Source organism: Rattus norvegicus, chromosome 16, assembly GCF_036323735.1.
Source record: "Rattus norvegicus strain BN/NHsdMcwi chromosome 16, GRCr8, whole genome shotgun sequence".
Classification (NCBI taxonomy): Eukaryota; Metazoa; Chordata; class Mammalia; order Rodentia; family Muridae; genus Rattus; species Rattus norvegicus.
In genome coordinates, this window is record NC_086034.1 from 85,496,307 (window position 1) to 85,640,485 (window position 144,179).

Consider the following 144,179-nt stretch of genomic DNA (forward strand, 5'->3'; position numbering starts at 1 on the left):
GATGTGTGCGGCACAGAACAGGTGCCCCAAGCGCGGGAGCCTCTTTCTTTCTTCCTTTTCCGTTGCATCCGCAGACGGGATGTGGGAACTCAGCCACAGAACCTGGGGATGGAAGAGGCACGAAAGAGAAGCTCCTCGTTGTCCTGGAGGTTAGTTTTGCACCGTGCTGAGGTCGGGGTGTGAACAGTAGCAGCCCCGAGAAGTGAGCTCGATTTGAGGCAAGAACGAGGGGGCTCTGTGTGCTGCTGTCCCTTCTTTTGGCACCTTGCCGAATCCACCCCGTTTCAAGGTACCGGAGCAATAGCGTGCCTGGCGTTCTAGGTTGCGTTTGTCTGCGCTGCATTTGCAGAGGCTTCTCTGTCATGACAGAAACAGGATTTTTCCCCGATGTGATGCTGACCACCAGCTTGAATTCTGCGCCTCTGGTTTTGCAAGGCCAAGCATCGCTTGAACCTGACACAAGTAAACCAGGCAAGTCCCACTTCTTCTGCTCAGGACCCAGCCTGGGAGCAACACAGGCCCCCTGGATGGAGCAATGAGACAGAACCAGCTATATCTGCTCCTCAGATTTGGAAGGGACAGGGAAATCTAAAGTCCTTTCTGGGCGGGCATTGCTGCCTGTGGCCTCCGCTCTTTCTCCTCTGGGCTCAGGTGTGAAGGGGAGATATGATCCCTGTGCTCTGCAAAGGCAGCAGTGCCATCACCCAGAGAGCGCCCCCGGGCTTGGAGAGGCCACAGCCGGAACACACAATGGACCCGGTTGTTCTAAGAGGGCACAAAACTTGCCAGGCTGGGCCAAGATGGCATAGATGCCCTGCCTGCCGCCCTGGGGGAGGCCGGGGTTTATCTGTGTCTCTCCCTTCCGCCTACTCTACTTTGAGAAGGCTGGGACTGGTGACCCACATGCTTTGAATGGGTTTTTCTATTTTTGCCACAGCCTCTGCTGTCACCAACGCATTCTGGCATCTTCTACTCTTTTTTACATTGCTTACAGCCTGGATAGAGACAAAAAACATTATACCCTGGGCCAAGACAGTTAGAAAATCAGGGCACCAGAGCCTCTGAGCAGAGCAGACAACAACCTGCCTAAGTGGTGTGGGGCCTCTGCCAGCCAGTGGCGTCTGTCATCTGTCACCGGAGGGGATCGTTGGCTTTAAGATGGCATTTTGGAGATTTATTGAAATTACAGTCATTTTCCAAAACAACAACGACAACCACCACAAAAAAAAAAAAAAAAAAAAAAAAATCAACCTGCCTCTTATCCTAAAACGCCAGCTACTCAGGACCGACCCACCCAGAAACACACAGGCGGTCTTTGCTGTCGTTTATTTTGTATTAAATGCGTATTATTATAGAACAAAACAAGCAGCTTCAAAATAAGTGTATTGTGGAACGCCCTGATGCAGCGGATTAGCGTATGCGGTCACCACCCAGCGTACTGGGATGCCCCAGTGCAGTGAATTAGCACAGGCTATTCCTACCCACACAGACTCAGGGATATTGCTGTTGTTTGGAGAACGCCACCTAAAATCTACTCTCAAAGTTCCAAGCACTGTGGTGTGAGCTACTCATCGTTTATTTATTCGTACTAGGAATCGAACCCAGGGCCTTGCAAATGCGCAAATGCGAGGAGGCAAGCACTCTTCCACCAAGCCTCGCCCCGGTCCTCTTGTTTGCTTTTTATTTTGAGGGTGGGCACTCGAGTAAGTCCATGTCAGGACACCACAAGCAGAGTCATCTTAATTGTCTCCTGGACTTTGCTGTGGTGCAGACACAATCTAAACACTGCGGGACAAAAGAAATGAAAACAAAACAAAACAAAACAAACAAACAAACAAACAAAAACCAGAAAACAAATCAGACCTAACTTAGATCTTTTTCTCTCTCTCTTCTCTCAATATCTTGCAGTGTTTGGTCAAAAGTACAAGCCAACAATATGCTTTCCGAGGGAATAGAAATATTCGTGTGTCTTTGTGTGTCTGCATCTCCCTTCATCCTCCCTTCCCTTCCGTTCTCCTTTGTCTCATTTCAAATGCACCAGAACTCGGGTCAAACATTTGCAGAAGGTTTTCTTCTGTCGTTTCATCTTTATTTCTCTCAGAACAGGTCATAAAGCCTTAACACGCTCATAAATCTTAGCGTCTTCGTCACTCCGAATACGTTGCTGTTTAATGTCTGTGTTTACAGTCCAGGTGAAAGAGGAAGGGCTCCTGCGATGAGGAGGTCACAGGCGGCCCCTCCCGCAGGCTCAGTCCTGGGGTTTAATGAGGGAGCGTGGAGGCGCCAAAGGGCTCAAGGAATTAATCCAGACAAAGCCTGGGTTTCCAGTCAGCAGCCTCGTGGGCTGCGGGTGCGACACAAAGTGTCCCAGGACCAGAGTGTGAATAGAAGACACTCAGGGTGGAACAACTCTGGAAGCAAGGCAACCTTGGGGATGGTTCCTGTGTGGGCCTGCAATCCTTTCTGTGCTTGCCTCCCACTGGCCTCAGGCTGCTGTGTGGCTTCTGGGCCCTTCCTCCCATCCCTTCATCCATCCCCCTCCTCCTCCCCCAGTGCAGACATCTGATCCTGGAGTGTGGGTACCAGGGAGTTAGGACTTAGGTGAACACAATTCAGTTCACACAGAAAGTGCCTTGCCACCTCATGGTCTGCCCTAGCGTTGGTCTTTGCCACTTATTTTTTGTGAGCAGCCGCTGAGACCCCTGGGCTGAGCTCACTACATAATCAGGGAGAACCCACAAACAGCATTCAAATTAAATATTTATCCTGATCTTTCATGGCCCTACTTACACGAGGGGCAGTCATTGTGATGCTAATTAGTCTTTACCAGCATATAGTTCCTGGCAATGAAAGGTCTGTGCATAATTAGTTTGTATGAAAGAAACAGCCCTGGTAAATATTAAATATTTAATAATGAATATTTAATAACTCGAAAATAACTACCTATCGCACTTGGCCAGAAAAATCTACAACCCTGGACTCCGAGAAAAACAACCCCATAATAAACAATTCACAAAACTGGCATCTGCTCACTGCACTGCTTTATCCAGGGAAAGCTGACCTCTGGCCCTTTGGGGCTCAGCAGTATGGAGGATACCTAGGTGGCCTCTCCCACTCCCAGCCCTGTCCCAGCCCTGTTCCTTGATCTCATTTTTGATCTAGGATCCTTGAGGTGGGAAATATGTCCTGCTAGGAGCTAATACAGTATACATTTGAGTAACTGCTCCCACGCATCTGTCTGTTACAGAACTGGGCTCCTCTACCTTCCTTACTAGCTCACTGGTGAGTTACATTGTTGCTGTGACTGAATATCTGATGACGAACATCTTTTTTTTTTTCCCCTTTTTTTTCCGGAGCTGGGGACCGAACCCAGGGCCTTGTGCTTGCTAGGCAAGCGCTCCACCATTGAGCTAAATCCCCAACCCCGATGACGAACATCTTAAAGGGGCTGATGAATTTGTTTTGGCTCTGGGCTTTAGGCCATAAGGTCCACGATGATGATGGCAGAATTGCGGCACTCTCGGCGACGGCAGGGACAGGAAGCAGCCCTTTACTCCTACCTCAGTAGACCGGAAGGCGGAAAGAGACTGAGGGCAGTGGCCAGCGGCTCCGCAAAGATAGAACGTTTTTAGACTTCCGTCCGTCCCGAGACCCTAACATGCAGCATGGTGCCGCCACGGCTTCTCTCCTTGGTTAGTTTTCTCCACGAAATCCATCATGAGGGGGCTGGGTTGATGGCTCAGCAGTTACAAGCACTGACTGTTCTTCCAGAGGCCCTGAGTTCGATTCCCAGCAACTTCATGTGGCTCACAACCATCTCTAATGGGATCGGATGCCTTCTTCTGCCATGTCTGAAAACAGCGACAGTGTACCCACGTACACAAAAATAAATCTTTAAGGAAAAAAAAATCCATCACGGATGAGTCCAGACACCCTACTGTGTTTCTAGAGTTGACAACCTAGAAATCGTGACCACCATCTTTTTCACTATACTTAAACCCAGGCCTATGAGCGGAGACCAACAATGAGACTCAAGAACAATGAAGACTATGGCTGTGGAGAAAGCAGAGTCTAATTGGAGACATGGGGAGGCTTCACAGGCATGAAGGGTTCCTGAGAACATTTGGCTGAGGACACACTGAGAGGAACGGCCGGCATCTTTGAACTGGTAGGGATGAGAGGTTACTGCTGTGGTAAAGAATGGGTGCAGGGGGCACTGCAGTTCTCCTTCCTGTCGGGCACATGCTCCACGAAGTGGCCACTGCCTCAGGCAGGTTCCCATGGAAAGAGTCCCAGGAGGAAGAAGAAAGAGAGGAAGTCCCGAGAGAGGACTTGAGGAAAGTCTCCATTTCAGAAGGTTGGAGTGGCGGTGGTGTTGAGAAGAGGCAAGCTGGAATCCAGGGCGGTATGCAGAGATGAGCTCCAACAGTTAACACCTAAAGCAGATGCCTGTTGGGCAAGCCAGAGATGGGGAAATGGCGCAGCTCCAGACCCGTGACCACAGACGCGGGGGCAGCCAATGGGGTGGCCAGACTGGCATGTGGAAATCCTAGCTCACCCCGTCTGCGTTCTGCTCTCTGGAACCTTTCCCCACACCACCTCCTACCACTAGGAATCACACCACCAGAACCTGAGTTCAGCCTTCGGGTGGAAACTTAAGATGGCAGATCAATGGCTTCGTTTTTCTAGGGATGTTGAGTTTGAGGCCTGGGGCCTGACTGTGGTCTATGAACAGGTAGAGTCATTTCAGGACAGACGCACTAAGGCCATATAACCCCTGTGTCTCAGAATCCTGCCACACTTGGAAATCCAGACGGTGTAGATGTTACTAGTGAAGATAAGAAGCCGGTATGCTAAAGAGGGCTGGGCCCTAATCCTATCTGTCTGCATCCTTACGAGAAGAAAGCTTCATGAAGACCGACCCTAGGTCTGTACTTAAACCCAGCCCCGGGAGAAGCCGTGTAGCATGGACAGAGTAAAGACAAGAGGCTAAATGCCAAGGGAGGTTTTGTGGGTTCTAGGAAGAGGCTCAGAGAATTACCCTGCTGTTTGGTAGTAATGTTTGGTAGTCGTGTTTTTTTTTTTTTTTTTTTTTTTTGCTGACCTATGCCTTTACACTATGGCCCTCAGCACTGGAAAGGAGTTGGTATCTGCTCCTTGAAGCCACTTAACCTGATAATGCTTGGTTACAGATTAAAAAACAAAACAAAACAAAACAAAAAAAAACCAACCAACCAAACAAACAAAAAAACCAATGACTATCTTATTTGAAACCATTATGAATATTGAAACTAAGCCCCCATAAGTCCCCGTGACTCAGTTCATCTTTTATACCTCAGCTGTGAGGAGATGGTCCTCACCGGTTTCGTCCTCACTCACCGGACTTTTTCTCCTCTTCAGGCTCTAAGCGCGGCCTTGCTCACTCTCCTCCCCTCCAAACACAACAGCAGCTCTTACATATTCCCTTCTTGTTTTGAGTGATCTCTGCTCTACTTCCGGCATAGATTTGAGGCAGCTTCTCATCAAAACATGGATGCAAGTTTTATGCATGCCAAAGACGTTGGCAGTTGGAAGGCACGCCCGTAAAGCCTGTGATAATATACGGTTGTGCAGCCGTGTGTGCTGGAAGGGCAGTAAATTTTTGTGACTTCTAGATGAAGATGTATCTTTCTAATACCAGCTGACGGGTTACTCTGTTTATTTATTTCATCAATTTTGTTCTTTTGTTTTCCTGGCGCTTTCTCAGACTGACAGACCGATCACGGTCTGATACGTACTGTGAATCTTCCACTCTCCCGTGTGGGACTAATAGAGTAATAGATGGAAGGGGTCGGGCAGCAACTGGGGGCTCTCCATTGAGTGTATGTTTGGGCACCGGTCAGTTGATTGGCCGCAGGTCATGCATCAGTCTCCCCTCAGAATGCAGGGGCATGCTCAGCAGTGTGGGGGGGATCTGTCTCCAGCACTCCCTCTGTAAATCAACCTGACAACCAAAGGTTTGTCAAGGCAGCAAAGGCGTGTGTGTCCCTTTGTAACCCTTTCCCACCCATTCCTTCAAGGCCAAGTTCTGGGCAGTGATTGGTTGTCATCTTGCTGTCCTTTGCTTTACTCTTCAGTGGCTGGATCACACACAGCCCAAAGGTAGTGCTTGGCAAATCGTTTTCATCAGAGTCATTCTGGGATCCCTTTGGTGTTTTTTTAAGGTGTGTCTAGGAGACCACTGATGTCCTTTGGGTCACACAGCTATGGACAAGCTGGTCCTAAGGACACCGATCTTCCCTCTCTGTTCTTTTGGCTGCTAGTCACTATGAGTTGACTTCCAAGGACTGATTCTAAACACAGTATAGACTCAGTCTCTGCCCAGCTAGTTGGGGTCCCAGAGGGTTCAGGGAAGGCCAGTGGCCTGTCACACACTGGCTCATTCCGTATGCAGAGTCTTACTGGTGTCAACTTTTTCTCATGTGAGTTTTGGCATATCCTATCTCTGACTCATTCTATCAAATCTATCTTGGATTCATCACTTTTTCTGCCCCTCACTTAAATGTCACCTTCAAACTTGGCTACTTCCTTCTACAAACAAACTTTACTTTCATTGTTAGGTGTTAAAGGTGTGTGCTAACAGCATGTCTATATTATAACCAGATCATACTATAATTCAGGCATGTATATGATCAGGGTAGATCATATGTTTGAAAGGTCCCCTCATGAAGGGGGAGGGAGTTTCCAAGTCCCATGAAGTGCACAGGGACTTATAAGACTCATGAAGGCCCTGGATGAGATTGTGTAAGCACTGTACCACCGCTGGGGAGATTAGTCAGTGGTAGAACTACCTACAGGCTGTGCAGGAATCTCAAGCAGTGCAGCTCTCTTGAGTTGTCTGTTGGGGTGGAACTCGACCCACACATGCTCCTGTAAGTGACCCCAGTAAACTCACTGACCCATCAGGATGGAATCTTTGGTCTGTTGTTTCCCCTCTGTACAGTAAACAGATTTCTCAGGAAAAGTATTCCCATTCTCCCTTGTGGAAAACAGTGCTGAAGCCACTATGTTCTCACCAGTAGGCTCCCCAGACATAGTGCTCATGGTTCCAGATTAAGGAAGGATAACAGGAAGGAACGCGGAGAGCACAGCACTTGCCTGCCACAAAGGGAGAAAGCTGTGGTAAGAAGCTGGGGAGATCAGCCTTAGCGCCATCTTCCTTGAAACGCCTGCACCATCAGAGCAAAGTGGCAGGGGAAGCAAATAGCAGGCTGAAGGGCAAGAGAAGAAAGATGAGGCAGAGGTCCAAGCAAGTTAGCTTGTGCACCACGGAGCCTGCAGGAGCAGAAGTAAGGGATGCTGAAGACAGGGACACTGGCAGAAGTTGTAGGACTGTGTGCTGCTGTCGGCAGTAAGTCTCAGTGGACCCCGAATGTCATCTCACTGAGATCACCTGGAGAACTGACTGCCTTTCTTACAACCAAAACAGTCCCGCTGGCCTTCCGCCCTGCACCTTTGGCATTTTGGACTACTTCAGTTCTCACTTGTGGCCAGGTATAACTCTGATACAATAAATCCTCTTGCCCTCAGTTGAAGAATCAAAAAACAAAAACAAAAAACAAACCAAAAAATAAAACAAAGAAGAGGACGAGGAAGAAGAAGGAGGAGGAGGAAGAGGAAGAAGAGGAAGAAGAGGAAGAAGACGACAGCAGCAGCACTGGGGAACAAAGAGGAAAAGATACTCAGTCAGCCCTAATAGAAAGTGTGTAGGGAGGGGCCATCCACCCCTTGAAAAAGGGAGTGAGATTTGGGCTTAATTGGTCCCTAATCTTTCTCCCAAATCAGCTGATGCTATAACTGTTGGCTGTCAGTTAACTCTACCAAAGAGAGCAGAGATCCTGGGTTAAGACAGGCGAGAATAGAGCAGCCTGGCCCAACACTAGAAGGCCTGAGCGTAGCCTTCACCTAGGTGCCACGGATCTGTGTCCACACTCAGTGTGAAGGCGGGGGGCCAGCATGCTCCTGCAGAATGGGTCATGTCCTCTCTACTTTGTGTGAAATATTAACCTAATAATCTGGCTGGAAAGAGGAGTCCAAGGCCAAATGAGCAAAATTAATTAAAGCTGTGACCAGGGACAAGGCCATGGAGAATGAGACTTTCTAAGTGTCTCACAGTCTAGGGCATATTTTACAGTTCACGACTCAGTTCAATTCCATATGTCACTCAGGACATTGAAATTGTCGCTTCTTCTGTGGGTACACCTCTGTCATTTGGACAGAGGGTCATTGCAGAGAGACTGGGATGACTGAATGAATTCTCTTAATTTTCTTTCCCAGGGCACACTTAACTTGCCCATTGGGATCTGGTAAATACCGGGCACCAGGCATGTGGAGGTGTGAATCTCTGTTCACTCTCTCCTCTGCCGGAATCGTCTAGAGTTCTTTCTCACCCTCAGATCAGGATAGTCCCCACAAATACATAGGGAAATCTGAGGGACCCAGATTGTGCCAGTCACACACACACACACACACACACACACACACACACACACACACACACACACAAAGGCAGGGTCCAAGACCCCCCATAGAGAGCGTTAAGTTTGGGAGTGAGTAAGTGAGTAGCTCTGGAGTATTGTGAGTGAGCTGTGGTGGGGGCAGTCTACAGCGAATAGTGAGTTGAGCCAGCAGCCTCTTCCGATGATAAAGAATGGCCGCGTAGGCATGTAAAATAGATTCTGGGAGCAATTGAGTGGCTCTTCTCCGTTTCCGTGCTGCCTCTACATCACCTGCTGATTGCACACTTCCTTATTTATCTCCCTCAGAGTGGACAGAGAGGCCTAGACACCAGGACACGCAGCAGCAGTACATATACACATTAACTAGCCACCCGTTGCCAGCTCAGGAGAGACTCATATTTCATGGTTCTAATGTAATCAGAGGCTACAACATTTAATCAAGGGTTTCGGTATTTCATGCCTATGATAGAATTACTTTGAAATATCGTCTTCTCCCCCTCCCTTCAAAGTGGAGATGAAGAGCCAAGCTGTAGGTGGATAGGCTTCTCTGCATCTGTAAATGCTGAGGGGTGGTGGGGTGTGGCGAGGGGGGGTAGGGTGCTGAAGTATACCGTGCCCTTCAAAGGAGGGAAAAACTTCTGAACTATTATCCTTTAAAAAGAACACCCCAAATTGTTTTTTGAAAGGAATACATGAGATTGAGATTTCAGGTTAGGCGAGAGATCACTGGAGGATAAGACACCCAAACCCTGAAATCCTCTTAACTTTGTGGTAGATCCTTCAGATGAGTCCTCCTTCTCTCTCCTAGAGATGTTCGTCTCTGTGAGACAAGATGTAGAAAAATTCGTAATCCGAATTTGGGAAAACACTACATAGGATGCCTCATGTGTCTTTTGAAAAACTAAAGATGGGTGTCTCTTATGCTAAAAGATATCAACAGTTGAATCAGGGCATCAAAGGAATGTCTCTGCTCCCTGACTTGTCTAAGGCCCTGGCAAATGGAGAGCAGGCAGGTGAGACCCAGTGCACCCTGTCAGGCTGGAGGACCTCCTGGGGACAAAACACACTGAAAGGAGAAATGGAAAGAGAATGGAAAGAAGATGCCAGCTGGTGATGGGTGTTCCGTGAGTCTGTAGTCCCTGTCACTCCACAAACAGTCTCTCGTCACCAGGGATTTGTCCTGTAGAAAGCTTAGCTTATTCCCTACCCTTGGAGCTGCAGACCTCTGCAATGCAGTCTGAGCAGGCTTTTATCCACCATGACAGATCTCCCTATAGCAAAGGAGGGTAGTGTCCCAAGATGCCTCTCCACATGACTAAGGTAGGTAGGCAGGTATCTGAGAAAGTGGAGTGGCTTGCCCAGAGCAGACAGTCCAAACAAACAAAACACAAAACAAAACAAAACAAAACAAAACAAAACAAAACAAAACAAAACCGTAGGTGGCTCAGTAATGGTGCAAGTTCCAAGACCCAGAGGGACATCAGAAGATAGACGAAGACTTGGGATATAGAATCCTAGTTCACAGATGCTCTCCAGCGGGACAGACCAGTACACTCACTCTGTCTTACACACTCTTGTACACACACACACACACACACACACACATGCAGGTGAACAGGCAAACGAATGTACAACCACACGCTTAGCTGCAGACAGAAACAAATGGGTACACACATGTGCGTTCATACACAAGCATGGACAACTTCACTTCCAGCAAACGCACACACCCATCGCAGGCTTTCACACCCATCCACATTCCAGGTAGCCACACACTTGTAAGACAGAAAGCTTTTTAGAATAGCTGGCGAAAGATCTTGCGTGGGGCTGCTGTTGTGCAACACAGGAAGCTGAGGAGCCCCACACACCTTCATGTTGTCACGAGGCTTCTGAAATAGTCATGAGGGACACCACGTTCCTGTACATTGAGGAAAACAGTAAACCACAAAGACCAAGTAATTTTTCAACCCACTCCCACCCAACACTCACACAAAAGGAACAAAAGCTATTTATTTACTATAATGTGCTGGCCTTCCCATCCCCGCTCCACATCTGTGTTGATTCAGGAATGGCCTTTCTTTTCCTTGATAACAGCTTTCTTCTAGAACGTTCTCACCTGTGAGCAGGTGGTGTCTTTTATTGTCCCCACCTCAACATGTAGCATGGATGCGTTTCTCAATACAAAGCAGTCAGTCTCGTTAAATAATGGTGATGATGATGGTGGTGATGGTGATGATGGTGGTGATGATGATGGTGGTGATGATGATGGTGGTGATGATGATGGTGATGTGATGATGATGATGATGATACCAAGACATAGCACCCTGTGTCTGCTGTAAATCAAGACACAGTGCAGCTCAAAAGACCCCCTAGCTCTCGGTTTGCTTGCTTGTTGGGGAGTGGACATGAGCTCCAGCCTTCTGCTCATTCACTACTGGCTTCATGTGTCATCTGTGGATCTAAAAGGCTAGCTCCCCTTCTTAGGAGAGAGCTGTGTGTGCTTTCTGGGGGATTTTCACAGCCAGGGTAGAAGGATGCCCAACTGCCTTTGATGTCTGGGTGTACATAACTGTCGGGCTATTTGGATATCGGTGTAGTAAGAAAATATTACAATAATCCCCAAATGGGATGATTTCCAAGGTGCTTTCCTGCCCTTAATGTTTGATAATCTCTCCCTCCAGTCAAGGGATTGTGAAAATCTGGGAGTTGCATCTTCTCGGCTTGCCCAGACCTCCCTTGACCAGCCAGCCCTACCTCAGAATTCAGCTGGCTCAGTTCACCCAGAGGATTGTGGGTAGAGGAGGCATGGGTCCCAGGCTCACAAGTTGAATCCTAACCATGCCCGCCTCCCTCTCAGGGCTTGATTCCACCCGGGGTTTAGTTTGATTCCAGGAGCGGGTCCGTAAGAGCAGAGGATAACCGTCTTTAAATAGTTCCTGATCTTCGTATCATTAATTTCCTGCCCCCCAAACTGAAATGCCTTCTAATTATCCAGCTGTAGGAACGCATAAGTTGCGCTAAATTTTACTTAAGTACAGCCTATCGCCAAAGCGGAAGCCGAGATGTATAATTAGGTTGGCATTAACATTCTGGAGCTGTGGGAGTGATTTCGGTGTCACAAAAGGCTGTGGCGCTTGGGAAGGGCAGGGCTGACTGGGTTAATGTAGCAGAAACCGTGCTGTAATAGTGGGTTCTCCCCAGCTCCGGTCATGGTGCCAGTGCAGGAGTCCCCATAAGAGGCACGGCTCTACCTGACCGGTCCCAGATCTCTGCTTCACAGGAGCAAAGTCCGAACCCATGAATGGAGGTGGAGAACTATCAGAGCCCAGCATTCCACGTTCTGTCCCCGGCAGAGAGAACGTCCTTGTCTATAAACACAGACGAACACCACACCCTGTTATTGACAGGCATCGTCCCTGATTGGGGTCCTGAGTTTCCACCATGAATTCCGGAAGAGTTTTCTAGTTGAGTAAACAGAGCGGTTATGTTGGCTGCCACCTGCCTACAACAGCAAACAAAAGTCATAGAGAACTTGGGGACCCTGAGCACGTCTCCATTCACACACTCGTCATTTGAAACACCTCTGCAGTGTGAATTTGGCCCGTTTGTAAGGAAATGAACTTTTTTTTTTTAGTTTGGAAGTTGTTTGTTGTTTAAAGCATGAGAAATCTTCTGAAGACACAAAATGGTGATACCAGCGGCTGGCAACCTAAGGGAGGGTATTAACCACGGTAGCGGGGGAGTAAAAAAAAAAAATCTTAATCACTATTAATGAGATTCATTATAATATAGGGTCTCCCCCACAATGAATTTTAAATGTCCCTTGTCCATTTCTCTATCAGCGCGGCACAAAAGGAAACATCTGCTCCGTGGTGGCCATGGGGCTGCATCCTGATGAGCTGATATGGGTAGTCTATCCATTATCGCGCCTGTCATGTTGATGGACAAAGGATCAATTTCAGTCCCCTATCAATCTTCTACCCAAAGCTCAAAGCTGGGGTGTATGCATGGGTGCTTTGAAAATCGCATATTAAAACTAATGCCCAGAAATTCAACCTCGCCCACTTTTTTCTTTGTCTTTCTGCTTCTTCTTATTTACACCGACAGAGATCAACCTTGTTGTTTATTATTTGATGGAGTGAAATCCTAGGCTAGTCCATTTTAGGGAATAAATTGAGTTATGTGTGAACAACATAAGGTTTAATAAATCCTTCCTGGAAGTCCCTGACTTGAGCAGCACTCTGTGTTAGAAAGCAGAAGGCAAACGGATGGCCTATGGAGTTTCAGTGTTCTGGTAGATACATTTAAAACAAGAAAAAAGAACACAAAAGATCAATACTAAGAGTATTTCCTACTAAAGCCAATACTTTAAAACATTATTGAGTCAGATAATTGGCATAAATGTTGTAAGTGGCCTGGTTTCCCTCCCTTTGTGTGTCTTTCCCTTTCAGCAGTCTGTCTCCCCTCTTCTACTCACAGCTCAAGAACCAGACAGACAGACGTAGCCCTGGCTTTTGCACCAGATGTGTTAGGCTGCAGGAAACACTTTTCTGCTACTCTCATTGGAGAAACTACAAAACAACGATCCAAGGTAAAACAAAACAAACCCCAGCTGCAGAGCCCTTCCCGGGGAAACACTGCCACCACAGCTCTGCTAGGACACTGCCTTGCCAGCTGGAAGCCGCGCTTTATTCTAAAGGTGGGATGATTTGTCATTAAAATTATTATTCTTTTAAGGATCTGACTTATCTCAACACATTAAGGATGCGCTTTGCTGGTTAAAATGACCTGAGCTCTTTAGAGATAGCTGCCCAGCGGATTCTGTTGATAGAAATCCACTGAAATCCACTCCGTGCAGAGGGAATTTGCCCTCCTCATTCCTATTTTGCTTGTAGAAACTGAAGAGCAGGGAAAGAAATGAAGCTTTCCCCTTTAGTTAGGCAATATAATTCAGGAAAAGCACATCAGTACATCAGGAAAAGCACATTCTATGAACTCGTGTTTCCACTTTGGGTAGGTTTTAGCATTCCTAGGCTGACTGCTAAGTCCAATATCCTCTATTATCTGAAAGTTACGTCACATCCACATCTTGTCAGTGACTGCCAACCAGTTACAGAACTGAAGGGATAAGAGTCTCCAATCAGTTTATAAAAAGAATTTGGGTTTGCACATGCTGTATGACATCAAGCTCAGTGTGGGTCAAGAGGGGTCCACTCTAAATCGATGGCCACACACCTCCGGGTGTGAGTTGTATGGAGAGCTCTCCTTACCAGAGAATGGCAATGCCCCATCAGCACCAGCCAATCCCAGGACGGCAGCCAGCTTTGCTGCCAGGCCGTTGGGGGAAAAGCTGTTGGAAGAAATGTAAGTGAATCGTGGGCAATACTTGGCAACCTGAAGAGGGAAAGGGCATCATTAGAAATGAGACAGACAGAGCCAAAAGCAGATGAAGGAGAAGAACAATGGGCCGTAGTTCTGATAAGAAGACAAACCTTGAACACCAGTGGAGTTTGACTCTGTAGGATGCAGGCTTATGGGAAACTCAAATGGTGCTGTTCAAACAGTGATACAGTTGGGAGACTGATCCCAAGACACAGCAGTGTGCCTTTCTTTTGTCACGATGACTCATGCTAGCAGAATAACCACAGGGAAGAGAGAGATGGACAAGAGCCCAACATCTCTTCCCGTGCTGCTTCTTTCTGATGTTCTATTTGCATCTATCTACCTGGGAAATTCAAAAGTTCCAGATAAATATTGCATAACCTCTGGGCGTCACATTTATGTCCAATATACCTATTGTTTTGAAACCAAATATGTCTGCACTGTTTCCTGGCAAATACTGAAATAGCTGTCCACTTCATGCAGGTCGACCTGGCCTCTGCAAGCTGTGTACATCTGCATCTCGGTCTATCTCCGAGGGAAGGCCAGGCTTCTGACATGGCGCTGATGAAGTTCATCCCAGGTGGAAGGAACATGAGCGTGTTATCCCCACATGATTCCAACCTTCTTTGCAGACCCAGAGGACAAAGGAGTGGGCACAGGACGCCTAGTGGGTGCACATGAGGGACTTCTCCAAATGCCTGAAGGACTCATAGGAATTGTCACATGTAAGCACACACAGACACACACACACATGGACATACACAGAGACACACACATAGAGAGACACACACAGAGATACAGATACATACATAGACACACATAGACACAGACACACACAGACACAGACAGACAGACAAACAGACACACACACACACACACACACACACACACACACACACACACACACACACAGGTCCAAGGACCCATCATGGTTCTCTGATCCAGGATCATTTGCTGATACCTCAAGCTAATAGACAGCGGGGAGGAAAAGCTGGACAAACACAGCTAGGCTACCATAGACAAGAAACTGTACACCCGGATGTGTCCCAAAACACAGGCCAGGAAGAACAGACCCAAAGCAAAACAGGATGAGCTATGAACGACTGATAACCATTTCCAAACACAGTGATTAATGCACAGATAGGAAAGTGGGAGGAAGTTATTAGTGCTGGGCCAAAGGGTTCTGATGAGATTAAGCTCAGTTAGATGCTTGCCTTACATGAGGCCATAGAAAACATGCTTCTCTAATTAGCGAGTGATCTAACCAGAGGGGAAGTGTGCAGATAAGCCAGTGAGAAAGGAATCATGGAAACTTCGCCCTTAGACGTGCTGTGAAACAAGCCAGAAGCCCTATGGAGGCCTGGCTGATGAGCCAGCCATTCTGCTTTTGAATGGATTCAGTGAGTTGAAATTTCTCTCCTCCTATCATGTCTAGAAATAAATCCCAACTCAAAAATCAAAACGAACATATGTGACCCTCATGTTTCAAGAAACCAAAACGAAAGGAAGACAGAAGAAGCCATGTAGAGTGTTTCTCAAGAGCCACTTCAGTCAGTGTGCAAGCCGTGAGTGTGTACCCCTATAGTTCTGGGATCCAGGAAAGGCCAACAAAGTCCACCTCTCGGATGTAAGGCAGATCCAGGTGAGAGGGAACCTTGAGCGTCGATCCCACTTGCTCCTGGCAGAGACTCAAGACGGAGTCTCCCTCTGAGAAAGTTTCTCGAAGAGCTGCTGGGGAACCAACAAATGAAGTCAGAAGTTGTCTTCGGTGGCCCCTTGAGCAGATGTCAGCAGAGAGATGCTTCACTGGAGGCCATGCTAGGCCACTCCATCTCGCTAGAGAAAGCAAGAGGTAAGAGGCTGATTTGCACTCTTACAGCCATGTTTGGTGTTGGGACTCCCACAGTCCAGAGCTAGGGTCTTTGTCCCCATTGGGGAGGGGGGGTCCCTCTGTGTCCATGTTGGTATCAAGTGTCCTATTCTTAGTGACCTCGCGTTGCATAGAGCAGTGGCTTCTCACCCTGAAAGACTATATTCCATAAATAGCTTTGGGTTCCATTTTGAGGGTGGAGGATACCCACACGCCTTAGTGAACACAGAATACAGTCTGGTGGGCACCACTTATGTACAGACAAAGAGAGGGTACAACTCCTTCACTTGGACCCAGTGCAAAGGTAGCCATCTGGCAATCTGATGGCAGAGGCCCCACCCAGCTGCCGTCTGACACCTGATGTGTACCTCAAGGACCAAGAGGCAGGGGACTCCAGCTTTCCTAGGCTTCAGCCAGGCTCCATTCCTGCTGTTGACAGGATTACTTGAGTCTGGACCACCCGTCCTCTGGATATTTATCTGTTCTTTCCATTCCTTCACCTGAACATGGTCTTGCCCTTTTTATCTCTGCAGCTAGGCTCAGCTCAACGCCTCTGCTCTCAATCTTCCACACCCTCAGCTGCAGCTGCTCTGGCCTCTGCAGAGTTCATTTCGGGTTTACTGTGTTATCACAGTAGACAGATCCTGTTCCTTCCCTTCGGTTTCCTAGTCGTGGCTCCTTAGGGGCTCTTTGAATCTCTGTGCCTTTAATTCTTAGTAGTCACCTGTAACCTGAAAATATGAAGAAAGATGTATTTATTCAGTGGCGTGTGATCTGAAATTAATGTTGGTAAGATAGGAATAAAGTAAACTGTTCCCTTGGGCTGGTCCCACCAAGAAGAGTAGGATTGTCAGGCAAATCACTGTCGTTGAAACTTTCATACCTAGTGAATTTATGTTATTTGATGATTCCTGACGTTGTGGAAGGAGTCAAAGGTGTTCCTTTATGTTTTCCACACAGCACATTTATGACAGTTTACTCAAAACAGAGAAAAGCTAGAGACTGTCAGGGCACACAGAGATGGTGTGGGTTTTCTGGTGGAGCGAGAAGGCTGACAAATTAGTTCCCTGATGAAAATATGTACTATAAAACAAACAAACAAGCAAAAAATCCCCACTATGACCAAATGACCAAAGAGGGTAAGTTATAGCTCACTCTACCTCCCTGCTGGGGACCAACCAGCACCACCATCTTTGCGGACGCACCGAGAGAAGAGACGCGGTGGTAGCTCACACGGTGTGTCGAGTGGCAGATGGAGATGCTCTGTGAGCTGGAGAGAGAGTGAAAAAAAACATCTAAACACACCAAAAAATGACAGCCAGTCAGAGACAGAGCTGAAGGGAACAGTGACTGTGATTCAGCAGTGGCCACGACAAGCAGGAGACAGAGAAAGTAAAGTAGACGTAGACAAAGCCTCTGCTTGCGAACGGGGTCAGAACATCCAACCGTTTGCCTGCGCTCGGTTCCAAAACAGGAACAAGTGCACACACTTTAAAACCTCCTTGTATTCCACAAGCTAAGAACCCGCGTTCCCCATTCCAAAGGGTGCTTGCTTGCTTAACATCCCAAGGAAGATCCTCGTGAGAGAGACATTCAATGAATCCCCGACTTAGAAGGTGCCTTGGATTCCTCTTGCTGTTGTAGGAAAACACACAGATACTTAAGAGCTCGCTCCTAGTCCTGGAGGTCAGGGTTCCAGTTAGTCGTAGACTGAAACCTGGGCATCTGCTGAGCTGTGATGCTCCTGGAAGTTTCGGAGAGGGTCACATCACATCTCCTAGCGTCTCAGACTATCCACACTTCTGCCTATAACTCCCTTCTTCATCGTCAGAGTCAGACTCAGGGCATCTTCAGATCTCTCTGACCCCTGTCCGTGGTCCCCTCTCTGCCTGGTACAACAGCTTCCTCCTGACAAAGCTCCCTGATAACTGTTTTTCTGTAAGACCTGGACATTTTCAAAGTCCCTTCTGCCGTTTTAAGGGAACATTTTACGCCCGTTGGAGATTCAGACGTAGGCATCTTTGAGAGGAGGCACTATTATCCCTGCCATAGAATGCACATCAAAAATTCCCCTCAAGGGAGATAAAGAGAAAAGCTAAGCTTGCCATGCTTCTCCAGGCTGCAGGCAGGGTGGAAAACAACTCTAATAGTTGCTGGCTGCTACCTAACAAACGGCTCAAAGCTCGGTGGCTTAAAACAGCAAAGGCTTACACTTCTGTGGTGAAGAAGTCAAGTGCTTTACTGTGAAGGTACAGCGAGGACATCTCGCCTTCAGGTGCTCTATGCTTCTGATGCTGGGAATGGATTCTTTATTATAAAGCAGCAAACATCCTTCAGATTCAGGGAGCCAAGCAAGGAGGTCCCAGAGCTCAGACATATCCTCTCATGCGTGAGGTAGAAGAACCACGCGTCAGAGGATTCCATCTTCCTTCTTTCTTTCTTTCTTTCTTTCTTTCTTTCTTCCTTCCTTCCTTTCTTTCTTTCTTTCTTTCTTTCTTTCTTTTTCTTTCTTTCTCTTTCTTTCCTCCCTCCCTCCCTTCCTTTCTCCCTTCCTTCCTTTCATTCTTTGTCTTTCTATCTTTTTTCCATTACCGTATTTATTCATTCACCTTACATCCTAATCACATCTGCCCTCCCTCCTTTCTGCCAGTCTACCTCTCCCATTTTATTTCCATCAACAGGTCTGATTTATTTCGTTTAACATAATTCACACTCCCCAAATGTTTCCCGCAAATGTTGTTAATTTCACTATTTTTTAAATGTCTGGGTAAACCCCCACTGTGTTTGGAAAACGTGTTGTCTTTATGAACTTTTCTGATTTGGGGAGCCTCAGCTGTTCCTGCTCACTTACTTGCACTGGGGAGAGGACAGGCATACACATTCAAATGTAGGGTTATCTTTAGTGAGCTGACCTGGAGTCCTGAGGAACCACTGCGAACTTTCATGAGTTACATGGAAGAAAGAGGCTATTTGAGCTTAGGGCTCAAGCAGGAACATTCTTAATGTCCAGAGAGAGAGACAGGTGGAGCAGGTGCAAGAGCAGGAAGCTGAGCGCTCACATGTCAATCACACATAGGAAGCCGAGAGACGTACTAACAGTGGCTAAGGCCACACACTCTCAAAGCCCGCCCTACTGACTTTCTTCCCCCATCAAGACTCCTCCTTGTAAAGGTTCTGTAACCTCGCAAAACAGCACCATTCACAGTGCTGGTTAAAGACTCTAAGTTTGAGGCACAATGTATTTATGTTTTATAAATACTGTAAAACAAATAATTATAAACAATAGAGAAACAATCATAAACTGGAAAATAATGGTAGAATTCAATCTATGGAAATAAAGTAAGGATCTAAACCACTTCTGCAGACATTAGAATTAAATTAATTTCATTAATTAAACCTAATTAACAAATAATAAAACACATCAAAACCACAATGATTTTTTTTTTTTTTTTTTTTTTTTAGTGAACTTCAATAGATTTTCTAACACAGAGTTCTCAGAGATTCCAGGAAGCAGATGTTCTCCCATTTTCTGGAGAAAACAAAAATGGAAATAATTTTCTAGGGGGAAGTATGGGCATTTATTCAAATGTAAGGTATACATACTCTTTGGTCAATGATGTCACTCCTAGAAATGTTTCTTCTTTTTTTTTTTTTAAATAAATTTGCAGGCTAGTAAAATAATTTGGAAAACAGAATGTATGAAGTATTCTTTGATTTTTTTTTAAATCCAAATATAAAATACGTAGTCACTGACCCATATCGACACAAATAAATTATTGAGTAAGTCTATAAGGGGAACGAGTAGAGAAACGGGTCACACAGAAAAGCATTCCCATTAACTCAGGTATGTGTGTCAGCCTCCAGGAAGACGAGCTTACCCTGAGAGTGGGAGCTTCCTTCTAAGGAACAAACGCCTCACTGGAAAAGCCCAGTGGTGCCTGGTGCCCACGAGCAAGGTCAATGTCCACAGCAGTAACTCTCAGCCACAGCTCTGTGGCACAGGCAGTGGAAACAGAACCTTCCAACTAGCCTGTCGTCCACTGTTCACCAAGAGAGCCAAGCGGAGCCCAGATAAATAGGTTCCACGAGGCTAGGGGCCAGCAGCTCTCCAAAGGGAAGTTAGGAGATCTGGGCGGCCTCTGCAGAACAGATAGCACAGATCCCACTGCCATCCAATGTCTGCACCAGCAATTGCACCAGCAACAGAGGCAGAAGAGGTGTTAGCCTAGCCAGCCAGGTAGGTCCAAGATCCAGCTATGAATGCTTTGGGAGAGAGAACTCTTCCCCAAGTGTACAGCTCAGTAAAACAGCTACTTTCAGAGGATCCTTGGTGAAATAACTTGTGTGCTTTGAATATACAAATATCCATGAGTAGGGAGGGATTTAGGGGCAGGTGTTTCCTATTGGCTCAGTTTGAGACGTTAGCAATACTCTATTTGCGTGGGGGAAGAATTTCAGGTGTTTTCCCTGGATGTGACTGATTGCCATGAGCTTCTCAGTGGGGTGTCCTGGTTACACGTTCCAGAGCAGGTAACAGAAATGGATCTCAAGTCTGAGATTTCTGGGAACTGAACTCATTCAACCTTACCGGTTCTTCTGTGTGGTGGCTCCACCCATTTGCCCCACACAAACCTATAACTCTACTCCCATCATGAGAAAGCCATTAGGCAGATTCCGCAGACAGTCTACAAAATGCCAGCCCAGCGGCCCTCCAAGTCACTTATCCATAATAAGGAAAAACTGAGAGATGTCCCTGGCCAGCAGCACCCTGGGGAGGCAGGATGAATTAATGTGTGGTGGAAGCCCGAATCAGAAGAGATGGTAAAGTTAAGGGTCTCTGAAGGACAGGCGATATGTTTAATAGAGAGTCATTGCTGGCTTATTAACTATTACAAATACACCGTGGTGTCACGTTTATCAAGTGAAGCTGCAGAAACGACCATCCCCTCCCCCTTGGGGCCTTTGCCACTTTCTGTGTTGGCAAAATGAAGCTTTGTGTTGAGCGTCCACAGCTGACCTCCTCCCCCACCCCCATCCCTGGCCCTTCATGTCCTGTAGACACCAGGCGTTTTGCAATTCTCTTAAAGAGCCCCCACGTTTCCCCGAAGCCTTGGTCCTGGGCCTCCAGTGCAGGCTCCGAAGTCCAGGCACACTTGTCTTTCAATCCTTTTGAGCTGTTTATCTCTGCTGGCAGATTTATTCAAACCCTTTAGGCTTAAATGCATTTTCTCAGGACAAATCAGCCATAATACTGCATTAATGAAGCTTATTCACTCTGACTACTGCAGGGGACTCTCTCCCATTGATATGCATATGAAGTTCCCATTAATGGTAATAAGAGTGAAATATGTGGTAGGCATGCTGACATAAAAATAAGTCCCTCGAGCTCTACCTGTACAGTACATTTTGTTAATTGGGAAAAACTTAAAAACAAAACAAAACAGAAAACCAAATAAACAATAAAAAAAAAAAATCACGGGGGCTTGGGGGAAGCCAGCAACATTAAAATGACTTTCAAAGAGAGAAGAAACCTACTGAGTCTGGGTAGAAGCTCCTTGAAAACAAGTCAAACTCCAGAGTATACACGGAGGAGGACAACTGATTGGTTCCCTACACAGGAAGATACTGATTGGTTGATTACACAGGAGGACATTGATGATTGGTTGCTTACACAAGAGGACACTGATGATTGGTTGCTTACACAAGAGGACACTGATTGGTTGCTTTTCTAGTTGTTGATAACGTACCTGATTTAAACAACCAAGGAAGGAAGGCTTTGATCCCTCTCACAGTTTGAGAATTCTACCCATCATGGCGGTGAATGCGTGGCATCATAAGGCAACTGGGCACTGCTCCCGCAGTGAGGAACCCAGAGACAAAAGTAAAAGCCAGTGCACTGATCTATCGCTCCTTTCCTGCCCCAAGCTCAGTCCGACAACAGCTTACAGTGCCACCACTCAAGGTGGATCTTCCCTCCTTGATTAAGCTTCTCTCCTAACATCCTCACAGACACTCCCAGTGTCTTCTGGGCAATTGCGAACCCAGTCAAGTGGACAAGATTAACATTATGGAAGTGTTTGGAAACTTCAGTGAGCTGTGCTGGCCTTTCCTGGTCTCCTCTTGTCCCTAGACACCATTCTATTGTGGCTACAGTGACCTCACTGGGAGCAGAATCCCCGAGCTTCCCCCTCAGAACCACTGCAATGGTAGCGGGCATTGTCCTCGACACAGGACATAGCTGTGACTGTTGGTGGACCCCATAGACTTTCCCCAATTGCCTTGACGGTCTTCATTGGCATTTCCTAAGATTCGTTGGTTCTCGCCACGTCTGTACAGACTGACCCATTCTGTCTCCTGAAGACTTGGCGAACTGGAAGTTCAGAGTGATAATTTAACTGGCTAACGTACACAATACAGAATCAGCTATCTCCAGGATCGGGACCTAGCCTGGGCCACCGTTTCTCAAACAGGCCAAGACCTTGTGTTTTCTGAACTCTGACTTGCTGCAAAAAAAAAAAAAAAAAAAAAAAATGGCCAATCATCCCCAGTATGAGATAAAGATGCACTGCAGAACTGAGCCTCTTTCCCCAAGGCTTCCTCGGGATTGGGTAACCTGGATTCCGTGGTAGTGGAAGCAGAAGGCATCAGCAGGTGAGGGGCCATATGCAGAATAAGAACAACTGCGGCTGAATCTACCAGACTGTGGTGGTGGTGGTGGAGGTGTTGTCATTGTTATTGGTGGCAGTGGTGGATATATATATATATATATATATATATATATATATATATATATATATATTACATACGATATATATTACAATATATCATATATCCAGGAAGATGGGAACTTGCATAAATCCTGCTCTCCTCTGGTCTATTATGCCACACCCCAGATGTGACCTTCATCTCAACAATTTCAAAGTCAGGCTGTTGGGGGCATCTCTTCTAACCTCTTCTAGCCCTGAGTTGTTCCGGGGAATCTGTGCTTAGCGCAGAGACAAAATGTTCAGGGCCCAGGAGAAGCACACACAATAGTAAACAGGGTCTTTCTCTGCCATCCCTGACCAGCTTCATTAACAATGCAAACACATTCAGGAGTTCCTCTGCTATGTGCCACCCAGGGGTGCCTGCTGGCAGTCTGCTGCCCCAGGCAAGATGGGAAAGGAGACACAAGCCCACACAGCCCCTCACAGCTTACAGACCCTCCCGTGACAGTCACTAAAGCATTCTGCTGCCCTAGGCAACCACCTGCTCTCCCTGCTGCCCGTAAAACCATCCCTGGTGCAGCTTAATCCATCTCTGCCAGATGAATCCATGCACAAGTAGATCGCCTTCATGTTTCTGTTAAACGGTGCCTACCAGTTCTGTGAATTCTTGTTAGGTTTTTTTTTTTTTTTTTTTTTGAGAGGATTATAGTAAATTGTTAGAATAACAGGAGGAGAAGGGAAGCTTGCGTGACCTCCCCTCTAGAAGCCAGCGCAACCCAGGATGAACTCACATCCCCTCTCAGGTGCTAGGGTCCCACGCATGTCCCACTCTCAGCCTGCTTTTTCTTTTTTAAACACATTTTTTAGAAAAACAATTTTAGTTCTTTTTTCCCCCCCTTTCCGACTTCCTTCATAATTTTCTCCTAGTTGTATACTTTAGACATCGGCTTGAACACTTCCTGTTTAATCGCAAGGGCTGGGTAGTTTTATATCAACTCGATGCCGGCTAGAGTCATCTGAGTCAGCTGAGGAAACGCCTTCTTAAGATTGAGCTGCAGGCAAGCCTGTAGGGCATCTTCTTAATTAGTGATTGATGGGGGAGGGCCCAGTCTATCATGGGCTGTAGCCCCGGGATCTATTAGAAAGCAGGCTGAGTAAGCTATGAGGAGCAAGCCAGTAAGCAGCACCCTCCATGGCCTCTGCATCAGCTCCTGCCTCCAGGTTCCTGTCCTGTTTGAGTTCCTGTTCTGACTTCCTTCGGTGATGAATTACTGTGTGGACCCTGTGAGTGAAATAAACGCTCTCTTCCCCAAGTTGCTTTTGGTTATGGTTCTTTCATCACAGCAATAACAACCCTAAGACCTCACCACACTAAAATCCTTTCGAGAAAGGTGGGGGTTGAAATGAATCAAGTGGCTTTTGGATCATCTCTGTGGTTTTGGATGTCGCTGTGGATGCAGCATCACATGGTACACAGCCGTCATAGATATTGTGTCCCCTGATCTCCTGCAGACACACAGGGGACAAACTCAGTGCCACAGACAGAGGCTTTCGACCATCGGTGTAGATGCCACAACGAGGCCAGCACATAGTTAAGATACATTGTATCTGCCTTCCCTTGCCACAACGAGGCCAGCACATAGTTAAGATACATTGTATCTGCCTTCCCTAAAGCATACAAGACAGTGGTCTGAAAGATTGGATTTTTTTTCTCTTTTTTTCTGGAGCTGGGGACCGAACCCAGGGCCTTGTGCTTGCTAGGCAAGCGCTCTACCACTGAGCTAAATCCCCAACCCCGAAAGATTGGATTTGAGTCTGGAGTCTCAGACCCCCTAAGTTATAAACTTGGGGATACAGGGAGGCTTTGCCCATCCACACACACTCCTTTCACATTTGGCCTTCGATGTACAATAGGTTCCCAGGAATATTTACCCACGATTTTCTGGTGCCCTAGGGACCAACCAGAAGATGAACTCACGTGGGATGATGTCCTCATACAGGTGAGGCAGGTACAGGATAGAAGGAGGCCTGTCATTGGACAAGAAGGAAGGATGGACAGGAGAAAAGTTTAAAGGAAGAGGAGGAGAAGGAACGGAAGAGAGGACAAGGCTGTGGAGAAGCCACTGAGAGAGAACATGGAAGCTGACGTTAAGATTCCACACTGTACCTTTTCAGGTTGTTATGAATGTTCTTAAGGGATGGATGTGTATGGGGCTTTGTATGTTTAGGTGGGCAATTATATCCTATCAATTGGATCAGAGGTTGTTGTGTTGTGTGTTCTTTCTTGTGGAGAATTGAATTTGGGAGACAGTGTGGCATGCCACGGAGTTGGATATGTGTTTCTGATATGGAAACCTTCCTTGGGAACTAGATAAGTAGAGAGAGTGCTGCCAGGCTCAGAGAGAGGCCTTCAGCAGTGTGATATGGGATGGAGCAAAGCAGGTGAGAGGCTTTGCTGACTGGGACTAAGATATCTGCTAGATAGCTTGGAGCACTGTGGTGCCGAATCTAGTGGGGTTAAAAAAGGAATTTTTTTTATGTTTTTACAACAACAAACTCATGCTTCCCCCTGCAAACTTGGAAAGACGCTACAGATGATTCTTCTGCACATCTGGGTGTCTGGGTCTCAGCAGAGAGGGAGGGAAGAAAGCATGGGCTCCAGTGGAGATGGACCCTTGTCCTTGTCCCCTTACAAAGAGCAAGTTCAGAAGATGACAAGACAATGGCCCCCTCTAAAGCCATGCTGAACCCATTCCATTGTCTTGGGTCTTCCACACAATAAGAAAGAGTTGGGACCTAAGCACCAGCCTTCATTCACTACCCTGCTCCCAGACTGAGTGTGAAGGTCATCCCTTACGCGTTCTCTCTGCGGTGTGCCTCCAGCTCAGCTGCACCCCTCCCCGGGCTTCACTTTCACAAGGGTGGGAATGCTGAGTTCACACCTGGTTTATAACTGCTAGGGAGAACAGGGCTTAGGACCTCTTGGGAGTCAGTCTACATGGCTCTGTGAACCTGGAAACCGCAGCTCCAGGACTTTCTGAGAAGCTGGAAGCTGTGTTTTCTGACTTCTGCTTGGATTCATGTTCCCAACTCTGAATGGTGGGGATTGAAAGGGCAGTACTTCCTGGTCTTCAGCCTCCTTCACAACCTCAGTTAGTGTTACTATAGTAATGTCCAACCTGTTTCTGGATGCACTGCCGGTAACCAAGCACCCAACAATAGACACAATATCAGGTTTCGAGGGCCGTGGCCAGCATAGAGCATCCCACATGCTCGATACCCAATCTCCCATCACAGTGAGGTTTCCACCACTTGGGAAGAAAGGAGAAGGCACACCGTTAGTGACCACAGGACTCTGTAAATATTGATTACTCATGTCATCGGGCATCTTAACTCACATTATGTTTCATGTCCTTTGTAGCTGTTAACTTAGACTGCCAATGTCCACAAAAATAAGATTTGTGAAGTCAGCTCCCATAACAGATGGGAAAAGAGGCATACCACGTGAAAATACTACCTTAATTTTCTATCTGTCTCTGCCTGGTCATCTTCAGGGTGTGGTCTGATACAGCTAACTTGTCAAAGAGGTCAAGCTACCAGAACTCCGGGAGTGGTAACAAGAAAGTGTGAGTCACAGGGTCCTCAGTGAGGTGAGGCTAGAGGGTAGCTCCATGACCAGGGCTGGCAAGCACGTGAAGAGGAGCCTGTGGAGAAAGGCGGAGCCGTGGAGAAGGCAGAGCCTTTGAGAGGGGCGGAGCCTTGAAGAGGGGCGGAGCCATGGAGAGGGCAGAGCCTTGGAGAGGTCAGAGCCTGTGGAGAGGGGTGAGTGCATCAAGCTCTTGCTGTGCAAGCAGGTGAGCCTGAGTGTAGACCCTCAACACCAACCAAAAAGATGAGTGTTCTATCTGCCTAGAGTCCTGGCACTGGGGACAGACACGGGAGATTCCCAGAGGCTCCTTGACAGCTAGCCCAGTAGACAGGATAAAGTAGCGGATCAGTGAGATCTCTAAAGATAAAGTGGGGAACCATTGAGGCCCATTCAACGTCAGTCTTTGACCTGTACACACACCTGAATGATGAGTGTACACACCACACACACACACACACACACACACACACACACACAGAGAGAGAGAGAGAGAGAGAGAGAAAGAGAGAGAGAGAGCTTTTAAAAATATGCTCGACAAAAGGGGGACACTATGCCTGACAATGGAAACTTAGACAAGAACCCAGGGAGAGAAAGGTCATGGGTCTGAGATCAGAACCTGCATTACTAAATCAACATCGTCCCTAAGTACACTCTAGACGTTTGCCCTTATGTCCACAAGTAAGTGTAGTCCTTACCTATCAGCAAGGAAATTCCCCTTTACAACAGAGACCATTACAGAAAGCCATAACCAATCAAAATGTAAATTGCTGGAGCCCAGTCCCAGTGGATGCATCCACAACACAAGTCCTACACCCAAGACTCAGAAGATGGTAAGGAATGAGGGGAAAAGATTGTAGGAGGCAGAGGCTTGGTGTGAGGTCATGTCTTCTAGAAATACCAGAAGCTACACCCATGAAGTCTCACCAACATGACCGTTTAAACATGAGCTGAGCAGGGACAACATCAATACACATGCTAACACGGATGTCAGAAATCTCACTAGGCTTCCAACCCTACACAAAGAACTACAGGAAACTAAGGAATGCTCAGAGTAGGAAAGACAGTCTTCCCCAGGGAAGAGCACATCAGCACATGGCCAGTTCTGAAAACACACATATAAGTGACATGAATGTATCTTATTATGCAGAATGAGCAGTTACATTTCCGTGCTTACCATTATATACGAGCACATTCGTATGCACAGAACAACTACTAAAGAAACGGAGGTCATGCATCTGAAAGAAAACATGAGGATACTGGGGAGGGTTTGGAGAGAGAAAAGAGAAGGGGAACTAAAAAGCCCAATTGCTGCAGAAAACCAAGCACGTGCTACTCATGACTAAAGCATCAACACGAAGAACAAGGTGGTTTCTTTTCTTTTTATAAACTGGCCACATTTTCTGTGGTTACTTGTGTGATGGTTATTGATTTGTGAGAAATAAACAGAAGAGAGTCCTGATGGAGTTTAATGCAAAAAGGATGGCTTTTTGTCCGCTGCTGACATCATCATGATGTCAGAAACCTTTCATCTCCAAGACCGGACAATTTTATATGTATTTAAACAATCGCGGTTCCTGAGAGAGGCAGTGCAATTGCTAATTCGGAGTTGATGCAAGCTTAGAGAGCCCTGCATGTGACTCATCCGGGTCAGATGATGGATCTCAGAGCTATGCATTGGTTAATCTGTTTTGCACGAGAGCCCGGCACAGTTTGTTCCTTTTGTGTGAACAGACGACTCCCGTATACATCTGAGCCTGCTTGCCACCAAGCAGGGTCAATGTCTTTGAACTTGCGTGGTCACTGAGTCACCAGGAAAGAAAGTTTAAAACATGAGGTGGGGACTGTGATGGTTGATATTGACTATAAAGTTGACTTACTCCCGAACCGGCTGTAGTCTGAGTGGGGTGTCCTGATGCCATGGCCTAGGATGAATAAAAGGGATGAAGCAGAGTGAGGTCTGTCTGTCTGGCTAAGCAACCTGACCCAGCTGCCCAATCTTCCACTATGGACGATCTTCAGACTGTGAGCCGCGAACAACCCTTCGGTCCTTATGTTGTTCTTATCGGCTATTTTGTTATTAGTTCCGAAGAATAACTAAGTCAGGGCCCATCCTAGACACACTGATCCATGAGTGCCTTAGAGAAATCCACCACAGGAATTTCTAATAGCTGCTGGGGTCTGCTAGATACTTTCCCATGTCTCTGTTGGTCCTAGAATGTCATGCTGCAGAGCCCTGTTTCTAGAAGGTGGGCAGGGTGCTGAGCCCCTTAGCTCAGCCTTGCCTGCAGTTCCACCAGAGTTTGTCCAGAGATGGACAAGTTGCACTGACATTGCTCTTCACAGGCCGGGATTTAAGACACACTTACAAGGGTAATTGCATGCAAAGCTCACCACAGCGTGCCCAGCACAAGCCAATTTTTACAGTTTAATAATACACATGAGTGTTCAGTGTTGTCATCTATTAACACAGTGAATATCTACAACAGACTCCACCCCCCTCCAGTTCTAGGATGCTGGGAGGTATTTCAGAGGCATCTGGCAAGCATTCCCAAAGCCCAACTACCTATAGAATGGCATATTATGTGCCTGGAGTCACTGAAGCTGCACAGAGGTCATAGGGAAGCTATTGGTATGATGGTTTGTAGCAATGCTGTGCTGCCCAGATCTGAACTCGTGAGTGTGTGATACTGTGTTCATTCCTCCCTTCCTTCCAGAGCTGCTCATGCAGCAGCAAGGAGTCATGTGCCCAGCAAGGGGTCAACAGCCACAAGTGGAGTGGGAAATGACACCCATTGCAGAAGACCCAGGGTATTCTTGTAGGGGTTCTGGGGAGGCCGTGAACATTGGAATGCAGGGCTTTGAGCTCTCAGTTCTGGTCTTCTGGGGCCCTGGTGAGTTTACAGTGGCCCAGCTATCTCTTCTCTTGTTTGAGTATCTATCTTTGTGGACTAGGACTTTGGCGTGCACACACCTTCAAAATGCTGAGTACAGTCTAGAGCTCTTAAGGGATAGTCACACCCTCAAGTGAACATGCTGTTATTACATATTCCGTTTTCATAGTTCGATTTTTTTTAAAGTAAGTGTCATGTGAGAGTGAATGCAATCAGAGCCTTACAGACACGAGTGACTTTGGCTGGCAGGCATCACAGGAAGATCAAATTCACATGTGTGGTGTTCCTGGTTGGTGTACTCCATGACACCTGCTATGTCTGAAGCCAGCACCCCTAGGCTGTGAATGGATGGCAGGTCCCTTCCCAGCAGTCCCTCTTGTCATTCTGTGTCACCTGTTAATGTTCCTGCGTCTGAAAGCTGCTTTGGAGGTAATATGTCTTTATTCTAATGCACCAAGGAGAAAACTGGTACATTGTGTCCTAGGTTTATCTCTGTAGAGCTATTTTTCCTATCATGTTTTCCATCAAATCCAAATAAATGGGATTTTCTCATTAGACCATGTAATCTGGTGTTCACAAGAAGTTATTAAGAGAAAATAGGGCCTTAAACATGGAAAACTCATGCTTTTTTTCCCCAAAAGGTGGAGTGATTTTAGACTCAGCTGAAGCTTTCCTCAAGCACAATTGCCTATGTGTCTACTCTGGTTACAGATTGTACTCTGTACCATTGCATGATCAAAGAATGTAACGTGGTTTGGATTCTTACAGGAATCACATCCAAGAGGTTGCCTTGGGTCTCACAAGAAACTGTAGACGTTTGAATGGGGTTGAGACTGTGAAAGACCCTGGGGAACTCTGAAGTTGAACTGAATACATTTTGACCTATAAGGTGGCCATAAGCGTTGTGTTGGCCAAGAGAGTGAATGTAGTGGTTTGATTGGGAAATATCTTCCATAGGTTCATGTATTTGAACACTTGTTCCCTAGTCATTGGCACTGTTGTGAGGAGGTCTTGGAATCTTTAGGAAGTGCATCTTTGCTGGGGGGAAGTACACCACCAAGAGCAGGCTTTAAGGGTTTATAGTGCCCCCCCCCAACTCCCTACTCAATCTCTCTGCTGTGTGAAGAAAAATTTGCTTAGCCAACTTGCTGCTTTGCAGCAGCCATGAAAGTCCTTGTGCTCACAAATAAGTACTAGGGAACCTAGAATGCTAAACTCACAGTGTTGTTCTTTCAAAGGAAGGGATGCATGATCTATTATCCACCCAGAAAACTGGGAGTGGCTGTTATTAATGGCTTGGTGACCTTTGTTCGATCTGCCTGGTCAAAGTCTTATAAGCTTGTTTTTCTCAATCAGTAGAACCCATCCTTACGAAAGGTGTCCCGTGTACTTTACAAAGAGTTTCAGTGTAGTCACGTCTGATCTTTATTTACCTTGATCTGCATTGTATTGCACAAGGGGATTGAGTTAATTATCACCAGGAAAGTTTTCACCAAATCTCATTGTGCTTAAATGCCTGAAACAAACTACTCAGGCTCAGAACCCTTGTGTCTCAGTTTGGGTTTCTATTGCTATGAAGAGACACCATGACCGTGGCAACTCTTTCACAGGAACACAGTTAATTGGAGATGGCTTACAGTTTCAGAGGTTTAGTCTACTATCATCATGGTGGGTAGACATGGTACTGGAGAGGGAGCTGAGAGTTCCGAATCTTAATCTAAAAGCAGCAGTAGGAGTCTGGATCACACTGACCAGACTTAAGCATATATATGAGACTTCAAAGCTTCACCCCCACAGTGACACCCTTCCCCCAACAAGGGCACACCTACTCCAACAAATCCACACCTCCCCATAGGGCCATGCTCCATGGGCCGAACACTCAAACACATGAGTCTATGGGGACCATACCTATTGCAACTACCACAACCGGACTTAGTTGTGTTGAACTGAAATGCATCCTTGTCTCCTGCAATTGGTCTCTCTGCTGCATATGAAGGACACAGAGACCCCAAAGTTCTTTGGTTTGCATGCTATGCCTCCCCCACCACAACAGACTCTAGCTTCTTGCAACTGAAAGCCAAAAATAAACATTCGCTTCCTTAAATTGCTCCAAGTCATGGTATTTTTATCACAGCAACAGAAAAGTGACTAATGCAGCGTTTATCAGTGGCCTATGGTTGTCTCTGAAGTCTCTCTGCCACTTAGGTTTCAGTAACAAGTCCACTCAATGGTACCCCAGTGAGAGCAAGGCAGAACATGCTAGCACAAGTACAATCATCTAATACACTCCAGATCCAATGTGGTGGGCATATGCCTGCTTTCATCTTCTCCCGGCATGGTTTTATGAGACAAAGCCATATTGAGAGAAAACGTTACAAGGGTGGATGAAGGCTGACTACCTCTTCCGCCAGCTCCCAGTTATACCCCAAGGCTTCACTCAACAGCAGATGCCACATCTCAGTTCTGCTCATCTAGGCCACCAGATTCTGGGCAAGGAAGTGTGTGATTCCCAACAATCTTTACTTTGGTGCTTGAAAAAAGAAGTAAGAAAAAGATGTCTAGTCAGTACCTAGCTACCCACAAAACTCGTGCAAATTAGCCACTGACTGCGCTAGGCCTGTGAGGTCCTGCTCATCAGCATCGGAAAAATACATCTTCTCTGAACATGTTCAAAGTTGAAGAATAGAGTTGGAGGGCAGAGGAACTATCTTTAGTTTCTAACTGACCTGAACAGTAAAGACTTGTTTCATTATCCTCTCAGAAATATTGAGCTGCACAGAAGAACTGATTTGAGTGAGGGACCCTTGACAGGGATGTGAAATGTCCCTTCAAGGGTTTGAACACTCAGACCCCAGCTGCGGTACTGTTTTGGGAAACACCTTCAGGCCTAGGGGGAGAAAGAGTATTTTAGAGCCTAGTCCTGTGTCTTAGTTAGGGTTTTACCTCTGTGAACAGGCACCATGGCCAAGGCAAGTCTCGTAAGGGACAACATTTAATTGGGGCTGGCTTACAGGTTCAGAGGTTCAGTCTGCTATCACCAAGGTGGGAACATGGCAGCCTTTGGGCAGGCATGGTGCAGGAGGAGCTGAGTTCTACATCTGCATTTGAAGGCTGCTAGTGGAAGACTCAATCCAGGCAGCTAGGATGAGGTTCTTAAGCCCACACCCACAGTGACACACCTACTCCAACAAGGCCATGCCTTCTAATAGGCTCCTCCCTGGCCCAAGCCTATACAAACCATCACACCCTGCTTCACTACATTTCTCTGCTTCCTGTCACATTTGAGAAGTGACCAAGCAGCCTCCTATACTCATTACCACAGCCGAAGCTGCCTCTGTAACACACCCTGTCCTCTAGGGTGAAGTAATTATTCAGCCATGGGTGATTGTGTAGTGGCTGCTGTGAAATCCCTCCCCCACTTTGTTTTGTTTTGGTTTTGGTATTGCTCAAATGCTGTGACTTAACACGTTCTCAGTAGAGAAGTGCCATGAAGACAGGTGTGGAAGGGACATCCAAGGTCACGTGTCAGGCTGCTGTGACCTTTGTAAGGGCCATCCCCTGTGTCCATGAGAACTACTGGCAAGCGCTTCTGCTACAGCTGTCTATGGCTGATGTCCCCAGGCAGAGAGACAGAAATGAAACAGGGCTGTATCAGGCTCGGGGTGACTCCCTCTGTGTGGGAGGACCTCACAGAACGTTGGTTCTGTGTATGCCATGACTTCCATTCAACACTCCAGTCCAGAGAGCTACTTATTGTTACAGGTATAAAGAGTTTAGTCGTTTGCCTTCTGCTGACAGAATGTAAAGAGATCATACACCTCACTTTAGTCACACTCAGACAAAGTTGGCCATGACTAAGTGCAGTCCATGACTCATTTCCCTTTCACATATTTCAAACCTTTCCCTCTCCAGCCTCTCAGTATAGCTGTGGGATACAGCACTCAATCTATCAAGTCACTCGGGAGCACACAGTAGGGCCAGTCACAATAACAAGGTCACAGGGCAGGGGTGGGAGCAGGAGTCAAGGACAACACGGTAGGGGCTGAGAATCTTCCAGATCATTCTCACATCTGCTATTCCCACCATAGGAAACGCCCTGATTCTACAAACCAAGAGTTCAAGTGAGCAGTTGTGATATAGAGAACATCACCTAAGCAACTGGCCTGAAGCATCCCCTTTCCTCTCACCCATGAAGTCCCTTCTGTCCTCACATGCCCCACTTTACTATCTAGGTGAGCAAAACACTTTTAAAAAGGTTTTTAAAAGTGGTGTGTGTGTGTGTGTGTGTGTGTGTGTGTGTGTGTGTGTATGTGTGTGTATGTATGCCTGTAGCATGTTTGTGTATGTGTATGTATGTGTATGTGTATATATGTATGTATGTGTGCGATACATGTGTATGTATGTATTTAGTATGTTTGCATATTTGTGTGTATGGTGTGTGTCTGTGTATTGTATGTATGTGTATATATATGTATATATATGTGTGTGTATGTGTATGTATGTGTATATATGTTTATGTCTATGTGTGTATGTTTGTGGGGTGTGTGTGTGTGGTATTCTTTCTATTTCTTTGATACCTCCACGACCAAAGGCAAAGAGTTTATTCTGCCTTATAGTTCAGAGGGATAGAGTTCACCATGGTGGGAAAAGCCTGGTGTGTGATAGGAGCAGGAGGCCAGCTTTTCACATTTTTATCTGTACACAGAAAGCCCCAGCAGGAAATGTGATGAGACGGGGAACTTCCTCCAGCAGGACTTCTTCCCATAAAGATTCCATAATCTCCCCAAACAGCTCTAGCAACCAGGGACCGAGTGTCCACATACAAAAGCCTAAGGGGACATTTTTTTCATTCAAACTATCACAGAGTCTGGGCAGACCTGCTGTCAACCTGTTTGCTCCCCAGACAAAGAATAGCTAAACATATTTCCTTTCTTACTCCCATCTCAGGAGGCTCAAGAAATCGCACCAACTACTCATCTCTGTTATGAATTCACAAAACTATAATTTGCTTTCTAGAGATAACTAGATAATTTGTGTAACTGGAACCTGGTTTAGGGCAGTCCACATGACTGCTGTGTTTAGAAGGGCAGAGAAAAACAGTAAGTAGAACATAAGAACTTCTTCAATTCTAGAACAGTTTCTTCACTTGTTCAGCCATTCTCCAGAGAGAGAGAACCCAGCAGATGAACCTACACTCCTGTGTTTGTGTCTCTTGACCCTGGGGTTGGACAGAGAGCTGATATCTCTACCGGTCAAGACATGAAGAATCCTGCCTGAACTGGAAGGCTGTAGTTTTCATTATTTCATAAGCAGATACGGGAGAGTTGTAGGATCCCTGATGCATTGTTTTCTGCCCCAAATGCATATTATCAACATTGTTCTTCTTTAATAGTCAGCCCTGGCTACCCTAACTGACAGAATAACTTGCTTCTGGCCTAGTGCTACTGGTCTGGAAATGCAACATGTCCTGGAGGCAATGCCATTTTTTTCCAGGATGAATCCATTGCTTTGGCCCCTGGGAACAAAACATAATTGCAAGGACCAGAATGTAACACTGCCTTTCCAGCAGGGTGTTAGTGAGGGACTGGAGACCAGATCTCTGGGCTTCCTGATTTGAATCTCTACTAAATAAGAAACAACCACCATATGTGTTTCCAGACTAGAAGAGTATGCACAGCAACCTGCAGGACACAAGCTTGGGGTCATCATGAGTGGCTACACTGCTGTATCATAACCCACTATCCATCTAATGTGTGGGGGTCACTGCTTCAACACGAGGAGTCGCAAGACAGGATGAGTGACTCACACAAGCCAGCGAACATCGATGCACTTCTCCAGTAAGGTATGAGGTTTCCTGAGGGGCAGGAACCCTGAGTGGGCCACTGTAGCAGTGCCCTGTGGATTCCTTGTGCCCACACAGCCTTTGACAAAAGCACTTCAGGCAATGAGGACACAACGATCCCCTTCAAGACTAAAACCATTTAATGTGATCACGTTTCCTAAGAACAAATGGCTTCTTTTCAACTTGGGAAAAGCTGCTGTGTCAGGGGCTCCAGATTGGTGTGCTCGGTGAGGGGGTGAGTGGTGGGTCACTGTTCTTTGTTTAGAATCCAATGACCATCGTATGGATGAAGAGGTAGATGGCAGAGCCCATGCATAACCTCCATACCAGCCCTCAATTTGTTCTTGATCCCACTGAGCAATGGTAAAGAAAGGTAGAAAAGATCATTTCCTCACACCCACGCACCAGGCCTTACTCATCACAGAAGACCTCCTTGCTGACTCAGCTCTTTGTTAATGGTTCTCAAGGGACACAACCATCCTCAGACTCTGTGGCTCTCAAGGGAATTGCCTTTTCTGGGTACTACTCAGGTCAAGATGTGTTTCAGATTTCTACATAAATGAGATCTAGTGTAGGCCTGGGGGACTGAACTGATTGGCTCCAAATTTAAAACACAAATTTAAAGAACAGTGGGTATAATTGGACCATTTGATGAAATTTGTTATCCTTTCCTGTCATTTTTCAGGGTGTAAAGAGACCAGGATTGAATCAGGACAGGGCAGGGAATTCTACCTGTTTCCTCTTTATGTCCCAGACAAGGTTGTTCCTCTCTCTAGATACCCCGAATGGGACATCACACATTTCCTCTTTGGCTGAATGGGAAAGAGAGCCTTACATCTACATGGAAATTTCTCTCCTGGGGTTTGAAATTTGACAACTTGGGTGAATTCTCAATTCCTAAAATCATTGTTCCCCTCAGAGTATCTCCTCCTTGGCACTTCCACACTTTTTCTGGGGTCAGAGGGAGTCTACCAAAACTTGCCAGTTAAGCATGTCAACACACCTATGAATGCTGAGAAGCAGATGAGGAGCATGTACCGACTGATCCACAAGGTGCTCCCAGCACAGAGCACCCACAACAGTGAAAACAGACCTCTGATCTGGAAATCTGACTGTGCCTCCTCTGTGCTTCATTTGTCTACAGGAGTGAAGAATAAGATGTTGGCCACCAGCCACAGTGGAAGAATCATTCTTCAGTTCTTAGCACAGAGGGCTTGTAGGTTCTCTCTGTACTTGAGTGGGGAAGGATTTCCCACACTTTCCCTTCTTGTGACCTGGGGCTTTCCCACAAAACAGAGACCAGTCTTATGTCTACTTGTTTTGTTCTCAGAAGGCTTTGGTGTGGTGGTGGGAGGGCCAAGTAATTAGAGAGGTTTGTATGGTTTGGGGCAGTTAAACATGTCATGCAGTGGGGCTCCCTCCAAAGTTAACAATTATCTTAACACAATATTTACCTCATGGGGAAGCAGCCATGCTGTCTGCCTCTGCCTTCAGTGAAATCTCCTGTGGAGCAGACTTCAAAACAGTGGAGACAAATGCTAGCTTTGTAGAGAGCTCTGCTGGAGCCAGGAAGTGCTGAGAATCAAGGTATCCCGTGGAACTCTCGAGATCTGAGGTGGTCAGATGTGTGTGCCTGACTGACAGCTCTGTAACACTGCAAACAGTCCTTCCAGTTGATTCAGGCATTGTGGCAGAGTCTTTGTCATTTCCTTCTGCTAACAAGAAGAGAGGCACCAGGAGGTAACTGTATTGATTATTTTTATTGACCACATTATCCAGGTAGTTATCAAACTTAGGTTTAACCACATACTAGCTAGTCCCTGCTGCGACACAGGGTGAACAGTGGCTCGTAATAGAGTTTGCTGCAAATAGTGTTGACTGACAGAGACATAGCCATGTGCATCTTAATATAGACTTAGAGCAGGGCTTTCCAGAAGGCTCAGTGAGTTTCCTCAGAACCTTGGGTCTATTTCAGGATGAAGGAAGTAACCCATATAATTGTCTCTCCTTTCTAATGCATCAAGATGTCTCATTTGGATAGAACGAGTAGAATTACAGGCTTTGGTGGTGATGGGTCCTCTGTAGGTCTACAAACTGTTGGCTTCTTCATGGTTCCAAGAGTAGTAGAGTTCCTCTCCAGGGAGGAAACAGTTATGGTGGACACGAGACAATGTGCCATGCAGACTTCCAGAAGAACTTGCAACCAGGGTGAGAAGATTTAGGAGCAACAGTAATTAGAGACTAAAGCAATCTAGCAGTGCTCAGGCACTTAGATGACTGTAAATAGGACAGATTCATGAGAAGTATGAAGAGTATCGACAGGAGAATATGCCTGTTAGAGAGAGGTAAAAATTGAATTACATCTTAAATATTTTTATTCTACATCTATATGTGCACGCACAAATTTGCCCAAAACCCCTAAATCCCTGTACGTACAAAAAGCAATGATAAACACAAATATGTATATGTATCTACCAAGCAAAGCAGTTTACTATAGACACACATGCACACATTCATGTGCTTATAAATGTCTCCCAACACACAGGCATCAAACACCAAGTGTTACAAAGAAAACTTAATTCTCAAAAACATATTGTGTTGCTGTCTAGTTTTATTATGGTGATCCTTAACTTTGGCAAACAGACAGACAGACCACTTGGGAGCTTCCAAAATGAGCAATGTGCAGAGACATAAACCCCAGTTTCGGAGGTGGCACCCAGGACCTATACTTTAGGGCAGTACAAGTGATCTCTGTGCACAGTGAGAGTGTGGACCATTGCTTTGGATAATTAAGAGTCATGCTCTGCTCTTCAAATTCCTTCTCTCTGGTTTGTGTCTTCGGCATAAGTCTATAGTGACTATTAAAGCCTACTACAAGTTTAGCTTTTACAGAAAAATCTGCTCACCCTGTTTCCACTTCTAGTGAGATGAATCCACCTGTATCCTGCCATGAAGTAAAGAAAGCAGTGCAGAGTCCTGGAACAAAATGACCTGCCTCAGACAACGACTGAACGATCTCTTCAGAACACATTCTCCCCTCCATCCTTCCCTCCCTCCCTTCTTCCTTTCAGAACAACCATTTCTACCAGCCCCACATCAAACCCGCCCTAGAGGACTGGAATCAGCTACCCCTCAGACTTGCAACATACTTAAGTTGGGGTTCCCCTAATGTGCTTCTTTCAAGGGTAAAATGTTGGCTATTTGAGGTTAAGAGGGTGAAGAAATTCACCGTACATGTCTGAAAAGCTAGCTGTGCTAAGCAAGACCACATGGTGGCAGATCCACGTATCTGAAGATGTGAAAGGAAAGGACCATACCGGGACTGAGTAAGGACTGAGGCCCTACCACAATGAGCCTTACTCACCTGTAGCATGCCCTGTTCTAGAGAGCTTCTAGAAGGTTCTTCCTGGTAATGACTGCATAAGGCTGAGATAGAGAAGGATCTAGACATAATATGAAAAGCAGCCATAAGAATGAATGTGTGTGAGAGATAAATATATAGGTAGATGATAGATGACAAATGATAGATAGATAGATACATAGGTAGATGATAGATAAATAGAAAGACAGATGATAGATTATAAATAGATGATCAAAAGATGGATAGATACATAAGTAGAAAGATAGATGATAGATAGATAGATAGATAGATAGATAGATAGATAGATAGATGATAGATGGATTACAGATAGACAGGTATGTGTGTAATTTTGAGAGTAGATGTAACATAAATGTCTTTATGAGGTCAGCATCTTAATGGTACATATAACTAGGATCAAGGACTAGAAAAGTCCCATGTAGACTACCAAGCCACTGATGAAAACCAAGGTTTACAGAAGAAGTGGAAACTAAAGCAAAGGAGTCATTTACACATGGGAAGGAGACCTCCCCATGTATTCCATGTGCTCACAGCCTTCCTCAAAGGCAGGGAGTGACCTACTAAGGGCAGAATAAACAAATGAGCATCTATCTCAGGGCTAGGACCTTCCTGGTTCTTTTCGGAAGGCCATCCTTCACCAGCCATCCCTGGTCTGCTGTGGCCTCAGCTCTCCTCCTCCCTTAAGAACAAAGCTTTCAGCACTCCATCCTCTGTCCTCCTCTCCTCAGCCATCTCTCCCTTCTTCTCTCTGCTCTCCAAGTGGATGACCTGGCCCACATTGCTGCTGCACATGGCAAGGCATCTGAGTTTGCTGCATCGGTGACACCCAATCCATCTGTGAAAACAGACACTGTCTTCTCCATGGCAGGTGTCTGTAGCTCAGTGTCCTTCACAGTTCTTCCGTGTCCCTGTTCTCTGCCCTGGCCCTCACTTTCTCATGCATTCCTGGGAATGATTATCTCCAGGCAACACCTTTGAAATGTCAGCACAGACCTCTTCCCACCTGGCATTGTCTAATCCCACCCAGGCACCCTGTCTGATGCCTCAGACGCATCTCAAGTGTTACTCGTGCAAAGGAAGCCAGGGAGCTCCAGTACAATCCTGCTACATGGTCACACACTCACATGAACACATGCGTTCTGATGCACACTTATGTGTACATAGGCACAGAGAAGCACACAGTCACATAGGCAGGTACACACTGAGAAACACAGATACACAGACACACATACCCACACAGATACACATGAACAGACAGACGCACATAGACAGAGACACAGACACACAGACAGATACAGACAGACACATAATGACACATACACACACACACTCACGCAGACAGACACACACAGACACACACACATAAAGACACACAAAACAGACAGACAGACACAGTCTCTCTCTCTCTCTCTCTCTCTCTCTCTCTCTCTCTCTCTCTCTCTCTCCCCCTACCTTCATTTGCTTTGTTTTTGCACATGCAATTCTATTTTTCCATGGCTCCGATGTAAATCCTAAGAGTGTGCCTTGGCCTCTCCTCCCAGTCACATTTCATACCTAATCCTTCAGGAAATCACGTTGGCTCTGCATTCAGTTCATTTCCAGAACTGACCTCACCAGCTCCATGTCAGCCTGAGCCCCTTCAGGTCACATAGAGATTGTTGCAGTGGACTTCTCCTGGCCCTAGTGTGAGAGAAGGCCATTCTTCTGGAACACAAGCCAGCATTCCCAACTGAGGAGGCCATTCTTAAAAACATCAGCAAACTCAGTTTAGCCCACCTGTAAGTCCACACTGATCTCGAGTCCTAAAGATGGCTTTCAACGCCTTGACCAGGCTGGTCCTTCGATGCTCTCATGGAGTCTGTCCCCTGTTACCTATGAGACTTCACCAGAACAGAAGCGACCCATCCCCCTGCCCCTCTGCAGTCTCTCCCAATACCACATTACAAGAAGATGCAATTCCTTTACCTTTTTATCTCGAGGCCACCCTGCCCTGCAGCTCACTCTCTCTGAGTCATTCTTCATCATTTGAAAGACCCATCGAAGTTCTCATCGCCAGGGTCAGCATTCCTGGACTTCTGGATTGGGTGTCAAGTCTCACAGCAGGAGATGATCGTTGTCTGAAGTTATGTGTCTGATTTGCAGAAAGCAGCAGGAACTCGGATAAGGAGGGAGGAGCACTCCAGGTATTTCCGTGTAGACCTCAGACCCTTTGCATACACAGGGAGACTCCCAAAGTTTCATTTCTTTGCTCATTTCTCTTTCCAGATAATCCGAAGAAAACAAACATGCATGAATTGTTGCCTGTTGATCATTCCAAGATTCTAGAACAGGACTTTGGGTAAAGTAGGAATTCTTTGTGGAAAGAAGGGAGGGAGAAAAACATGGAGCATGTGCTCTTTTGCACCCTGTGAATAGTTTCATAATTTACTAATTGTCTCCCACAATAGTAGTAGTAGTTTTTTTTTGTCTGTTTTTGATTTTGCATAATGCAGCCAGAAGAAGGTTAAATTTTTGTTCAGGTTGATGCCATATCTTGTGAGAAGTGTCAGTTCTAGAAATATCCTTTTGTGGAACAGGGAAGGAAGCAAGGACCTGCATTTGGTCTTTCAATTTTGCTTCATCAAGTTTTAAGCGGCTTCCATTCCTGTGCAGATTAACTACAAAGCACTTCTTGCAGTCTGGGGCTCTGCAGCCCTGGCACAGTTCTTCAGGGCTGTCCTTTTCCTCAGGGTTCTGACCTGCATCTCTACTGCCCATCCACAGGTTGCTATGAGCAGCCCTCCCACATGGGTGACAACCAAATGTGCCTGAGTCCACTGGCCCAGTGTCCCCAGGAGGCAATGTCATCCCCAACCGAGAAGCACTGACATTGGGACTGGGTGACTCTCCTTGTCACGAAAGGAGCAAAAGAGAGGCAGAACTTCCTTCCTGGGATGCAAATCCAGAAAGGCTGGCTTTAGTACAATCCAGTGCGCGCCCCCATTTTGGCAACATTAAAAGCAAAACAAAATGCCTGCTGGCATTGTACATTTTCAACATAGCTTATGCCTCAAGTGCACCAGATCCAGATGGACACCACTCTGCTACGGGAAACTCCACGGTTATGTGCCACCCCTCACTTCTTGACAGGGCTGGAAAGGGTCCTACTGCTTCCCAGTGATGTGCACAAGAGTTCCGAGTGGCGGTAAGCAGCTACCTTCTGTGGCTTTCCATGCACAGCGAGTGTCAAGTTCTGTTCCAGATCACAGTTGCCAACTCAGCGCTGCTCGCTGCTCCAGTGACGACGATGTGCTTGGTGGCATCAGTCGAGCGCCATACTTCACGAGAAGCTTTATTAAAGACATTTATTTTAAATAATAAGGTGGATGAGTTATTCCGAGCAACCGTGGTTTTGAAGTATTATAAGTGCGTACTAAAAATTTAATAGACCATAGCCAGAACTTTGATTGGTGGAAAATTTGTCATCAACGGAACAGAATTAGTAATTCCCAATGAACCTTCTGAGATAGCCTGCAGCCATCGGCAATTTGCAGAGGTTGAGAGAATTTTTTAAATTATTATTACTATTGTAAATAATTGATTATCGTTTATTATGAAATAATTACCTTTAAGCAATTACCACAGCTAACAAGTGATTGCTTAGACATTATTGCTTAATCACTACTCAACAACCACGTGCATATGGCCTACGACAGCCATTGTTCATTATTATTTTTTACGAGCACAGATGGCTTGGTACAATCAGTCAGGAAGACTGACGGGAAGTAATCTTTTTTAATGTAATCACCACATAAATATGTCAAATGTTTTTCTGTTTGTTTTGCTAACGGCATAACACGATTTTAATGAAGATGCCATGGCTGGCGGTTTTTCCGTCTAACTAGACAAAAGCAAAATACGTAGCCGAGCTATTTATAAAGATTTATTATAAGGTATTTATATCACAGACACTCATCCCATTGGCACGTCTGACCTTGGTTTAATCTCAGATGAAAAATGCATAAAAATTGTTTTGCCCCAGTGATGGTTCATGGTACGCTGATGTGGATGGTCCATTCGATATAGTATGCAGATGGGTTATGGATACGTGTGTCTAGTTCCAGAAAGGCTGATCAGAAGACAAGAGGACAGTGGGATGTTGGCTAGTGCAGGAGATAATCTGCTCACTAGAGTTGACCCTGTGAGTATATGAGGTTCTAGATCATGTTTATAATTATAGTTTTCGTAATACTGAAGTACGAGTTTATCATGAGTGTCTTGTGCCCAGTGCCTCCCTTTCCTGCACTCTGAAGCCCACCTCTCATCTCAAGGGCAAGAGTCTAAGCACTGTCCAGATGCATGAGAAAACAGGAGGACAGGAAATGACCCCGTGTAGGCACCAGAGCTAGGCTCAGGAGAATCAGATTTCTTGGGACAGCCTGGCTTTGGGAAATCTCCTGGAGCCACAGCTTGGGTTCTTATCTCTGCATGCAGTGTGGTCTTGCAGATGAACAGTTGTAGACACCATGCAGGTCGGGAGGGGGTTCATCTGGCTGAGTGAGTCTAAGCAGCCAGCCAGAGTCTGAAGACTGGGTCTGGTCAGGATGCTATTGCTCTTGGCCACAGATGGTTACAAGACGGTGACACATATGGTCACTTCCTATTGTAGCACCATCAGGGTAGTCATTTCCCTATAGGAGGCTCGGATCACAAGCAAGCTGCTCCTAACTTGGGAGGCAGGGCATGAACAGATGTTGAGAGTCTCCTTGGGGGAGGCTCAGCATCGATTGAGGGAGAACAGTAGCTCCAGGGAGCCCACTGCTCCAGCTCCACACCCAGCTGCTGGTGGATCCAATGCCTGATTTTCGGTGTGCATTGGGTCCCTGGAGGATGCTATAGAGGCTGCTTCCCGAGTGGTCATGTGCTTGTCATCTTGTCATACAAGGATTCTCCCTTCCCTCTGACGAGCAAAGATACACAACAGTTTCAGGAAATGAGAAGACTCAGTGGATAGGTCCTGGCAGTTAAGTTGTCTGACAAATCGCTACCTTTACCAAAATACTTCCAATTCTCTGGTACGAGTCAGCTAAAGCCAACAAATTATGTTCCTAAGAGGCTGGAACGATAACAATTTCACCAAGAGTTGTGTGTCTCTCACTTGAGTGAAGGATTGAAACCACCCTAGGGTCTAACTCGACCTACACCCATGTCACACGCACCTCTGGGCTCCCACAAGGTGACTCTCATTCCTGCTTGCATTGAGCCCCAAAGATTCATGCAGAAGGTTCCATCAAGTGAACACCTTTAAGCCTATAATTGACTTAAGTCTTTCTGATGTAAGAAATGTAAGACACGAGCAAGGAGGGAGGGGAGGGGGGAAGAAGAGAAGAGGGGGAGGAAGAGGAGAAGAAGAGGAAGAAGGAGGAGGAGGAGGAGGAGAAGGAAGAAGAAGAAGAAGAAGAAGAAGAAGAAGAAGAAGAAGAAGAAGAGAAGAAGAAGAAGAAGAAGAAAAGAAGAGGAAGAAGAAGAAGAAGAAGAAGAAGAAGAAAAGAAGAAGAAGAAGAAGAAGAAGAAGAAGAAGAAGAAAAGAAGAAGAGGAAGAAGAAGAAGAAGAAGAAGAAGAGGAAGAAGAAGAAGAAGAAGAAGAAGAAGAAGAAGAAGAAGAAGAAGAAGAAAAGAAGAAGAAGAAGAAAAGAAGAAGAAGAAGAAGAAGAAGAAGAAGAAGAAGAGGAAGAAGAAGAAGAAGAAGAAGAAGAAGAAGAAGAAGAAGAAGAAGAAGAAGAAGAAGAAGAAGAAGAAGAAGAAGAAGAAGAAGAAGAAAAGACCTGTTGTGACCAACAAGCCTTTAGATTGCGCTACTAAGAATTCTCTGGTTTAGGGCTGGAAAGATAGCTCCATAGTTAAGAGCACTGGATGACCCTGTTCAATTCCCAGCACCCATATGACCACTCATCATGGTCTATAAATTCCAGTTACACATGATGTATAGACATACATGCAGACAAGACACCTATGCACATAAATAAAAAAAAGAAATAATTGTTCCGTTTCAGTAGCACTGTTCCATCACCTCCCAACAGAGTTCTGAGCTGTTGATTTCAACAATGAAAGAAGGTCTGTGACTGGACTCATTCGGAGAAAAGTTCTGGTATTTTAGACCCCCCTAGATTTCGTTACGCAGCGAGCACATCATCACACCATTTCTGTTCCAGTTTCCATGCTGCGCAACACAGCCTACTAAGTTGATAAACATTAGCGCGCGTGAAAATTTTTCCCTTAGACCTTGCAAGTTTCTGAGAAGCCATTGTCAACCCACAGGCATGCACATTGTGGCTCTTTGCCCTTGTCACCTGCATCTGCAGCTGATGAGCATGGAATTGCAGGTTTGCTATAGGTGACTGTAGGGTTCAAGACCACACTGGTCCCAAAGGACCCCAACAAGAGAATACTTCTATTCCTGGCAACAAAATCAACTGTTATTTCCAGTGTTCAAGACAAGAATTCAATAACCCAGTAACCCTGGTGAGTTGAAATAAGGAAGGATGTCTCCAAATGCCCATCTGGACATTCACTGCAAGAGATGCTGAACTAACAGCTCACCAGCTAACACAGTCTGTCTGTCTGTCTGTCTCTCCCTCCCTTTCTCTTTTCCTCCCTCCCTCCCTTGCTCTCTCTCCCTCCCCCTCCATTGCTCTCCCCCTTTCTTTCTCTCTCTCCCCCTCCCTTTCCTCCCTCCCATTCCCCCCGCTCTCTCCCTCCTTCCCTCCCTCCTTTCCTCCCTTCCTTGCTCTATCATACCTCCTCCCTCCCTCTCTCCCTCCCTTTCCTCCCTCCTATTCTCTCTCTCCCTCCCTCCCTTGCTCACTCTCTCCCTCTTCCTCCCTTCCTTCCTCTCCCCCTCTCTCCCTCCCTCCTTTCCTCCCTCCCTTGCTCTATCATTCCTCTTCCCTCCCTCTCTCTGTCCCTCCCTTTCCTCCCTCCCATTCTCTCTCTCTCTCTCTCTCTCTCTCTCTCTCTCTCTCTCTCTCTCCCCCTCCCTCTCTTTCTCCCTCCCCCCTCCCTCTCCCTCCCTCCTTTCCTCTCCTTTTCTATTTCAGGATCAACTTACTAATCAAATAGTTTAATGCAGAATCTGAGAAAAATTTCAGCAGATCTGATAATAATTTAGAATTTTAGGATGATGGTTTGGATTGGGCATATGTTTGAACAGTGAGTTTGATTTAACCAATGTGATTTTTTTTTCCAAAGGCAAACAACCCATTTCTAAAATGCTTAACTGAAACTGATGGCGTCAATCAATATCCAAGCCGTAGCACGTGAGGCTATTTAATCTGAATAAAGGACAAGCAAATGCAACTTGAAGCTTGAACTCTGGTCACAGAAGTCAGAGCTCACGTTCTCAGGGGTCAGCTTAGCTGCTTGCAGCTGCGTGCTGCCGTGCAGGCGGGGTTGTTTCCATCACCTCAGACGCACATTGGATGGTTCACAGCAGCCATGCTCTACACTTTCTTAGACTCGAAGGGTCTGGATGGGTTTAAGAACTTGATAATTTTAAGTGACAAATGAGAGAAACTGTTGGTTGGAGAAGAATGGAGACCTTCTTTGTTTGGGGATGTACAATTAGAGCCGGAATTCTAAAGCACAGAATAGCCTGGAGCACCATCAGGCCCTGCCTTTATTAATTATTACTGAAGGTAAAATGATTAATAGTCCTGGTTGTTCCTTTGTGCCTGGCACTCTGCTGTTTTCGTAAACGGTCCCTGTGAAACATCGCACAGCACATCAGCTGCATAGATTATATGTCACTAGATCTGAGGACTACGGGGAAACTGAGCCACAGCAAAGCAAGTTTCCCTCAGCGTACAGTGTCAGCTGACAGTGCTGGTAGATCACGTGGTCCTGAACGTGGAGGACCACCCCTTGCCCACTTTCCTCAAGGCCACACCCTCTCCAACAAGGCCACACCCACTCCGACAAGGCCACACCCATTCCGGGAAACCCTCACCTCTTAATAGTATTACACCTTGGGCGGAGCATAGTCAAACCATCACAGCACCTGACAGAGTGGAAACCTGGAGTCCAGCTCCATCTGTCCCCTCCCCAAACATGTGCTTGCTCTCCACGGTGCTCTGCCCTCACTTTTTCTCAATAATTACCACATAAATTTCTCTAAAGCAGAGGCGGCAAAACGTTCTTGTAAAGGGCCAGATATGGTTCAGTAGCCAGCAAGCGGGTCCCTGGATACCCACTCTGTCCAACTTCATCATCCTTGGGGACAGCAGCTGTGGACAGCAGGGGAGTGATCGCAGAGCTGCGCGTTATTTGTGCAGTCTGCAGGTCTGGATTTGATCTTCCGAGACATTTACTGATTCCTCGTTAACTGCCGGTAAAAGATAACCTACTATTTGTTTAATATTAAGCTGACCCCATTCTTAGAAAATCCACAACCTTTGTCTACGGCAGTGTCAACTTGAAGTTCTTTTGGTTTGGACAAAAGATCAGTGTTCGTTGTTAGCATCTGTTACTCAGATCAGTACACCAGGACTTTTCACTCTCTTCAGCACAACCCAGACCCATCCTGTCAGTCGTGAATACCCCAGAGGCCACCCTGGAAAGTCATAGCTACTAATAAGGGTAATCACCCTTACTGAGCTCTGATTCATGTCCTGGATGCAAACACACAAACAAAATTTCTGCCCACGCCAGAGCTCTGTCACCCGCTCAATAATTAGGATGTATGTTTCCAGGGAGAGGAATAAATGACAGGCAGTTTTCAGAGACAGATGAAACCTAAGGGTGCTTTTAATGCTAATTGGAAAATGGACGCAAATCAGAAAATCTGTGCTGGGTACACAGCCGTATTGTGATCCCTACTTTTAAAATTATCTTTTCTATCCCCCTTTGTCAGGCACGACACACTGCTGTCGACCTGCTTTCACTTGTTGGACTCGAATGAGATCTGTCCGCCACAGTGGTGACTGTATACTGCCTGCAGGTGGGCACTGAAAGCCCCAGGAGTCAGCCTTCCTGGATGCTGGACACAGTAACCAGGTTGACCCCTACCCTGCAGCAGCCTATCCCATGCTTTCTTGTCTGTTACCTTACATCTCCCCGGCCCAGGCAGGAAGTGGGTGAGAGGGAAAACCAATGGTTTCCCTCTAGTGTGAAAGCTTGCCTCAGGGTCTGGTGAAGAGAGCTGTAGGATCTTCGTCAATGGTGGCAACAGTCTAGTACTTGCTGGAACTCTACACCACCAACTACAGTCTTGAACAAATGCCTGCCACAAGGCCTCCGGCCACCCGGTTTGCAGAGTTGCTATGAATTCCCAGTTTGTCACTGCCTGTGATGGCTCCTTCTACCTCCGGGGAAAGGGCCAACCTTCACTCATAAGCCAACTTGTGACCTCAGTTTTAGATCTTCAGGGGCTTTCCTGTCCACCAGAAAGAAAACGGTGCAAAGTGTAATGAGGTCATTATCAACAGCCATGTGGGAGACCAAGTGGAGAGGGCACATCAGCCAGAAAGCACAGAAGAGAACTGGGGCCTCGTGTATAGATTTTTGTGCTCAGGAACAGGCCTCTCAGACACACGGCCATATTGCCAGTGGTAGGTTCCAGTATCCTCAAGTTATATACCAAGGTGCATCAGATAGAACACGTTCAGGGGGGTAGAAGTGGCTCAGTGATTCAAAGCACTGCCTACTCCTGCAGAAGACCTGGGTTTGGTTCCCAGCACCAACATGGCAGTTTACAAACACCCATAACTCTTGTTCCGGGGGATACGAGGCCTCTTTTGGCCTCCCTGGGCACTGCTCACACATGGTGGACAGACATGCATGCAGGTAAAATACCCAAACACATAAAATAAAATAAATCGATGTTAAAAATAAAATTTAAAACACATTTAATCCCTCTTTCACGTATGTACTTGTCTAGATACTTACACCACTATTCTAACCAAAACCCTAGTAGAAATGACTGAGGGAAGGAGCAGTTTGCCTCGGCTGGCGGTCAGACCAGAGTGCGTATTCCGCTGTAGTAAGGAAGGCATGAGGGCCAGAACTGCCTGGCGGGGCCTGAGACACAACGTATTCCCACTCTGGTGGATCAGAAAGCCACAAACTTAGAATGGGTGAAGACTTGGCTCCGAAACGTCAAAGGTCCATCTTCAGGGACGCAAGGATACTAAAACTGAATAATAATTTGAATTTTCTAGCCCAATCTCTGGTCTCCCTCAGCAGGTACTGTGTTCCAGAACCTTCAGAGCCAAAGACAGTTTGGGAGAGGCGCTTCCAAGACTGGTTTCCTGCAGAGTCTTCCACATAGGAGGAAAAACAACCATTCGGTTCCCCTGCTGGTGTGTATGCTAAGCAAGAACAAGGTGTGGCTCTCTAAGCCCTTAGCACTGTGGTAATTATACGATGAGACTCACTATGGCAGGGTCAAATGGATTGGAATTAATATAAATAACCATTTTCCAGGAAAGAAAAATTAAATCATTTGGAAGAGTTTGGTAAAAGCAAGCAAAATTAAAAAAAAAAAAAGTGCTTTTCCAGATTGGTGTAGATAAGACCAATGCGAATGAGAAAGAAAATGCTCTAGAAGGAAGAAGCAAGTTGTCTCTCAGTAGTTGACAAGTCCTTAGTCTAGCTTGTGATTCTAGAAACAGAAAACAATAGGCAATCTTTAGTTAAAAAAAGAAACCCCCTGCCAGGTCCAGTTCGTGCAGCCAGCAGCAGAATCCTCTCCGTGAATGCACACAGAGGTGTCAGGACAGTGGAAGTGTCTAGGTGTGTGTGAACCACTTAGAGAATTGCTGCGTCACTTTCTCATTTACATAGTTAACTTGGGACCTGCCGCACACATAGAGGCCATGTACAGTCTCCAGCAGGGATAACATGAAATTAGAGGGAAAAGGGGTGGATCACAAGCTCGGCCACATGTTCACTTTAGAGGAGGCCACTCCTCCCTCCAGGGTTTCGGTCAACTCAATGTCAACATTTGTCTTGCTTTCTTTACTCTAACTTCCCCTGTATTTTAATAGATTTTCTTTCCCTCCCTTCCCACTCACTTTTCCTTCCCTTCCTCCCTCCGCTTCCCTCTTTACCTCTCCCTGTATTTTCATAGATTTCCCCCCCTCTCCCCCTCCCTCCTCCTCGCCCTTCCCTCCCTCCTTCCATTCCTCCCTCCCTCCCTCCTCCATTTTTTTCTCCTTTCCTCCTATGTGTGTGAGTGCAGAGGCTAGAGGTCAGTGTCAGATGCCTTCCCCATTCTCTCTCTCTCTCTCTCTCTCTCTCTCTCTCTCTCTCTCTCTCCTCCCCTTTCTTCATCTTTCATTTTCTCTTTTCTTTTCTCGAATGTGTCTGACTGTGTAGTCTAGTGGTCAGTGACCGGTGACAGGTGTCTTTCTCAAACACCCTTCACCATGCTTTTGGGACTTAGTTTCACGTTGAATCCAGAGCTCGCAGACTAGGCTAGGTTCTGGTTGACAAGTCCCAGGCTCTGGCTGTTGAAACACCCTCTTGGAGGCTGCATGCTTGCCCATGTGCATCTCCACACTGCCACTCTTTGACTGTACAGACGGTGTTCATCTTGTATTTCTCCATGAGCATACAAAACACTCAACCCAGCATGCCCTGCCTCTTTATCTCTGCAGGTCGTTGTTTGGCTTAAGGATCGGGAGCATGATAGGACCTTCTTGGAGGATGGGGCTCCCTCCTTTCTTCCTCTCTGCTGGACTCGTAGCTCAGTCTTTCCACTGCGGAGCAACAAACCTCTGTGAAAGATGGAGGAGAGAGCCAGAAAGATCTGCAGACCCCTGCCCCAGTCTCGTCCTCTCTGTTGACTTTTCAATCCTCCCTCCCTTCCTCCTGCCCTCTGTCCCTCCCTTCCTCTTCCTTCTTCCCTTCCTCCAACCCTCCTTTCCTCCCTTCTTCATTCTCTCCTTCCTTCCCCAAGTGTTTGCTTAGTGTTTACTATCTGGTAAACACAGAGCAAGAGTGTTTATGGTATTACAGCCTGATGGAGGAGACAGTGAAGGAGTGGGTGATCTCTATTACAGCCTGATGGAGGAGACAGTGAAGGAGTGGGTGATCTCTGTTACAGCCTGATGGAGGAGACAGTGAAGGAGTGGGTGATCTCTATTACAGCCTGATGGAGGAGACAGTGAAGGAGTGGGTGATCTCTATTACAGCCTGATGGAGGAGACAGTGAAGGAGTGGGTGATCTCTATTACAGCCTGATGGAGGAGACAGTGAAGGAGTGGGTGATCTCTGTTACAGCCTGATGGAGCAGACAGTGAAGGAGTGGGTGATCTCTGTTACAGCCTGATGGAAGAGACAGTGAAGGAGTGGGTGATCTCTATTACAGCCTGATGGAGGAGACAGTGAAGGAGTGGGTGATCTCTGTTACAGCCTGATGGAGGAGACAGTGAAGGAGTGGGTGATCTCTGTTACAGCCTGATGGAGGAGACAGTGAAGGAGTGGGTGATCTCTGTTACAGCCTGATGGAAGAGACAGTGAAGGAGTGGGTGATCTCTATTACAGCCTGATGGAGGAGACAGTGAAGGAGTGGGTGATCTCTGTTACAGCCTGATGGAGGAGACAGTGAAGGAGTGGGTGATCTCTGTTACAGCCTGATGGAGGAGACAGTGAAGGAGTGGGTGATCTCTGTTACAGCCTGATGGAGGAGACAGTGAAGGAGTGGGTGATCTCTGTTACAGCCTGATGGAGGAGACAGTGAAGGAGTGGGTGATCTCTGTTACAGCCTGATGGAGGAGACAGTGAAGGAGTGGGTGATCTCTATTACAGCCTGATGGAGGAGACAGTGAAGGAGTGGGTGATCTCTGTTACAGCCTGATGGAGGAGACAGTGAAGGAGTGGGTGATCTCTGTTACAGCCTGATGGAGGAGACAGTGAAGGAGTGGGTGATCTCTATTACAGCCTGATGGAGGAGACAGTGAAGGAGTGGGTGATCTCTGTTACAGCCTGATGGAGGAGACAGTGAAGGAGTGGGTGATCTCTGTTACAGCCTGATGGAGGAGACAGTGAAGGAGTGGGTGATCTCTATTACAGCCTGATGGAAGAGACAGTGAAGGAGTGGGTGATCTCTGTTACAGCCTGATGGAGGAGACAGTGAAGGAGTGGGTGATCTCTGTTACAGCCTGATGGAGGAGACAGTGAAGGAGTGGGTGATCTCTGTTACAGCCTGATGGAAGAGACAGTGAAGGAGTGGGTGATCTCTGTTACAGCCTGATGGAGGAGACAGTGAAGGAGTGGGTGATCTCTGTTACAGCCTGATGGAAGAGACAGTGAAGGAGTGGGTGATCTCTATTACAGCCTGATGGAGGAGACAGTGAAGGAGTGGGTGATCTCTATTACAGCCTGATGGAGGAGACAGTGAAGGAGTGGGTGATCTCTGTTACAGCCTGATGGAAGAGACAGTGAAGGAGTGGGTGATCTCTATTACAGCCTGATGGAGGAGACAGTGAAGGAGTGGGTGATCTCTGTTACAGCCTGATGGAGGAGACAGTGAAGGAGTGGGTGATCTCTGTTACAGCCTGATGGAGGAGACAGTGAAGGAGTGGGTGATCTCTGTTACAGCCTGATGGAGGAGACAGTGAAGGAGCGGGTGATCTCTGTTACAGCCTGATGGAGGAGACAGTGAAGGAGTGGGTGATTTCTATGCAGCGGAGCACTGGCTGCCTGCAGGGCAGTGCTGCACTCTGGAGTGGAGCCCAGGCCTGGCCACAGCTCTTCCTTCCCCTTTGCTGGGCATCTCACGTTCCTCCTCTGCTGACACTGGCCTTTCACAATGGCTCATTGATTGGGTTTGCCAGCGTTTCTCTGATATCCTGCTGCTTCAAACAGAAACACTCCTATCTTTTATCCATTACAGAGGGAAGTACTGTGTAGTGTGTGTGTGTGTGTGTGTGTGTGTGTGTGTGTGTGTGTGTGTGTGTGTGTATCTTTTATTTGATCTTCTAAAGCATTCTGTTCTGTGCTGATGTTGGTAGCAGGATATTAGAAAATTCTCTGGCAACAGAACAAATTATCTTTCCAACAAGAGTAAATAAATAATTGTACAAAGGTTGATGGGAATAGCCTGAGGTCCTGGACTGACTGCTCCTACACCAGGAGACCACAGTCACTGTGCAGCCAGGCAGGATGAGTCAGGAGGGAGAAAGTCTTTCAGCTCTAAAGACTTTGAGAAAAAGATTTATCCTATGGGACTCAGTGACCCCTGAAGGGCTCTCACTGGTCTCTATTGGAAGTTAGGCAGACATAGACAGAACCTAAGAGAACACACTATGTGGAGTCCTGCTTGGCCATGCGGAAGGGATGGTGTGACATGATTTCCTGCCCCTGCAACAGAGACACCAGGGCATAGGCTTCCACAAATGTTGACAGTTGCTAGGTATAAGGCTTGTTTGTATATTTTACATCATGTTCCTTCTATGGGGGATGTCTTTCTGTTAAGATTAAGAACTCCATAAGCAGAGAAAGCATGAGTCTGGGAAGCAAGGTTATGTCTATATCCTTAGCAGAGATGGTAAACACTGATCTCCAAGTCAGCCTAAGGGCTGTTGGAAAGAACTCTGAAAACAGAGCTCAAGAACATATATTTTCTCACCTCTGCAAAATAAAGGATACAATATGAATTGTATGAAGGGCATCATGGGCCTAAATTAACAGAGGCAACTGAACTGTGAGCCTGCTTGTCAGAAAGACACAACGGTGGTCAGACTCCTTTAGGGTCAACCTGAGACAGAGACTTTAGGTCCAGGTAAGTAGGAAGTAGATAGGTAGGTAGGAATGGGATCTCACCTAGCTAAGTTTATTTCTTGTGTTTAGAAAGACAGGCCGATCTCTGCCGTCATTTGCAATGTTAAAAATTTGCTTGCTGACTTTTTCTAAGAATCAGGGGGCTAGGGTCATGGAATGCTGCTTCGTGAAGAAAATCAAAAGGTGAACTGGAGTAAATGACTGAATCGCTATGTAAATAAAAGACTGAACCTTGGTCTGAGAGAGCAGAGCTGCCTGGATGAGCTGTCCAGAGACCCCCCCCAGAGAAAAGCTGTTTCCAACTGAACACAGGCAGTCAGCTTGTACCCACAATTGACTTTGAGTGTTTTTGTTTGTTTTGTTTATGTTTTTGTTTTTTGTTTTGTTTTGTTTTGTTTTGCCATTCTCAAACACCAGTTTTTTGTGAAACCCCTTCTCCAAGCTGAGACTGGCCCTCAGCAACACTATATATCACATCCTACTAGGCTTACTTTTATAAATTAAATTTATGCTTAGCTGATACATAAAAACATGAAAGTGGTCAAGTATTATAGGACACAGTACAATATTTAAGTGTACATTGTGCAAGGTTTAAGTCATGGTAAGCATGGTTATGTACACTGTTTTCCCTCTCTAAATAATAATGATGATGATAATGATGATGATGATAATAATAATAATAATCAACATCTCAGAAAACATGAAATACAGAAACCAATCCAGAATAGATTCTACCAAACCAGAACAGTATCCACCAATTCAGAATAAATTCTGTCAATCCAGAGTAGCTTCCACCAATCCAGAATATCTTCCACACATTGTCTGAAATATCTACAAAGAATCACTCACATCCTTGCACACACAACCTTGCCTTATTAAGATGGTACCAATAGATGTGGACACAGCAGTGTCAACAAGGACCAAGCTCTGTGACCTCTAATCACACAAGGACAGTAGCTGCCGCTAGCACAAGTGCATTTCCCCTATTTTGTGATAATCTACTGCAAATGATGATCTGAGATGAGTATTTAAAAACCATGCTCATTAGCAATGTGAACTCTGTCCATTTCAAGAACATGGTGTTGTATGTTCTGGCCTCCTCCTCTGTTCTCCTCTGTTCTCCTCTTCCACATCTTTCTTTCTCCTCCCTCTTCCTTTTTCACAGTGATGTTACTTACTGCATGTGTAGACAGCAAGAGGACCAGATGTTAAAGAATCTGGTAGGTAACCAGGACAACACCAACACCATTAATGGCTGCCTGGGGTCACGAAACTGACCCCAGCTTGTCTGTATCAATGCTAGTGGTCAATGTAAAATGACAGGAAGGCACACAAAAACAGACTAAGGTTTTAAAAATTAAAGTAGATCATGTTATTATAGTAACAATAGCATGACCAATGTTAACATTTGTATCATGTAAGTTATAAAGAAGGAAAAAAGTCACCGGTAGTCTCTCAGAGACAGCTACAGCCAATATATTGGTATTTTCTTTTGGGATTGTGTGTGTGTGTGTGTGTGTGTGTGTGTGTGTGTGTGTGTGTGTGTGTGTGTTTGTTTGCATGACTGTATGTATAATAAAGAAAAGGAAGGCGCCCTACTTCATGACAGGTTTTCAGTGCCAGTAAGGCAGTACTGCTTGATAAATGTTCCAATGTTTTACCAGTTTTACCAGATGCTTGGTAGTACTTGTACCAAGTAGAGGTCACCAACGCCACCTTTAGTGACCAGTTTGGTTTTCTTTAAAAACGTTGCAATGTGAAGTTGCACTCTTAGAAGCAGTGGGTAGGGTGGGGGTGAAAGATTTTTGGCTAAACAAGAAAAAAAAAATGAAGAGAATATAAGCTTGTGACTAATGACAACACCCATGCATTAAATATTCCAGAGTCCCTTTAAATATTCTTTAAACACTTAGTGTTGAGTGTTCTTAACACCACACACACACACTCACACACACACACACACACTCTCTCACACACTCTTACATACACACACACTCACACACACACACTCTCTCACACACACACTCTTACTCACATACACACACAGCACTCACACACACACAATACACTTAAACACACTCAAACACTTACATACTCTGACATGCAGGGGTCAGAGGACGTAGTCCTACTATGTGATGCTGCTCATTTCATCTCAAGGAATTTCTCACACACTCTTTTATTTGGCTGGTATGATTTGTCTGTAACACATCGACAAAATCATCTAAGATCCACACAATCAACGCTTTTCAGATGAAGGTCAAAACTAAAGGGGCAAAAGTGTTTTTGTTTGCTTGATTTTATAATTTATATTTTTAAACTCTTGGGAAATAATTTTAAATCTCATGTTGAATTTTGTGATTTTTAAATTTTATATATACTTAAAATTACCAAATTTACATGTATATAAATTTATACAGATATATTTAAAAATCACAAAATTTAATATCTGGAATCATATATGAAAGTCTTGAAGCAAATACAAACAAGAAGATTTCTTGCAGAGAAATCAGGGACAGAATCCCTGGGGGAGAGGAACCCACTCTGCTCAATTTTTCTTTCATAGATTCCATACCAAGCTTGCCTACAAGGTGTGTTTGGAAGGCATGGTGCTAGGAACTAGGGCAAAGTTAGGAAGAGGAATCTATCCTCAGAATCACATACCGGGAGTGTGGCAACCGTGATGACTGCTGTTACCTCCATGTTCTGTGCTCCAGATCAGCATGTCCTTGGAGAACTCAGTGCCAAGCTGACATTCATGCTGTCTCTTCATGATTCTGTGCACATAATTCCTCTAGGAGATGACTGGCATGGCAAGCCCCACCTAAAGCACAAAACCCGGCTAACTCTAAGGTTAGTCTTTGAGTGATGATGTCAAGCCATGAATTATGTGGCCAGATGCTAAGAGGTGGTATTTGGCCATGTCTGGAGCCTACGGTGGAAGGCTCCTTTGTGAGCGATGGCTGAGAGTCTCTCAGCAGCTCTGACTTCAGCAGGATGTAAAAGGAAGAGCAATCATGACTGGCTTCCATGAAAGAACCAATGTGTAAATAAATGAGAAAGTAAAGTAAAATATTCCAGAGAAGAAGAGGATGAAAGGAAGAGAAGGAAGAAGAGGAAGAGAGGAGTAGGAAAGAGAGGAGGAGATTAGGAGATTAATAGGAAGATCAAAGAAGAAGGAATTGTTCACTAGCAAGTTGTGCCTGGGGTATTTTGGTTGCTGCTACAGATGTCGCATCCATGTTTGCTGTTTGGTGTCACTATTTGTCTTAGTTAGGGTTTTACCTCTGTGAACAGACACCATGACCAAGGCAACTCTTATAAGGACAGCATTTAATTGGATCTGGCTTACAGGTTCAGAGGTTCAGTCCATTATCATCAAGGCAGGAGCATGGCAGCGTCCAGGCAGGCATGGTGGAGGAGGAGCTGAGAGTTCTACATCTTCATCTGGAGGCTGCTAGTGGAGGACTGGCTTCCAAGCAGTTAGGATGAGGGTCTTAAAGCCCATGCCCACAGTGGTCATATCTCCAAATAGTGCCATTCCCTTGGCCAAGCATATTCAAACCATGACACTATTCAACACATATTCTTGGAATTAGATTCCATGAGTTCACTAACTGCTTCAGATACAGATTTCCAAATATGATGCCCCATGCAGCTTCCTTCTGCAATGAGATGAATAACTTTTTCTGTCAACTTAGCTTAGCTACTCTGTGTAGATAATGGTCTAGCACCATTATGCTCATTTCTGGGAGGGTATCTCTAAATTTGAGTTAATTTAAAATTGAGTCTAGGAAACTGAACTAAAACAAGTATCCTTCACCTAGATGGGCTTTATCCAGTTCCTTGAAGACCTTAGCAGAGAGAAGACTGACTTCCCTCAGGAAGGGATTCCATAGCAGTTCTTTAACTCATGGTTACATCAACAAACCTCACTTTCTACCTACCTGGAAAATTCTAGACTTGCTTAGGATTCACTAGAACAATTACTTGACAATCCCTCAAAGCATGTGTTCTCTCTCTCTCTCTCTCTCTCTCTCTCTCTCTCTCTCTCTCTGTGCCTTTTCCCTTCCCCTCCCCCTCTGCCCCCTTACCCTTGGCCCCCTCTGACACACACACACTCACACACAGACACACACATACACACACACCACACACATACACACACACCACACACATACACATACACACTCACACACAGACACACACAGTCACACACAGAGACACATACACTCAGACACACAGACATGTATACACACACACCACACACATACACACACTGACACACAGACACACACTCACACACACAGACACACTCACAGAGACACACACATACACACACACACACACACACACACACACACACACACACAGCATTCTGCTATTTATTGCCATTTCTTATTTTTCTGTTGGAAGATTCGAGATAGACAGCCAGGTTGTGGAGGGTGAATCAGACTTGTATAGGAAAACAGAAGCCCAGTTAAGCTAGAGTGACAGAAACGTAGAAACATTTTATGCCCCATGCACTGTGCAGGACAATCTTATGCTGGAATTAACAATTAAACAGCTGCCCTTCATTATCATCAGAACTCAGATCCCAATGAGCCAGGGGGTGGGCAGGCTGGCTTCCTCTCCCACACACTTTCTACGGGACCCTTATAAGCTCCCTTCCTCCATTCAGTCTCTAGACTCTGGGTTTCTACACGGCTTGGTGAAATACCTCCCTCCTTGTTTCCCCCAAGCCCCACTCCTCCCTTTATTGTTCCATATAGAGGGTGGCTCAGAAGCTCTGCACCGGGTCTTCTGCATGCCATGTCCACTGTAAGATAAAAGTCTGCTGCCAACGAGGAGCTGTCCTGGCAACCCTGGAGTTGAGAAGCACCCCCATCCCGTGAACCATTTGTGACACCCCTTACCTTGCTTCTTGTCATCTGTAGCATCTGTCTGCTCCCCTCAGCTCCAGTTGACTGGGAGCTCCCTTAACAAGATCCGTAAGCTCTGCTACAGGCCATCCCTCCCCTTCCCCGGTACTCAGCAGACATCCATGGAATGACTAAGTCATGCTGTTCTGCAGTAGTTGGCTGTGGCGAACCACACAATAGTTTGGAACTTTGGAACATTCTTTGTTATAACTACCTGCTCCTGCTCATCCAGCTCACCCCCAACCCCCGGCAGGCATCTCAGGGCCTTGGTGAGACTGAATAATCATCATTTTGTTGTCTATTGGTATTCACTATGTCTGAGGCATAGCAATATTTGAAAGGTTATTGCTAAGGAAACTGGATATTCTGGTTAGTTTTTATTGTCAATTTGATACAAATTAATATCTCCGGGGGAGAGAGAACATTAGTTGAAGAATTGCCTCTATATGATTGGCCTGTAGCCTTGACTGTGAGGATTTTTTTTTTTTAGTTGACATTTAATGTGGGAGAGCCAAGCGTATTGTGGGTGTCACCATCCCAAGGCCGATGATGGGTTATATGACAAATTTACCAGAGACCTTCATTCTCCCATGGCTTCTGCTTCAGTTTCTCAATGAGTTCTTGCCCCTTCCTGTCTCTGTACTTCACGACAGCTTCCTCTGTCATACCACCAATCTCCGTGATGTTCTGCCTTGCCTCAGGCCCACAATAGTAGTGTCAGGGACCACAGGCTGACGCCTCTGACACTGTAAGCCAAAATAAAACAAATTGGACACCTTTGAATAATTTCTCTCAAGTGTTCAGTCACAGATGAAAGAGTAGCCAACACAACTGGAATTAGCTAAATAGATTTCATCATTCACAAGAAAATGCTGAGTCTCTGCCAGGGGATCTCTATCGGGTAATCTAGTTTACTACAAGGGTCAGATTTACTGCTGTGTGATGAGCATTTGAAGTGCTGTGGTCCACAGCAAGTCCCACAGAGAGATCCAGGATTGGTAGTGCTCTACTCCCAGTTATACACAGTGGGGGTTCACAGTTAGCCACCATGGCAATAGCCTATTGTTAAGAAGTAGACAGGGACTCATGATGGAGACACAGGGAAAGTGTGTGTGTGTGTGTGTGTGTGTGTGTGTGTGTGTGTGTGGTGTGTGTGTGTGTGTGTGTGTGTGCATAAACCTTGAATGCAATGGAGTTTCCCCGGTTCAAGTGTGCCATAGCTCAGGAACTGTGATGCTAGACAAAACTCAAAAGTCACCAGAACCACTGAAGCCATTGGCTTCTGGCTCCCTCGATTGCAAACATGAAAAACAGAATTCCAAGACAACAGGAGGGTGAGTTTAGAAAGAAGCTTTATTACAGGATTATAGGCAAGAAAAACAAGACAGAACTCCTGTAAAGAAGAAGTGGGTCCCAGAAAATGGGATGCCATCTAGTTGTGAGACTAGTAGGGCTTCTACGATATGGACAGGGTCTTCAGAAAAGATGATTAGGGGACACTCATCAGTGTGAGTTTGCTCACAGTGCTAGAGGTCCATGGGTCACACAGAAGCAAGTAAAGAGTTTCTGAGAAGGGGTTAGCTTCCATGCTGTGCATTATAAAGGAAAGAGGCCAGTGGCACCATGACCATGGTAGGGTTTGAAAGGTCATGAGAAATGCTTTAGAAAGGGCAGAGCTAGACTATGAAAAACAGTAAAGGCAGTGTGGGCGATAGTATGTCTTGTCATTTGAAGAAGAAATAGAGCAAGATCTCACACGGGTTGTAGTGAGGGCATTGTTCTTTAGGGTTGGGGGGACAAAGGAATGGTACGTGCAGTAAAAGTGCTGGCCTGGGGGAAACCACCAGGTAGGCTTCATTCAGCAAAAGTGCTGCTTTGTTGGGATACCAAGGCCAGGGTTGGGGGCAGGGTGTGTGTGTGCAAAAGTTTGTGTGAGATAAGAAGCAGGCACACATTTCCTGTTCCCTACAGGAGTGGCAGGTCTGGGACTCACTAAGTCAGGCTTCCATCTCCCTTCTCCATTGATGAGAGGCAACTGGCCAGCCAGGGCAGAAAGGAGTGGAGATGTCTAAGTGAGCAGAGGAAGACAGAGGCAAAAGTTCAAAGACAAGGATGTAGGAGGGTACCAGGAAAGCACCGGAGTGAGTGAGGGCAGAACCAATGGCCTGAGCATCTTGGAGATGTTATGTGCAGTGTATGTTATGTGCAGTATATGTTATGTGTGGTGGCAATGGATTCCCATGTGCCATCCACTCTCCCCCCTCCTCTCAATTTCGTCTTTGGAGAGGCAGTGCTGTACGCACCTAATGTCTATGGTCCCCTTATGTTGGAAGGGGCTGGTAGCAGACGTTACCTATGACTTCTGTCTGTCAGACATTGTTTAGCAATCTACCCAGTATGCTCTCTGAGACCTTCAAAGACCTGGAAAGCTTAGGGAAGGGAAGGAAAGGATGGCTTTACCTTCCTTAAGGATGTTCTCATAAGGAGGGTTCTTCTGTCAGCCCCATCAGCAGCCCAGGCCCCAGAATCCAAGACTGACTAAAGTGTAGTAAAACCCCCATGTTGGCTGATGACAGCAATCTAGCTCTGAGAGTTTCCCGAGCCTTCCTTATATTATTCTTTTCTTCGCTCCTTCTAGGAAGAACATTGGAGGCCACAGCATCTTTCCTGTCTCTTGATTTCTTCAAGTTCTGAGGACCCATGTTTTGGGATGACGTGGTGTTCTGAACCCCATCGTGGTGTTTCATGCTTTGCCTCTATAGAGCAGTATCCAACCAGAATGCTTGGGGTGGGTAGATGCATCTGAGCCCCTACTCGGGAGAGAAAGGTAGCACACAGCTCAGGGAGCAAGGCCCTTGGATCTTTAGTAACATCCCTTTGTCTCTGTCCTATAGCTTCCATGGACTACATTGCCAGAAGGGAGCATTGACGAAAAGACAAGCATCTCACTGGCGAGAGTTTATGAGAATGATGTCCCATCCGCTCACTGGGCTCGTCCTGCGACACAGAGCCATGCTTTGGAAACTCAGGGAATCGATTCCATTCACTCTGCAACTCCCATTCTCTTCACCTTTGGTGGTCTCCAGACTCTTCTGGAAGGATCCCTGAATATCATGCTGGCTCTTGCTAGACAAGTGATTTGGCTGTGGTGTGTGTGTGTGTGTGTGTGTGTGTGTGTGTGTGTGCGCGCGCGCGTGTGTGTGGGGGCACCCACACAAAAGGATTACTGATGATGGCATCTCAATGAATTTGTTTTCCTTTTTTCTTAAAACAATCTTGTTTTAGATATAGTAAAAAAAATTAATAGATTTCTTTTCCTTTTGGTTTTTTTTACAATGAAAGGAAACATGTCTATATTGCAGGCAACCTACTTGGAATTTCTAGAAGATACTGGGCCTCTAACTCCAGGCAGCCTGATGCTTAGCTTAGGCACCCCTTCTTCTCCTTCAACAAAGGAACCCCTGCTTTACACCTCCATAGACCCATCTCAGTAACTTCAGTCTTTCCATTAACCCCTGGTAGCCACAATGACTTCCTAATACCAGTTAATTAACAAACACTGGTGCTCCAACAGATGGATTCCTGGGAGAGTCTTTGGTGTGGTCCCCAGACTGCAGGAGCAGAGCTGCAAGGTTTTCTTTGTTCTTCCAACACTTTCCTTGTGGGCTGCAAAGTACTTTGAATCTCAAATGAGCTCTCTAATTAGTCTCCTCCCGACGTCCTGCGGGATGGGCAAGGCTGTCCTTTATCTCCACTTTGCAGATAGTAACAATTTGCAGGACTTGGCTGAGGTCACCGGAACATTAGCATCCCAGTCAGAATACAACTCTTGGCCTCTAAGCAGATCCTCCTACCCTGTTCCCTAGACAACTCCTTCCGTCCTGGTGGCAGCAGGACCTTATAGCAGCACGGTGAACTCCTGGTTGGTGCTTGAGGCCTGGAGGTTAAGGGAGATTTGGGGAAAGGTGTTAAGGTGTACTGAACAGCTTGGCAACACTGCGAACACTTGTCTCAAACAAAACAAAACAAAAACCCAATGTTGTTAGCATTCAGTCTAAGCCCCACCCCCACAGTTACCTGGTAGGAGCCAGGTATGCCTGACGCTATAAAAGGGGCTGCTTGCCCCCTCCTCACTCTTGCTCTCTCTTGCTCTTACCCTCTTCCCCCTTTGTCCCCTCTCTCCACATGCTCATAGCAGGCCTCTACTCTACTCCTCTCCTTCTCTATGTTTCTACTTCTCTTCTCTCTCTCTCTCTCTCTCTCTCTCTCTCTCTCTCTCTCTCTCTCTTCCTCCTCCTCCTCCTCCCCCTACTACACTCGTCACTCTTCTCTCTATGTCCTGAATAAACTCTTTTCTATACTATATCATCCCGTGGCACCCCCTTCCCCAGACCCCCATAAAACATATCCCCCCCCTCTTTATCTTTTTATCAACACAACGTTGGTGCTGAAACCCAGGACGTATCCTCTCTTTATCTCTTTATAAATGCCATTTACACAACCCACAGACCATCTCCACGGCCTCGATATCTCAAGGCGAGACTGAGTAAACATACCACCTGTGGGTGATTCTCAGTAACTACGCTTAGGAAAGGTTTGGGGACTCAGTGTGCCCTGTGGTGGTTGCAGATGAGTTTCTCCGCTGCCCAGTGTTCTGTGCTTGTGATTCTGAGCCTCTCTCTAGTGTGTTGGACAGTTGTGAAATGGGAAGCCACATCTTTTCCCCAGCTCCTCAGGACATACCAGAACTCTGTGTGGCCAAAGTACAGGGCCACGTTAACCAGAACCAGGTCTCTCAAGAAACACATGAGTGAAAACTGTGCAAATCTACATCATCAGTTATGGACAGGAGCCTTAGAGCAGCCAGTGCCGGGGGCTGTTATTGAATGGTCTACAGGCAAATTTCCCAGAGTGCCATCGCTGGAGAACGAAGACAAGGCCTTTGATTACTAGAGCTCCAGTGCTCAGGAATGCTGTGGTCACTGCAGATGTGTGTTTATTCATGATATTCAAGTGACGCAGACTCCCAGACTCCGTTCCCCACCCTCTCTGAACAGTAAACAAGTCCTCACAACGACTGTGGGAACGGACTAATGAGTAATTACACGTTTGAAAGTCACCAGAATGGAATCCCAGGGTGGACCCCTGGGTAAAGGAGAGTTTTGGGATAAATGCAAACACATTCTTTGGATTCCAGATCCCAGTGTGGTGCCAGGGTGCAGCTTCCTCTGGGGGGGCATGGAAATACAGTAGGAGGCAGAGTTGAACCTATTAGCCACTCCACGCAGGCACTGGAAACCTAGCTGTGAACACGAATATTAATGTTCAGATCTTTGCGCTCTCTCTCTCTCTCTCTCTCTCTCTCTCTCTCTCTCTCTCTCTCTCTCATCCAAATATTGTAAACTATAAACATAAGGGAACTCTCTACTTTAAGAAGTATTAATCTCAATCCAAAGCAAGGAATGACTTGTTCATTTGTTTGTAGTAGTGACATTAACATATCTGTGTTAGTGATCAAAGTAATAGGCATTCTTCATGTTTGGGAAATGGCAACCAATACTGGCATCATACTGACTATTCATTAACCTTCAAGAGACACAGTAAACAGCTCCGAAAACTATCCAAGTTAATGATTTACTAAGGAGTCCTCTCCCCATAATCATAAATGCGGCAGATCACACACCAGTACGGGTGAACCCTATGCCATATGTGTTAATCACTACAAACAATTACTAACTGCTAAAACTGCTTGAAGTCGGACAGGGCCGCCTACCATTGGTGGCTAGAAGAAACCCCAACCAACAATTCCCTTTATGGCTAGTCAGCTGATCATTTCAAACAATGTAGCTGCACAGACACTAATTTGAATGGTGGTTATATGTCACTTCTATGGAAAAGACCAGAGGAGTGTAGGATTTCTCTCAGGGTAGTCTCCGAGCTAGTATTTATGCAGGGAGAAAAGTCTTTCTTCAAAGGTTAGCTTCACCACAGGTGGCTTATCCCTTCTGAAAGGCTCTCCCGGTCCCCACAGGCTGACCCCTGTTGCTTTGGCAACCCAAGAAGTACCGGGTTGTTGAAAACAGTTCTTTAATTTGTTTACTATTTCAGACTGGAGGTTTCAGCCTGTACCCCAAACTCTACCTTTCTAATGTTTAAAAGAAAAACAGGAATTAAAAGCCCTTAATGCTATTTTACATGGAAGAGACTCTGAGGAGCTTCAGCTTTCCCTGAGGTTAGCCTGTCGTGGGGAAGCTTAACTAGGGAATTCCATTCCAGGTAGAACAGGTAGAACAGCCTCACCAGAGGGCACTGTCTCCTTGCTGTTGCTTGATGTCAATCTGCTGTGTGCTGAGACTCTCATCCTGGAGTCACCTTCTGTTGTAGGTGCAGAAGGTGTATCTGGCTGCAGTCACAGAGCTCAGACTCTGAAGTCCAGACAATCAGACTGGCCAATATTTCTGTGGCTGTTTGGATTCCAGGGAGCTGATGAGAGGTCAGAGCATATCAGCCAGCTGCTGATGCTTCCTGCCTGCCACAGAGAGCCCTGGCTCTGTGGTAGGTGTCGCCTGCTGGGAAGGAGGGATCGATTAGTATATATCCTTGATGAGGTCTATCCAGCAATCTTGAAGTGTAGCTTTTTGGTGAGGTAAAGAGCTGGTAAGACAGCTCTCTGTTTCTTCATCATAATTAAGACAAACCCAAGTCACTAAGAAATCACACTGGCTTTTTCACAATGTGTCTCCAGATGGGGTTCAATAAAACAAATGGGGCTCACAGACTGGATTCCTTTGCATTTAACCCCCATATTGGTTAGTTACCTTGACTGGAGGTCTGGGCAGACTGGAGGACTCAACTGGACAGGGGCTTCCTTGTTTGGTGGTGAGTTCCTAGGTGCCTTCTCCCAAACAGACACTTACGTGTCAAGGCCTGCCGTGGAAATGATAATAGGAACTTTCACAGTCACAGAAAAATCATACATAAGTCAAGGAACCTTCCATAAGCATTAGTGAAGACATCAAGTAGGCAGGTTGTAGCAAAAGTGAGGACATCTCTGCTATTGGCCTCAGGGGGTCTCTGATGACATTCTCAGCCCGGATTGGTCAAGACCAATGGGTTGCTGTCTAAGGGTTACTATTGTGATGAAACACCGTGACCAAAGCAACTCGGGGAGGAAAGGCTTACACTTCCACAGCACTGTTCATTATCAGAGGAAGTCAGGACAGGAACTCAAACAGGTCAGGAATCTGGAAGTAGGAGCTGATACAGAGGCCATGGAGGAGTACTGCTCACTGGCTTACCACTCATGGCTCTCACCTTCAGCCTGCTCTCTTATAGAACCCACAGTGCACTGGGCCTTCCCACATCAATTGCTAATGAAGAAAATGTCCTACAGGCTTGCATACGGCACAATCTTATGGAAGCATTTTTAAAGCTGAAGTTCTCCCCTCTCAAGTGATTTTAACTTGTGTCAGGTTGGCATGAACCTGACCAGCATAGCTGCAAAGTCATAGATTTTTGTGATAGGTTCTGAAGATGGGACTATTAAAAGGACTAATGACAGTCCAGGGTGATTTGGGGTTCTGATCTGCAACCTTACTAGGGCTCCCAAATCAGGGAGTTTTAGCAAAGCAATGAATCCGCCCAATCTAAGGCACAGGTGCAGCTGTTCCTGAGAACCTTGGCTCCCACTTCGCTCTGAATGAGGACAACAGCTAGAGCAAGGACAACAGCTAGAGCAAGGACCCTAAAGGCTTGGGTCCTAGGAATGTCCTTCTTATCTCTTCTCCTCAATGAACTCTCCAACCAGGAGGCTACACAGAGGGTGTGACTGATTCTAGTATAGACATCAATCCATTCCTGTGAACAGCTTTAGAACTAGATCTCTGGCTTTTCATGGTAGAAATGGGTTATATTCAGTCCCCGATGTCAGACATCATCTGGGATGATGGGATCTATGCTCTGAGAAGGAGAGTATGGCAGGAGCCTTAGAGACTGCCAAGAATAGACTCTTCTCTAACAGGGTGCTCCTGGCCCCAAGTGGAGACATGATACTCTGACAGCCTGAAAAGTTTGGAACACACAACACCATTGCCCTCCATTCAGGAAGGTTGTTTCTCCTAAAGCCTCGCTGTAGACACAGTATAACAAGGGCTGTAAGTTGACTCCAGTGACTACATTTTGGCATCTCAGACAGGGGAACTTAAGACATGCAACAGATCTGGTATAAGGAGGTTTATAGTGGGAAGGGAGAGGACCAAGGGCCTGGAGAAGGGTAGAGGTAGACTAGTAGACATGGGGATGGACATACAGACAGGAGAAGAGCTGTGAGGGTAGAGAAGGGGGTGGGGCTCAAAGAAGGATAGATAGGAGGAGAGAACACTGGTAGGGGGGAGGGAGAGAGAGAGAGAGAGAGAGAGAGAGCGAGCGAGCAGGGGTGGTGGGCAGTCCTTTTATGTGCAGCCCACACCTGGCACACCTGGTGGCGGCAGTAGGGGCAGCAATAGCAGGTGATGACATAAGGTTTTGCTAGGTCCCTGGGAGGAGCCTAGTAGAATTGCCTGAGGACTAACATCCTCCCTTGGAGGGCAGGCCACTAGGAATTTGACTCTGCTCCAGTGAGTATATGGAAACACAAAATGGTCTCTTTCTTTCCTTCCTTCCTTCCCTTCTTCCTTTCTTTCCTTTTTACTCTTCTCCTCCTCCTCCTTTTTTTTTTTTTTTGCTGGGAGGAAGTCACAGGGAGCCGACATAGGAAGACTGGGATGATCCTGATGCATGATGTGATTCCCCAATAATCCAAAAAATAATAATAACATCATATTATTGCATTATTATATTATCACAATTTATTATTATTATTATTATTATTATTATTATTATTATTAATTGGAAGAAAAACAACCCAAGGATATAAGCTCTCTTGGGAAAACCAGCCTGACCTCATTATCTCTGCTAATTGTATACTTTGGCTTTTGTAAATATATACTTAGCTTGCAGCTGCAGGAAGGGAACCTTGGGGAGTTTCCAGCTAGATTTTCTGGCTTAAATATGGACTCTGAGAAAGGCTTTGGGGCTGCCCTAGGGTCCCAGATACCTCGGTTTAGTCACCAACTGGCTGTAAGTGCTGTTGACTCGTAGACTCTCTGAGTGGTCTTCTCTGTGGGATCCCCACGACAACGAGAGGAATGTTCCTTTTTACTGAGACAATGCACTTCGTTTCCCTGAAGCCTTCCTTTGCCGGTGCCCATTGGGCTGCAGCCGTACAGCTTAGCTCAGTCTACCTTCATCAGAAGAGCACAACTTTCCCTCCCTGTTCTCATTCCTCCTCCCCTAGTTCTTTCCTCCCTCCCTCCCTCCTCCCTGCCTTCCTTCCTTCCTTCCTTCCTCCCTATTTCCTTCCTTCCTTTTTACTTCTTTTCTTCTTTCCTTCCTTACTCCTGTTACTCCCTCCCTCTTTCCTTCCTTCAGTCCTTTCATCCTTCCTCGCTTTCTTGCTTCTTCCTTCATTGTTTCCTTCCTTCTTTCTCTCTTTCTTTCTTTCTTTCTTTCTTTCTTTCTTTCTTTCTTCCTTCCTTCCTTCCTCCCTTCCTTGCTCCCTTTCCTTATTTCTTCTTTCTTTCCTTCTTCCCTCCTCTTTCCTTCCTTCCTTCTCCCCTTCTTTCCTCCCTTTCTCCCTCCCTCTCTTTCTCCTTCCTTCTTTCCTTCTTTCCTTCCTCCCTCTCTCCCTCTTTCCTCCTTCTCTGTCTGATTTCTAAGCGTTCTTTCTCTGATAATCTGGGCCCTCCTACTTTCTTGGAAATAACATCTCGGTAGAGCCTTTGGGTTGGCTCTGGGCACTCCCTCAAGGGCAGCCCTTGAGCACAATGGTCATACACTCTCGTCACCCATTACTACATATGTGCCTGGTGTTAGTCAGTCAACCTGGACATTATGCTTGAACCTTCTCATCTTCTACATTAGCTCTTCCCATTCAATCCCTGACATCTCTTAATACACACTTTGCTAATGTTTCAGCCTGAGGGATCTAAATGTCCTGATGATGTGCTCAAATGTGTCACTGGGGACTTGTATGCTTTTTTATCTATCTTATCAAGTCTTCAAATAAATACCAGCCACCAACAATGGCTGATAGTAAATGCCAGCAGCTGGGAATGCATCCCGCAAACCTTCTGTGCACTAAGGTGCTTCAGGGCTCAGGATGCTGGCTCAGACTGCTCCCCATCTCGTGCTATGACTCCAGTTCTGTCATTTGGGGCAATTTAATTAACCTTTCGGTGACTGGCTTTCTTATCTTTCAGAAGGAGACAGTCACACTGCGACATGGATGTGTTTGAGGATTAATTGAGTAGAGACACCAAAAGGCCTGCTAATACTGTCGACCACATGAAAGTGTCCACAAGGGTGGCTGGCTTCTGAAGTGATTGTGCAAATTTGACAGAGTTCCCCTCAGCCTCTTCTCCTCCCTCTGCAGTGGTGTGCACCAAAGGGTTTGGAGCTCTCAAGGCATATCTTTGTACAAGGTCTTAAAAACCAGGAATAGGGTTTGTATTTTTGTAAGACAAAAGACCAAGCTGATGGATAGATAAAAGAAACAACACCATAAAGGTGCAGGTGGTCTAGACCACGTATTCAAATATATGAACCAATGGGGGAGGGGTTTCTCATTCAAAACACGATCCGCTTCTATAATAAAGTACCAGCTCCTCCCTGGTACTTTTTAATTTTATTAATTATATGTATTGGTGTGAGGGTGTCGGATCCCTTGGAACCGGCGTTACAGACAGTTGTGAGCTGCCATGCAGGCACTGGGGATCAAACCCAAGTCCCTTGGAGTAGCAGACATTGCTCCTAACCACTGAGCCATCATATCTCCAGCCTGCAACCTCCCTGGTGTTTTTAAAACAGCAAGCCATTAGCTCATGAATATCTAATCCTCGGCATTTTAGAAAGTACAACCAAATGGGGTGGGAAACTTCTTCTCGTTTCAGGTATGCTCATACAAACTCCCCTTAATGCTTTGAAACCAATTTGGACAGTTCTGTAGATATTTCAACATACATTTCTGAGTGCTCCCGGCTTTCAGGTCTCTTTGAAAATGCGACCTCAAAACCAGTATCACCTTCAAATAGGAAGTAGTTCCCCCACACAAGTAAATATACAGTTTAGGGTTTTTATTTCCTCTGCCCGGTCCACCCCCCTTAAAATTTGAGTCAGGATGCTCTCAAGTTCACATGTGCATAGATATGTCTAGTCCATGGGTATCATGTTTTGAATGAGAAAGCCCTTCCTTTGGTTCATATATTTGAACTTGATCCCCAGCTGGAGCTCTTTGGGAAGGTCTAGAAGGTGTGTGTACTGGCTGCTTGCGTGTGTCAACTTGACACAAGCTGGAGTTTTCACAGAGAAAGGAGCCTCAGTTGAGGAAATGCCTCCGTGAGACCCAGCTATAAGGTATTTTCTCAATTAGTGATCAAAGGAGGGAGGGCCCATTGTGGGTGGTGCCATCCCTGACTGGTGGTCCTGGTTTCTATAAGAGAGCAGGCTGAGCAAGCCAGGAGGAACAAGCCAGTAAGTAACATCCCTCCATGGCCTCTGCATCAGCTCCTGCTTCCTGACCTGCTTGAGTTCCAGCCCTGACTTCCTTCGGTGATGAACAACAATGTTTGGAAGTATAAACTGAATAAACCCTTTCCTTCCCAACTTACTTCTTGGCATGATGATTGTGCAGGAATAGAAACCCTGACTAAGACAGTGTGCCACTGTGTGTGGTTTTGGTGTTCCGATGGTGTTTACCATTCCCAGTGAGTCAAATTAAATCGTTTCTTTTATGGCTCTCCTTGGCCATGGTATTTTATCGCAGTGACAGAAAAGTTACTAAAACTGGAGGTTTTGCCACTTCTGTCCCTCACGTGTTATTTTTGAAGAAGCTGCATCATGCATCCTCAAGAGATGCGGTCATAGCCCCAGGTGGAGCCAATGTTACCAGCTTCTGTGAGCCTCTGACTTGCAGACAGCCTATCTCCCCACCTGAGACTCTATGAGGCAAAGCTGTGTCTCCCCTCACACGTCTCACTGGAGAAGCCTCAGACTGCTAGTCCTCATTTCTATTGTTTACCAGAAGAGAGATAAGAAGTACACACCCACAGAAATGGAATTCGAGCTGTGACTCTGGGAGGATTGCTAGTTTTGAACCAAGCTCAGGACAACGTGTTCTTAGGGACCTCACAAGGCCTGCAACTGTACCAAGAAACCCAGGCATGGAGCACAGCAGTGTGAATGTAACTTACCACATGATATTTACGTATCTCACTACATGGAAAAGTCTCAGGAAAAAGCTTTAGCTATTAACCAGTAAGTAACATGCTTGCACACGTGTGTAGGACATTTCACATGTGTATAGGGCAGAAGCCTCTACCTGAAATTCCTCGGTTAAAATTGAACCCACAAATTATTCTACTAGCACTCCCAAGTTCCTCGAGCCTGGGAGAACACTGTTCTGTATTTCCTTGCTTTGTGCACTTACCATGTCCCCCTGCTAGTTCTCCTTACCTCCTTTGTCCTTTACTACAGTGGTGGAGGGATACGGCAGTGTGGGATTAGGATTAAGTGAATAAGCATCACGATTGAAGATGAAAGGAGAGTGTCCACAGCAGCTAATCCTGCCCTCCAGTGTCTCCTGCCAAGACCACAGCTCTGAGCAGGAAGCCCAGTCAAACTGCAAACAGCATCTTCCAGGAAAGAGCATCCACTGCTGTGAGATGCCGCTGGGTTAGCTTTTCCTCAGGAGTGCTGTTTAGATGTCTGAAGGGGTATATCTGGCCAGGAAGGGGAGGTATCTGTTCCATTAAAGATGGCTGCCATCCAATTGGTGTCTCATCTCAGTGTGTCTTAGAGGAAAGTGTTCCTTCCTGCTCATCATTCCTTAGAGTCGAGGAGGACTCACTCCACAGGAAACCAAAGTTGCTTCTGAGTGGGCTTTGTACAGAAGTAAACAACAATTGTGTCAGATGACATCCATGTATTCTTCTTGTAATAGTCAGGATCTCTAAAGAAAGCAAACTTATATAATTATATATGTTCTTTCTATAATAATCCTTTCTATATACATATGTAGTCATTCTATATAATTATATATATCCATTCTATAATAATTCTCTCTATGTACATATATATTCATTCTATAATCTCTCTATATACATATATATTTATTCTATAATCTCTACGTATAGTATAATATATATGTATATATGTAGAGAGAGGGGGAGAGAAAAGAGAGAGAGAGCACATTGTCAAAATTTGAAAGCTCCCTTCTTCTGTTTATACACTTTTCTTTATATACCAGAAAGTATGCCCTTGATTAAACTTATATCTTCCCACCTCAAAAAAAGAACTGGATTAAAAGTGGGTCCTCTTACTTGGAAAGATTTAATTAAGGAAAAAACTCTGTCATAAACATAGCCAGACACTTGTGTTTCAGTTAATTCCAGATGTAGTCAATTGCCAACCAAGAAGAACCAGCACAAATTCACCCCTGTCAGACTGACACACAATCATACCTTTATGTCATGCTTAATTTCCCAATGAAAGGAGGATCAAGTCATAATGACTTGATGTGCGTATCCCTCATACAAATGCCTTAAAGATCTTAGAATAGGTGACAATGTCCCCTGAGGAACATTCTCTCAGTATCTCAAAAGTTAAATATGATAGCTACTGAACAGTTACATAACATGATAAATCAAAGGAGGAAAACACAGATATCTGTGCAAACACATTCTTATCAAAATATGACCGAAACTCTCAGGTGAGTTATAATCTTTGTGCAACGAGTCATGTGGCAGATGGGGCCAGTTATCTATGACAGTAAGGCTGTGCTCTGGAGCCAGTTCACTTGGTACACACTGCTGGCATGACACTCCGTGGTTTGGGCAGGTTTTATCGTGAATGTGTGTGAGAGAGAATCCAGAGGCATCTTGAGGAGTCCAGAGCACAGAGAGCAAGAAGTAGACTAAACATGGTCAGGGGTCAGCAGACTTGAAATGGCCAGGGCTATCTGTGAGAGTGGGGAGAGCAGCAGGAGATGGAGGAAAGAGAGAGCATAGAGAGAGTCACAAGGGTTACTTGGAGGGTGAGGAGCTGAGAGTAGGGAAGGGCCAGGAGCTGGAGGGAGTTTAGTGTAGAGGAAGAAGGACTAGGATGCTAGCGTAGACTTTGAAATGCAGATAGATGCCACAGGTATATGATATTTGGAGAGCCATATGTTCCTTTTGTTGAAGGGACTTTTGTTCTTTCTGGCATGTTCTTTCTTTAATTGGCATTAAAACATACTTCTTCAGGATTCTAGAGTATACTGAAGACCAGCTGAGACATCCAGCCTGGTAGACTGAACATCTATTATGTCTGTCTGTCTGTCTGTCTGTCTGACATCCATCCATCTGTCCGTCCATCCATCTGTCCATCCATCTGTCCATCCGTCTGTCTGTCTGCCCGTCTATCTATCTATCTATCTATCTATCTATCTATCTATCTATCTATCTGTATATGTATACTTTCAGTAGGTGGGAACCAGCTTCACAAGTTCCTAAGAAATACTGGCTTTTATCTAACTACCATAAATCTGTCTATGGTCCAGATTGAGCTCATTTCTAGACATATTGGTGGCCTTTTGGAGTTTAGAGAATTGAGATTCCTTTTGGACATGACATTACAGCCTTTGTTGATAGTAAGTGGCAATGAGAACTTCTGACTGCTTCAGTGCCACGTTGGTCTTCCTGGATTTGTTATATCAGCAGTTGTAACCACCTCTCCCACCTTCTGGCGTGGGATAGCACAGTACCGAGGATGTGGCCATGGCGCTCACACACATTTTTTTTTCTCTCCCCATACAGAAACACAAGCTGAATTCATCTCTTCATTAGAAGTTAGCCTCAGGTATTTAGAAAATTGGGCCAGACTGAAGCTTACCTTTCCTGGCCTTCTGGCTTGTGGCATGAACTCTGTGTCTTTAACTGTATTTCCAGACACTCTGATTCTATGAAAGTAAATACGTTTCAGTAGCTACTGTAATTATTATGTCCACGTACACTCATCTATTCCAAACACAGCTGTATGCCTCATTCCCTTCATGACTACTGTGACCAGTGTGTTTTGTAAAGAGCATGGATGTTTGTGTGCATGAAGGTACTTGCTCAGGGTCATCTGTCTAGGACGTGGTTTGATGTGTGTAAATTTAGGGTTTCTGACTCCGACTACATTCTGACTCTTAGCATTGTGACTGGTCCCTCAGTCCGTAGTCAGCATCATGATGCTGAGAAAGTGGCCTAGGAGTCATTTAACGTAGAGAGACAATACTCTCCTTTTGGGGAAGTGAGGCAATGCAAACAGGGTTTCTGTGGAGGATGACTTTAAATGGACCTACGCAAGCCTGGTCAGGTGCTACACGCCTCGCACATTCCACAGAGTCCGATTACACAACCTGCTTTGACTTTCTCCTCTGAGTAATTTCAACCATCTGTGCTCACATGTCCTGCTGAGGGGTTAGGTGCAAGCCTGGATGTTTAGTTTCATGATAGACCGGGATTCCTTCCTGTGTGGAAACGGGCAGGCCAGGCCAGGCTAACCCCATACAAGGCCTTGGGCTGCTGGCACTTCTATTGTGTTGATATTCTATTTACAGGGAGCCTGGGCCTTACATAACCTGTATCTGCCAGTGGTGATGATGGCTTTCCTTATATAGCTCATGACCCAGCCCTGTAGTGAGCAATGCTACATGCATTTTCTCTCTGAATTTGAAAACCTTGAATATGCTCCCTGATGCAATCCCATAGATTTTGTTTTGCTGTCTGACCTGAAAACCCAAATAGCTGGAAATGACTCTGATTTTTTTTCTGTTTGCCTTAGCACATCCAAGTAGGGATCACCACCCAGTCCATGGTCCCCTGGAAACAAGTACCACCTCTTCCCAACTGCCAGACACACAATCAACAGCAGAAAGTGAAGCTCACACAAATTTACAAATTAACAAACACAAAAACCTCATGAAAACTATAGTCACATGGGCTCTCTTTCGTCAGAATGTCTTTGTTTTAATTCCTAAGTTAAAAGTACCGAGGCCAAAAAGTTATTGTAAAGAAATTTAGTAAGTGTAGTTTTGATGCAAACACGTTTTAATTCTCTCCAGCATCCGTAGTGTCCTGCCAGGAATTCCACTCAGGAACAAAGAAAAGCCTGAGCTTCGTTCACATCTGAAATGCAGTTAAAGCACACCACCCTTTGTGGGCAGTGTTTGCTTTTCATGTTAATAAAAGAATTTACATTTTAGTAATTTTCTATGTAAAAAATACGTATAGCTAGAAGAGAAATGGGGGCTGGGTGCTTTTGAGGCTGTTGCAATGGTCGCTCTTATGCTTAAATGCAATACCCACGTGTCCCTCCATAGAAAGTGCCTAGGATGGTTCCCTTTGCAAACCAAGTTCTGTGTATTTTTGCCTTCCTGAAGCAATGAGGTTGAAGGTTGCCGTGGTTCTGACAGGGCTCCTTCTCTTGATCCCCCCATATTTGGGATTCTTCCCTATAGGATCCCACATGTTTCTTTGGAATGATTGACTTACATAGACATGGAAGAGAAAGCACAGGGTATTCCCATTTGGGGTGTTTCCAAAACCTTCCTAACACAGTCGGCCCACCTTGCTGTCTTGTGCCTCTCGGCTCTGTTACAAAACATGTGTGTCCCACACTTGATAAAGACTGCTGAACTCAGGCTCCTTGTGAACTATTGAAGGTGGCAGTTTTTTTTTTAAAAGATTTATTTATTATATATAAGTACACTGTAGCTGTCTTCAGACACACCAGAAGAGGGCATCAGACCTGATTACAGATGGTTGTGAGCCACCATGTGGTTGCTGGGATTTGAACTCAGGACCTCTGGGAGAGCAGTCAGTGCTCTTAACCACTGAGCCATCTCTCCAGCCCCGAAAGTTGGAGTTTTACTTGGAAAATAATGCCTGGATTGACTCAAGGAACTTGCAAGAAACCATTGAGTTCCTTCAAATCAACCATTCAGATTTGTATGTTGCATTTTAGCATTCCCTGCTAATGAGCGCCTAGCAGTATCGACCTGTGAAACTCTCCCAACCTCACCTTGACTAAATCCCAGCGGTTCCACTAACAAAAGCGTCAGGCTAATTTTGGCAACTGCTTAGGCAGCTGTAGGAAAGGAGGTTGATTTCCAAAGCAGAGATCACACAGAACAACTGTCCACTGGACTTGGAGCTTTGAAGCCAGGACCCTGAACAGAGGGGACAGTCCCATCTTACAGGTCTGTGAGCATTACCTCATATGTGTAAAAATCGCCAGCCATGCTCCACTGTGCTTGAGGACATGCCTGGGGAATGGTAAGCTTGGGAAGACCTGGATTTGTGACTAGAAGAACATTGGGGTCAGAGACTGGTGGGACACTGAGGAGGGATGGAGGTGGCATGTGACACAATTTGTGTTTTTAAAAGGATCCTATGACTTTAAAATGTTTCATAAAGTACATACTTAAGAAGGAGCATGTTCCCAGGGCACCTATAAAACTACAAGCTCGCTGGGAGTGATGGCTCAAGACTATAACCCAGCACCCAAGTGACTACAACACCAAGATGCATGATAGAGGAGACAGTGACATGAAGGTTGCCTTGTTTTGGAGGCCAGCTTGGGCTACAATAAAACAACTTTGTCTCTCTCTCCTCTTATCTGTCTGTCTGTCTGTCTGTGTCTGTCTGTCTGTCTGTCTCTCTGTGTGTGCGTGGGTGTATGTGTGTGTATGATGTTTATGTGTGTGTGTATGTGTGTATGTGTGTGTATGTGTGTGTATGATGTTTATATGTGTATATGTGTGTATGTGTGTATAGTGTTTATGTATGTGTATGTATGTGTGTATGTGTGTGTATAGTGTTTATGTATGTGTGTGTATGTGTGTATAGTGTTTATGTATGTGTGTATGTGTGTGTATGTGTGTGTGTATGTGTGTATAGTGTTTATATATGTGTGTGTATGTGTGTGTATAGTGTTTATGTATATGTGTGTGTATGTGTGTGTGTGTATGTGTGTGTATAGTGTTTATGTATATGTGCCTGCGTGCGTGCGTGCGTGTGTGCGTGTGTGTGTGTGTGTGTGTGTGTGTGTGTGTGTGTGTCGAAACCAAAGACCACTTTTCGTTACCTTTCCTAACCAAACATCCTAAGAGACATCAATCATGGAGGAAGAGGCAGGAAAGTCTGAAAGACAATAGTCGGCTCATCCTTTGTAATCCACACACCCTGGATTTCCTGGGTTCTGTGTCCCCCTCTACCTCTACCTTTCATTCCAGACTCTGCCATGACTTCCTTCTGTAACTCTAGTGTTTCCCCATAGCAGCCTAAAGTCCCTCATGGAGAAGAAAACCTTTGTCACATGGGTGGACATTAAGTCCTGGTGACTCTGCCTCTTTCTAAACACTGCCAGTCTCCAGGTCTCTCTCTTACAATTCCCTTCCTGCCAGGTGTCATCTCACGACCTTGGACACCACCCAGAGATTAGGTGATGGTTTATTAGGCCATCCTACTGTTAATTAGGAGAATTAGGAGGCACTCGTCTGTTGTGTGGCATTGTTCTCAGAAGGGATGAACAAACATTTACTCTCCCCTGTTACGGAGCCAATGACAGACAAAGGAAAGACACCAGGAAAGTCCAACTGGTGACCTCGTGAGTTGTGGTTCCTTATGCAGTAGAGCTAAGAGACGGACCATAGATGACTCAAAACAGCAGCATCACCAAAGCCTACCGCAGCATGGGTGACCCTCACAGAAGCTGGAGACCTGGAGCTCACTGCACAGCTCCACAGGTTGAAGAATGCCTCTTGTTTTTGGCATCTGGGCTGCCATTTTTTAAGCAACCCCACTTGTCTGAAGGTGTCTCCCAGAAGTCTTTACTATATAAACTTGGGGAGGGAGGAGCTTAGTGAACCAAAAAGAAAAAAAAAAAAACCCAAAAACTGTTTTTTACAGAATTCCTCAGTTCTTTCCTGCTACAGGCTCCCTCCCTCCCTCCCTCCCTCCCTCCCTCCCTCCCTCCCTCCCTCCCTCCCTCCTTCCTTCTTTCCTTCTGTCCTTGCTTTGTTCCTCCCTTCTTTCCTCTTTTCCTTTGTTTCTTCCTGTCTTTGTTCCTCCCTTCTTCCTCCTTCCCTTCTTTCCTCCCCTCTTTTTTCTTACTTCTTTCCTTTGTTCCTTCTTTCCTCCTTTCCTTTGTTCCTCCTTCCTTCTTACTTCTTTCCTTTTTCTGTTGCTCCTTTCTTTCTTCCCTTTCTTTGTTTCTTTTTTCCTCCTCTCTTCCTTCCTTGCTTTGTTCCTCCTTTCTTTCCTCCCTCCTTCCTCCTTCCTCCCTTCCTCCCTTCCTTTCTTCTTCCTTCCTTTGTTCCTCTTTTCTTTCCTCCTCTCTTTCCCTTGTTTCTCCCTTCTTTCCTTCTTCTCTTCCTTTCTTCCTCCCCACTTCCCTCCCTTCCTTCCACTGTTTCTTCCTCCCTTCTTGTACTCCTTTGTTTTATTTTCTTCCTTCCTCCCCTCCTTTCTTCTCGTTTTCCTTCTTTGTGTCCTCCTCTCTCCCCCATCCTTTTCTCTTCTTTTGTCCTCCATACTATCCTGTTTTCTTCTGCCTTCTTCTTTTTCTTCTTGTGCGTTTGCTTGTTTAGATTAACAAAGGCTTGCTGAAAGTGGTGAAGTCAACCTCTGCTGACTGTGCTTGCTGTGAGGAAATTTAAATATGAGCTCCCTCCCAGTAGACATCACACCTCTACATGGATGAGTTTCCCCATCCTTTTCATTGTACATTCCCCACTGGTTTTCTAAGCTAGGACTGGAAACTAACAGTGTTTGGGAACTCAGAGTTCTCTGGTTTCTAAGTCCCCCAGGAAGCACTGGTCCCATGCCCCCCCCTTATCAGTGTGAATCAGAGTATCCACGTGCCTGGAGAATTAGAACTTCCACACGTGGCAGGAGACTCCGAGTCACTCTCTCAGAAGGAAAACATCTCAGCATGATGCAGATGCTCGAGACAGAATAGTCCCGTCCCCACGTGGTTCTGGAAGCCACCCAAGGTATTAATAGCCATGGTCACAGGACTGTACATTATATCGTTTCCTCGTCGATGGAACGGAATGTCAGGCCTCGGGGACTGTGATGTGGAAAGTATGCGAGTTGGACCCTTTCTCCTTTTGAGGCCTTTCTGTCCTGTGTGCTTTTAAAATAAAGCTTGTGGGCAAACTCTGTAGGGAATGAGAAGAAACAAAAATGGCCTCCTAGAAGCATACTGTGGTGACCCGCAACCTTACTGAAATAAGATGAACACGTTCTGTCTGTCACCCTCCTAGGGAGTGCCCCCAGCTTGGCTCCCCAGTGTTGGCCGTATCTATTTAAAACAATAAACCCAAACCCCCAAAGTGAGCACACTGGATGGAAAGACTTGCGTTTTCCCAGGCTGACTTCAGATTCCCATCTGATCTAAAAGAGAGCAACTTCACTGACTCTGAGATGAAGATCATCTGGAAAGGGCAGCAGCTGCTCTCAATAAGGCGGGCCAGCAGCAGGGCAGGGGAATGGGTGGCCGAGTGAGACCAGCAAGGGCTAGCACCTTTACTAGTTGTTGCTGTGTGTTTGCTCACTCAACGGGACGTCAGGGATGATCTTGCATCTAGCATTGGAACTACAAGGTTTCTGCACAGTGTCCCTCCCATCTTGTGTCCTTTTCTTCGTACTTCCCAGCAGCTTCTCCCAGGCTGGGGAGGACCCATCCTTCTGCTTCATGCTTTGACATTACTTTACTCTTGACTCCTTGCCTTTTGGTGCTGGGTGGATAACTTGATGGCCTCTACGTTGATGTCCAGGTTGTCATGGTGTCATGACTGGAACTCTAGCTAGCTACTGAGAGTCGAGCCAACCACAAGCTTTCTCCTTGGTGAGTGCATACTCGTTATGATGTGGCATTGACGTCAGAGCTGTGCATGGTCTTTTTCTAGTTAGTGGGCACTCATGAGAGCATAGGGACTTTTATTTTCTTACAAAAACTTGAGGAGGGAAATTATTATTTATAAAGTATCATTCTGAAATAGTCGAAATCTGTAGCTAGATAGATGGCTCAGCAGTTAAGAGTGCATATTTGTTTTTTTCAGAGGGCCTGAGTTTAGTTTCCAGAATCCATATCATGTGGCTCAGAACTATCTTTGGGGATCTGACACATTTAAGATCTGAGAGCATACAAAAATACACAGACACAGATACACACACACACACACACACACACACACACACACTTAAAAAAGAAATTTAAACCATCAAGCCCCAATCTGAACAGAGTTATCTGTCTATATCTCTGTGGGCTTTAGTGTGTATTTAAAGCACACAGTAGGGCATCTGCTTAGGGCTTGTCTAACATACTTCTCTTATGATTCTCCTAGGATCCTTAAATTTTCACTTTATAGTTCTTAATCAATTTTACATTTCACCGTGGCCTTTTGGAATTCCACAGAAGACCTGCCTATGGGGAGAAAGTGTGAGAGGTGTTTGCTCTCTGCTGAGTATCCCTCCTCTGACCTTCATTTTTAGGAAAAGCTGTTTGACTGTGCGAAGTTCCTGAGGACTACCTTCTGTCCTGGTGCTCTCCAGGCAGTGCTGACCCCAAGAGGACCGGGGAGGGGGGGCAGGAGGTCTTCCAACTTCAAGCCAGTTTTTGTTCTCCATCCAATAAGCAGCTCTCTCAGGGGTGTCAGCCAAGCCACAGACCGGTGCTTGTATTTTTATCTGAAGGTTTTCCTTGAACGTACTTTCTTCTTCCTCTGGCCAGACCTATGCTCTTTGTTAAGAAGAACGCTATCCCTTTTAGACTTCCTGGCTGGGACAACAGCAGCCTTCCTGCTGTTCTGCCTTACCTTAATTATCCAATTATGATACAAATAATAAGACTTGAGGGCTGTGCTCCAGAGATTTACATGCACTCCCCTTCTTGTCTCCAGCTCCCCCACCTCCCCATCTCTCTGGATCTAGCCCAGTGTTTCCTCTGAGTGGCTGTTCACAGTCTCCTGCACTTTGCCCATCACTGCGACTGCTCTGTGAATCTCATCTCTCCCCAGACGACTTCAAACAGGGACAGGAACGCATTTGTAGTTCTTTATCTGAGGATTGCAAGTGACTGGCGAAAGCAAAAGGCTGCCATCTCCCTTGGCTGTTTAGTGATCCCCTGACAGTTGAGTACTAAGGTTGTAATGAGACAAAATAAGGGTAACTTGTATTTACAAACCACTCAGTGTGGACCTTTCCTTGGAGTGGGTCTTATAACTGCCACTTTGTTGCTGAGCCTACTGAGGGTCAGGACCAAGGAACGGATTCTCAGGCTCCAACACTCAACATAGCCTACCCTGTCCCCGCTGCGGGGACCCAGTTATTCAGGGTCCCGAAGAGGCTTTCTACCTGTGGGCCAAATGAGGGTGAAGAGAAGGAGACCAAGCAAGATTCTATTGTCAAAGTCTCGTTTATTGGGATGAACGTTACAGCTTTTAAGGCTTTCAGGTAGGGGGAGTGACCTTTGTGAAACATGAAGGAGGGGGAGATAAGGGTATAGGCAGTGATAGCTGGAGGCAAAGAGGTCAGGCGATGAGGTCAGGTGGTGGAGACACCAGGTGTTGACTGAGGAGATAACTGGTATCTGCTTGAGCTGAGGTATCCCTTGAATGTTATCTTCCTGTGCCGTAAATTCATGGGAGAGGCCTTTGTCCAACAATCTTAAGACTTATGGCAGTCATCTTAGGGGTGAATATCTGTGGCCAAACAGCCCAGAGTCACCTAGCCACTTTGAGCCATTCAGTCAAAAGCGGCCAGGCCCAAATCCAATATGGCTCCCTACGTCACCCAAGCTGCAAGGCAGCTCCATAGGCCTCTGCTCTTCCTCTGCTTTCTGCTTTTCACCCAGTGTGAGTCTTACCCTTCCATCAATAAAGATCTAGAAAGAGAAACCCAACCCCTGGCATTCTGGACTCATGCTTTGATGTTTACCATACTCCTCTGCTTACTAATTGTGTGTTTCCCGCCTGTGTTACTTAGTGGGATTAGATTTGCAGCCTTTAACGTTCCCCCTCTGTCTTTTCTGAGTGTAAGCCATAGTTGACAATTCCTATAGGATTGCTCTTCAAATGTTTACAGGATGGGTCCCCACGGGTTGTGGGCATCTTGCCAGACAGTGCCGTTGGCTGTTGACATTCACGGAGAGCTTCCAGCTCAAATCATGTTCTCTTTGACCAGCAGGTGAAATCTACCTTCAGAGACCCATGTTTGAGGGCCAGGTGTACACTTGTGTCTATAACACCCCAGCCTTCTTGCTGACCACCTCCGTCCTGTGTTAGTAGCCCCCTGCTTCTCTGGTGAGAATCCAGCCTCAAGCACAGCAGCAGGGGCTGTGTCCTCCTGTGCTCATCAGTCCTCAGAGTCACTCAGCTGCATGGGTTAGGACTCATTCTCACAAGGGCATATGGCCAGAAGACTTTTCCAAGAGCCACACGGGTTCATTTCTTTCATATTAAATAGGATCAACAATCTGATTGGGACCTCAATTTAATTGAGTCTGTTTGTTTTGAAGGTGGCAGGGTTACTTTTTATGACAACACAAGATATATGAATCACAAATTCAGTTTTTGTTGTGAGCTCACATGGCGTTTTCGTGCTGGTATTTATAGCTCACTTTTTCCATTCCCTCCTCTGCGTTACTTTGCCCTCAGCCAAGAGGATTCTTATCTAGTGGAGAGTTCTCAGTCTCTATTTGTGCAAAGTCTGAGTTCTGCTGAACTGTTAGCTCATGTTACCATCCACACAACCACGGGGTCAGTAGGGCCACTCTTTCCTTGGATTGAAAGTTGCTTTAGGGATAACGCTATCTAAGATCACCACATGAGTTTGCGGTGAGGTGGAAGAGTCAGATATTCTTTTGTTCTCAGGCTTGCATCATGCGTTGAGGTTTGGTCTTCTGCTGTGCTAAATACTGGTTGCTCTCAGAGATCACACATAGACCTAGGTGACACTATGTGACTTTGCCCTCCCATGTTATCCCTGATTGAACAAATAAAGATGCTGACACCCAATAGCTGGGCAGAAGAGACGTAGGCAGGGGTCAGGGTTCTCAGGCTTGGGGTAGGAGGAGACCATGAGAAGAGAGAGGAAGATGGAGATGGCGAAAAGAGAAGACACCATGGGATAAAATCTTAAAATCACAGCCATGAGGGCCAACCCATTGGAGTTCAGAGCCAGCACAGACATGACATGGCAAATCACATAGAGGGATTATTGGCGGGGAAGTAGACATAATAGCATGGAGGATAGACATCTGCCCAGCTCTTGAGTTGATTAAGGCTTATTATAAATATAAAGGCTGTGTGTGTGTGTGCACTTTATCTGGGAACTGAATCATCAAAGGTGAGGTAGAAGCCCTGGATGGGGATTAAATAATTTCAACAACAATCATGCACTCCTGTGACTGTGAAAGACCTGGCACTGCACATTGGTTCCTGAGCTCTGTCAAGGCAATGCGCTTCACTTCATTTGGTAGTGAACTCATTTTTTACACGGCTGCCCCACTGGGCTGGTGCCAGGTCTTCAGAGGACTATCTCAGCACCTGTCAAGATCCAGATGTGTCACAGGGAACAAGTCCCTTGAGCCTTCACCCATCAGCACTTTGCTTGGCTTCTTGAAGTTTTAAGTGAGGATCTTCTAGGATACACAAGTTCAAAGCGCTGTGGATTTTTAATTGACTGTGTTGTGGAGAGAAGGTTGGCAGGAAGGGATGAGAAATCCAGAGCCAGAATCTAAGAGGAGAAAGCCCCTCTGTGGTAGCGGAATGGTCTACTGTGGGCACTAGCTGGTGCAGATGGTAACTGAGTCCCTCAGTGAGGTCTCCTTGGTAGACACGACATTTAGAAGCTGTGGTGCCGAACTTGTATTTTACACCTGTCTGTGTTAGCGTGACCTCTTCTTCCAGGAGTCCTTTGAGAGGTCTTAAGGGTAGCAGAGAAAACCAGGTGGTCTGGCACTCACAGCCTAGGAGGGTTTGCTTGCACCGTCCAATGCTGGCCCTTTTAGACAATATCCCCATGTGACTGGATTCTGAAGGTCTTCTAGCTCTCTTACCAACACCCTTCTTCCAGGGGTGTTTCTCTCATGTTCCAAGTCGTCCATCTGAAATGTTTTCTGTGGCCCGGGAACCTACATGTGCCTATATGCAGATATCTCCACATCTGATTACTTTTCTGTTGGCTTGCCACCTCTGGGAAAGGGAGCATGCAAAATTCTCTGTCCCTGACCAGGATGTCAATGACTCCAACCTTTCTTAGTATCCACTCAGCTTACTCTGGAGGCACAGAAGAAACATAGAATAAATAATTACGTAAGGCAAGCACCCATCAAATACTAATAAATATTACAGATAAAAAAAAAGCTACATTAAAAGGCAGGGGTGTGGGGACACGTTGCAAGATGGATTAGAATGGTCAGCCGATGCTACCTTGACAAGGTAACAGGAATTGCACATTAGCAATGGAGAGTCTAAAATCCACTGCTGTCCCTAGCAGCAGCTGTGCCCAGGGAGCTGCTTACAGGACTGTGGGGCTGCTGAGGGGAGGGTTCCTGCCATGGGAGATGCTTGTTGCCAGGTCCAAGGTATAGTGATGGAATTAAGGTTTTGAGAGAATCCAGTCTAAGAAACTGTTTTAGAAGTACATTCCCCCAGAGACTGCTCTGGGCCTCAGGTCAGTCAGAAATGGCTTCATGAGAAAAGAAAGAACCAGTGTCCTAGAATCAGGGAGTGGAACTTGAAGGTTCTGGGGTCTTTGCATTTTCGGGATCATTAGCTTCTTCCTTTCAACTCATTCCAGTTTTGGGAATCCTCATCCTAAGAGCTTCCATGGCCCGAACACTGCAGACTTGGGGGGTGGGGGCGGTGAGCAGAGGCTGATTTTTTTTTTAACTTAGTAGTCTTACAGCTGTGAGGCAACATTTGATAGAGTTATGTGTTCCCTGGCATCCCACTAATAGGATGAACTTAAGCTTGTCTCTCTATCTACCCTTATGATTTTCAAGACAGTTGGAAACAGCCAAATACCCACAACTACAATGTTCTGTCTTGTGCAGTTCTTGTTTATGACAGCTGCTGAGGCCCCCGGGCAGTCTTTCCCTCAGTAGCTACTCTATTTCCCCAAAGCCAGAGACTTATTTTAGGTCCATGTCCATTACCGTATCCCATAGACTCACCAGAGCCCTCTGTTTAGTAACATCAGAGACTACACTGCATTCGCACCTAACCAGGTCAGATGGTGCTCTGCTAGGTTCCATTTCTGAGAGTCTGGTGTCTGGGATACCTCTCTGGACCCTGTCAACGTGTTCAAGCAGACTCATTGAAGAAATAGTTTGGGCTGGTCTGCCTAGTTTCCTCGGGATGGTAAGTGACAGGATGTGCAGAAGTTGAGTGGGAGCATGAAGACAAGCCTCTGACTCTACAGAAGCGGCCTGTTTGGGGGATGTGGCATTTAGGTGGCATTCCACCAGGAAGATTATTTCCAGAGCAGGAAGTTCAGCTCAAGAGCAACCTCCCATTATCTGATTGGAGAAAAGAGTTGTCACCAAAACTATCTGCCAAGACAACATAGGGCGCCAAGTCAACCAGTTTTGATGGTCTCTTTCCTTGGCCATAGACTCTTCTTGTGTTAAATTATTGGGTTTCTTTTCTCCAGTACTTGGTGAAACTTGATTGTGCTCTTCCCCTGACCTTCTAGGAAGCTGAATTTTCTACTGCATTGTATGTGTTTGTCACCTTATGGAAAAGGGGAAAGGTATAGCTGGGGTTGTTTTTTATTGGAAGATGAGGTCAGGGTGGAGAGGTCCTTGATCCATCACAGTGAGAAGCTAGAGGGCTACTGATACCCGGTGTCTTAGTCCATTCTGGGTGCTGTCACAAAGTATCGTAGACTGGGCGATGAGTATGCATGAGGACTATACTACTCACAGTTCTGGAGTCCAGGACGTCCAAAATGAAAGATGCAAATGACTCTGCTACCTCCTGAGGTGGCTGTGATGTTTGCTTGGAGCCTGCTGCTTGCATCTGGTGGAAGGGACATGGGGCCTCCCTCTTTATAACATCACTCACTAACTCCATTCATGAAGGTAGGGCCTTCTGCAATTGGCCATCTCCCAAAGAGATTGCCTCTGGATACAGTATTAGATTCCAACTTATAAACTGGGGGTGGGGGGCAGGGTATTGATATTTAGACCACAGAATGGGGTGCCACCTTTGTGGTGAACACTTACCTGAACTGTCTCTGTTGTAGAAAATAGGAAGTACCTGGGATTGCAAGTTCATTTCAGGTAAACACCTGTAGACGGTTCCAGAGCCCTATGTTTACATGGGTAGTAGCCCTCCTTCATACATACAGTACACCAGTCTGTTTAGGAAGCTTTTCCCACTACAGCGTCCTGTTCATCCAAAGTCCTATATAATGATATAAGCATGAAAAAAAATCCTCTTATCTTCAGAGATTTAGGATGGGGCAGGCTTCTGTTAAATGTTAGAGTCTATATTCTGGAATCTCTCTTTCTCCCCCACTTAACCATTAGTTTATTTAACCATTAATGATAGATAGATATCCTCTGTATGCCAAGGACTGTTCTGGGGTCTAGGGAAGATGGGATTTTGTAAGTCCCCTCAGTTTTGAGGGGATGACAGAAACTATGCTATCAGTGGGCAGGTCCTGTAGGGAAGGCATGTGAGAACACTAGAGCCGTGTATATCAGAATCAATACACATGCTTTAGGTGTCACAGAGAAAATTTCAGGAAACAAAATGGAAAATCAGCAACATTCTTTCCTCATTACAGCTGCTCAGTTCAAGAGAATGGTGGCTGTTCCCCAACAGTAAAAGCAGAAGGAAACGGTGTGTTCTCTAATCGAGACTGTTCAAAAGTTAGTCTGGTCCTTGCAAGACAATCTTACTGAAGACGCTCCCAGAAGCCCAACACTAGGGCTCCTGTAGCACCACATGAACCACATGTCCCAGTGAAGCAGAGTGAACCCCCAAATTGGCTCACTACCATCTTGGAACACAAATAGTTGGTGCTCATCGAGTAACGACTATACATCATGGACACTCAGCTTCTTTATTAAGATCTTAAAGATCAAAAACTCAAACTGAACTTGGTATTAGTCCCCCCCCCCCCATGGAGCTTTGGTCTTTTTAAGAATATATCAATAATCTCATTCTCTTTCATTTCTTTAGACATTAGGCAGCAAATGGTGACATCAGGAGAAATGGGAACCCTCTGGCTACCTTCTTTGAAGTAGTCCACATTCCCCAGGGTTTTGGAGCAAGACAAGGCAGCAAACATGCCCAGGGGTCTGCAATGGCTAACTCAAAGGCAGTGAGGACATGCTGGGGCATCCCCATTACACCACAACAGTGGAAGGAAGACATTACTTATTCATCTTTAATTAGTTTCCTGTAAGAAACTCCTATCATTGTGATGTCCTGGTTCTCTGCACAAAACCCAAATGACAAGCCTCTGGTGTTGGAGCACATACAAGTGACATTTAAGTATAAATACACTTCAGAAACCCTGGAGAGTGATCTGAGAAATTAAAACAGATGACAGATGTATGATAGGCTTCTAATAAAACTCACCCTTTGAAAATACCATCTTTAAAGTTTACAACCAGTCTGGATTTTAGAGAAATTTGTTGAAACTATCACAATGGATGCTCGCAGGGGTCTGAAGAACTTAGGGAAGGAGACACAGCTACAGAAGTGGTTCTTTCAAGGCTGAATCTTGGCTCCCACAGCGCTCTGTCTTTTAAGGAAATCAGTGTCACACACAGACACCTTGCAGAGCAAGCCATTGTTCGCTGTAGAATATTGTGTGATAGTCATTGCTTATGAAAAGGATGCAAGGAAAAGAATGGGGGAGGAGAGGGTATGTTGAGGCTTTTGAAAGCTGAGGATTTTCCATTCTGCACCACACAGCCCTGTTTGGGCCCCTAGGAACAGTTTGAAAGCTGTAATAAGTTTACACTAAAATTTACCTAGAATACAGTTTTAATTTTCCACCCTGGACAATTTAAAAATGCTTTCAATAAGACTAGGAATTAAAATCAAATCTGTTAATTCCTTGTCAAAGACTTAAACTGAATGTTGATGGGTTAGGATTTCAGCTTAAAGTGCAGTAGGAGAATGTGCTGGGTTACTGTAGGGCATTGTATTTAACACCTCAGATCCCTGTGTGTGTGTGTGTATGTGTGTGTGTGTGTATGCCCGCACACACATGTGTATGTGTGTGCATGTGTGTATGCATGTATATGTGTTTATGCATGTGTGTATATGTGTGAGTGTGTGTGTAGACATGTGTGTATGTGTATATATACCTGTTCATGTGTATGTGAATGTATATGTATATGTATGTATGTTCCTGTGCTTGTATACATGTGCATGCATGTGTATGCATTTTTGTGTATGCATGTGTATGCATGTGTGTACATTTGTGTGTGTATGTGCATGTATATGGGTATATGTACCTGTGCATGTGCAAATGTGCATGCATGTGTGTGTGTATGTGTCCACATGTCTGTGTGGAGGCCAGAGGTCAGCCTTTTGTGTTGTTTCTTAGTGGTGCCCTCCTTTTCCATTTTCTTCTTAGTCATGGTCTGTCATCTACCTAGTGGTTTAGGCTGTCTGGCCAGTGAGACTAAGGATCTTCCTGACTCTCTCCCTAGTACATGGGCTCTAAGCACACCACCACACCAAACTTTTTTTACATACGTCCTAGGCACTTGAACACAGCACCTTGTGCTTATGTGGCAAGCACATTACTGACCAATCCATTTCCCCAGCTCCCAAACTTTGGGCTTGTATGGACTCAGGGTTTGAGTTTGATACTCAGCTGGAATCTGACAGCCATTGAATTTTGGCAGAATTCTGGCCATCGTTCTCAGCTAGGGAATTTGTAATGTATTACTTTTGCACAAACAAAGTAATTAATATTTCTATGTGAAGTCCTTTCACCAATCTTGGATTTTAATTGGTTGTTACTTTTATTGAGTGGATTTATGTAATCATAATTTTACTAAATTAGATACCACTACTCAAGAATAGTAATGAGGTATTTTTTCCACTCTGGAAAATATAAACCTTTTGATAGTAGTTTTTAGAGGGCCCTCATATACTTTTTTAAAAAAGCAATAGAGTAGGTAGTGTTTGAACATAGCGTCATAATTCTTACCAATTATATTGCTAAACATAAGGTTGCCGGCCTAATAATATATCATAATTCATACCTTATGGTCTGGTGGCAATTAAAATGCCATCTTTCTTCGCAACTGTGTGTAACTGAATATTGCTTGTGTAAAAATAATGGTCAGGGCTTTGTTACCCAGAGTGCTGCCTCTGTCTACTTACTTACAATGCTACCCTCATTACAGAGCCGAGCTTGGGCCTTCCAATACACACAAAGAACTGGGCTTGATCTCAGTTATTATGGCTGGTAATTGTGGATATTGTGGTGCTACTGCTGGTGACCTGCCCATCTTTCTATCCTGTAAATTCCATAGTCTCAGTCACATCATGCTACACAGTAATGAATGCACAGGTCATCTCTCTCCATAGCGGAGAAGCAGATCGCCAAGCACAGAGAACCTCCCACGTTCATGGAGGAGTTGGCAATTAGTATACAGAGGGTTGAATTCTGATCTCTGAAGGTCAACAAGGGACCTCTGGAGAGACCGACTAGCTCATGCTTTGTGGTGCTCACAGCACTGTAGTAGTTGAGCTCTTCCTGTTGTACGGGTCTCTAGGCTGCAAGAGAAGGCTTTGAGAAGATTTGGGTCACACATGTCTCACAGACCCACCTTCATAGAAGGTCTCCCTATAGTGGCCTTGTAACATAATCCCACATGGTTATAGATCTGAAAGAATCAACTTTGCAGATCTTAAAGCTCTACTTAACTGTGAGGAGTTGACAATGTCGGGAAATCAAGTTGGAGTGCCAAGCTGGAATGGGAGAAAGGAAAGGTGATATTTTGAGAGGCTCTATTAAAACTCTGAACTGTAATTTCAATATTAACATAAGAATGAACACAATGACCTTATGAGTGTCTGTCAGTGCCAGGAACTGAGCCACTGTGTGCTTTCCAAGTTGACACACTGCAGCTGAGACCTCAGTGTGACAGCATGAGGAAGTAGGCCTTTGGGGGATGACAAGGTCATGAGAACAGAGACAGGACCCTGTGAAAGACACCCCAGAGGCCTTGATCCCTCTTTCCCCTTTTTACCCCATCACATGAGCTTATAATGAGAAGATAGCTTTCTGCAAACCAACAGTGGCCCCTCACTAGACAGTGACTCTCAAGAGAGCCCAGACCTTGGCCTTTCTGGTCAACAAGAGCCCCGAGAATGGGTGAGAATCGCCTTCCTTTAGTTCTCTCCCTTCTGATAATTCTCTGGACAGCAGGAACAGTTCATTTTAGCAGTAGATAGCACAGCAGCATGGTCTGAGCATTGCACACAGGAGCAGTGTTAGCACGTCATGGTCTACTCTGTATGGGGAACCATTCAAGGGTCCAATTCGGCCCAGATTATTGGTATTTGCAATCTATGAGGACTGGTGGAGGCCAAAGCAGTTTTGTGTCAGTGAGGAGCTGTCTCTGCCACAGCCCGTGGACTCAATTCGGAGAGATGGAAGTGAAGAGGTGACAGAGAGGCTGGACAGACCTGGCTAGGAGCAAGCCAAGCAGCTCCTCGATTTCCGGAGGGCCTTGTAGTTAGCCATGATGTTTCATTCTTCCTGTCATGATGTCCCGGAAGGGCTGTGGTTCTCAGGTGAGCTAATTCTTAGGTATAGCAAGTCACTTCTCCTTGGGCATTCCTTTCAATTTGAAGCTACCAACCCAGAGCTCTCACATCCCAACCCTGTCCTTTACTGTGCCTTGATTGCTATAGATACTCCTAGATTTTTTTTCTAACACAGTGCACTCTCTTTGTGCTCTTTGTGTGTAGTTTCTTGAAGCTTACAAATGGCTATAAAGGCCAGAATGTAAAGGAAGGCTGGGTGAAGGCTCTCCTCTCAGTTGCTTCCACATAGCTGATCAGGAGACAAGAACTCCCAGAAGACAGCCCTGACCACAAATGACTGAGACAGAATACAGTTGCACCCTTTTATTGGCACAGAAGCTCTGCAATGGTGGAAATGAGTGAACAGGTCCAAGTGGTGGGAGGAGGTGGCAGATGGCTGGTAGAGCCACCGCTCAGAACTCACGGACAGTAGGCAGAAAGACATGGAGAAGCAAGGCCATCACACGCATGACAGCCGGTCGGGCATACAGCAAGGGAGTCATGCAGTGTTCCTAGGGAGGGCAGCACACTGCTCTGTCCCACGAGACTCAGCCTGCTTGTCAGTCCTGTTGAAAGTCCTGTATCATCAGCTAGGAACTTGAAGCCATATGTTTTGAACCGTAAACATCCTGTCATCTACACCGAACTGAGGGGTTGGGTGGGAACGAAGCTTAACCAGTGAATGCTGAAGCCACATGTACCCAAGGGAGATGCTGGGTGCAGGGAAGAGTAGAGGGACAGGGCACATAAACTCTAGCATTGCTGTAGGCATCTGTTAAAGCCAAGGCAACGCACAGTTCCCACGCCTTTGGGGGCTTTGGGTTAAAAATAAGCACGTAGAATTAAAAAAAAAAAAACCCTAGAAATGTTTTTTTTTTTAAATCTGTATTTTGATGAAAGGGAACACGCCAGTTGCATAACGTTATAAAATACGGTAATAAACATGTAAAACATCGTTGGGTTTGTAATTCTAATGACAGACAACTACAAAGAAACGAAACACACATCCTATGTGCTGCACCATATGACAGCCACCGGTTGGGTCGTGGCCACTGTGGGGTGTACTAGAAACAGCTGCCTGGAGGACCTCCCCCCACTGCTCTGACCTCTGACCTCAGCCACATGCCTCCTTGCCTCTGGCTATCTGGAAGCAGGGTGGCCCTAAGATTTAGTGTGCTATCAAGAAATGGAGAAGGAACCAGTGAGCACACGCAGACCCTCACACACGCGGGAGGTCCTGGGTAGTCATCATTAGTGTCCTGTGCTTTTGTGGAGATGCCTGGAGAGGAGACCTCAGGCATCCGAAGGCAGCCTCCTGCAGAAGCAGCCCGAAGTCACTAGACAGCTCTGACAGGTGCTCACAGTCCAGGCTGTATCAGATACTACTGTCCCAGAGTTGGGAAGACAGCCTAGTGCAGGAGCCCCCCTCCGGCTTCTTTAGGAGTGTCGGCTTCTTGCAGGGTGGCGGTGGAGGTGCGCGGGGCTCTGGGTGCTGCATGGCTTCCTGCCAGCCTTCTCTGGACTCACAGAGCTTCCTCCTCCAGTCCAGCAGCTCCTGAAGAGCTACGCTTTCATTCTCGGAGAGCCTCAGCTGATGGATAACCTGCAGGGGAACAGAAAAAGCAAGGTAGCTACAGAGGTGGTGACCAAGCTGAGATGGGAAGGGTGGGGAGGGGGGGCGGGGTGTGACAGCAATGACAGGGGAAGGGCAGGGTTGAGGTGCAAAGAGTCAGGTGGCCTTCCAAACCTCCAGCTGCAGGACCACTGGCAACAGTATGGGTCCAGGGAAAGAGAAATGACCTCCTGCAGATAGTGTGACATTGTCATCAAGAGGTACTCAGAGTCATTAGCATGTACCACACCTCCTGAGGGTACTAGAGAAAGCAGCATCAGCCTGCCCCGCATTTCCTGAGTTTACAAACACTTCTGTGCCAGCTTGTATTTTCTCTTCATTTAACTCCTCCGTGAACGGATTTGCTTTTAGAAAAACAAGACTTTTCGAGCTTTACCCCAACGCAGGAACCACTTAACCATTAACACACATTCAGCTGGAGTCTCAGGATGACAAAGCTCATCTCAGTCATATACTTTAGCCCAAGGACACATACCCCTCCCCCCCACCCCCCACCCGAGAACAGTTGCTAGAACCTGATCATACTGATATCAAAACAGTTCCCAAGCACAGGAGTAATAAGAGACATCCACTAACATGCTGCCTGCTGGAGGAAGGCTAGCTGTGTCTGAGAGCACACTTGCCACCTGCTAGGGTGTCTAGCCACACTATCCACTAGGACAATGGAACAGGGACATTTGTCTAGGTGCTGGGCGCTTTCTCAGAATGTGAGCCTCCAAACACAGGCCCAGGCCCAGCTTTTGCTGGACAGCACCTGACATGCAATTGTATTAGCTGTTTCTACTTCGTTTACAGTGGTTCCTGAAAACTGACCCTTGGCTGTCCAGTTTATTTAAGCCTGGGCACAATGGGGTCAAAGGTTACCCTCTTAGGAGCACCCCCACCCTTTTTTGCCAGGAGGTGGAACTCTATTATGCAGACCATTAAAGGCACTGTTTTCTGGCTATTCTAACACTATTGAAGAAGAAGAAGAAGAAGAAGAAGAAGAAGAAGAAGAAGAAGAAGAAGAAGAAGAAGAAGAAGAAGAAGAAGAAGAAGAAGAAGAAGAAGAAGAAGAAGAAGAAGAAGAGGAAGAAGAAGAAGGAAGAAGAAGAAGAAGAAGAAGAAGAAGAAGAAGAAGAAGAAGAAGAAGAAGAAGAAGAAGAAGAAGAAGAAGAAGAAGAAGAAGAAGATTCTTTTTAAAAAGAATGAGATTCTAGAAGCCAGGGGAGAAGTGAGAAAAAAAACCTAGAAGATGGTTCTCTTGTCTCCTGGGCCCCAAATGCCTGGCTAGAGCACTTCTTCTGTTCTATCATGACTTCTGATTAAACTAGAGAGAGCAGAGCTCTGTAAGACATGTAGCGTGGCTCTCATGGAGAACGGTGCCCAGAAAGACAAACCTCGCCAGCAGTCCCGGTCCAAGTCTGAACCCACACCTGGGTGGGCTGGTTAGTCATGCAAGGTGCTTTCTGGGTTGACAGTTCAAAACGCTGAAAGTCACAGAGGTCAGATCTGTGTCCAGATTCTCTACAGACAGTGCAGGGTGCCCATTAGCAAAAGAGATTTCCTATACATGTGAACAAGTGATCAGAGTGGCAGTTGTGTCAAAGTAGCAGCAGCAGCAGGACCTCAATGTGGACATCTCTGGGCTCCTGGTCAACTGTTCCATCCCTCCCTCAGTCTCCAGGCATCCATAGGAAAGGTCTCCAAAGCAGGATGGTCCCTTAGTACTTTTTCCAGCCTCAAGGATGATCTGCATGTGAGACAATTCTGCAGACTGCTTCTACCCACTATGGAATGAACCGGGAAAGCCATAGGGTACTCTGGAGAGTACATAGAATTTATTCAGCTAGTGGATGCTGTGGAGGGCTAGCAAGCGCAGGTAACTCCTAGGAGCTCTAAAAGTCAGTGCTATTTATTTTGTGGACAAGGCAGCCCAGGCACAGATACGTTTGCCCGACAGCACACAGAGAAGGTGGTGTCGGAGCCTGTGTTCTTAGCTTTGCTCGCCCTATCACCCAACTTCTTCTGTCCAGGCGTTCATGTAAGCTACAGTCAGGGTCTCCCATCACTAAGTGTGTGACATCGATGTGACCCTTCACTGAGTGCATTTTAAAATCCCTCTGCTCCCCTCTGCTAATGTGAGATCTCTTGAGGCCAGTCTCCTGTGTGCCATATCTGCTTATATTCAGCATACAGCAAGGGGGAGGCATAGGCACTTTTCTTCAAAAGCCCAAGTGGATGATCTTAAAACTCCTGTATGCATCCGGGTAGCGCTAACTGGACTGGATGGGTTAAACCAACCAACTGACCGACCAACCCACCCACCAATCACCCACCAACCAACTCAAACAAAACATTTAGAAGGACATGCGGTTAGAGGGAGCTGTGATAGGAGTATGAGCTGGAAGAAGGGAACGAGGGTTGGGTAGGATCAAGATCTATTGTATACATGTATGAAATCTTCAAAGAATAAACACAAAACCAAAGGAAGAATGTGCTGACATCCATAGGACCCACAATGAGAGCAGACACTGACTTCTTAACAGAAATAGTGGAAGCAGGAGAGTAAAGAACAGAAATACTGGAAGCAAGAGAGTAAAGAGACATGGATGGAATTGTTGAGAGTCAGCATGGCCGAGTCAACATGGCCTGGCACTCTGACAGAGCCAGCTCTCAAAACGCAGATCGGAGCGAAGACGTTGCACAAACCGGAAAAAGCGCCCTCAGACACAGTGCGTCGACAGAGATACAACAGGGAGGCTTTCCTTCACGTAGGAAGAGAGTGAGCTCAGATGGGACAGAAAGTAAAATGTAAGGTTCAGGAACACTGTAATTAGCAAGCCTGCAGGTAAACATCAATTAGGAGCTTGGAAAGCCTCCTAGACTGTACATCGCACACAAAGCACACAAGGCTGCCAAGAGTAACTGCTCAAGCTGGGGGGGACTACGGAAAGGTTAAAGCCTGCGTTCTAGAAGCATCAGGGAAGTGATAGAAGTAATAAGATAGGCTAGGATGTAGTGAGTCAAGCATGTGTGCCCCACCCTCTAGCCAAGCCACTAAAGGAACAGAAGCAAGGTTTAAGCTGGGAACTAAGACAGAAAGCGAATAGCAAGCGCTCAGCTTAACTGTAAGAGAGCCAGGTGAGACAGGCCTGTAACAGAGACCGTTCCTAACAAAGAGTCAAACCCAAACAAAAGAACCCAGGCTTCCAGTCAGCAGATGGCACTGGGCTCCCCACTGGCTGTGCCCTCCTTCTCCCTGAGACAGACACAAACACCCATCTACAGTTCCACTACAGCATGAACTCTTCGCAGCGTTTTCCAGGACAACCGAAAAGACACCAGATGTTACCCTCCATTAAACCTCCAAAAGGTGCAGATTTGAAGTTGGCATCGTGCTGACCTGAGCACAGGGGTGCCTGTCTCCAAGGTGAGGTGACTCTAGGGAGCACCCGATCCCAGTGAGACTTGGCAGGGAATTTGACAGAAAACACCTCCAGTCTCCTGAGTCGTAGTGTCGTCTCTTGTGTGTTCCTGTGTGTGTGTGTCTGTATGTGTGTCTGTGTGTGTGTCTGTGTGTGTGTCTGTGTGTGTGTCTGTCTGTGTGTGTGTTCCTGTGTGTATGTGTGTCTGTGTGTGTGTCTGTGTGTCTGTGTATGTTCCTGTGTGTGTATGTCTCTGTGTGTGTGTGTGTGTGTGTGTGTGTGTGTGTGTGTGTGTGTGCATGCTTTATTTTTGTTTTTGTTTTGCTGTTGTTGTTGTTTCGGTTTGTTTTTTTGTAGGTTCTCAAACTCAGCTCTTTACGTTTTCACAGTGAATGCTTTGCTGACTGAACGATCTCCCCAGCCCTTGCTTTTTCTTTTTTTGGAAAAACAAAAACAAATCCCCCCCCCAAAGAAACCCCCCCAAACCCTTTTCTTTCTTTTGAAAGCTTTGCTGTATTTACTAGAAACGCTCGAGTTCCCAAGTCCATTATAAAATGTGAAGCTCATGCACACAGACCATCAGCAAACCCTTGTAATGAGGGTGTGGAAGGCTTGAAGTGCTGAAGGGAGTCCGGAGGAACGGAACCAACCTGCAAAGAGCTCTCTGTGGTTCCCCAGAAAGAGAAACTCTGACTGATGATTTCAATAATCAGCTTGAGCCCAGAATAAACCCTCTCTTCGGAGAATACCGCAGAACATTCCTCAGACTCTATTTTAGAGATTAGTCCTGATTAAGGGAAATTTATTAGGCGCAAAGGAGAACTGGCAGACGTGCGTAGAAGGGACGCCGGAACACCAGCATTGCTGTTCTTCACTAAAAACTAAGCGTGTGTCTTCACAGCTACGTCTAGATGGAAGTTGGACATTCTGCATCTTTGATGCAGGGGGATTTTAAGATTATGATTTTCAGAGGCTTGTCCCAAAAGGAAAACACTATGGGGCTAATAACATTTAATCTGTTTCATTTAGATCCATTAAACTTATTAGATTGTGAAACCCAAGTATCACGGTCTCAGAGGTGATAAAAAGGGGTTTGGCATCTCTGACTAACAAGTTGGCGCCATTATGTTATCGAGTGTGGTCCAGTACAGTGTAAACAAGAAGCATTTTAAATATCACGTAGCATCATAGAAACACCCGCACTAGTATCTGTCCCCCTTTGTTAGGATGTATTGGTAATAATAAAATTCACATCCACTATTTGATTCTCATTTGATATTTCCCAAAATAAACCAAGTGTTATCATTAAGAGCAGAAACTTATTTTGGTAACAAAATGACCATTTTGCTTCTGAAAGGAGAATCCTTTCATTTTAGAGAAAGAAGAAATCACAGGAGGGTCAGGGGCACCGCCACATCTTGACTCAAGGTCGGCTGGCTTCATACCAGGCGGAATGCACCCATTTATAAGATAGAAGTCACCCTCCTTCATCCCCCCTCCCCGGAAGGCCGCACAGAACAGTCATTAGCATTTATAGACAGGAGGCGACTGTTACACCAAGGCTTAAAAGGCACCCCAATTAAACCGTTGGAGCCCATGGATCAGTCCTCAACTGTATAACACAACACAGGGCCTGATTTAAGGAGATGCTGTGGATGTCTTTCTGTCATACCCACTGTGTCGACAGAGCAGCTTGGGAAGGTTTGCCCGTTTTCCTGTCAGTCTGTTTTTAACCGTTTGCATTGGTAAGTTTGCCTTGGTAGAAGATTTGACAGAGGATCTGCGTTTTGAAAGGGGGACGGCCAGTGGAGCGACAGGAAAAGGGAAACAACACAGACTTCAATCTTCACAGGGATCTTGAAGATGTGGTGGATCCGGAACTGGTGCTGAGTAGTAGCCAGAAGGTCTGTCCTCTGGAGAGCAGGGCTGGGCTAGATGTTAGATGTTAAATGTGGCCCTAGAGCTTGATCATAGAAGAGCTCACAAGCATTTCACCAGCAAGAACCAGGCTGGGGGTGGGTGATGGGTGAGAACAGGCATGAGGGAGCAGTAGCTGTACAGCCTTCAGGACAGTGACTTGACGAGGTAACCTAGAATTGCTGAAGGAATCCTGATGCCCAAATGGAGTAACATCCGATGAAAGGGCTTCTCTCAGTGAATGCCCCCACCCCCGGGAATGGCCCTGAGGTCCCCCCTTTTGTTATGGAAGAGAAATTCTCCAAATCCTGAGCTATGCTGGAGTCACAGTGTAAGCGATTCAGGGTTAGCTGTTCATGACAGTCTCAAATGTGATTTAAAACCAAGGAAAGCAGTGCGGGCGGAGGAGAGAGGCTGAGAGCAGCTTTCATGTTTTAATTTGAGGTGTCAAATAAAATACTCTAACCGTAGAAGCACATTGTTATGAGCAATTTAAGCAATCTTTTAACAAAAACGCTTCTTTTTTTTTTTTTTTTAAATATGTATGAGTGTTTAGTCCACATGTCTCTCTGTGTACCACCTTTATACCTGGTGCCTGCCTGGTCAGAACCCCATGGAATTAGGGTTACAGGCAACCGTGAGCTATCAAGTGGATGCTGGGAACTGAACCTGGGTCCTAAGAGCAGCAAGGGCTCTTAGAAGACGAGCTGAGCTTTCTCTCCAGGCCCCCCTTGAACAACTCTTAAATACAATGGTTCTGAGATAGCAGTTGAAGGTTTAGAAGTCCTCATGTTAAAATGTTTTACATCTGTAAGCTTGTGATTTTGGGGGGGGGGGGGAGGGGGATCTTCGTGTTAAGGAAAATTTGCATCATTTGAACACATTCTTGTGCGATTTTTGCTATTTTTCTAGTTTATTGCTGGGTAGTGGTGGCATACACCTTTAATCCCAGCACCTGGGGAAACAAGAGGTAGGCAGATCTCTCAGTTCAAGGCCAGTCTGGTGTACAGACTGCAGAACTAAGTTGCAGGACAGGCAGGGATATTCAGAGGAAACCCTGACTCAAACACAAAACAACCCCCAAAACATAAACAAACGAACAAACAAAAAAAAAAAAAAAAAGAAAGAAAGAAAGAGAAAGACCAACACAAGTTGTCCGCCCGATGCCGTGGAGTGGACAGAGGGAAGGAACCCATACAGTTTGTTTCTTCTCCGAGCAAACCGAGTGACTGTGCAAAGGTGAGTCAGCTCAAAGGCTGGGCTGCAGTACTCACAGAATGCAGCCGTGGAGGTCGTGGGCAGCCATGGCAGGAATGATCAAGCTGTCTGTTTGTGCCAACTCTGACACAGTCCTGGTTTCAGAAGTTACTGTGCGGGAAGCATCCTTCCCCTGCGTGTCATGGGTCTTGATTTTACCATAGGCTTTTATCTTACTCGATTTGTAATTTTTTCTTTTAAGGTCACAACTGCAGTATGAGCAGAAAGGATAGAGTTCACGTAGCACTGGGCATACTTGTCATTGACATGTCTATAGAAATGATGGTCAGATGCCAAGGGTTCAGGAGACCGTGTTTTTCACTTAGAATTCGCAGTCTCTCACGCACGTTAGAGAAGTGATCTGTCCTGTGTGCGTACTTCTCTGCCTGACCAGACAATGCTGCCCTTTGGCATTCAGCTTAGAGCATCAATGGACTCAATGCGTGAATGCCGGGCTATGCTCAAGAGAAGGGAGGAACATTAGCAGAACAGAATTCACTCCTGGGTCCATTTGTTTTGTTTTTTTTTTTTTGTTTTTTTTTTAACTCCACAACAAGAAACATTGTCTCCATCCCTCTTCATCTTCTCTGTGTAAGACATTAGAGGTCTGTAGCTTCAAGCAATGCCGGGCTGGCCTGGTTACATTGAACACGTCTTATGCTGTGATGCTTCTCACAGCTCATAGACTCACAGAAACCCCTTTCCTATATGGGAAGCCCTGAGAACTTACTAAAAATGTGCTGCTGGGATCCCAGGGATGTGGGTGGCCTTGTAGCCCTGGCTTGCAAGGCACTCAGTCATGGCTGGATGGGCTTGAATAACCAGTGGGCAGGGGTGTGGAGGGAGAGGGAGACTGCCCCTGGAGACCTCCTGCTGGCAAAGAAGAAAGAGACTTAAACCCCGTGGATTAAATGAGCTTATGGTATGCCTGGAAGTGTTATCTGAGGATGCAGTAGGGGGAAAATGGCCGCTCTCTAAGACAGGTCCGAACCAAGGTCGAACAGCTTCACAAACCAAACTGTTTGGTGGGAGGTTGAATAGGATACTTGAAAATCTTCCTGTGATTTTTTTTCCCCCCAGACATAATATTCCAGCAATCTGAAGACTTCCACAACCCTTCTAGTTTAGTTGTGTGATCACATACCACAGCGCATAGAGAACCAGGGAAATCAGATCTAAAAGGCCCGCTTCACTTCAAAAGCTGGCTGAGGCAGCATGACCAGAGAGCCACCAGGAGACTGCATTTGTTTCCAGCTAGTAGGGAGCGTTTCTGTAAGGAGGACGGATTGTTTTCACAAGCCTCCAATGCGTGCTCGTGTGTAGACACTTCCTGGCTTGGAGACTACTTTTCCCTTAAACAAAATCCTTTTCTCCGAAGGTCTGTAAGGGACAGAACCAAGAATCCTTAGAAAAGAATGGTATAGCCTGGAACACACAGCAGGGAATTAAAAAGCACGGTGTCCCCAGGGTCTCAGGGAGTCTGGATGACTTCAAGGTCATAACTGAGACCGTTACATAGTTTCTATTTCCCCTGCTCAGATCCTGGAGTCTCTTATGCTGCTTCTCAGCTAGGGAATATCAATTAAAAGTGAAGACGGAACTGATACAGTGATATGTAGATTCAATTCGTGCATGCTCTTTCCTTTTAAATGTTTATTTAATTTCCTCTCTCTCTCTCTCTCTCTCTCTCTCTCTCTCTCTCTCTCTCTCTCTGTGTGTGTGTGTGTGTGTGTGTGTGTGTGTGTTAAGTTTATGTGCACTGTGTCTATGCAGTACCCCGAGGAGGCTAGAAAAGGTCCTCAGATTCCCCCTCGTGCTGGAGATACAGATGGCTGTGAGCCAAACTTGTGAGTTCTGGGAACTGAAACCAGGTCCTCTGCGAGAGCAACAAATACACTTAATCGCCGAGCCACCTCACCAACCCATGTTCTTTCTCATAAGTGAGACTGACAGTTACGTCAGAGGTTAGGAAAACAATAACGCACGAGCAAGAGAGAGACGCAGGAGGGCTGCAGGCTTAGGACAGCTGCACGTGTTCGCTCTTTCTCAACAGCGCCTTGCAGTGTTATTAACAGGGTTCCGTGAGGTGAGCTGATCAGGTTACTCAACGCCCCCAGACTTCTCCTGGACCTGCAGCCTTTTGGACGATACTAATTATTAGCAACCGGTTCCCGAGATATTTTTTACCTCAAGTCTTTCATCTCCAGGATTAAAATCATCTTTGTAAATAATTCAGATGTGAAGTCATATTGCTGTTCATTTATCTCAGAATTGATTTTTTTTCCCGATCGACTATTTACCCAACGGTGAAAAGAGGCATGTGCTGACGTTTACGGAAATTAAAAGAAGGCAGTGCCCTAGCTATCCCAACACTGAATATCAGTGTTTCAGATGCGAATTTCATTTCCACTCGCTGCTAACGAGAGACAGGGGGAGAAAGAAAATCGGAAAATGATATTTGAAAACCAGACTGTATAATCGAGGAACGCTTTTGTGAATCTTAAAAGATGTGACTTAAAGCAAGTGAGACTTAGAACTGAGGCCTTGCTTCGTGTTAATCATGTGCTGGTGTTTGAGACAGAGTTTCCCTCTTGCCCATCTGGCTGGCTAGGAAAGGCTATGCACTCCAGGCTGGTCTCAGCACAGTCTTCTTGCCCCGGCCTTTCAGGTAGATGAGGTTACACATGTGAGCTGCCCTGTGCCATTGGAAAGTAGTTATGGAGGTATGTATGTATCTCTGTTTCATTACAAACAAACAAACAAAACAAAGTAAAAAGAAACAAACAGAACCAAATGTATCTAAACGTGGAAATGGTTTCTGTGGTTTGGACTGAACAAAGTTGGCACCTCCTAATCCAGGAAAGGTTGCTTGCATATCAGATCAGTGGCATTTACTCATGGGATTCTGGTCCTTGTAACCCCAGGTTTAAACACAGGGTAGGAAGTTCCCCCAGGTGGCACAGCAAGCTTTTACAGACAAGCATGGCTGCGTCTAGACCTTAGTGAGGGGTAAGTTCGCCCTCCCACATCTGGGTGATGTGATTTCTGAGAAACTCAAGAACTGTTCTTACTAATAACAACTAGCATTACAGAAATAAAAATCCTGTTATGATTTCAATGCACGTTTGTTTAGATTTGCTGCTGTTTTCCTGATATCAAGTTATGACTCAAAAGAAGAACAAAAGATTAATAAAAAAAATGTCTATATGTTTCGTTATGTCCATTGGGAGTGATGAAACCCAGGGACTGGGGGAGACTTCAGCAGTAACACTGCTTGTCCCAACTCAAAAGCTAGGTGCCCTGTATACTCAGCCATTGAAAGGCAGGGACAAGGGATCCCTGAAGCAAGCTGGCTAGCTAGACTGGTGAATTCTAGGTTCCACTCAGATTCAATGAGGTAGCAAACAATCAAGAACACCCCCCTGTCACTGTGAACCTTCACGAATCATCACACTAGGCCACATGCATGCACACATCCATGTTTATCCACACATGAGAACATGGGTATACACATTCACACACACCTCACATCCCCAAAAGAAACAGAATTGATGTCACAGACCTGGTGAATACTTGTAGCAACGCCGTTAATGTTAAATGGCTCAGACCGAGGGAACTAATGAAAAAGCTTGACCCTAGTAGACTGGAAACTTGGAAAAGTAAAGGTATGTTAGAACCCCTTTTCACGTATTTTCCTGGAAGGATAAGAGAGTTGTTACAAGTCAAAGGAGGCCTGACTAAAAACAGTTAATCCACACCCCTCCTCTAAGCCTAAGTTTATGTTCGTAGCTTGTTCACAATTGTCAGCAGGGCTGCCTTCCTTCCCTTGCCTAAAGGACTAAGCCTGCACATCCAGAGCCTTTGGGAAGCACTGCAAACTTTGGATGCTCTGATTGCTGTCTTGTTCTCATCTTTTCTCACAGACTGTATCCTTCAGCTCAGGCACACAACACACACAATACCAAGGTTTGGTTTCTATTCCCTGCAATGGTCTCCATGCTTTAGGTTCATATTATTCTTCTAATACCACTCATAAGCTCAGGAAAGAAGCAGGTTAAAAATTGCTACCACCTTTCTCAGACACAGAAATCCATCTTTAGATGCTGAAGTCACTCGGCTGTAAGGGTAAAGTGAGAAGGTAAATCCAGACACACAGGGATTTAGTCTGTCTGCTCTAATCACATTACCTTCTGAGAGGTTTCCCTCTCCATCCCATCAGTTAGTAAATGTATTTAAGTCCTTGTGAAAATGGAAGGAACTGTGGCTTATTCTGTAAGATTTAATCAGAAGCACCCAACACAACCTGTCTCCCTCCAGGCACCTCAGGCAAAAACAACAGCACAAACTCAGGTGAATTTGATGAGTGTGGGGTAGGCGTGTGGAAGAAGCACATAGAGAGATCTCAAGGAAGTTTAACGTTCAACAAGAATGTATCTGGGATAAGAGATGCCTTAGCAATTAAGAGTGCATGCAGCCCCTACAGAGGACTGAGTTCGGTGTCTAGCAACTGTATCAGGTGTTCCCAACCATCTACAACTTCAGCTCCAGAACATCCACACCTCTGTGTTCCAAAGACCCCAATACTCCCATACCCACCTACACACACACACACACACACACACACACACACACACACACACACACACACTTAAAAATAAAATAAATCCAGAAATAAAATCACCAATAATTTGTTGATGTGATTACTGTCGGAACATGAAGAAGACCGTGTTCTCAAGGCAACATGAAAACTGGGCCATAGGATTTAAGGTAGATTGGAGGGATGGGAAGGTCATTTGGGTGGAATGGTGTAACAATGGCACACGTGTGCTATGCTCGCCTTGAGAGTGAACTTGGACAGGAAACAACAGCCGTGGGAAAGCCTTTCTGCACTGTAGACTAGCACTCCAGTGTCAGCTTTGGAAAAACAACAGAACTAGGAATGAGGGTGTAGCGAGGTGAGGCCGAGGCAAGTGAGGGCAGCCAGGACCAACAGGGCCCCACCCACTGTCCTCAGCAGACCAGAGACAACAGGAGCCAAAAGCTGCTTCCTCACCCGCTGCGTTCACTGGCCTGGTCACGTGACCTCTGTAAGGCATAGCCTGACCAGCTGTTTATTACTATCTCAAATATTTACGTTCCAGAAAGGACAGAAAGTTATGCGCTAAAGGGATAAATACAATTAAGAATGAGGGAAAAGCATTTTTATGAAAATGGATGTTCAACAACATAACCCAAGAAGAATCAACTGCCACCCATGATTGACAGAGGAGCTAGGCTGGCATCTCCTTGGGCCCTGGAGTCTGTTCTACTCAAGGAAGCACCTTCCTTACGTAGTTGCTCTTTCTCCCCAAACACAGTTTCTGTTTGAGGTTGTGACTAGAGAGTTTCGGGTAAGCAGAGCACTCCTACTGAAGAAGGGTTAGAAAGTGGGAAAATCCTTCTCACAGGGTGCCATATTGTTTTAGGGAGCTAACTTCAGTGCTTGGGAAAGTCAAGTCCCAGAGGCTATTTCAGGTGGGTATAATAGTCTTTGCATCTGTAGAATACTGTGGTGTGTGCAGTGATGGGGGCTCACTGATCACTGTTCTAGCAATAGTGCCATTGGAAGACACAGGCAGCTCCCACTTGGGCCGATATACAGAATAAGAACTTCTGGATTACTGAAGCACACAAATGACAGTGTTTGTCAGCAACAAAGAACTAATAGGCCAAGGATGAGTGAGAATGCACTGGGCTTAGCCCATCTACTAGAGCAGACAAGCAGAGACCAGCGGTGTGCCACAGAGGAGGGATGTTCCTGGTGGCCTACCAGGTCTCCATTGCATGCCTTTGGGCTCTTCATGGATCTGTGTAGTTTCTGTATTCACTACTGGGTAGAAAGGTCACAAAAGTGGCATCTGTCCCCAGAGCTCCTGTTCCATTTCCAGGCCTCAGTGATTGTATCTAAACAACTGGGAAATGAGATCTAGTTGGGTGTGTAAAAAGAGAGGAGTGCAGAAGGGTACAGCATCTGCCCCAAAGGCTCTCAGGTCCATCAGTGTCTTGAACACAGACTGTGCAAAGCAAACTGTGCACGAAATACTTCCAAGAGGGGAAGGAAAAAAGACAAGATCTTGCCAACGTAGGCAAAACATGAGAGTCAATCTTTTAAATCAAGACTTCTTTCCAAAAATAGGTAAAAAAAATTACCTGTTAATGTGTAAAATTAATTTTAATCCATGTGGGTTTCATCTCTGGGTTTTTTATATCTTTGACTTCATGATGCTCCATGATCACAGCTCTCCTATTTCCAGCCAGTTTCTGGCAGAGTCAGAAATACAAAGTGACAGCTTCAAAGAGTAATGTAATCACGGCAATCAGAGAAAAAGCAGGCCTCCCAGGTCTGCTGAGTTCATGAGATAGAAGCCTTCATCCCTGGGACTGTTTGCACCTCTGTACAATAGAGATCCGAACATTTTAGGCAGTTTTGTAAAGAAATATGGGGAAAATGTTTCTTGAGAAAATGCTGTGATCCTTGGTATTTCAATCAGGAATCTTTCTTATCCATCTATCATCTATCTATCTATCTATCTATCTATCTATCTATCTATCTATCTATCTATCTATCTATCTAATTCCTATCATCTATCCACCCATATCTATCTATTTATCTAAGTTTTCTATCTATCTATCTATCTATCTATCTATCTATCTATCTATCTATCTATCTATCTACCTACCTACCTACCTATCTGACCTATCTTAGTTACTTTTTAACTGCTGTGATAAGTTCTCTGACTAAGGTAACTTATATAACAGAGTTTAGTTTGGGTTTATAGTTTCAGACGGCGATTCCGTGACTAACATGGCATGGAGCATGGCAGCAGGCAGATAAGAACAGCATGAAATCAACGCTGAGAGGTCACAATGTAAGGCATAATCAGGCAGCAAAGGGGCAGAGAGAGCTGACTGGGAGTGGCCTGGGCTTTTGAAGTCTATAAGCCTGCCCTAAATGACACACCTTCTTCATCAAGGACACACCTTCTAATCCTTCTTAAACAGTTCCAGCAACTGGAGACCAAGTATTCAAACATATAAGACTATGGGGAGGGGGCATGTGCATTCAATCTATCTATCTATCTATCTATCTATCTATCTATCTATCTATCTATCTATCTATCTATCACCTATTCATCCATCCATCTATTTACCTATCATCTATTACCTATCTATCTATCATCTATCTATTTATCTATCATCTATTATACATCTATCATCTATTACCTATCTATCTATCTATCTATCTATCTATCTATCTATCTATCTATCTATCATCTATCTAATTTATCTATCATCTATCCATCCACCTATCCATCTCTGTCTCCTTTACATATTCCTTAGCAAATAAGTCCCCCAAACATAGAATAATGGTTTTATTTTATTTTTGAATATGTGTGTGTGTGTGTGTGTGTGTGTGTGTGTGTGTGTGTAGGCATATATGCATGTGTGGGTAATGCATGTGAGTGTTTGTACATGCAAGTTCTTATACATGTAAGTACAAGTCTCTGGGGATCATAGGTCAACCTCAGGTGTCATTTCCCAGAAGCCATCTACTTTGTTTTTGAGACAGGATCTCTCATTGATACTTGGGGCTCCCTGATCATGCTAGGCTGGCTGGGCCATGAGCCGTAGAGACCTGTACATGTCTGTGTGTCCAGTACTGGGGTTTTATATGTGTTCTAGGACTGAGACGCAGGTCCTCACACTTGTGTAGCAGATATGTTATGGGAGCCATCTTCCCAGCCTCTAGAAGAGTGGTTTTGAAGAAAGTCAACAAACAATGCAGTCATTGTAGACATTTTTACAGTTAGTCTCTTTCTCAGTCTAGGCCTACATTATAATCGTGGGAATTCTGACTTTATTGTAAGAGAGTAGCGGGCAATTACTTCTCTCCTGCTGCCAGGTCCCTTCAGCTCTGGCTTTTATGGATATTCAAGTCCATCAACAGCAGAAATCAAAGTCCTTGGCCTCCTGGCTGGTCTGTGCTTGATGCCCCTTCCTGGGTCCCCTGACTCAGCTTCCACTCTACTGAGGTGTACCCCCCAACAACGGGCCTGGCCCCCGCTGACCCAGCTTAGCTGAGTTATTATCTGGTGGGTTATCTGATTTACCTAAATGCTGCCTAACTGTTGTTTTCGTGCTGAGCTGGAAGGAGGGGGACTCATTGTGAAGACTGGGGTATTCAGTAGTCCAGGCCGGTGTCCAGCACAGTGGAGCCTCTCCACAGAGGACACTTGCTGGTGAACGGGTGAATGGATGAATGAATGAATCAACAGTTGTACCCAGCAAACAATAGTATGTACACATATATACACACAGACACATACACACAGTCACATGCCTTAAACTTCATTATATGTTATGGATAAATGTTAGCTGTGTGATTATGATCAGTAGTAAAGCATTGAGCAGTGCGTCTTATGGGCCAGAGAAGGAATCTTCTAGAGCCCTTCATACCATGTGACTCTCAGACTCCGCCTCTTTCACGGCTAGAGTGTTAGCACCCTATCTACTAAATTTACTGCTGTGTTTTTTAACACGGGCTTTTAATAAAAACGATTTAATAAAGCTATGGAATATTATACAATTTATTTGCCTTAATTCTTCTAGGACTGCCACCGGTTGACAATTAAATTGAGTTGGCGATTTATTGAGTGTTGGTATGTGCTTTCAATACAAAGTAATTAAAATGCACTTGGTGCAGCCTCTAAAATGCAACTGCATCAAGCTGCACATACATGCATGCGTACATACATACACACACACACGCATGCACGCATGCAGACACACATATAGACACACATATACACACATACACATACACACACATATACACACATACACATACACACACATACACATACACACACACATACACACACATACACACACATACACATACACACACATACATACACACATACACACACATACACATACATACACACATACACATACACACACATACACAAACACATATACACACACATACACACATATACACACACATACACATACACACACATACACACATACACATATACACACATACATAGAAACATACACACACATACACACACATACACATACATACACACATACACATACACACATACACAAACACATACACACATATACACACACATACACACACATACACACACATACACACACATACACATACACACACATACACATACACACATACACATACACGCATACACATACACATATACACACACATACACACACATACACAAACACATACACACATGCACATGCACACAGATAACCTTCAGAAAACACCCTCCCCAGTACACACATGTACATATACATACACACAGACTCGTGCATACTTATAACCTTGCCTATCAGAATGTTAAGTACAACACTGCAGAGCAGGTGCCCTGCTTCCTAGGAAGGGCACTCAGGAGGCCATGTAAAGGATGAGAGCATCAAGGAAGATTCTGGAAGATCAGGACAAGCATGGAGGACATGTTCTAGCCCCTGAAGCCAGTGCCAGCATGGCCTTATGCTGAGAACACAGGGGACAACTGTTTTCTGATCAGAGAAATGAAAAATACCACAGCTGACACGACTCTAGACTCATAGCCAGAGAGGTTCCTACATGTAAAAAGCAAAAGAGAACATCATCTTTGACAAAAGTAAGAGAAATTACATTAAATTAATTTAAAAAGATTTTTCTTTGAATAGAACAACAAAAACGGAGACCCTGAGGGAAAAGGCTAATCACCCTCAGTCTATTAACAAACTTCCAAGGGTAGATGCCTAAAGAGGGTCAGGACATGGAACGCCGCTACCAGATGCCCTTTCCAATTGCAACTCACACAGAAGGAAACCCAAACACAGCAGAGTCAGGAGAGTGAGCCGCCTTGTAAATTGCAAAGGGGGAGGAAACTGTGGAGAACTAAAACAAAGAGAATCCTGGACCCCATCTAAGAGGGGTCTCCAGAATGAGCTTCAAGCCGACAGGAAAGGTACCAGGTCATCAAGCTTCCTGGAGACAGTAAGCACAGCAGCTGCCAGGATGCTGCCCCGCCCTCTCTGGCGCAGGCGTTGCTTTCTGTGTGATTGTTCTGACTAATGCTTGTCAACTCAGTAAGGACTACAGTCACCCTCAAAGAGGGAACCTCGGCTAAGAAACATCCTTCAGTCTCAGTGTAAGCAAGCCTGTGGGTCACTTTCTCAGTTTGAGCTTGGTGAGAGAGAGGGCCACACCGGGGTTGGTGGTCCTGGATTGTATGAGAAAATAGGTGCAGCGAGCCGTGGGGAGCCAGCCAGTGAGCGGCACCCCTGCTCCTCCATGATCTGCTCTGCCTCAGCTCCTGTTCTGCCCTCCCTCCATGACCAACTGGGAAGCGGATGCACAGGACAAATAATCCCCTCCTCCCACCGAGTGGTGGTGCATTTGCCATACAGAAAGCAAACGAGGACAATGTCTCTTGAAGGTTTCCATGCAGGCAGACGGACACCGGCCAGCTCTGAAGTAAGGGTCAGTTGTTAAGTGAAGAAGTGGTGGTATGATTGGTCCTAAAAGATGAAAACTTGTTATGTGTCCATTACAGTCAACAAGACAATCACAAAAGCACTTACAAGGATACGCAGTTAAGATATCGGGATATATTAATCATCATATAAATATAGCTATATATTACATTACCATATAATATTATAGTGTATAATGTGTGTATATTTATATATAATTATATGATTTTATGATTTTACATTTTATATTATATATAAAAAGTTTTACAGTCCTGAGAATATATATAATATATAATAATAACCTATATTATATATAATATTACATTTTCGTGCCTCCTGATTTTCCTGATTGGTCTGTGTCCTTTCTTCATTTTACAAATTTTAGAACTTCTTTACGTATTCTGGACAATCTTGGTTTTCAATTTCATGTGTGGGCAACATTTTGCTTGTTCTGTATTACTAGTCAGCTGAACAGAAAAACATTATATCTATATCTATATATCTATATATCTATATCTCTATCTATCTATCTATCTATCTATCTATCTATCTATCTATCTATCTAAAGGGCATGTCAAATATCATAAAAGAAGCCGCCATAGGGAACCAGCAAACTAAGGCAAAATAAAACAAACAGTGCGGACTGGGAAACACACTGCAAAATGGATTCTCCTGAGGCCAGTCGTATCAGTGACCACAGGAAGTGTAGATCACCTGTTAGAAGATTGTCCGGTTGTAGAAAAACAGATAAGACCCCTAACTATGCCACGGGCAACACATTTGTATCAGACCAAGAGGCAGATATATTTTGAGTCATGAGATGGATGTTCTACAGGAGGGTAAAAGTTGCAAAAGTAAGTTGGGACAGTATTTTCGCAGCCCTAAGAATCCTCTGGCAACCCCTTAGTTGTACTTTGAGGGGTGTTTGACTTGTATAGACTAGGGACCTGTTGAAGTCGTTTAGAAAGTTTGCAAGATGAAAAGCTAGCTCCACTTTCCAGGCAAGGATGGAGAGGATTTTGGAGTGGCTGGCCCGCTCCAGACAAGCGGACCTCACGAGAGGGAAGGATCCCGAGAGAAAAGGAAAGGGACATCATGCTGACCCCACATGGCCCAAACCAGACCTGAAAGCAGAGAGTCAGAACCAGGGAAACAAAGGCTGGGTAGACTTGTTGCAATCAGAACTGAGGCTAGGTACTTTCTGTTCAGCAGCAGACGGAAAATGAACAGGAAGAGCTTTTAGAGCTGAGCTCTGTTGGTGGCTAGATCTGACTGCTACTTCCAAGAGGTTCTGTGCAGTCGCAGTAGAGCATGCTGCCTCTTCTGGAACAGCCACAAGTTTCCCTGATACAGGCCATATCCCGGGGGCAGGGTGGGAGGGAGAACAAAGCTCAAGAACTTAAGGGAATGGAGAAAATACGAGGTACATCCTCAGACCCCAACAGACCAGCCAGAAACCAGTAACAGGTAATAGGAAATCTCTGAACATTGGGGAAAAAAAATGTTACATTAGCCAGAAAGTCCCAAGGGGGAATCAGAGAATAATTTTAATTGAACAAAGATATAAGCAGAGCCTGTGGAAAGTCACACGATGAAGCAGGCAGCTCAGAGAACTGAGGACCCCGTTTCGCTGGGGATATCAAAAGCCTGGTTTTTGCTTTTAACGGGAACGGTAGCTAGCCAACTGACAACCAACAGATAACCAGTGGGTAGCCACTGGGAAACCCATTAATGAACAACTGGCTAGAAATCTGGAGAAGGCAGAGCGCTGTCCACACGTGAATGGAAAAGCAGCATTATCCAGAATACGTAGGGAGTTTCTAAAACTTGTATGGTGAAGAAAAGGCACAGACCTGTCAGGAAACAGAAACAACAACAAGGAGGAAAAGCCCAAAGGAGACGGTAACCTGACTCAAGTCCCACTCGTCGATGGCAGGAATAAAATCATTCACCTAGGCATTTGCCGGTGGAGAACCCTTTTAGAGCTGACCACAGCTGGGAGCTCCCCTGATCAGAACCTCAGTCCTCCATTTCCTGGGAGCCCCAGCAGGCTGACTCCCCCTTGTAAAGAGTGAAAGGTGTGTCCCGGGTGTGCCTCTCGGAATGGTTGGTAAAAGCAAAGGTCTGGGCTGTGTTGTGTTTTTCATACCAAGTCGTTCATACCAGGTTGGACGTGACCTCAGGAATTTCGTGGCTATACACTTAGACTTACTAGATACTTACTGAGTATTTACTAAATACTTAGACTTACTAGATACTTACTGAGTATTTACTAAATACTTAGACTTACTAGATACTTACTGAGTACTTACTAAATACTTAGACTTACTAGATACTTACTGAGTATTTACTAAATACTTAGACTTACTAGATACTTACTGAGTATTTACTAAATACTTAGACTTACTAGATACTTACTGAGTATTTACTAAATACTTAGACTTACTAGATACTTACTGAGTATTTACTAAATACTTAGACTTACTAGATACTTACTGAGTATTTACTAAATACTTAGATTTACTAGATTTGAGAAGAAGCTGAAGCCGAGCAGACCAGCTCACACCTAAAATGTGGTACTTTCTGGCCACCGAATGCTACCATCTCCCCGCATGTTTGGTGAACTGAGGGCAAACATACCCAGACAATAGCAGCAGCTGTGAGCATCTGGAGGAAAGAGGCGAGGACCAGTGGAATTGTTTCACCGTGACATCCCCGTGGCCAGGTAGTGAGACTGACCTTAGGGTAGTGAGAATGTGTCCTGGGACCCTTCCTGTCTCCTTCAGTTTATGTCCCCTGAGGCTGCTGAGGTTGGGAGAGCTAAAAGCCACACTGGGCTGGTAAGTGCAAGGGTGTGGTTGCCTTCACTAGGTCCATGGGTCAGAGCAAAGATCTCAACTCTAATGCTTCCTCTTTGAACCTACAGTGGACACTCAGGCTGATAAATCAAAAAGACAGTGACATATCAAAACGAGACAAAATACTGCAGCCACATCAATCCATCCATCAGTCAATCAAACCAGACAAAAACAGTTGCAGAATATCTGTAGGAGTGATGTATTTATTTACACTGAGAGCATGCACAGTGTCAGCTGCTTTTTTACTGGGTACCGTATGATTTATGGATGTACTTGGAGAGGTGCAATTGCAGATGAGGCTCTGCTGGCCTCACAGTGACGAGTCACTTCTGGTCCGGCGGGAGGGATGGGATCAAGAACTCCACTGTTGATTATTTCCCTAAATAACATAGCTCGAACGAACGCTAATGCAACAAGATTTATCAAAGTGGCGTGTTTTAAAATACAACAAGTTCATAATATACCGTAATGAAAAAAATTAAAGCACTCATGCAAAACTGGCCGAAAGGAGCCGGGTTCACTCTGCAGGTCCCACACGGTAACTCACAACTCTGTAACTGCAGTGCAGACGTTCACATATGTGGGCGAAACACCGGTGCACATAAAACATTAACAAAATAAAACCTGTTGTAAGAAATCATAAATATGGGACTGAGGATATAGTCAGTGGGTAAAGCACTTGCTGTGTCTGAGTTCACATCCCTGACAGCCCAGTAAGAACCTGGCATGGCTGTGTATGTCTGTAAGTTCACGACTGACAGATGAAGACAAGTGGGTTCTGGGGACTTGCTGGCATCCGATCCAGGCAAAACAACTCTAGGTTCAGAGAGAGACCCTTACTAAGACAAACAAACAAACAACAACAACAACAGCAACAACAAAAATGCAGACATTTATATGGGAAGACACCAATGTAATTCTGGCCTCTCTATACACATATCTAGATAGGTGCTCCTGCGTGCACACTCATACATACCCATATCCCAATACACAACATACACATACACCACACACTCACCACACACACACACCATACACAGGCAACACACACACACACACGCACAACACACACATACACACACACAACACACACAACACACACATATACAACACACACATACACACACACAACACACACATATACAACACACACATACACACACCACACACACACCACACACACACACACCACACCACACACACCACATACACACACACCATATACACAACACACACACACAACACACACACACAAAACACATACACAACACACACATGCACACCACACACACACACCACACACACACACCACACACACACCACATACACACACAACACACACACACAAGACACACACAAAACACACACACAACACACACTCACGCACAACACACACACAACACACACAAAACACACACACAACACACACAAAACACACACAGAACACACACAACACACACACAGACACACAGACACACACACACACACACACACACACACACACACACTGATTTCTTTCAAATTCCAACTAGATATTAGGGCTTTTGGATTCAATCAACTCTCCCATGAAATACAGAGTCCAGAGGCAGAAGTTTCCTATCAGTTCGCTCTAATACACCAGGCATCACACAGATCACCAAGTCACACCTACCATCCTTAAATAGTCTAAAAACATTAGTCTATACTTGCATGCTAACAGTTCTGCAAGTTTTATTTAGTTGTGTTTTCTCTCCTTTGAGTTCAATATTTTAATGAATGTCTGTAATCATGTCTGCTAGGATTGACACACTAACACCCACGTGTTCTCAGTGTTGTCACTACTCCTTATCTGCGTGTGTGGCTACCCTCTTATTCTCATCAAGGAAAGGATGGTCAGGGTGAAGCTGTACAGACATACGTATATGTGTATATATAGACCATATGGTAGTCTGGACTGATTGGCGTGGCTGTATGTATATATAGGCCTCATATAGACAGATCTGTTTTCCTTTTCTCATCCTTGTAACATTTTTACAACTGAAGTCATCTCATTGGTAACCTTAAATATAAAATGCCATGCCTACTATCACATTTAGGTCACACAGGGAGAGCAACACAGAAATACAAAACACAGGTGTACTTTTTGTTTTTTTCTTCTTCAAATTTCTCCTTATCTAAGCAGGGCATGGCCTGCCCCCTGAGGAAGGCCCTGCCATTTCACTCTTACCATCAAAGTAATTTACTGCCTTCATTTCTCACACACAACGTGTACGTCATGAGTGTGGAATACTGATTCCCTGAGAGCTGGGGTGTGGGAAGGCCTTTCCTGGCCTATGTATCCCTCCGTCTTTGCAGCTCAGATAAATAAATGTATCTTTCTGACAGATGGACAGACAGATGATGATAAGAAGACTGGTGGTAAAAGAGACATAGAGGGTGGACAGACAGAGGAAGAGATGATGAAGACGGACAGCTCTTTTGTAAGAATTATCGAGTTTCTTATCTATGCCATGGGCTTTAGAGGCACCCTGATGTTTTAACCAAACATATCCACATATCTTTATTTCACCTGACACTCTGTTTCAACTCCGTGCTAGAATAATTTTCAGCAGTCCATACCACACATATAATGAATACAGAAAGCAAACACTGAATTTATTTAGTGCCTGCTATTCTTAATTTTGTTGATGTATGGCATTACAAAGGAGTTTCTTTGATGGTTCAGTAAAACAAACCACGTAACAATTTGCTCCTTAGGCCTGGTCGATTTTCTATTGATCCCGGTCTGGTATTCCACCAGCGGCTGTGTCAGGGGTGGTGGACGAAGTATTTGTGAAAGTCGTGGAAGCCGGCCTGCGATGCATTTATCAAAGGCCATCAATGATCTCTTATGACGGGGGCATGGTCAATGCTCGTAGTGACTTCGTGCATTCTTTGAGATGCTAAAGAAAGGTTTCGTAAAGTTTGGCCAGATGCATAAGAGTCCACCACGAGAACAAAAGGCAAGAAAGCACACGGTGTAACTGCGGAGGGGAGGCTGGAGGCAGGCAGGGCGAAAGGCTGCCGGGGAGAGGGCCCTGCAAAGGGACCGTGCGAATCCCAGTAAGACGTGCTGGGAGGAACAAGAGGAACACGTCCTCTAGCAGTGTGCAGTGTGGACACTATCAGTGTGCAGGGTGGGGACAGTGCTCACAGCAGGGTGCACAGCAGAGCACTGGGGACATTTGTTCCTGCTGCTACCACCCTCTCCACACACCTCCATGCTGTCCTCTGTATCTGCTGGCTTCTGACAGGATCTAGCCATCTGGTTCAGCAATGGGCAAGCTGGCAGTGAGGAGCAGGATCCTTAGGGGGAGGAGGGGCAACAGGAGTGGGAGGAGGGAGGAGTGAGAGGGAGGAAGGGAAAGGGAACGGTGCTGGGCAGAGCTGCCAGTACTGAACACATTGCTGAGTCTTTCTCCAGAGCTTTGACATCTAAGAGACTGAATCATGTCAAGTGGCATAGACATTAAGGAGAAAAATTCAAATCTCATAAGATGGACATCGATAAATAAATGTCCTATTGTTCCTGCAAACGCTCTCTAAATCCCAAGTAAGTCCTCAACGCCTCTCCGGACCTAAAAGGTCTCTTCTACCTTTGCATCTACAGGATCCTTTAAGAACCACTGTGTGGGATTCTGGTATGATTTACTGCTGCTGCTGTTCATGCCCAGGACCACGAGAATGTTCTTCTGTGGCTCACGACGGTGCACACACCGGCACGCCACCGGACACGCCAACAGGCGAGGCCTCGGCAGGACTGCAAATGTCTGCAGCCCCAGTTTCTGTGATCTTGGACTATTTTAAATGAGAGTTAGCTTTCATGGTTTGGACGTAAAGGCACTGGCGTTTGCAAGTTAATAGAAGCCTACAGTGAAATATAATGTATTCTTTATCCCGAGGAAAAAGTGCTATCAGTGGAGGCTCTGATTTGGGCAGACACTATTGTGAGTTCACAGTAGGAGCAGGTATGGGTCTGGGGAGATGGTTCAGTGGATGAAGCATTTGCCTGGCAAGTGAAAAACAAGGATCTGAGTTCAAATCCCCTAGAACCACAAGAAAGCACTGGGCACAGTGGCGCTTATAATGAGAACCCTGAAGAGGCAGAGACAGGCTCGCTGGCTGGCCTAGCACCGAGGTGGATGGCACCTAAGGATTGACAGCTTTAAGGCTATTCTCTGACCCCCACACTCTTGTGCGAGTGCGTGAATGTATGCTTTCCACCAATGCATAGGATTCAATACTCGGCACCAGACAGAGTAAACATGGAGACGTTGTATGACTGGTGTGGAGAGGATGCGTTTGGAAAGAAATAGGCTTTATGGCTACTAAGAGCGACGTCAGTGTCAGTCAGATATATTTGCCGGCATGAGGAATGAGCTCTGGGCTTCATCCGTGGGTTATCATTTGGGAAAACAGGAGGTCAGGAAATCTGAGGGAGAGGGCTGGACAGGTGGGCAGCAGACTTCTATGGTCCCTCTTCTGCCTCCCAGAAGTCCTCGAAAGGGGCTGTGCTTTTCATCCCTTGTTGCTAAGGCTGATCATAACTTAATGCCCCTACATGTGCTTGTCTTGCTGTGAAAGCAGAGAAAGGAGAGAGCCAATGTCTTCCTTTGATTCATCACAGTAGCTGAGGGATGGTGTGGAGAGACCAGCACCTAACAAACGAGACCGTGAGTGTCCACTGTGGTCTTCCACATACGTGCAAGCACACAGAGAAGGACGCAGGCCCCGGCTCCCCTCTCAGCAATTTACATTTCACTCCGTAGAAGCAGGCTATGCCAGTTTTAACGTGACGGCGAACTCGGCGAACTTGCCCTCTGACCCTTGCCGAATAACCAACTCTCTGTCTCCTTTGGGACATATTTTATTTTTATTAAACGGGTGCCATTGAAGCCCCTGGTGACACTGATTCCAAAGCACCGACTAAAATTCATTTGTGGGTTCCCTTTAATCCCACTGCTGTTCTGCGCTGGTTTTATGCAACTCCTGTGGAAATGTTCTGGCAGAGAACCTAAAAGGCGACGTGCCCGAGTGTGTCTGTACTTCCTCCATAAATGTCAGAGAGGAGATAAATCCTGGGGACATGTGGCAGTTAAACCACGGGGTCCCATAACTCACAGCTTCTCAGCAGTAAGGGATCTGCTGCTACATTTGAGTGCCTCCAGTCAGCAGGACAGCGAAAGAGCATCCATTTCCACGTTTGTGTGTGTGTGTGTGGGGGGGGGGCAGGGTGAAGTGACTGGGGACTTCTTCCAGGGGAAGGGTTCACATTTGAAATCAGGAGGTAGGAACAATTCCCCAAACCTTTCCCAAGGTCCCCCTCTTTTAGCTAAACCCGTGAATGCACAGGAAGATCCAGAGGCTGCACTTCAGGAACCCGCTGCCGACCTGTTCCCCTGCTTGGGAAACCCAGGGTAGGCAGGTTCTCACTGTGTGGTACAGAGGAGTCAACCCCGACACAGGCAGCCCCTGTTCAGGGCAGAGAGGTGCCCTGGGAGTTAGCACATGCTGGGCATCTGTAATGCTTGCAGAGAAAAGCACATGCACCTCTCAGGAGCACAGGCAAGATTAAGACGATTTATTATCCCGGCCCATCAGCGTTTTCTTCCCATTGCCGCATCTATAGATCAGCACAGGCGATTTCCGCAGATTGCCTACTGTAGAGATTTATTTTTAAGATTAAAATTATTGATTTTTTTTTCACGCTACCTCATCGGCGTTACTTAGGAAAAAAAATCTCGGCTCATAATGTGGCTGTGCCTACACGGCGTCAAACGTGTCACTGGAAGCTAGCCTTACTGCCACAAGATGGCTTCATCCTGGATTCCTCTGCGTTCTAAAACCACAGGGGCATCGTTTTCTCCCTAATAATCTTTATTTTGAGGTAATATCTAAGGTAAAACGGCAAGCATGAACATATAGTCCTGACAAGCACACAAGGTTTTAAATTTAACCATGTCCTCACAGTAGACGGTACCGTGCATGTACTTGTGTGTGTTTGTGTGTGTGCTTACGAATATATGCATGTATGTGCAAAGGTGTGCAAAGGTACATGCGTGTGCAGGTGCATGTTTGTGTGCATGCATGTAGAGGGTAGAGGTCATCCTTCAGTGCTGTTCCTCAGGGGGTGCTGAATTCATTTTTTGAGACAAGAGTCGCACACTGGCCTAGAACTCACGGAGAAGGCTAAGCTGGCTAGCCGGCGAGTGACAGAGATCTTCCTCTCTCTGTCTCTCCTTCAGTGAAGTTCAAACATGCGTTACAGCATCTGCCTTTGCCCCTGGGTCCTAGAGCTCATGCTTACACAATTAACTGAGCCATCTTGGGAGCCCCAGATACAGTCTCTTAGGTGAAGCTGATTATGCAGAACCTGGAGCTTCTGAGGTTGAGCAGCACACAGGACCTCAGTGCATCCAGACGGTATTTCCTAGTCTGTGTTGCCGTAGCCTTGTGCTCTATCCCAAGTCAAGAGCAGAAACCACCGTCACTGTCAGAAGGTTTCATGCCATCACCACCCACGGCTAGCGATTTTAAAGAACCCCAGCAAAATGATGTCTATAATACTCTACTAAAAAAATGCTTGCTTTTAGCTGTTCTTGGGGCATTGTTCTTTTACCAAAACAAGCAGGAAATTGCAGCCATCTGAGATGGAGAGAGAGAGAGAAAGAGGGAGAGAGAGGTTCAGACAAAGGACCACAGATAGCAGTGAGAACAACCTGAGCTCTGGGTCCAGGAAGGAGACCCATCAGCATGACTCAGGGCTGTCTGCCTTGGTTTAACTACACTCATTGCTGTGTGGAGGAGGAGGACAGGGTGTCCTTACCTGGGTGGTGTGGCTCTCCCGATGTCTCTGAAATGATGAAGTCCCCATGCCACTCAGACACAGCCTTGAGCACCCATCGTCCTCAGCTAAACCTGTAGAGGTCAACACACAGAGCTGTGGTGAGTTTGCATCTTCTTGAGGAAAGAAAAAAAAAAGCCCTTCATGCTTAGATATTCATCAGACACTATCCTACCCCATACACTAAACCATTAGACCATAGCAGATATTCACTGAGTATTAAATGTTGCAGCTAGATGGGAATACCCTAGGCCACTGTAGTTTAAGTGAGCAAAAGAGGAGAGATACTGCAAGAGAGAAAACAACTGCAAACAGGTCAGAGCAGCGCAGAAGTGACTGGAGGGAGGGGCTCTTTCCTACAGCGTAGAAAGCACTTCTAGGAAGAAAGAAGCAGATGACCGGTGCCACTTCCCAACTGGATGGTGATGAACATTGGTATTTATTTCATCTGCAGAGTAGCATCCGGAAAAGCAGGGACTGAAGAGATGTGAGACCTGGTTGCACCTGGGCGCCATGGAAACCGGGGCTGATGCTGGGTGGCTAGGAAGGTAAAACTGACCAATTACAACCTTCCAGTTCTTAGGCAAGGGCCAAGGTGACCTTTCAGGAAAAGCACACAACCCTCCTGCAAAGGGCACAGACATCCTATGGGGCAGCGGATGGTTTTCGTCATTATTCTGCACAGCAGAGGCCCGTTTCTGACCCTTGGTATTTGGCCTGTATAATGCTCTGTTCAAAGCCTGTTCTGTGCATCATGAACAGTAGCATCCCCGGTCTTTATGCACCGGACTCACCCTGACTCATGACAGTCAAAATGATTTTAGGCATTATTAAATGCACCTTGGGGACAGATCTGTTCCCCTACCATGATTGAGAGCCACCATGATGGAGGTGGCATGTATTGCCCCAAGTGACTTGATTAATAAACATGAGCGGATAAAAGGAGAAATAACTGCCCAATGGAATGAATTCAACCCAGAGAACTTTAAATACTGAAGCAATTACTCATCTCCTCTGGAAACATAATTAACCAGCACAGTTTAATTGATTAAACATATACATGATTCTTAAATTAAAAAATCATTAGGAAATCACTGTGCATTTTTCCAATTACAGGAGTGTGCCAGTTCCTCAGGGAGGTCTGTGTCCAATCAACATAAGGCAGGGTCAGTCTGCCTTCTTGGAAAATGCACACAGGCCTCCATGTGCAAAGGTCCTGTCAAAGCTTTCTGTAGCAATATCTTCCTATATGAAGCATTCCGTCCTGGAGAGAAACTCCTTAAGACCTAGAGAGTTGTAAAGAAAGACTAGTTGAGGCCCAGGAAGCCAACAACTCACTAGTTCTAGGAAGTCTCTGAAACTGATCAGATTCACAAGGCCATCCATCCAAGGTTATATAAGCAGTGAAGACTGCTGAGGGGAGGAGACCCTCTAATCTGTTAAACTTTGCAGTTTAAGCAGAGCTCTGTAGGGTTCCGGCTTTGATGGGGTGGGCTTTCAGAGGTTCAGATGTCTATGAGTTATACCTGCTCTTAGAAGTAACCCCAATAGACTCATTGGTTGCTAAAGCTGGATTTTGGTGGTATTACTTTAGTCTGTCATTGTTTCAGTTTTCTATCTGGGTTGAGAAGACATTTATTCCCATCTTGCCAGAAAGAGTGTTACAAACATATCAGGACAGGGATGATTGTGGGTGAGTAGTGCCCCACTACTGGGGTTGTCTGGTGGCAAAGAATGGGTCTCAAACATGAGCAAAGATGATCACCAGCAGAACAGGAAGAGGGTGTACTGGACACGGGTAGTGGTATAATACCATCAAACAATCATGTGGCAGAATCAAGAGCTTAGACAGATGTATAGGACCCTATGGGTCAAAGTCAAAACACCATCTGTAGAAAGATTCCTGGTTAAAAGATGGGAAAGATGAGGGGTGGGGACAGGGGCACAAAGGGCCAAGTATAAGGTAGGACAAACGTGCAGTCTGTTTGACATCCTAGTCACTTCTGCTGCTACAATAAAATAACCAGCAGAAGCAACTTAAGAGATAGTGTTTGAGTTCTAGGGAGGTACAGTCCATCATGGTAGGAAAGTCATGGAGACAGGAGGAGGAAGCTCACTGGTCACACTGAGTTCTCACCTGGGAAACAGAGTAAACAGGAAGTGAAGCTGGGCTATGAAGCCCCAAAGCCTGCTGTTAGCAATCCACTTCCTCCAGGGAGGCTCCAACTCTGGACAGTTCCACAGCCTCCCCAAACCACACCACCAGCTGGGACCAAGTGTTTGAATGTGAGCTTATCCTTGGATGTTTCATGTTTCATGTCTCTCAGACAGGAGATAAAGTGCAGAGGAAGTGGATCCGTCTTTCGAAAATAACAATTTATAAATTAGAAGCTTGACTTTTGGAATCGAAAGGGGAAATCAGCTTAGCCACGTCACAGATCCAGGACCAAGGCAGCAGTGAAGCAGGCTTTCCAGAGAGTCAGTGGGTAAAATGAAGACACAGTTGTGAGCTTTCTCTGAACATGGTGCAGAAGCAGTGGAGAAGAAAGAAAGGCTCTAGTGATGAGGACCATTCAGCTTAATGGGCTGACGCTCAACTAGAAAAGACCAGAATAGACTCAGGGCTGGGGAGAAAGGCCTCCGTGAAGGGAGAAGCAAGGGGGCATACCTGGGAGACGGTTAAGGGACACTTGTAGGACATTTGCTGACATGCCCCTGAGGACAGCCAGTTCAGAGGGGTGGATGCCTCAGGAAAAATGGGTCAGAGTGGTTGGCCCGAATGGACGCAGACAAGCACCCAGCAGAGAATGTGGGGTTTGTGCATGAAAGAGGCTCAGCTGTGAGCATATTCAGTGGCTCTATGAGGCAGACAGCAAGGAGCAATCTCATACTGTTTTTGACATAGCCACATGGGAAGTATGGGCCACGAAAGGCAGGTGTGGCTGGCTGGGCTCTGAGGGAAGCAGGTGCTCACCATGAAGAAAGCCTCCTGACAGGGGAGCCTGGGAAGGAAATCACAGTGACATGAACGGGGAACTGCGAGCCCAGCCGAGAGCACCAACAAGATAGACCAAGATGCCCGAGGTTGGACAAGGGACAGCCCATCAAATACCAAGTCCTTCTCGGAGAACCAGAGAATATACAGGAAGGCGAAGGCCAGGCAGATATGAGAGGGTTTTAAGAGCATTTTGTGGGGATGTGACAGTGTTTTGCAGACAATTGATGGCACTCAAGACTTGTAAGAAGTTTCTAATTTTACAACTTTCATGAAAGTCCTGGGTGAAAGAAAAGGTGTTCCCATCTGCTAAGAAGATGATGGGCCTGGGGTGTGGCAGGGTTCAACTGAGAGGGACAGAGGGTACAAACCAGGGCAGGTGTATTTGTAGAGGTAGGGGTTGGTGGGACAGAGATGGACTAAACAGGGAGCTTTACAGCAGAGGGGCCTCCTCTGAGTGAGGGTAGGTAAGAAAGAGCCCCACAGGAGACACTTGGGACAGGGAAGATCTTTGTAGGTTGTGGCAAGCAGTGGGGGAATTTCATTTCTGCTAGAATCTCGCAAGACAGGAGGCAATGGTGCTAAGGGGTAGCTAGGAACCCTGGCATGCAAAGGAGGTTAGGGAAGATCCCACATGTTTGTATGCATGTGTATGTGGGTGTGTGGGTGTGTGTGTGTGTGTATCAACAAAATAATGTCTTATTGATTATTTGAGAATTTTGTATAACATGTTTTGATCATATTCTCCCTTCTTCTCCCAACTTTTCTCGGATTCAGCCTCACCCCTGCCCGCCCCGTTTCACTGACTTCATGTGTGGTGTGTGTTCATTCTTTCCCTCCCCCCTCTCTCTCTGTCTCTGTCTCTTTCTCCCTCTCTCCTTCTCTCTCCCCCTGCCCTTCTCCTCCGCTACTCCCCTTTCCCCTCCCCACTTCTCTCATGGTCCATATAAAAAAGGAATCAAACTGTTAGATAAAACCAACTACCCTTTCCCAGCCTCTGCTTGGGATGGAACTTTATGCCCACCTCTCCTCTGCATGCTGGGGTTTTGCCTGGCTGTGCCTGCTGTCCCAGTTACTGAGTGAAATTGCCCTACGACATCCAGAATATGCAGACTCCTTGAGGTCACCTATTGCCTCCAATATTAAGTCCTTATGTAGTAGTCTACACAGATCATAGGCCTCAGGGGGAGAACCTACTGTCATTATTCAGCTTAGAAAATGTTAAACAAAGAACACTGCCATTAGGACAAAACAGCAACCAACAGATTGGGAAAAGAGCTTTACCAATCTCACATCTGATAGAGGACTAATATCCAATGTATACAAAGAACTCAAGAAGTTAGACTTCAGAGAATCAAATAATCCTATTTAAAATGGGGTACAGAGCTAAACAATTCTCAACTGAGGAATATTGAATTGCCAACAAGCACCTTAAAGAAATGTTCAACATCCTTAGTCATCAGGGAAATGCAAATCAAAACAACCCCAAGATTCCACCTCACACCAGTCAGAATGGCTAAGATCAAAAACTCAGGTGACAGCAGATGCTGGTGAGGATGTGGAGAAAGAGAAACACTCCTCCATTGCTGGTGAGATTGCTAGCTGGCACAACCACTCTGGAAATCAGTCTGGAGGTTCATCAGAAAATTGAAAATAGTGCTACCTGAAGACCCAGCTATCCCACTCCTTGGCATATACCCAAAATATGCTCCAACATATAACAAAGACACATGCTCCACTATGTTCATAGCAGACTTATTTATAATAGCCAGAAGCTGGAAAGAACCCAGATGTCCCTCAACAGAGGAATGGGTACAGAAAATGTGGTACATCTACACAATGGAATATTACTCAGCTATTAAAAACAATGAGTTCATGAAATTCTTAGGTAAATGGATGGAACTAGAAAATATCCTGAGTGAGGTAACACATGATATGCCCTCACTGATATGTGGGTATTATCCCAAAAGCTCGGAATACGCAAGAAACAGTTCATAGACCATATGAATCTCAAGAAGGAGGAAGACCAAAATGTGGATGCTTCTTCTTAGAAGGGAGAACAAAATACGCACAGGAGGAAATACAGGGACAAAGAGTAGATCAGGGACTGAAGAAAAGGCCATCCAGAGACTGCCCCACCTGGGGATCCATCCCATATGCAGCCACCAAACCCAGACACTATTGCTGATACCATGAAGTGCTTGCTGACAGGAGCCTGATATAGCTGTCTCCTAAGAGGCTCTGCCAGAGTCTTACTGATACAGATGAGGATGGTTGCAGCTAACCATCTGACTGAGCACAGGGACCCCAATGGAGGAGTTAGAGAAAGGACTGAAGGAGCTGAAGGGGTTTACAACCTTATAGGAAGAACAACAGTATCCACCAACCAGACCCTTCAGAGCTCCAGGGAATAAACCACCAATCAAAGTGTACACATGGAGAGACCCATGGCTCCTGCTGAATATGTAGCAGAGGATGGCATTGTCTGGCATCAATAGGTCCTGTGAAGGCTCATTTCCCCCCATGTAAGGGAATGCCAGGGTGTTGAGGTGGAAGAGGGTGGGTGGGAGTGGGAGCATCTTCACAGAAGTAGGGGCAGGGGGAAGGGGCGATGGGAGAGAGGGAAAGGGAATAATATTTGAAATAGAATACATAAAATGTCCAATAAAAAGGGAAAAAAGAAAACATTAAAACAACTCTTAAGGACACATTGGTTTATCCATAGATCATTGCTTGTCTGTCATGAGAGAAGGTTCTTCTTGAAGTAGATGTGAAGTAGTCACTATCACAGAGACCCACAACTGGACAAAGTTCAGAGACTACAGAATGCTCAGCTCTAATATCACATCCCTTCCTCCCAAGGTTTAGGGTTCATCATAGAAATAACACCCCCTTTAAGTAAATTATCTAAAAATGTTACCAGAGTCAGCAAACCATAGTGGGAAAAATAGATTAAAAGATCTAATTATGAACACTAAAATGAATATATTTAAACATCACAAACTAAAGCGAAAATGTAAGAACAACATAAAATAATGAAGTACATTAAATGAAAGTCTCAGAATCTTTAAGCATCCACACACAGAGAGAAAGGATCTACAACCAAGATTTAGGGGCAGAACAGGTGGTGGGAACGGACATAGAACATGCATAGCAAACTGAGAAGAAATGGTATCCATGACCAGTGCAATAAACACGCTAATTTTTTGTTAAACAGTCCAAGAAAACGCATGAGTGATACGGCAACTTAAAAGGTGGAGAAACCATTACAAGATCTTTGATTTGTAAAGAGAATTTGACTGGGAGCCTTATGTCCACCCTTGAACTCTGGGGCTGTGCACACTTTGGCCGTGTTCAATCTGTTTCTACTCGCTTTGCACCAGTCAGGGTGTGCACTTGGGTGTGTGTAGGTCTCTCCAGGTTATTTATAGGGTTGCAGCCTGCACGGTCTAGGGAATTCAATTCACAGCCATGCTCCTTGACTATTTCACTTATGAAATAGTCCATGGCTTCTCCATGCAAACTTAGAAAAGCTCCAAGGTTTTGTGAATAGGTACTGATGACTGAGTGAATGGAGGTACTGTTGACTGAGTAAGTGGGTACTGCTGACTGAGTGAATAGGTACTCCTGACTGAGTGAATGGGTTGCTAACTGAGTGTGGGTACTGTTGACTGAGTGAATGGGTACTACTGACTGAATGAGTGGGTTGCTAACTGAGTGGGCACTGCTGACTGAGTCAGTGGGTACTGTTGACTGAGTGAATGGGCACTGCTGACTGAGTGAATGGGTTGCTAACTAAGTGGGTACTGTTGACTGAGTGAATGAGTACTACTGACTGAATGAGTGGGTTGCCAACTGAGTAGGTACTGTTGACTGAGTGAATGGACACTGTTGACTGAGTGAATGGGCACTGTTGACTGAGTGAATGGGCACTGCTGACTGAGTGAGTGGGTACTGTTGACTAAGTGAATGGGTACTACTGACTGAATGAGTGGGTTGCTAACTGAGTGGGTACTGTTGACTGAGTGAGTGGGTACTGTTGGGTACTACTGACTGAGTGAATGGGTTGCTAACTGAGTGTGGGTACTGTTGACTGAGTGACTGGGTTGCTAACTAAGTGGGTACTGTTGACTGAATGAATGGGTACTACTGACTGAATGAGTGGGTTGCTAACTGAGTGGGTACTGTTGACTGAGTGAATGAGCACTGTTGGGTACTACTGATTGAGTGAATGGGTTGCTAACTGAGTGTGGGTACTGTTGACTGAGTGAATGGGTACTACTGACTGGATGAATGGGTTGCTAACTGAGTGGGTACTGTTGACTGAGTGAATGGGCACTGCTGAATGAGTGAGTGGGTACTGTTGACTGAGTGAATAGGCACTGTAGTCTGCATGCTGCCTGGGCTAGCGTTGCCCTATTAGGTTCCCCACAGAAGTTCTGACAGAGCCTTTTGCATCACTTGTTTTTCAGGTTGAGAAGTGAAAGGCTAAGGGCCATGCCCGTGTTTGAGGTGCTTTTACGTCAGATACGGGTTTTTGAAAACTGGCAGGGTGGTGCCTTAAGCCCCAGGAAGGATGGTGAAGCACAATCCCAGCCAACCGTGTTTCAATCCTCGGTTCCCAACACCGGTGAGAACATTTAACTAAACAACGTCCAAATCAGAGATGATTCAGTGTGATTTCAAAATGCCTCTCTTCAGAAGGAGTGCAGCAGGGCTTGGCAGACAAGGCGGGAGCTCTGCTCCCTAGCAAAGGCCCCTCTGCCTTTCAGCGCATACAACTGCAATGCTCTTCCATTTGTGAAGCGGAGGCTTGCTGGCTTCACTCTGGCCCTTGGGGCTAGAATCAGACAACAGTGTGAGTGCCAAGGAATCTGGACAGTTTCAGAAACTGAGTTGGAGAATGCGCACTGACACATATTGGATGGAAACCTACTCCGAGGTGCATGTTCTTGGGGAGTGTGTGACGGAAGCCGTACTCTACTAACCCTGGGACTGTATGACATGGTTCTGATGTCCCCCGGCTCCAGACGAAGGGAACAATGCTGAGATCAGCAATCCTTCCCCTCATCCAGCCTCTCCTGGCACAGTTAGCCCAGACTATACACAGGGAGTGAGTAGAACGCAGGGAAACAGAAGAGAGAGAGATGTAAACTCAAATGTAACGACTCCATCTTTAATTGCTGTTTTTTTTCCTGATGCTCAGCGATAAAATGCACACCCATCGAGCAGCAGGAAAGAAAATCACACCGATGATAAAACCTCCTAGATCTAGCTTTTATATCTCTGCAGAATAAACATCTTTATATTTACAATATTTTTGGTTGGTGTAGCTGAAGCGATCTAAGACCAAAGGCAGCTCTCGAATGTAATGATAAATAAACCACAAGTCCAGGGAATAATTAAGTACCAAAAAAAAAAAAAAAAGTCTCCAAGCCTGTGTTCACATCAGCAAAAGGATGGCAATTAAAGTAAGTGATCGCTATAATTAGCCACACATAACTGTATTTCAGCAAATGAGCAAACATAATTATTTCTGGGAAACAAAGGTAGCTCGCAGATCCTGGCACTCCAAAGAAATCATTTCCTAGAAAATAGTGCTATTTTTGCCTCGTCCAGAACTTTAAATTATTTTAAGTATTTACTTGCTCCTGGTGCTTTCTTTAGAATGGACATCGACTGTTCCCTGGGCGTGGGCATGATAAATCCATACCAAAATCGATCCCCAGGGGCTGGAGAGATGGCCCAGTGGTTAAGAACACTTGCTGCTCTTCCAGAGGACCTGAGTTCAGTCCCCAGACTCCATACTGAGAGGCTCACAACTTGTGAATAGGTTCTATTGACTGAACACTAACTTTAGGCTAGACCCATCTACTAGATTTCCTATAAGCATCCTGGCATACTCTTGTATCACACCTTTTTAATAGGAGAAAACTGGAAGGTGAAAGGTTAAGTATCTTTGTCCTATGGTTGGATATTATTGTGTTGGGTTTGGAGTTTGAAATAAAATGACATCTTATTCTCCTCTAGAGGTGCCGTGGTAATGAGCAGGTCACAGGCTGCATCCGTGGAAACTGCTCAGCTCTGTGACACAGAGGACTGGATTTTTCTAGCTGCCTACCTAGAGCTTACTGGCTCATTGGCAGTCAGCATTCTTTCTTCAATGGGCACATGCTTATTGAGGCTCCAGCACACAGGGTTGGGAACCACGTATTTTGATAGCTCTGGGAAAATATCTCAGACCAGGAAGTCATGGTGCTTGTAAAACTTCACCAGCTTCCACCAGTCAAATTGCCTTGAGACGTTTGAGAGTCAACTTTATTGGATCCACCTGTGACTACTTTCCAATTTGTTGCATTTACGTTTTGATGATGTTTTTAACATAATATAGATTAATTAAGTATTTGGCTGAAGAGAAGTTACCTTGCTTCCTCCTTCTCTAATGTATTTGATGTTTGATCTGCAGGACTGTAACTGCTGTAAAGTCAAGAACATGGGAGTTCCCTGGAGGCTCAGGTGCTCCCTGAGACAGGCTCTGTTTCTGGTGAGGGGACTCCGTTTTCTCTCTCCTGGGGGCTCCTTATTGGGACTTTTTAGAAGACCCTTAGCAGATCTGAAAATCCCTGTTTGTTGTATTAACTCTCAAAATTGGGGCGGGGGGAGTAACTTCTCACATAACAATAGATAATGAGATATCTGTTCACTTGTTGGAGAGTGCTAGATTTATTTTAAGCTTTATGGATTATGAATTAAATGAACAGAGCATCTGTCCTCAGTGTTTGCATTGACACTGCTCATGTCTGGGTTACATGGGAAGAGTTTGCTGGGCTCCATAACAAACATCACGCCTGATCCATGCCCGGATGCTTTCAATGGGAAGAGTTTGCTGCACTCCATAACAAACCAAGTTCGATCTGTGCCTGGATGCTTTTCCAGGAGCCGGGAAAGTAGCAAACATTTCTATATTTAATCACCTCCTCTTTCTCTAGAACTCAGAACCTTTCCCACTGAGCTGGGTATATACCCACGTCATTTCCTCCAATCCCATGTGGTTTTCTGTAGAGACTACCTGCCCACCTAAACAACATCTGATCAAATTCAACATCGCCTTGTATGGGCTTTGCTGGGCTGTGTGCTCTGTGTTCTGCTGGGCAGTCACCTTCCCATTCTGCAGAAATTTCTGCTCTTATCCACTTCCTCTAAGGCACCTATGTGTCTCTTCACTCTGTTTAAGTTCTTGTGAGCAAACTGTGATTGCCAGTTCTGTCTGGCTTTCCATCCGAGTTTTGTGCTCATAGGTCTAATAAGTCTTCATTGTGTGCTGTGTCTTGTATCTAAAAAAAAAAAATGGCTTGTGGTAATATTAAAGGGCCTGGTCTTTCATTGTCCTTGGGAACCAATTTGTGTTTTCTCCAGAGGCCTCAGGGATGTTACAGCTTCAGTCGGGTTTGGGGGTTCAGAGGAGCCTTAGCTGACCCCTGGTCCTGGTTCTGCTACAACTGATTCTGTGATGGGTACAACACAGCTCCACCCCTCTCTGGTCTTAGCGAATCTTGGACTTAGTCTGTTAGCAGGGAAGTGGGCTTTTCCAGTGTCCCCATGTCCCTGGGAGGAGAACCTAAGATTCAGGCTGCCTTGCTAGGCTAGCACGGCTGTCATGACTGCTCTTGGCCGTCAATGTGAATGGATGCGCATGGACTTGGGCGTGACAGCCCAGCTGGTTTCTAAGTGATAGGGTCGCCTGATAACCTAACAGCCAGTCTGTCCTCCGAAGCCCCTTGGTGTTTACTTCCCTCCACATTCTCGGCAGTGAGAAAACATTTAATTCGACAATGATGGGTTGAACATTCATGTTCTCCCCAGCACAAGGAGCACTGTCTACTGGTCCCTGTAGAGCGGCATCCCATCAGACCTCCGGTCAAACGGTGGGTGAGTTACTCTCTTCTGCCTGAGTGGTAAGATGCTGGCAGTGATGGTTTAGGCTCTATTTCCAGGTACTACGCCTACTTTGTTTTTAACTGTTAAATAGACCTGTCCTCCAAAGTACGCATGGCTTAAACCTTTGGCCCACAGGCTCTTGCATACAGAGAGGCTCACCGTTGGTGACAGGATTTCCATTTTCAGCCGCGACGACACTGGACAGGGAGCTGGAGAGCTGAGTCCCGTGGTTGTTTGCGTTTCTGTCTTGAGTCTCGGAAGCCATTTCTGATGAGCTGGGTTCATCCCGGCTACTCAGGTTCATGTTAGTTTCAAAACCTAAAATGAATTTTAGGAAAGTTTATTCTTACCTAATGAGATGTACATCAGATCTCAGTAAAACACTGGAAGAGACCAATTAATCAAACATTCATTATGCTCAAAACAAATACTCCAAAATCCTTAGTGAAATCTGCAGCTTACATAGCAGTCAATAGAAGTTGTCACGGTACCCTTAAATGCAAGCTGGGAAACGGCACTTGTGATTGGCTATTTCCAAACAACCTAGTCCAAGTTTCTGGTTTGTATCCAAGAGTTTGTTATAAAATTTCCCATAATGAACAGGTAATTATTTTTTGTGCCCAAACTATTTACATAGAGTGCAGCAAGCTCATAGTTCTGAAAAATAAATGCATGTTGAATAAGACTGCAAATCTTGTATTATCTGTTACAATTATGGAAACTAAACTCCAAACACACTAAAATACATTTTCTACATGAAAAACGAAATTCTTAGGGGCATGTAACGTGTTTCTCACCAAGGGGTCTGAGATGTGTGTAAACAGAAGCTATCATCCAATTCTAAGGGGCAAAGGGGAGCTTTGAAAGCTGTGTGGTGCTTGTAAAGCATAGGACCATGTGTATCTGACACAGACTCCCTGTGACTGCTACATGGTGCTTGAGAAGATCTGGAAGGCTCAGAAGTCAGGTACTGTCCCTTATCCCTTCACAGTAACAGTGTAGCTCCATGTTGCGTTTCTCCACATCATCTGCCGCCTGACTCAGTTTCCCATCTGAGTGTGCCCAGGTGCACCCAGGATGAATTCTTGCTTTCCTCGGATCCCTAGTGCTCCTATAACCCTCAGGAAATGCTTGGATTCAACTGAGTTTTCTGTGAGTGTTTTTCTTTCTTGTCAGTGGTTAGTGGATCCTAAGTGTCTTCGAAGTGGAGCCTTTCCAAGTTTTGATGCTAACACATTATTTAAAAGGGGGTGATCAATATAATTTACAATATTAAACCTTGCTTGTAGCAGAACTGGGTACTGTACCTTTGACCCAACCCAGACCCCAGGAAACAGAGGTGCTAGCCTTGCTTTATGGGAAGTGAGTTTAAGTGCCTGGGGATGCAGGAACATGTAACAGACTTCAAATACGCATAGTGTGTAGTCATTTTTACTACCCCAAACATGGTATCTGCTCTTTCCTAAAACTTTTAGACTTGATGGCATTGGGAGAAGAAAGGAAGAGGTCAGGAAGAGAAAGAGAAAAAGAAGTAAGAAGGAAGGAAGAAAAAGGAGTAAGAAGGAGGAAAAGAAGGAAAGAAAGAAGGAAATAAGGGATGAAGGAAAGAGAAAAGAAAGAAGTAGGAAAGAATGAAGGAAGGAGCAAGAAGGAAAGAAGGAAAGAAGGAAAGAAGGAAAGAAGGAAGGAAGGAAAGAAGGTAGGAAAGAAGGAAAGAAGGAAGGAAGAAAAGCAGGAAGGAAGGGAGAAGGAAAGAGAAAAGAAAGAAGGAAGAAAAGAAATCAGAAAGGAAGGAAGAAAGAAGGAAGAAAAGAGGAAAGAAGGAAGGAGGGAGGGAGGAGAGAAGGAGGAAGGAAGGAAGGAAGGAAGGAAGGAAGGAAGGAAGGAAGAAGGGAGAGAGAGTGAGGGAAAGAAGAAGGGCGGGCCAGCGTCCTTAGTCTCTGAAGCTGAAGTGGTACGTAACTTGTGTCTCTCTGTCTCCCTTCTTATCATGCTCACTTCTTGTTCCTGTGCCCAGCACTCACGTGCCACTGTGGGTGGAGACTTTTCCATGGTGCTCTATCTAGACCTATGCTTCAGTTCTGGCTACAGGAGGTATCCTGGGCCTTCAGCATGCTTGCACCCATCCATGTGCATTCACTACTCCCTAACCAGGGCATGGGACAGCTCACCCAAGGCTTCCTACATAGTCTGTTCTGCTCAGAAAGGAAGATGTGTGAGATTTAGAGGTAGAAATTGCTGGCTGAACAGAATAAAGGCAAAATGACTTCCTACTTCGAACCTTGACTGGTCAAGGCCACCTTGTAAAAAGAACAGAGCCGGAGGCATTATGTATATTGTAAACTAACTTCAAAACACATTGCAAAGCTCCAGTAACAAAGTAGTGTGGACCAACACAGAAACGGGCACAGAGACCAAAGAGACAGAACAAGAGTCCAGAAATAGCGCACACAGCTGAATGTCTGCATAGTTGCCAAGAATCCCACTAGGAGCAGGATGGCTGTTTTCATGATGGTGCTGGACAAGTTGGGGGGGGGCATAGACCCCTACTTCTCACCAGTTAAAAACAAACTCATAATGCTTTATTGAATTCTTCCCCACGCATGAAATCTGAAACCATGAAATTACTATAGGAAAGAGTAAGAGGAATACTTTAGGATATTTTCATGGATGGGAGAGGGTAGGACAAGACCCACAGAGCACAAGAAACAGCCAAACAGTCAAATAGGATGATAGCAAACTGATAAGCTTGCACGTAGCAAAGGAGACAGAGAAGTGACCATCGATAGGCTGGGAGAAAGTAATTTGCAAGCCACACATCTGAGGAAGAGTTAAAACACAGAAATATGCCAGGAACTCCCCCCTCCAAAAAAAATCAACTGCAAAAATAACTGGATTCAAAACAGATAGTAGACCTGGACACCTGTCAAGAGAAGACACAGAATAAGAAGATCATACATGAACAAGATCATACATGAACAAGAACATATGTGAAAACATGTTGAACATCACTACTCACCAGGGAAACACAAATCAAACCGGTGCTAACTTCACTGAGAAGAGTGAATGGTGTAGGAAAGACAATGGCAGCTCATAAGCATGTACATACACGGAACCCTTGCATACTGGAACATAAACTCATGAGCATGTACACACATGGAACCCTTGTATACTGGAATGTAAACTCATGAGCATGTGCACACATGGAACCCTTGCATACTGGAAAGTAAACTCATGAGCATGTGCACACACGGAACCCTTGCATACTGGAACGTAAACTCATGAGCATGTGCACACATGGAACCCTTGTATACTGGAACGTAAACTCATGAGCATGTACAAACATGGAACCCTTGCATACTGGAAAGTAAACTCATGAGCATGTGCACACATGGAACCCTTGTATACTGGAATGTAAACTCATGAGCATGTGCACACATGGAACCCTTGCATACTGGAAAGTAAACTCATGAGCATGTGCACACACGGAACCCTTGCATACTGGAAAATAAACTCATGAGCATGTGCACACACGGAACCCTTGCATACTGGAACGTAAACTCATGAGCATGTGCACACATGGAACCCTTACATACTGGAACGTAAACTCATGAGCATGTACAAACATGGAACCCTTGCATACTGGAACGTAAACTGGTATATGAAAAAAGTATGGATATTACTCAGAGTTAGATCTCATGTGACCCAAAAACCTGCCCATGGGAAGTACCCAAATAAATGGATCAGCATGTCAAAGAAACACCTGAATGTCCATGTTCTCTGGGGCATTATTAATAATAGCCACTCTGTAGAGTAAACCTGAGTCTGGAGCAAACAACTGGATGGTTAAAGAAAGTGAAGTATGTTTACAAGAGGGGATGCTACCGGGCAATACAAAAAATAAACTTGGTTGCTTATGGCAATGTGGGTAGAATTGATTGTTAATGTACTAAGCCAGGGCCAGATCTCAGTCATTTGCAGAATCCAAAGACTTCGATTACAGGCGTTGAGAGGAGAGTGATGGTTTTCTAAGGCTGAAGAGCATGTATGGGTTAAGAGAGAAGAGGAAAGTTTGGCCTGAGGGATAATAGTTACAGTTAGGAACGAGACGTTCTGATGTGCGGTCATTTACAGGGCAACTGGAGATAATGATAATAGAGTGTGCATTACAAAAAGCTACAAGAAAGAATTCTTAACTTTAAAGAAACACAATATGTTTGAGGAGATGTATTTAATCGGACTTAAAAATCGCAGGATGGATTAAAAATCCTGGAAGGATCCCTTGGAACCCTGTAAGTGCATGCACTTATCTTTATCAGACAAGACAATTAAAAATGATCACAGTTTCAAATGCCAAGCAGAGGGACTGATGCTCAAATGTCCCTATGAGCCACAAGAGCGTCAACTCTGGTATACAAACACAAACACAGACACCACAGTGGTCTTTGTGGAGTCAGCGTCTACTGGGACATTGACACAAGTAGGAAGCCAGGCTGATTTTCCTGTCTGGCCTCCTCATGGTGGCCAGTGCTAGAGCTAAAGAAATGGTTGCTCAGTTCTCAGTTTGGTCAAGTCGTACAGCTCCTGTATGACACTCAAGCAGGTTCAGCCTCTCAGCTGTCTTAAGACATGGGCATCTATGCATGCGCCTGCATGTGTTTGTGGGTGTCTCCTGCTATTGTTTGTGTCCTTTTGTCCTGCTACTGTCTGCGTGCCTGCTACGTACCAGACACACTAGGTGCTAGAGATTGGAATGAGACCACGTAGTTTTGAAGTTCACCTCCTGGAAAGGGGCTGGATGACCAACCAACAAACGAACACACCCACAGACTGAACATTTTCAGGAGGGCAGCTCTGGATGAATGAGAACCTAAGAACAGCTGCTGGGTCGAGCTGTATCTGCACAGCTAAGCTCTTTTTAGTTAATAGAAAAAGCAGTGGGAAGCTGCAGTCACAGAGATAAACTCTACAACACTTATTGTAAAGATCTCGAAGCAAAAATGGACTAGCTTCTCCCAGGAACCATGTAGCACTCGTCCAGATGAGTCATGAATGTGGAAGCAAAGGAATGGTAAGTGTGGACATTGGTGGGGTGAGAGGCCTGTCACTCGGGTCCCAGAGGCAGCCCAGGAAGGAATGGAGGCCTTACTCTCTGAGGAATGGAAGAACCCACAGGTTTAGGAAAGGCTAAGTGGACACAGGCCAAAAGAAGGATGTGGCTCTATCTGATGGTCAAAGAGACAATCATGCAAGACCCATAAAGCCTTCAGACTCAGTTATTGATGCTAGCCTTCCTGGTAGCTCATTTCTGTCATATAGACTCACTGACCCCATCATCTAAACCTTCATTTTTGTTATTAAGGTTTTAAAATATCCCCCTGCTTCCACTCCGCAGGTTCAGTCGGGGCCGCCATGCGCTCAAACACTTGTCGTATGGGTTGGTCTGCAAACTTCGCATTGCCTGCTGGGTTTGTTTTAATCATAAAAAGCACAGGTCTATTTTAGGGTATCTGTGGACATAAGGGGGGTCCTGGTGCTTCCTTAGTGTGAGCCATCAGGATGCAGAGTCAGCAGGGTAGCTGGATACGCAAGCCTACAACGATCCAAGAGTCTGAGACTCATGGTTGCTCTTGTTGTCAAGGCCAGACAGTACACTAACCCTCCTACAAGAATGTCCCGCTAGTGAGCACTCTGCAGGCCCAGCTCAGAGGGCTCCACTGTGTGCCCAGTCCTCTGCCCTCTTCCCCTGTTCCTGGCCTTCCCTCGTAAGCTCATTTGCAGGTGGAAAGGCTGAGGCGGCTTCTGTCCTTGACCTTATCTTCGATGTTCCATGGTTATGAACCAGGAACCTAGCCTGCAATATGACACTGCAATGGAAGGAATTCCTGACCACAGACTTGCCGCCTCATTGGGGCGACCGTGTTTTTATCAGTGCTAACCATGGAGCTGTGGCTTATGAGTAACACGCCAGTGTCTGCTCAAAAAACACCCTTACTCACTTAACGCCCAAAGAAGTGAAGGCGTCTATGCCCTGACTTGTTGACATTTAGATTCCAGCCCTCTGTGTAGTTCACTTCACTGCATGGGCAGCAGGTTGGTATGGGACCAAACTCTGCATTCCTTACTAAAGGTATTGCCCTTGCCTTGTACTTAAGCACTGACAGAATCACAGCAGAGACAAGCCGCCGTTTCTGTGCCATTGGGTCCGTAGAGTCCTCCCGAGCGCACACAAAGATGCACACTAGGGAAGCTGAGGACTGACCTGGGGCTAAGTCCTCAAGCCTGTTCATGCCTCCGTGCTGGAAGGGTGAGAAAGGCACCAAATGAAGAGGTTGGAGTGTCTTGATGACTAAGGAGAAGGAGAGAGAGGCAAGCAAGGAAAATGCTGTCTCAGAGTTAAAGTTTCCCTGAGACATGTCTGGGGCTGCGCCTTGCATGATGCATGTGTGTGATTCATCCTGTCTTTCTGTTGGGTGCTGGTAAACACTTGACGGTTTGAATACCTACCTATGGGGCTTGAACACTCACTACAGAGGGTATAGGTTCAGAAGACATGAATCACACCAGGATGTGACTCAAAAATAAGGGCTTGGCGTTAATGCTTGGCTATGCATACATTGACTTTTGACCTAGTGCGGGGAGTTCTAGAAAATTCTTCAACATTAACATACAATTCTGTTGTCTTCTCCTTGCTCTTAAATAGTAAAAATAGCATTCTGGGAGAGTGTCTTTCTTGGGAAACTGTACATTAAAAGTGGTTCCCCCGTCCAAGGGGACACTCAGAAGTGTCTGAATTCTTAGTTGGAGATTACAGCTGGGGATGGGGAGCTGTGGCTGGCGTCTGGTAAGTGGAGGCCAGAGATTCAACAAAACTTAAGGTATTCAAAAAGTTTGGCTGCAGACCATGGATCCATTACCTGGCCTAGAATGGAGGGTCCCCAGCCCAAAAGTCCTGCTCTGAAAGGAGGCCATGTTTTCCCAGCTCTGTGTTTTCTAGGTTCATTCCAATTAAGACACCAGTGTCTCATAGCATAGAAAGGATCTTCCAAGACTCTGTCAGCCCCAGATTTTGACCTGCATTCCTACAACCAGAGATCACAGACTTCAAGGAAGAATAAAGCTCTGTGCTCATTCAAGACTCTGTGCCCACCAGGAAGACCTTTCGGGCCAGGTAGCTTCTCCCTAGTCCTTCTCTGGGCCTGGTATATCCCTTCTCTCCAGTTTGCTTGTGTTCTGCCGCCGTCCTCTGGCATGGCAGTGCCTTTAATTCAAATATATCTTCTGATATTTTTACAGTCTCTACATGCCTAGCATGGAGAGGAAACAATACATCATGGAAGAATGAAATAGATGTAGGCAGTGTTGTGCATGCGGAGGCTGAGGCAGTAAGGCTCACTGAATGTTTGAGACCAGCCCTGGCTGCAGAATGAAGATTTTGATTGCTAGGGTTCCACAGTAGGATATTGCAATGTCAAGGGAAAAAAAAGGACACAAAGAAAAAAAAAGGAAGGAAAAAGAAGAGACTAATGAACAGATTGACAACACCTTGTAGAAGCTTCACTTTTTTTTTTTTAAGCACAGCCGCACCTTGCACAGTGGTAAAACAGCTGTGTTCTTGGTAAGAATTCCTAGCAAGCCTGAGTGGCAGCATCATGCCCAGGCGATGGCTGGAAGCTGGCAGGTAGCAAAGGACTGAGTGTCTGTGGCAATGGCATGCCTTGGCGTTTGACATTGCTTATTTCAAATTACAAGGTAAGGACAGTATTGCATTGCACGTTGGAGGTTTCCTCTTACTCAGAACACCACAGCTTCTTACTTTCCACTGAAGCCCAGCATCTTGTAGGAGACACTGACGGGTGTTTGCAGCCAATGCCTTGCCTTGTTCTGCAGTTTCTGTCGTCGTCTCTCTCACCAACAGTAAATATTGATTGTTTTCAAAATATCACTTTATGTTGCTTTAAAAATCTCCTGCTTCGGGGCACTGGGGTCAGTTTGGTGGGAACTGGCATTCTTTGCCTGAGCCCCGTGTGACTCTGGAATTTTGGTGACTGGGAGAGCCAGTTCTTAAACACCTCACAAGGGTGTCATTTCTCAGGCTTCCAGAAGGGGCAGGTGACTCCTCCAGGGCAATGGCCTTCAGGATATCCTTGAGGCTTCTACTAGTGAGTACTGGAGACTTGCATAAGAGCTCCCCAAAACACTTACTGTACGATCCCCAAGAGAACCTGGAAGGCGGGAAAGTGCAGGGGACAGCATCCTTGCACCTCTGCAGGGGGTGCAGAAAGAATGGGAGGGGCCCGAAGGACAGAACTGGTTGTATCAAGAGAAAGAAGCCAGATCTGCTGCAGCTTTGAGGGGGTGGGGTGGGTGGGGTCTGCTGTATCTGGTTCATCTCCAGCCTGGCTTCCTCCAAATGCCTTGTGCAGGAGCTGAGAAGAGGAGCTTGATAAATATTCACCTGGCAAAGCTCACGAGCTTGGAGGTGAGGCTATAAATAGAAAAGCTCTAAGGGTTTAGACTGCTACCCAGGCTGGGCAGCAGGGGGAGGGGCAGGCCGACAAGAGCACCCTCAGCAAGGGGAAGTCCAGAGAAGGAGGCAAAGCTGGAAGATTCTGGATCTGCATGGGGACCTTGGAGGCACTAGCATGCCACCCAAGGACTGGTGTGAGCAGCTGTCCTTGGAGCAGAAGTGTTCATCACAAAGACTTAGGCAAGGAGACTCTCCCCCCAGGCAGGGTGATCCTTAAGAGCCAGCGTGGGACGTGAAGGCCGTGAGGGACACAAGTAAGGTGAACTTACAGAGAGGAAGGAGCAGGCTGGGGTCAGAGAAGGAGTGGGGCTGGACTAGCCAAGAGTCTCAGTTCAGTCAAGGATAACGGGCACCCAACAGGCAGTGGGGTGTTTCTTTAAGAGAAATGATTTAAAATAAATAAATAAATATATACCCGCTGCTAGCTACCTTCGTTACCCGAGATAACCTTGGCTCATGTTTCAGAATCACATGAGCTGGGATCAGGGTTTCAGTAACACTGGAGGGAGCCAAACTGGAGTAGTCTACAGGACTTAATGCAGAGAGTCCTGCCGTGAGGTAGAAAATCCTGAGGATGAGGTTTGAGTTCAGACTCATCCCTCCTGCTGCTACAACTCCTGGGCAACACAACAGGAAAACCCCTCTTGGGAAAGGTCACTCGGCCACTCTGGAAAGGCACACACCACTTGCCCTCTGCCGCTTGGCATTAAGGGACACAGAACACAGAGGGAGGGCCTGGCACCTTCCCCACCCTTCCAGGCTCTTGCTTTTAGGATTGGAGGATTATAGCTCAGTACTGGTAACAAAAGCACACTGATGGTATATGCTAAGACCAGGACGGACCTTCTTTGACCTGAAATTGGCAGTGAGTTTGTATCAGGCTAAGTTTAGCCTGTGTTGCATGGGGGTGCAATCTCCTTTTGACCTCTGCTACGGCCAGTGGTACAGCACTTGCCTGACACGGGCATATGTGTTCAATTCTATCTAGCAATGCACACATGGACCCAGACCCCAACAAATAAAGGTCCAGCTGTGTGATTTCTTTTCTGAAGAGGTTGGCCTTTGTTCTTCGGAAAGCCCACTGCAAGCCTACTCCTTCAGAACTGTAGCTTTTATTTTGTTTTCTTCTTCTTCTTTTTTTAATGAATCAGCACAAAATTAACCTCAAGGGGACAAAGACTCTTCTAGAATAGAGATCTTACTGGGGCCCATTGTTCCTGAGCCTACATACTTTTCCACCTTCAGGTTCCTGCCCCCTGAGGAGTATGGACCTGTGTTCTCTTCAGCCCAGACCCCCACCAGCCAGCCTTTCCTGTCTCTATGTGCAGCCTATGGACTATAACAAGCTTTCTTCACGGCCTTATGGTCTTTCAGAAAGACAGAGTTCGTGGAAAGAGTTCTGTAAAGACAGCAGTTCCCTGGAAGCTCTGACTAGGAGATCTCCCACTTGGAGATACTCAGGAGAGAGGGGCAGGGCATCCCTGAAGGAGAGGTGTGTGTAGGACAAGAAGACAGCAGGGGGGCCTGGAGTCTGCTCTGTGCAGCATTAAGTCTAATCCACCACAAGCACAAACAGCCATGGCTGACCTGTGTGGAAGGGAATTTCAGCAGTGCTGGTCATGGGGATTGAGGAACCCAGCATCTGTCTGTGTAGTGGCTGGGCCAATCAACACCAGGTTGACTGGAAGTACTTCTGCAAGGATGTATTATTTCAGAAACCCAAAAGTACATACAACCCAGCAGCCCGGGAATGGTCAGTATGGGCAAAGCTGAATGGTTCCTTATCATCCCAGCTCTAAGAAGTCTAGGGAGGGTAGCTAGCCAATACAAAATGAACTCAATGGAGTTTTGTAGTGTTCATCTGTGTGTGTGTGTGTGTGTGTGTGGTGTGTATGTGTATAAGTGTGAGTGTGAGTGTGTGTGTATGTGTGTGAGTGTGTGTGTGGTGTGTGTATGTGTGTGAGTGTGTGTGTGGTGTGTGGTGTGTGTATGTGTGTGAGTGTGTGTGTGAGTGGTGTGTATGTGTGTAAGTGTGTGTGTGAGTGTGTGTGTATGTGTGTGAGTATGTGTGTGGTATGTGTATGTGTGTGAGTGTGTGTGTGTGGTGTGTGTATGTGTGTGAGTGTGTGTGTGTGGTGTGTGTATGTGTGTGAGTGTGTGTGTGTGGTGTGTGTATGTATGTGAGTGTGTGTGAGTGTGTGTATCTGTGTGTGTGTGAATCTGTGTGTGTGTGATGTGTGTGTCTGTGTGTGTATGTGTGTGTGTTTGTGTGCATGTGCGTGTGTATGTGTATGTGTGTGTGTTGTCTCGTGGCTCTTTATTTTGCATATATTGATTCATGGTTTTTGTTTTGTGTGTGATTTTTTTTTTAAGAGGAGGGGCATAGAGTTTGGTGGATAGGGAGGATCTGGGAGGAGTTAAAAGTAAGCAAAATATATTGTATAAAAAAGAAAAATTCCATAAACAACCACAAAACCGCATTTGTATACACACACACACACACATACACACACACACACACACACACACACGCACGCACACGTCCATAGCTGGGCTTTGCAGCTCCATTCCCCTGGTGCTCCTCTCTCGGGAAGGAAACTCTTCTGGCTTGCTCACCTCTCGAGCAGAGCAGCAAGGGCAAGGACACCTTCGCAGGGGGGTTGGGCTGGGTGGAAGAGGAATGTTTGCTTGTCCCCACTCGTAACTCCTGCTGCCCACTCTTTGCCAAGCGTGGAGAGATGCATTCCAGGAGAAAACACCCACAGAGGAAGCAGACTGGTATCCCCAATAACGTATGTGCCCAGCCAGGAAGAACATGGGGATGGCAGAGCTAAGGAGTGGCTGTCACGGTAAACAAGGCTCTCAGACCCAGAAAACGCACACAAAATTAAGTCCTGCCAATTTCCTTTGAAATTTAACTAACTATATCATTTTTTTTCCTGTCCTGTTTATTCAAAATTTTCCACGAAAGGGGGAATCCTTGAACCCAGGACCGGCTGTCAGGGATCGTCACTAGCGGATCTTCTAGGCTGCAGTGTCTCTGACAGAGCTGCTAGACTCTCATCCCCTCAGTGTGGATTTTGGATCCAGAAGCCATGAAACGGTGCAGAGTCAGCATGGTGGCAAACCGGACTGCTCGCTTGACGGGGAAAGCGAGGGGAGAGGATAAAGACCTCAACCTTCTGTTGGACGACTATGGCACCAGGTCTAGAGGCAAAGCAAGTGGTGTCAGTCATTTGGCGGAGTGACGCAGGCCAGGGAGAGCCAGCAATGTGAAAGAAGTGAAAGTAAGAGTCAAACTAGAGCGGTGGTGCTGAGGTCTTCTCAAACACCTTGCTAAGAACTCACTGGCTCATGTGCCCACCAAAGTATGACAAAAGGCACCGGCCAGGTCCAACAGAACATGTCTGAAATACTGGACTCCTGCTGCATGAGCACGGAGAGCTCATAAGCCGAGCTCGGATGCCCAGAGCACAGGACACTTGGCGTGGAGGGATCAGTGTTGAGCCTGGGGTCCGGTGGCTGCCACCTGCTCACACTGCACAGCAGCTACTCTGAGGGCGTCAGACAGAAAGTGGAAAACCTCTATGGGGATTTCAGGTCAGATCCCACTCTTACTGGGCTACTGAGACTGCTTTCCCTGACAGCCCTGGCTGGTGGTTCTGTTGTATCTGTGGTTGACAAACAGGCCCTCGATTCCTTGAGTCTCCAAAGTATGACTTCATGGTCCCACACTCAACCACGGCAGTGACTGCCACAGAGAGGATGCTTGCCACCCAGGGATGAGTCTCAAATAGGAAGTTGACAACTGAATCATCTGTGGGCTCACATTTCATCCAGAGCTACCAGAAGGGATCACCAAATGGCCAGTTGGTGCTAGGGTTTCCCTTCCCATGAGGCACCTCGGGGAGTCAACTGTGAAAAAAAAAAACCCAAGAGGGGTAATATGCATCTGAACCTCCCAAACCAGAAATGCTATGAACCCCAGGTTTTCTGGGTGTTGAATACCCAAAGAGAATCCACACACATACATAGCATGAATCCATGCACAATGTTATAAAATGCCATATAAAGTCACCCTTTTCTTAGCTGTCCTCTGAGAGGCTCCGCCCAGCAGCCAATGCAAACACATATGCAAAGTCCCATAGCCAAACATTCAATGGAGTTCTAGGACTCTCATGGAAGAAACAGGGGAAGGATTGGATGATCCAAAGAAGACAGGGACAGTCAACTAATCCGGATCCTTGGAGGCTCCCAGAGACTGAGCCACAAATCAAATTGTGAGCACAGGGCAGATCCAGGCTACCCCCACATTCGTAGAAGATGCACAGCTTGGTCTTCATGAAAGTTTCCCAACAACTGGAGTGAGGGTTGTCACTAACTCTGTTGCCTGCCTGTGGACCCTGCTCTTCTAACTGGGATGCCTTGGTTAGCCTCAGTGGGAGAGGATGTGACTAGTCCTGCAGTGACTTGATGTGCCAGGGTGTGTGGGGGGTGATACTTGGGAGGGGCTCCCCCTTCTCAGAAGATAAGGAGGAGAGGTAGCTTTGAGAAGGGGAGGCTGGGAGGAGAGGGGTTGATATCGGGATGTAAGTGAATAATTGAACGTATCAATGAAAAACCATTACCCGCTTGTAATGTGTACAAGGTACACATAACATACATGGACTTCAGGTTTATGCTGGCTGGGTCCCATGCCCAAGACATGCCATGAGGTATATGTAAGTACTCCAGAATTCAGGAAACTATGTAACGTGTTGTATGTTTATAAGTAACCGGATTTAGAAAGAAAATGAAAGCTAGTTTGGTATGGCCACATGCCTTTAATCTCAGCACTGGAGGCAGAGGCAAGTAGATCTCTGCGAGTTTGAGGCTACACTGTGAGAGCATGTAAATAGCAAGAAAAACAAGTCTGTCCATTCCATGTAGCCTGACGCTGACTTCAAAAAGGAGCACCACACTCGTGGTGTAAATCCTCCCAGCATGAGTCCTCCTCTGGCCTCCAGTCAGAGGGCGGGTCTCCTCTCTCCTTGCCCCTCCAGGATCTGCTAGTCCCACCCACTGTAGCAGGATTGAAAGTTCATAATCGTGTGTGAATTGGTAGATTAATTCAGTGGGTCTGCACAAACACTTCAAGAGGAAAGGGAAGAGGACACTTGGAGTGGAAATTTCACTAGCCTGTAGGCCGAATGGTTTCTGTGAAACACATACGCTATCCCCATGCAACGTGGGGTGTCTCAGGCATCCCTGTTTACAAGGAAAACCCGCTTGCCTCTTGCACCTTGGCGTGGGGAGGTGAGCCAGTGGGTAAAGTGTGGCCGTGCAAGTATGAGGCTCTGACTTCAAATCTCCCATGTAAACAGCAAGGTAAGACAGTGAACTTGGAATCCCAGTGCTCAGAGACAGAGGTGGGATTCACTGGCCAATCTGTGGAGTCGACGAGCTGCAGTGTGAGCAATAGAGAAATATTGGCGTTGATCTCTGGCATACATGAATACATGTACCCCCATATACTAGGGCACACATGCATGGGCTACATGCATGCATCCATACATGTGTGCGTGCACCCACACAGAGAGAGGGGGGAGGGAGGGAGGGAGGGAGGGAGGGAGGGAGAGAGAGAGAGAGAGAGAGAGAGAGAGAGAGAGAGAGAGAGAGAGAGAGAAAACGAACCAAAAATTATATCCGTGCTATTTAAACAGTGCTTTGGAACCAAACAGATCCACATGTGTATTTTGAATGGACAAATCAGACTTGTCCCTCCTCACAGTTCCTCTAGTTCTATTTAAAGTCTCAAGGCGAGCAACAACACCGAGGATGCTGGCTAGTTTAATTTCCAGTTATTATTTTGCCTGAAGTCAACCTGTGATTTTTTTTCCCCCCTTTAAGTCCTGGAAGGAGCTACGTGTCTTGAGGCCATGTCAAAGAATAATTTCATTATCTGTTCGACGAAACGTGTTTTCCAAAGTTGTAACCGAAGGCTCTTAATATGTATTAAATCGCACAGACATGGAGATAGACTCTGATTCCCAGATGGGTCGGATCGGCACGCTTTCTTAATGACCACGATGAAGCAGACGGTTTGGAGATTTCCCAACACCGTGTACAGGCACAAAGCCTTTCCCCTCGTGCCCTCCCTTACCCCTAAATTAGAAAGATGGCTTCAACCTGGGTGAGAGAACAGCAGAGAACCCCCACCAAGGCAATGAAATTAATGCTACTAATTGGGGCTTTCTGTTCTGGTGTGGCACGTAAGCGACCCGGACAGATCTCTGTTAGTGCCGAGGTCACACGGTACAGGCAGACGTGGCGAGGATGCAGGAGGGAACAGTGTGCTGGGGTCAGAAACTGAGCTGGCGTCCCTGCAGATCGGCAACTGTGGGTAGCATGTCTCTGAGGACTGGGGGTGATTTATCTATTACAAA

At 45.8% G+C, this 144,179-nt stretch overlaps 1 protein-coding gene and 4 long non-coding RNA genes across 20 annotated transcripts in view; 2 read left to right on the forward strand and 3 right to left on the reverse strand.

Annotated features, from left to right (window-relative positions):
- Window positions 1-12,979: 12,979 nt before the first annotated feature.
- Window positions 12,980-45,957, forward strand: LOC120097571 (uncharacterized). 9 transcript variants are annotated; one of them, XR_010058511.1, is made up of 8 exons: window positions 12,980-13,194; window positions 14,361-14,602; window positions 15,313-15,729; window positions 33,083-33,226; window positions 34,653-34,836; window positions 37,760-40,398; window positions 40,481-40,553; window positions 40,979-42,581. It is a non-coding gene; the product is annotated as an uncharacterized LOC120097571 (long non-coding RNA). The 9 variants fall into 9 exon arrangements; XR_010058510.1 differs by lacking the exons at window positions 12,980-13,194; window positions 14,361-14,602 and adding an exon at window positions 45,443-45,957 and having other exon boundaries at window positions 14,725-15,729; window positions 40,979-42,395; XR_010058512.1 differs by lacking the exons at window positions 12,980-13,194; window positions 14,361-14,602 and adding an exon at window positions 45,443-45,954 and having other exon boundaries at window positions 14,732-15,729; window positions 40,979-41,750.
- Window positions 15,334-24,571, reverse strand: LOC102554684 (uncharacterized). 4 transcript variants are annotated; one of them, XR_005495125.2, is made up of 3 exons: window positions 24,433-24,571; window positions 16,953-17,017; window positions 15,334-16,478 (listed from the first exon to the last, which is right to left on the reverse strand). It is a non-coding gene; the product is annotated as an uncharacterized LOC102554684 (long non-coding RNA). The 4 variants fall into 4 exon arrangements; XR_010058516.1 differs by having other exon boundaries at window positions 16,908-17,017; XR_360655.5 differs by lacking the exon at window positions 24,433-24,571 and adding an exon at window positions 21,495-21,633.
- Window positions 45,958-57,887: 11,930 nt separating the features above from the next.
- LOC103694008 (uncharacterized) lies at window positions 57,888-61,202 on the forward strand. Its single transcript, XR_596559.4, has 3 exons — window positions 57,888-58,163; window positions 60,533-60,682; window positions 60,789-61,202. It is a non-coding gene; the product is annotated as an uncharacterized LOC103694008 (long non-coding RNA).
- Window positions 59,231-64,962, reverse strand: LOC120097572 (uncharacterized). Of its 2 annotated transcripts, none has more exons than XR_005495129.2 (3): window positions 64,713-64,962; window positions 64,195-64,460; window positions 59,231-61,831 (listed from the first exon to the last, which is right to left on the reverse strand). It is a non-coding gene; the product is annotated as an uncharacterized LOC120097572 (long non-coding RNA). The 2 variants fall into 2 exon arrangements; XR_005495128.2 differs by having other exon boundaries at window positions 64,195-64,463; window positions 64,713-64,956.
- Window positions 64,963-90,121: 25,159 nt separating this feature from the next.
- Myo16 (myosin XVI) overlaps window positions 90,122-144,179 on the reverse strand; it is a 480,110-nt gene continuing 426,052 nt past the window's right edge. For 3 of the 4 annotated variants that reach the window (XM_017599990.3, XM_039094188.2, XM_008771384.4), the window contains exons 33-35: window positions 129,384-129,542; window positions 118,274-118,365; window positions 90,122-91,415 (exon numbers count right to left, since the gene is read on the reverse strand). In XM_017599990.3, the coding sequence (XP_017455479.1) occupies window positions 91,188-91,415; window positions 118,274-118,365; window positions 129,384-129,542 (479 nt within the window). In that variant the 3' untranslated portion in view covers window positions 90,122-91,187. The remainder of the gene's footprint in view (window positions 91,416-118,273; window positions 118,366-129,383; window positions 129,543-144,179) is intronic. The other variant, NM_138893.2, reaches the window with a different exon arrangement.